Below are 118,602 nucleotides of genomic sequence, written 5' to 3'. Positions count from 1 at the left end.
CACCTGGAGATTGGGGGCGGGGGTGAGTAAACTTTTGTTTCCAGTCTTTGTATTACAAGTTTTTGTTTATATAAAAAAGAACGCAAGAAGATATTGTTTTTTCTCCAATCAATAATGTAGTTTTATCATTTCCACAATTCTCTTATTTTTAATATATCCAGTCCTCAGTTGTCAATATATTTTTTATTTTTTTTCCAGTTCAGTGCCCTTAGTATTCTTGCAGCAGTTATTATATATAGGAATAATGTCCCTAGTTTTTTTTCCTGAATTTCTGTCCATTAGTCCAAGTAAAAATATATCTGGTTTCATTTGAACATTAAACTTCAAAATCTTTTGTACATATGCATGAAACTGAGCCTTACAGCAAGTCCACCACATGTGATTAAATATCCCTGGCATTGTTTATATTCCCAACACTTATTGGACAATTTTTTAAATACATTTTACAGTCTGTTCAGCATCAAGTACCACCTGTACATCAATTTATAAATTTTTAGAATTAGAACACAATGTGAATGTAATCCCCTTATTCCACATTCTTTCTCAATGATCTATTTGAATATTTGCTATTTAACTGTATATTCTTTTACTTGTTCATCTTCTTTTCCATATTTCAATCAAATCCTGTACATTTTTGTAATGCATGATCATTATTTGAATAATAATAATATTTGATAATAATAATTTGATAATAATAATAATATTTGAATTGAAATTCAGTTTCAACTACATTTTTAGCATTGTTGAAACCATACATATTCACTTTGATTTTTTAATGAATTTTATTCAGCTTTAGAAAAGAGGAAAAGAGAAAAGGAACTACAATACTGTGATGAGTCCTTCTCCTCTGAGGAGAAAAAGATGACATCCTCTGGGTCAGTGGTCCCCAACCTTTTTATTACCAGGGACCGGTCAACGCTTGACAATTTTACTGAGGCCCGGGGGGAGGGGGGAGTCTTTTGCCGAAGGACGTTGCCGCCTGAGCCCCTGCTCCACTTGCTTTCCCGCCGGTGCCCCTGACCTCCCGCCACCCACTGGGGGCCGCTGCCAGCAGCAGCTGCGCAGTGCCACGCCGAGGGGGAGCCCCAGCCATGGCAGCTGCTGGAGGGGACCAAAGGTGAGCTGGCGGCAGAGTGGCAGGGCAGCCTCCAAGGAGGAGCCGCAGACCGGTACCGACTGATCCACAGACTGGTACTGGTCCCCAGACTGGGGGTTGGGGACCACTGCTCTGGATGATTTCCACCATTCCATCGGGGAGGCAGGACTTATTCAAATTTCTCCTTCCTGTTAGCTTCTGGTGGGAGTCACTCAAGCTCAGTTCAGGAACTCCAACAGCTTGTATAACTTAACTATTAAACTGTTAACCATTCACACAGCTAACAACAAGAAGAAAATAGTCAGAATTAGGGAAAAACAAACAACTGGAAAACGATGGCAGCTATCGCAGACCCTACTGTAAATTGCATTCTTTTCTTCTTTTTGCAATTATCTTTCTTCTCTGTACTACTTTGCTCTGAAATGATGAGGGCGGGATGAGGATGTCCCTCACCTCTTGCTTTAGATGGAAGTTTGATGATACCTTTAGTTGAAATGAAGGATCTGGCCACAGTGCTGTATTAAAATAAATTTGAGTGAAGGATCCAGCTGGAGCACCACTCTGTCCTTGTGTATCATGCAGCAATTTTAATGCACTGACATTGCTGCTAATTCTGATACTCTTTGGGCCAATGTAATGGCTACCAAAACCAAAGTTTTTAGCCTTAAAAACTTTGGTGACACCTTGGGTAGTGGTCCAAAGGGATGTTTGGTGAGGCTCTGCAAAACCACATTTAGGTTCCACGTAGGAAAGCAATGTACTGCCAGGTCACCTGTCATCGCCACACCCTTCAGGAATCTGATGATGTGTGAATGCTTTGATAAGCCCTTTCCATTTACTAATGGTAGAATTGATGTTAATGCCACCACCTGTCTCCTTAAAGTTGCCCCTCTCAGTTTCTGCTTCACCCTGTCCTGGACCTTCTTGACTTTTGGCCTCAAGTAGTCTTTCTTTCTCCTACACCAACGGACAAAGACTTACCAGGTATCATTGTAAGTCTTATTGTTGGATTGTTGTCTGGACGCTAATATATTATTGATAACCTCTTCACTGTAACCTAATTCCATTAAACCTTCCCGTTCAACCTCCATGCGTTTAAATCTAGCCGATCCAGTTCTGGGTGCCATACCGGGCAATGGCACACTGGAAGTCTGAGTGGTTGTTGTGTTGCCAGTTGTTTCAGTGTTGAAAACCATGGTCTTCTTGGCCAGAAAAGAGCTATCACTATTATTTCTGCTCCCACCAGAATTATTCTTTTCTTGGCCAATCTGCTGTTAGGGCATCAGTTGCTTCAGCCTCTGAATGATAATACCTGGCCATGAATTTCTGTGTCTGTCTGTTTGTGTATGAAGCGAACAGATCTATCTATGGCATTCCTAACTGGTTTGTGATCCACTTAAACACTTCTGTCTTTAATTGCCACTCTGATTCTGAGATGGTTGTTCTGCTCAGCCAATCTGCTGTCATGTTTTCTTTTCCTTTTATGTGTTCTGCTCTTATAGTACTGAGATTCTTCTCTGCCCACTTCAGGACCCTCCAGGCTTCCTTGTTCAGGTTCACCAACTTCAACCCCCCTTGATTGTTTATATAGGCTTTGACAGCCATGTTGTCTGTCCATATTAACATATCCCTCTGTTGAAGGAGCTTCACAAACTGCATCAGAGCCAAGAAGACGGCTTTCATCACAAATATATTTATTGGCAATTTGCGTTCCATCTGGAACATGCCCCTTGTCTGGAGTGTCTCTCTATTGTTGCTCCCCAGCCAGTCAGGCTGGCATCTGTAAATACCTGTACCACTTCTCACATCTCAAATGTCTTTCCCAGGTTCAGATTCGTCCTCTTTGTCCACCACTGTAAACTCAATTTTATCATTGCTGGAACTTTTACTTTTCTAACCTCCTTGTTCATAATTGCTCCCTGAAAAGGTCTGGGCCCTATCTACTTTGACAGCATGGAGTGTAACCTGTGCCACAGCACTGAGTCCAGAGCTGAAATCATGAGACCCATTAGGGCTACCAGTTCTAGTAGTAAGGACATATTACTGTTGCAGTTGCTTTCATGATCTTTTCCAGCTTTTTCTTTGTCATGAACAATTTTGCTTTCTGCATATCTTTTAAAACGCCTAAATGTTCCAAAGCCAAACTCCTGAAATATTTTGTTAGATTTGTCTTTCTAAGACCTGTCTACAGAGGGCACTCTTATTAACAAATCATCCAAAAAGGCGTACAGGCGTACTCCCATTTCTCTTAGTACGCTACTGGAACCACTACCAGCTTTGTGAAAGTTCTTGGGGTAGTTGAGAGTCCGAACAGAAGAGCTCTGTTGAAAATGCTCCTCTTGCACATAGACCCTAAGATATGCTCTGTCTCTGCCCAATATTGCCATGTGGAGATATGCTTCCTTTAAATCTTGAAGGTCTCCTTTTTGAATTGTCTCTGTTATGGAACTTAAGGTTCCATCCTAAACCTTCTTGTCTTTGTGAATTTGTTCAAATACTTCATATATAACACGGCTTCCCAATCTCTGTTTGATTTTGATACTAGGAATAGTATAGAATACACCCCTTATTTTCTTTCTTTTTGCCTGTGGCATTCTTTATTGGAGCTGGGAAAAGGAGGAAGTGACACCTCAGGAGCTGACTCAGGAGCTGACTGATAACTCCGCCCTCTACTGGGTGGGCCTTTGTGCTAGTGGTCCCCAACCTTTTTATCACATTCCATCTGGGCTGAAAAAACGTTTATTTTGGTCTGGCAATTCAATTTCCTCTACAGTTTCTTCATCTGACAAACATTCAACATCACTTTTTCATGATCCTTCCACATCTGAGTGTGTACTGTCTCTGGAAGGGCTATAATAGATTCCTTTTTGAGCTGCTGTAGTTATCCTGGATCTCTCCTTATGCACTCCTGACTCACTGTCTTGGCTACAGCCTGGGATGGGGATCTACTGTGTCCTCCCTACTTCTTTATGGGGCCTAGGGCTCCTTTTTTCTTTCACCTTGGCTCATCGGAGGCTTTCTCTCTCCTCCTGCATTTTATTACTGACTGGGAAGCCTCCAAAGTCAGGGAAGGGACAGTCCCAAAGGACAAGCCCACCAACTTTGCAGCCTCCCCCAGTACCAGTTCTTTAACCTGCCTCACATAGAATGGAAATTCCTAATCATTATAGAGTTGTACATGAAGGTCATGGGACTAAATCCCAAGGCAAAAAGGTGTCCTTGAACTAGTCACTCTTCACCAAACCATAAAACTAGTATAGTGTGGTGGTTAGAGCCTTGAACTAGGATGTAGGAGGGGGTAGCCAACCTCCAGATGGGGCATGGAGAGTTCCTGGAATTACAGCTCATCTTCAGAATATAAAGATCAGCTCCCCAGGCAAAAAGGGCTACTGTGGACAGGGTTGTGGTAGAGAAGAAACATTTAAGGCCTCCCACACAGGTTGTTGTTGAATTGAAAGACTTGAGGCCTACTGCATAGGGTTGTTGTGCAGATGAAACAGGAGACAAAAGTACCTCCGCAACAGCATCCAGTTTCGTCTGCAGAATAACGCTGTGCAGTAGGCCTCAAATCTGCAGACAGTTGCAAAGAAGAACTACACATGGCTTGGCTGTGTCTAACCCCTGGCCAGAGCAATATTTTAAGTGAGAAGGGACTTTTCTGTGGCCTCCCTGTCAGCTCTGGCAGAAGGGGAAAGTCCCCCCCCACCTCAGGCTCCCCTCTCTCCTCTCAGTCAGGGGCTGTTAAAGGCTCCTTCCCAGCAGGCCTGAAGGGAGGGGAAGGGAGAGCACCCACCAGTCTCCTGCCAGTTCTGTCAGGGTTCTGAGGCAAAGTTACAGTTGGACAGTTAGGACAGCCTTGGGGCGAAAAGGGCTGGCACAGGCTGTCCAAGCCTCTGTTCTCATCCCCCTTGGCTGCCCTACTGACCCTCCTCTCCCTGTGGTGCTCAGGGGCAGATTGGCAGCGATGTCTCCAGATTGCCCCTGGCTGGGCTGGGTGGGCAGGCCCTGTTAGAACTTGGGCCCTATCAGAACTTTGGCTTCGCGCCTCCAGACTGGCTGGAACTCTGGTCTGTCCTGGCGAGGGCCCAATCGGAAGGCGCTTTGGATCAGCCCTGCCCACTCTCCGCCCACTTAGGCCTTTTATAAAGATACTAGAAATAAAGCCCACTGTGTGAAAAATACAGCAGGCGCTAGCCATTCCCAGGGGCCCTGGCAGCATTGGCAGGCCGGCTGGTAAGGGCCCCCCCCGGAACGTAAGCCCCCGCCCCTGCTAGAGGCGTTCCAAGGCGGGCGGGAGCACTCCCGGCAGCTTGGGAAGGCCTTTTTTAACCCTCCCAGGTAACAGGCCGTCCCCGGCGGGCGGGAGTGCGAGTGCTGGCTCTGAGAGCCAGCGAGCGTGCTTTGGGCCACCGGGGAAGGGCTCCCCCCCAGGCCCCCCCACCCACCTGGCCGAGACGGCCTGCTCCGGGCCCCGGGAAGAGCCTTGACACGTTGCTCTTCCCGGGGCTGGGAGAAGGCCGAGGCCCCCCCCAGGCCGAGACTCACGGCCTTCTCCAGTCCCCGGGAAGACGTTGTTCCTGGGGCCGGGAAAAGGCCCCCGCTCCTCGGCCCCCGCCCCCAGCGGAAAGGCACCCAGGGCGGGAAAGGAACAGTCCCTGCTCCTTTCCCTAGGGCGAAGAGAAGCTGGGCGGAGGACTCACCGTGTTAGAAGGGCTCCTTCTTCTGCGCAGCGACTCCCCAGCTGGCCCAGGCAAGGCTGGGCCAAGCAGCCAATGGGGAGCCGCACTTCGTGCGTCTCACCATTGGCTGCTTGGCCCTTGATGGGCATTTGGAGGGCCCAATCAGGAGCCGCTTCACGGCTCCTGATTGGGTTCTCCGAGTTTTTATCCCAGACAGGGCCTGCCCTTTCTCCTCCCCTTTATCCCTTACCCTTTTATTTCTACCGCTGTGCAGGAGCGGTTCACAGATTCACATTCAATAATCTAAATATTGTTTTCAGTATACTTCAATCACTGGTTCCTAAAGCGTAGTTTTTAATTTGCTGTCACAGATTCAAGGCTAAATACAATCAATGTTGTATTTAGTATAATTTGGCCACTGGCTCCTAATTCAGCCACTGGCTCCTAAAGGTGCCTGGGATCCTGGTCAACATTGTAGTGTGAGAGCTCTGTCTTGCAGTTCCCGTGGAACTGAAGAAGCTCTTGCAGGGCACTCAGCTTTCCCAGGAACTCATTCCACCAGGTAGGGGCCAGGACCCAAAAGGCCCCAAACCTGGTCAAGGGCCAGGGACCACCAGCCAATTTGTACCCACAGAGTGCAGAGCCCTGTGGGGGACATAGGGGGTTAAACAGTCCTTCATATACATTGGGCCCAGACCGCAGATGGCCTTGAAGGTTAATTCCAAAACCTTGGACTTGATCAAGTAGACAACTGGCAACCAATGCAGCTGCCTCAGCACTGGCTGAATGTGGGCTCTCCAAGATGTTCCTGTAAGAATTTGCACCAGCTGAAGTTTCCAGGTGAAGGACAAGGGACGAACCGCATAGAGCAAATTACCAAAGTCAAGCTTGGAGTTAACCATCATGTGGATCACTGTGGCAAGGTGTTCTTGGGACAGATAGGGAGCTAGAAGCCCTGCTTTGCGAAGGTGGAAAAATGAAAATTCGTGACCTAGGCCTCCATCAACAAGCAGGTCTCCCGGATCACTCGCAGATTCCTAGTGGAGTACAAGGTCTTTAATTACACACCATCCAGGGTGGGTAAATGTGCTTCCAGACCTGTCCCATCCTACCCAAACCACAAGACCTGCATCTTTTTTGGGGGGGGGGGCGGGAGTTTCAGCTGGTTTCACTTGAGCTAAACTGTCAGTGTTTCCAAACAACTGGCAAAACGTTTGGCAAAACGTTTTTTGGGGGGTTCAAACAACTAGCAAAACGTTTTTTGGGGGGTTCAGGGTGGTCACTCGTTCCCGGCCCCAAGGAAGCCCGCCTGGCCTCGACTAGGGCCAGGGCCTTTTCGGTCCTGGCCCCAACCTGGTGGAATGAGCTCCCGGAAGAGCTGAGGGCCCTGCGGGAATTACCAGCATTCCGCAGGGCCTGTAAGACGGAGCTCTTCCGCCAGGCTTATAACTGAGGCCGGGCGGAAAGAAGATCAGCCCCCCCCTCACAAACTGGCGGTAGAGAGCGTCACCCCCCGCCGTAGATGAGGATGCGGAGAGCAAATGAGTAGATTACGCCATCGCTGTTACAATTACTGTAAATTATTGGTTTTTATTGTCATTTTATGGTTTTAGGGGACGGGGTTATGTAAGCCGCCTCGAGCCTTCGGGGGGAGGCGGGGTATAAATATAAATATAATAATAATAATAATAATAATAAAAATAAAAATAATAATAATAATGAAGAGAAACAGCTGGGTATATTGATGACAATCCAGCCCAAAATTCTGGACAAGTTGGGCCAGAGGGTGCATAAAGATGTTAAATAATGTGGGGAGAACATCACAAGGGTAAGAATGCGACTGCTCTTCTCCCATAGCAACCCTCTGTGTCCAATCCTGGAGAAGGAAATCATCCAGCAAAGAGCTGTCCCCAGAATTCCAGTCACGCCAAGGCAGTGGTCCAACAGCTCACAAGCGATGTCAAATGCTGCCAATGGGTCTAAGTGCACAAGGAGGGCCAACCCGTCTCTATCCAACTGTGTTATAATTATACTAGTAATTATATAACACAGGGTGTATGAAACAAAGAACAACCAATAGCCCTGAGAAAAGATGCTTGAGAAAAGCCAGCCTTGTAGAAATTGTGGGATTATTTCCTATTAGATCTATAGGTAGTAAGAATACTAATTGTTACTGTTTTGTTTAGTTGTTAAACTGAATCATACCAGCACGTATTCTGGCCCAGGCTGACTGAAGATACAAAATTCACCTGGAAGGTCAGGATGTGCCATAGTGGGCAATTGGAGATAGCACATACACTGCATGTCTCATGGAATCCAGTATCACTAATACGAAGAAGTCCATTAGTTTCTAGGGAGACTAATCATTGTTCCTTTATATATTGTTACCAACTGGAAGTAAAGGATGTGCCCATCCAAGGGCAATTCCTGTACAAATAGTTTGGAAGTGATATTGGCCGGTGTTGTACTCCCTTGCTGTCCCAGTTAGTAGCCCTTCCATTATAGGTAGGGCTCACATCTTATTTTTGCTGCCATGCTGTTGCTGTATTTTTTGTATTAGTTGGGTTTTAATTGGGATTTTACTGGGGTTTTGCTGTACTGGATTGCTGTGTAACCCACCATGAGCTGGCTTGCTGATACAGCGTGGTGGGTAACAAATTGAATAAATAAATACATATTTTAATGCCCACCCCTGACACCAGGGTAATAGATCTATTGACCTATCAGAGCAGAATCCAAACAATGGATCTGGTATCTTACCAACCTAATACTGTCCTAAATATTTAGTATCTTTGTGTATACCAGTCAATGATGGATACTGTAAAAAATATGGGAATGTAAAGTATTAGAACTTTTTCGCTGGCCCTGGGAGAGTGGAGATCACTGTTTCAGCCATCCTTGCTGTGCTATTTTGAACTCCCTGTTTTGTACAAAATAAGCTTTTCTCTTTGTTTCACCCAGAAGTATTCTTGCCTGTCTTATTTTGGATTAGTAGTTGGAACTTTTGCTATTTTGGGTTTTATGTATTTGCCCCTTTCATAGTAATTTTCAAAACACTATCCATAAAATACAATTATACTTCTATATCGTGGTACATTTATATTCAGCATTTTAGGCCGATTGTAAGGGATTGTATCTGAGCTTGGCTCCTGAGCTTGGCAAACTCAGGGAAATGCTGATCTTTGGGATCAGAAGGCAAATTTCCTCCTGACCAGGGATTGGTTTTTTTTGGGGGGGGTTGGAGGGGGGCATCAGCTGAACATAGAATTCAGGTCACTGTGGGTGGGCAGGTAATTGTAAATTTCCTGCATTTTACAGGGGGTTGGACTACATGACCCTGGAGGTCCCTTCCAGCTCTATGATTGTTTCTATGATTCTGATTTTATTTTCAGATTCCACAATTAATTTGCTTTACATCTACATTACTGATTTAATTTTTACAAATATTTATTATTATATATTTTTGGCCGCATCTACGTACTCACTGTAGTTTTAAATCATTGTTGGTCTTAAGGGTGCCACTGGACTCAAACTTTGTTCTGCTGCTTCAAACCAACATGACTCCCATCCTGAATGCATAGTGATGGAAAAGGAGAGGATGGTCAGAGACTGTGACACAACCTCCACATGCAGGGGCTCATACGGTCACTTGCTTGGGGTTCATGCAATATTTGTTAGTTTTTCAAGAACATCTGGCTAGCTAGTGTAGAAAAGATAAAGCTGAATCAGATGGTGGCTATGTCATCATTTGCCTGGGGCACAAAAAAATCTGTTGAAAGGACACCCCCCCAAGGCAGGCTGAATCGATCCCCTCTGGGTGACATTCCCTTCTTTAGTGAGGCAGTCTCAATTAAAAAGTAGAAAGGTTGGCTATCCCACTCTCCCTGTAAGGTAGGTTGCCAGAGCCTCTGAACTATTCCCAAACCAGAGGCAGTTTTGGGGTCTATCAGGGAATTAAACAAAGCATCTTAGCCCTATCCAGAGCAGAGAACCCTTAGTAAAACACAAGGGTAGAGTGACAAAGAAGAAACAGATATTTTAAAAAATTGATTTTATTAAATGTGCACAAAAACAAGTTTAATGCTAGCAATGAATGAATGAAAATAAGATTACTCAATATAGCTATCTAAGCACTTATACTCACAAGCGAAGAGCACAAGAAGAGTTTCAAATGATCATAGCCACAGAATCCAAATGGAACAGAGTTTCAGCAAAACAAGAGGCAAAACAAAAGGTTAATACATGATACAAAATAGAGTTCTTTATTAGATACTAAATAATACCATGTGGGGCTTACTAATTAAAACAAACAAAATATATAGGTCAGTCAATATTAGGGCCAATGATAAGCTTACTGTTAGAGAAAATTTTAGGTTATGCAGTTTGAAATAAACAACAGAGGCCTAAGCTTTATAGCTCAGAATAAACAACATACAGCCAGGAGGAGCAGAAGCAGCCCAGCCAGGAGTCCCACATCAAAGAATTTACTCTGACCTTCCAGATGGGACCCCTGAGAGAACAGACGTACCACCAATGGTTAAAAAAGAAACCAAAAAGGAGAGGGGGTTGGGGAAGCAGAAATAAAAAATGTGATAGATAAAAATAACAAATGGGGAGTAAAAAGCCAGGGGAGACACAAGAAATCCAGTTGCCACTATTACAGGCTCCCTAAACGGGCCCCAACAATGTGGGTTATGTTGAGGTCCCCTTAACCAGTGCAGAAATTAGAGAGGCTTGAAGAACATTTCCAAAAGTTCAGGAGGACCCGGAGGGGGCTACTGACAAACTCAACAACCTCTTGGGACAACCTCTTCCTTTTTCATGCCCGTGGAGCTGCAGCATATTTGCAGGCAGCTCCTAGGGAATGAAGCAACCAGAGAAGCCATTGTAGGGGCTCGGCAACAATGGATAAAGGAGGGCAGCGACCGTATTGCAGATCAAGCAAACACACACATCCCTCTCACCCCACTAGCCAACTGGAACATACAAACCCCTGCAGGAAGGGAGCAATGCAGCTAGTACCAGAGGGAGGTTATTAAAGGAATTTGACTAAGTGTCCCTCAACAAGTAAACATGTAAAAAGCCTTTGGGCCATCTCAAGGGAAAGATGAATCCCTCACTGATTTTTTGGAGCGTCTTAAGACAATATATCACCCTGGATCCCAAAATGGAAGAGGCAAAATCTCTTTGAAATTAATTGGTTGCTTGCAACTGGAAAATTGGGATCTTGTCATTCCACCTATAACTTTCTAATTGTTCCAATAAGTAATATATAGATGTTAGAGGTGCTGCTAATGAACAATGTTTGGTCTAGTTATTTTGACTGTGCCTATGTTGATAAATATGAGTAATTATTATGCTCTTTAATAAATTTGGGCTTAGACATTTAAATTGTTCCTGGAGCTCTGAAATTTGAGATGTCCAGTATATGTTATGAGAAAATCTAATTCTTTTTGACCTATAAGTAACAGTCAAAACTATTAGGTTCACTATGATGTTCTCCGCATACAACTTAAATAGGCAAGGAGACAATATGCAGCCTTGCCGAACTCCTTTCTCAATTTTGAACCAATCAGTGATTCCATGCCCGGTTCTCACTGTTGCTTCTCGACTTGCATATAGGTTTCTCAAGAGACAAATAAGATGCTCTGGTATTCCCATCTCTTTAAGAACTTGCCACAATTTGCTGTGCTCCACACAATCAAAGGCTTTAGCATAGTCAATGAAGTAGAAGTAGCTGTTCTTCTGGAACTCCCTATATTTCTCCATGATCCAGCATATGTTGGCAATTTGATCTCTAGTTCCTCTGCCTCTTCAAAATCCTGCCTGTACTTCTGGAAGTTCTCGGTCAACATATTGCTGGAGTCTAGCTTGTAGGATTTTGAGCATAACTTTGCTAGCATGAGAAATGTGCAATGGTGCAGTAGTTTGAACATTCTTTGGCATTGCCCTTCTTTGGGATTGGAATGTAAACTGACCTTTTCCAATCCTGTGGCCATTGTTGAGTTTTACAAATTTGCTGGCATATTGAGTGTAGCACTTTACTTCATTGTCTTTTAAGATTTTGAATAGTTCAATTGGAATGCTGTCACCACGCTTTATTGTTGCTCAGACTTCCTAAGGCCCATTTGACTTCACATTCCAGTCTGGCTCCAGGTCAGTAACTACCCCATCATGGTTATTAGGGATGTTAAGCTCACTCTTGTATAGTTCTTCTGTATAATTTTGCCACCTTTTTAAAATCTCTTCTGCTTCTGTTAGGTCCCTACCATTTTGGTCCTTTATCATTATCTTTGCATGAAATGTTCTCTTCATATCTCCAGTTTTCTTGAAAAGATCTCTGGTCCTCCCCATTCTATTGCTTTCTTCTATTTGTTTACACTGTTCATTTAAGAAGGCATTCTTATCTCTTCTAGCTTTTCTCTGGAATTCTGCATTCAATTGGGTGCATCTTTCTCCCTTGCCTTTAACTTCCGTCCACATGTCTTCAGGCACTCTGTACATCAGATTTAATTCCTTAAATCTATTTGTCACCTCTACTGTATATTCGTCGGGGATATGATTTAGTTCATACCTGAGTGGCCTAGTGCTTTTCCCTACTTTCTTCAATTTAAGCCTAAATTTTGCAACAAGAAGCTGATGATCTGAACCACAATCAGCTCCTGGTCTTGTTTTTATTGACTGGATAGAACTTTGGCTGCAGAGCATACAGTCAATCTGATTTCTGTGATGTCCATGTGTAGAGTTGTCTCTTGGGTTGTTGGAAAAGAGTGTTTGCTATGACCATTGTATTCTCTTGACAAAATTCTACCAGCCTGTGCTCCCTGCTTCATTTTTTACTCCAAGACCAAACTTGCCTGTTATCCTGGTTATCTTTTGGCTTCCTACTTTAGCGTTCCAATCCCCCATGATGATAAGCACATCATTTTTTGGTATTGCTTCTAGAAGGTGTTGTAGGGCTTCATAGAACTGGTCAACTTCATCCTCTTCAGCAGCAGTGGTTGGGGCATAGACCTGGATTATTGTGATGTTGAATGGTTTGCCTTGGATTCGAACTGAGATCATTCTGTCATTTTGGGGAGTGTATCCCAAGACTGCTTTTCCTACTCTCTTACAGATTATGAACGCTACTCCATTTCTTTTGCAAGATTCTTGTCCACAGTAGTATACCTGATGGTGATCTGAATTAAATTCACCCATTCCTGTCCATTTTAGTTCACTGATTCCTAAAATGTCAATTATTATTATTATTATTATTATTATTATTATTATTATTATTATTATTATTATTATTATTATTATTTCGATTTATTTCCCGCCACTCCCAAATGGCTCGCGGCGGGTTACAATGTCTTAAAAAACCCATTAAAACTCCCATTAAAAGACTTTAAAATGTCACAACATGGCAGCACAATAATAAGAACCCCTTCCTACCCCATTCCTAAAAAAAGGGGGGGTGGAGGAGAAGGAGGTTAACGAGAAGCCCGGGGGAGAGCAGTCGATGTACCCCAGCAGCCCCAGCCTCAACCATAGACCTGGCGGAAGAGCTCCGTCTTACAGGCCCTGCGGAACATTAAAGGGTCCCGCAGGGCCCGCAGCTCACCCGGGAGCTCATTCCACCAGGTGGGGGCCAGGACAGAAAAGGCCCTGGCCCTGGTCGAGGCTAGGCGTGCTTCCCTAGGGCCGGGAACGACCAGAAGATTCTCACTCGCAGAGCGCAGAGCCCTGCGGGGGGCATAGGGCACTAGGTGGTCCCTCAGGTATGTGGGTCCCAGCCCGCGTAAAGCCTTAAAGGTTAGAACCAGAACCTTGAACCGGATCCGGACAGCAATTGGTAACCAGTGCAGCTGCCTCAGCACAGGCTGGATGTGGGCCCTCCAAGGTGTGCCGGTGAGGACCCTAGCAGCTGCATTTTGTACCAGCTGGAGTTTCCGGATCAGAGACAGGGATAGGCCCGCGTAGAGCGAGTTACAGAAATCTAATCTGGAGGTGACCGTTGCATGGATCACAGTGGCCAGGTGTTCGGGGGACAGGTAGGGCGCTAGTAGCCGAGCTTGGCGAAGATGGAAAAATGCCTGGCCGGCTACTTTCCTGACCTGCGCCTCCATAGTCAGGGAGGCATCAATGGTCACACCCAAGTTTCTGGCCTGGGACGCAATGGTAAGATGCGCCCCTGCCAGGGTGGGTAAATGCGCTTCCTGTTCCCACCCCCTATTTCCCAGCCATAGGACCTCCGTCTTGGAGGGGATGAGTTTCAGGCGACTCTGCTCAAACCATTCTGTCACTGCTTCCAAACATCTGGCGAATGGTTCCGGGGGGGGAGTCTGGGTGGCCGTCCATGAGGAGATAGAGCTGGGTGTCATCAGCATACTGATGGCAGCCCAACCCAAAACTCCGTACCAGCTGGGCCAGAGGGCGCATGAAGATGTTAAATATTGTGGGGGAGAGAAGGGAGTCCATAAGGGCGCGAGAGCTCATCCCCCACTGCAACCCTCTGGGTCCGGTTCTGGAGGAAGGAGTGTATCCAGCGCAAGGCTGTACCCCGTATCCCCGTACCGGCGAGGCGGTGGCCCAATATCTCATGGTCCACGGTGTCGAAAGCAGCCGACAGATCCAGAAGGACCAGCACGGCTGACCCGCCTCTATCCAGCTGGCGACGGAGATCATCCAGCAAAGCGACCAACACCGTCTCCACCCCGTGGCCAGGGCGGAAGCCAGACTGATATGGATCGAGTGCCGAAGTTTCATCCAAGAAAGCTAGGAGCTGGTCCGCCGCAGCCCTTTCCACCACCTTGCCCAGGAACGCTAGGTGCGACACCGGGCGGTAGTTGGCAGGGTCCTGCGGGTCCAGCGTTGATTTTTTCAGGAGAGGGCGAACCACTGCCTCCTTCAGCCGCTCGGGGAATTCCCCGGAACTCAGGGAAAGGTTGATAATATCCCTGAGTTGGCCTCCTATCCCCTCTCCGCTCCCCCTGAGAAGCCAAGAGGGACAGGGATCAAGGGGGCAGGTGGTCGCCCTGACCGACCCCAGCAACTTGTCCACTTCGGAAGAGGAGAGCCATCTGAAGCCATCAAACCTCGCTGCCAAAGACGGCCAACAGGTCTCCAGTTCGTTTACTGTATTAATTGTGACAGGAAGGTCATGGCGAAGCGACAAGACTTTATCCGCAAAAAAGCTCGCTAATGCCTCGCAGCCAAGTGCCAATTGACTAATATTTTGGCGCCCCTGAAGGGCGGTAAGGGATCTAACTACCCTAAATAATTGGGCCGGGCGAGAGCTTACGGACGCAATTTCCGTGGCGAAGAACTCTCGCTTCGCCACTTTCACCGCCATCTCATACGCCCTCATAAGCGTGCGATAAGATGTTCTTGCAGCTTCATCGCGAGTCTTCCGCCACACTCGCTCTAGTCGTCTCACCTCCCTCTTCTTTTCCCGGTCCACCCCCGTGTACCAGGGGGCCCGTTTGAGTCGAGGGCAGAGAGGACGCTTAGAGGCAATCTCATCTATAGCGGCTGTCAGACGGGACTGCCAGTCCTCTACTAACGCTGCCAGTGAGTTGCCAGGAGGCATCGGGTCCCGGAAACCAATTGGATCCATGAGTCCGGAAACCAATTGGATCCATGAGTCTCCGCGGGCGGGCAAAACTGGGGAGGGGGTGGCATCCCAAGCCGGGCCCACAGGGCATAGTGGTCTGACCATTGCACGGCCAAAGCTGGCTCCAGAACCACCTCTATCCCGGCACCGAAAATCAAGTCAAGCGTGTGGCCGGCGTGATGAGTGGGACCGGCAACAAATTATGAGAGCCCTAGTGTCGCCATGGATGACACCAGGTCCCCACCAAGTCCTGAAGTGGGCGAGTCCGCGTGGACATTGAAGTCACCCAGGATTAAGAGCCTAGGGAACTGCAACGCCCAGGCGGCCGCCGCCTCCAGCAGGCGGGGCAGGGCATCTGGTGGCGCGTTGGGCGGACAGTATACCAGCCAGATGGCCGCGCTCTCGACCAAGCCCCACTCAATACCGACACACTCCACTCCACTGATTTCCGGCACCGGGAGAGCCCTGCAGGCGAGAGTCTCCTGGGCCAGAATTGCCACCCCCCCCTCCCCTCTTATGGGTCCGAGATTGGTGTAGGACCGAGAATCCTGGGGGGGCCAGTTCTTTCAAGACCACCGACTCCCCCTCCCTCACCCAGGTCTCGGTCACGCAAGCAAGGTCCGCCCCGACTCTGCAAAGAAGTGCTGCAGAGTGGAGGTCTTGTTCTTAATCGACCTTGCATTGCACAGGACCAAGATCGGACCCTCCCTAGCCTCCACCCTCACAGCCCTGGGGATGGGACGGATGTTAGAAGGGGATCGAGCACACCCAGGGCGCCGGCCGTGTCTCCACCGCCAGGTCCTATGCGGGACACCAGTGCTCCCACCCCTTCTCTTGTCCAACCTCCTCCCCCAGCCATAGCGCCCCTGGCCCATGATCGTTTGGATCCCGACCCCAGCATCTGCTATCTCTCCCAGGCGACCCTCCCTCTCCATGTGCCCCCCTCGAGAGAGGACGTCAATTCTAACTCCTATGCTAAGTCCCGCCTCCTCCCCAGCTGCACTAACCCTCCCTAACCCTCCCGACCCCACTAACTGTGTCACCGCCCTCCCCCCCTCCCCACCGTAATCTAACAGCTGGAGAGGTGGGCAGCACTGTAGGGGTGAGATCCCGCCTATCTCAGGGGTTCTCTCTGCCCCCCAGCTCGTCCCCACCTAATTCAGCTGAACCTAGCTCCCAATTATCATTCCTCTCTCAATGATGGTCACTAACACCTTCCTATCACCTCAGGAGAGGGCCTAGGCCACAGCAGCAAGAAAAGAGCAAAAAAAAGAATTTGAGATGAAATTCGGCCTTCTGCCACCAGATGGTGCAAGGGAGGCGAGCACTAAAACTCAGAATCCCTGCTCTGGCCACTATCTCAGTCGCCAGTGGGTGGCGCCCAAGAGACACGATTCTCCACTCCTCCAGTTTCGGCTGAGTTCTTAAAGCAGCAGCACCCCAGTCCTCCTCGTCCTCTAGGTTACCATCCAACCGGGGAAGGAACCGCCCGGGACTCCAGCAGTCGAACCGCGCGCAGAGGGGCCGGCCCAAGTGGCCTCTCACTGTCCGCGGGATGAACCTCTGCCGCAACCACCGGACTCCAGCCCCAAGCGTTTGCCGCAGCCGTAATTTTTCAGCCCCACCAGCAAGCTTCAGCCTGGGGCCCGGATAGGGGAATGATTCTGTTGCTGTGCCGCTAACTTCAACCTGGTAGGTGATCGATCTTCTGCCCCTCCTCACCCTAAGCCAGGCGGGGGGGGACCCGCTGGGGAGCGCCGGGTCTGAAGCACGCTGAAAAATGCCGAGACACAGAGGAGGAGCAGGCAATCCAAAGGGGGGGGGGCATAGGAACTCCCGCAGGGACCCTCGGCATTGGGGCCCCTGCCGCGGCCTTCACAAATGCGCCCCTCGGCTCACGTTGGTCTCCTTCCCCCTGCAGTGATGACTCTCGCCGGGGAGGCATCCAACGCAAGTCCGGTGTTGGAACTGGCGCGTGCGGCCACCACAGCCCTTCTCCTTCAGGTCCCTTTTTCTTCCGTTCTGCTGCCGATAAGCATCAGGCTGCTCTCCCAAGAGAGGGGGGAAGGAAAAAACTAACCCCCAGCCCCCCAAAACAGCAAGGGGGAGAATGCTCCATAATCCAGGAGCGCTCATAGTCCAATGACCAGGCGGAGCTCTAAGCCCCGGCGTCTGGTCGAGCCGCCATGTTTTACAGGGTTTTTTTGGTTTTTTTAAATATTCAGTCTTGTCATCTCTGGTTTGACCACGTCCAGCTTGCCTTGATTCATGGATCTGACGTTCCAGGTTCCTATGGAATAAAAATCTTTACAGCAGGGGTAGTCAACCTGTGGTCCGCGGCCGCAAAGACCTCGGTGATGGGCCGCCACGCCTGCCTCTCCCTCCCCCCGCAGAATGAAGCTCACCAGGCCGCGAGAGAAGCGGCCGCCAAAGCGGCCGCTTGACTCGCGGCCTGGCTAGTTTTCTGCTGTGAGAGCTGGGGGGGAAGACGCAGGTGCGGCCGCTGCCGGGCACAAACGCGCATGCGTGGAGCTCCCGCACATGTGCGTTAGCACCCCCTGGTGGTGAAAACACCTGCGCACCCGGACCGCCGTCTCCTCACCACCCCCAGAGGCGGTCCTCAACCTTAAAAAGGTTGGGGACCGCTAGTTTACAGCATCGGACTGTCTTTTCACCACCAGTTACTTCCACAACTGAGCGTCCTTTCGACTTTGGCCCAGTCACTTCATTCATTGTGGTGCTACTCGTACTAGCCGTCTGCTCATCCCCAGTAGCATATTGGACACCTTCCGACCTGAGGGGCTCATCTTCCGGCGTCATATCGTTTTGCCTTTTGAACTTGTCCATTGGGTTTTCATGGCAAAGATAATGGAGTGGCTTGCCATTTCCTTCTCCAGTGGATCACCTTTTGTCAGAGCTCTCTGCTATGACCTGTCCGTCTTGAGTGGCCCTGCACGGCATAGCTCATAGCTTCACTGAGCTACGCAAGCCCCCTTGCCACGGCAAGGCAGAGATCCTTGAATAATTGGGAAGATCCATTCCTACTGCTAACCACTGAGACAGCTGTTTGTACCACTGAACATGGATGGGACCAATCATGCACACGTTAAACGAACTCCACCACCAAAAACCACAGACTGGAAAGTGAAATAGAACCCTGGAGAACCCTTAAAACTAACTGTATACAAAAACAACTGACTTCACACCCATGAGTGACATTTATGTCGAGCCACAGTGGATAACTGCTCAAGAAAATGATGACCCCTCCTGGCCAGAAGGAGGCAGACCTTTGGTAACGGACTTTGTGAATGTCTTGTCTGGTGCCCATTAGGGGATTATAACTGGGAGGGAAATTGTTGTCTTTTTTATAGAGAACAGTTAGAGAACATCTTTCAGAAAGAAAACCCACCAGATCCAGGAGTTTGGGGAAAGGTTGAATTTACAGATAGAGATCCAAATAAGCATCAGAATCTCAAGGTTTTATTTCATTAAGAGGACCAATGGGGAGGATAGGCGGGGTTTGTTGTTGTTAGGCCAAAGTCGTGTCCGACCCATCGCAACCCCATGGACAATGATCCTCCAGGCCTTCCTGTCCTCAACCATTCCCCGGAGTCCATTTAAGTTTGCACCTACTGCTTCAGTGACTCCATCCAGCCACCTCATTCTCTGTCGTCCCCTTCTTCTTTTGCCCTCAATTGCTCCCAGCATTAGGCTTTTCTCCAGGGAGTCCTTCCTTCTCATGAGGTGGCCAAAGTATTTGAGTTTCATCTTCAGGATCTGGCCTTCTAAAGAGCAGTCAGGACTGATCTCCTCTAGGACTGACTGGTTTGTTTGCCTTGCAGTCCAAGGGACTCACAAGAGTCTTCTCCAGCACCAGAGTTCAAAAGCCTCAATTCTTTGACGCTCGGCCTTCTTTATGGTCCAACTTTCGCAGCCATACATTGCAACTGGGAATACCATAGCCTTGACTAAACGCACTTTTGTTGGCAGGGTGATGTCTCTGCTTTTTAGGATGCTGTCTAGATTTGCCATAGCTTTCCTCCCCAGGAGCAAGCATCTTTTAATTTCTTTGCTACAGTCCCCATCTGCAGTGATCATGGAGCCCAGGAAAATAAAATCTGTCACTATCTCCATTTCTTCCCCATCTATTTGCCAGGACTTGAGAGGGCCGGATGCCATAATCTTTGTTTTCTTGATGTTGAGTTTCAAGCCAAATTTTGCACTCTCCTCCTTCACCCGCATCCACAGGCTCTTTAGTTCCTCTTCACTTTCTGCCATTAAGGCGGTGTAGGGCTGTCTTAATATTGAGCTGTGCTGCAACACATCTTTGGGTGTGATCCTGGAAGTATCTTCCCATGATTTGCAAACCATGAAATAAATCTGCTTATTGTCTTCATAATCTGCTTTGTCAGCGGCATTCATTCGCAGGGCCGAGTCTGTCCGTGACATGACCATTAGGGTGGCCAATCAGGGGCTTAGCCAAGAAAGATGACTTAATGATGACCCATCCTGGCAACAGGATCAGTTTCTCAAAACATTAACTGCAACAGCTGGAAAACGGAATATTTATCTCCAAAACTCTAACCAGGCCCAGCCACGAGCTGCAAACAAGCAAGTGGAAAAGGCTTTAAGGTCAGTGTAATCTACAGCTCATTAAGCATGTTAGCCATAGTTCTACTACAGTCATCCCACCAAATAAATTTTGACTTGGGAGTCATCTTACCAAAAAAGTTAAAGGTATCCCCTGTGCAAGCACTGGGTCATGTCTGACCCTTGGGGTGACACCCTCTAGTGTTTTCATGGCAGACTCAATACAGGGTGGTTTGCCATTCCCTTCCCCAGTCATGACCGTTTACCCCCCAGCAGCAAGCTGGGTACTCATTTTACCGACCTCGGAAGGATGGAAGGCTGAGTCAACCTTGAGACGGCTGCTGGGATCGAACTCCCAACCTCATGGGCTTTTGGCAGGGGTAGTCAACCTGTGGTCCGCGGCCCACTAGTGGGCCACAAAGACATCGGTGATGGGCCGCCACGCCTGCCTCTCATGCCTGCATGTCGCTGCCTTACCACTCTGCACCACAAGAGGCTCTTACCAAAAAAGTTGGAAACCATCAAACTAGGCAAGGATAGCCAAAAGCCACATAATACCTTTTATGAGGATCAACACAAACGACTCCAAACATGGTTCAAGCTGTCTCCGGAATTCTTCATCGGTGAACCTCAAAAGCTCTAGAAAATTTGAGTCAAGTGGCACCTTTAAGACCAACAAAGTTTTATTTAATAAAATGGGCGCTAGGAGTCGGTGTTCTCTCGCCCCCGGGAGCGGCCTCAGCGCAGCTCCTTAAAGAGGTTCCGAAGATGATGGACAAGGGCTGTGCAAGTTCCCTGGAAAGTTCTTTGAGTACTCTCAGGTGCATTTCATCCGGACCAGGGGATTTGAACTCATCCAGTGCAGCTAAATGCCTCTCGACAACCTCTCTATCCATGTTAACCTGCCACCCAGACACTATCTTTTGGCTACGGCCATCTCTAGATGTGCCTAAACACTTTGACCTGTGGGAAAAAACAGATGTAAAATAGGCACTAAGCCTTTCTGCTTTCTCTGCATCTTTCGTTAGAGTTTGTCCATCCGCACCTAACAGTGCCTATTGCCTCCTTTACTTTCGTTTGCTCCTCACATAACTGAAAAATCTTTTCTTGTTACAATGGGCTTCCCTGGCCAATCTTAGCTCACTCTCAGCTTTGGCCTTTCTGATGATTGATCTACAGTACCTAGTAACCTGTAGGTACTCTTCTTTAGAGCTCTGTCCTTCCCTCCATTTCATGAACATTTTCCTTTTCTTTCTTAGTTCCTCTTGAAGTTCTCTGTTCATCCAAATAGGCTTCTTAGAGCTCCTGCAGTGTTTTTGTCTTTCTGGGATAGTCATTGATTGAGCATGCAATAGCTCTTGTTTGAGTAGCGCCCACCCTTCACATGCTCCCTTCCCTTCCAGCATTCTCATCCATGGTATGACACTCATCATGTCTCTGAGTTTATTAAAGTTTGCCCTACGAAAATCCAACATCCGCATCTGGCTACAAGCTTCCTTGGCTCCCCATCTCAAAAGGAATTCTATGAGGACATGGTCACTTCCCCCTAGGGTCCCCACCTCCTTCACCTCATCCACCAACTCTTGCCTGTTGGTCAGTATTAAGTCCAGTATGGCTGAACCTCTTGTGGGTTCATCTACCATTTGATAAATGAAATTGTCAGCCAGGCAGGTCAGATCATATTTATTAATGATCTAGATGAGGGGGTGGAGGGACTACTCATCAAGTTTGCAGATGACACCAAATTGGGAGGACTGGCAAATACTCCGGAAGATAGAGACAGAGTTCAACGAGATCTGAACACAATGGAAAAATGGGCAAATGAGAACAAGATGCAATTTAATAAAGATATAAGTGTAAAGTTCTGCATCTGGGTCAGAAAAATGAAAAGCATGCCTACTGGATGGGGGATACACTTCTAGGTAACACTGTGTGTGAACGAGACCTTGGGGTACTTGTGGACTGTAAACTAAACACAAGCAGGCAGTGTGATGCAGCGGTAACAAAGGCAAATGCCATTTTGGGCTGTATCAACAGGGGCATCACATCAAAATCACAAGATGTCATAGTCCCATTGTATACCCCATGCGCACTGCCCCAGGTCAGACCACACCTGGAGTACTGTGTGCAGTTCTGGAGGCCTCACTTCAAGAAGGATGTAGATAAAATTGAAAGGGTACAGAGGAGAGCGACGAAGATGATCTGGGGCCAAGGGACCAAGCCCTGTGAAGATAGGTTGAGGGACTTGGGAATGTTCAGCCTGGAGAAAAGGAGGTTGAGAGGGGACATGATAGCCCTCTTTAAGTATTTGAAAGGTTGTCACTTGGAGGAGGGCAGGATGCTGTTTCTGCTGGCTGCAGAGGAGAGGACATGCAGTAATGGGTTTAAACTTCAAGTACAACGATATAGGCTAGAATATCTATCTATATCGTTGTACTTGAAGTTTAAACCCATTACTGCGTGTCCTCTCCTCTGCAGCCAGCAGAAACAGCATCCTGCTCTCCTCCAAGTGACAACCTTTCAAATACTTAAAGAGGGCAATCATGTCCCCTCTCAACCTCCTTTTCTCCAGGCTGAACATTCCCAAGTCCCTCAACCTATCTTCATAGGGCTTGGTCCCTAGGCCCCAGATCATCAGGATCTAGATATCAGGAAAAAGTTTTTCACAGTCAGAGTAGTTCAGCAGTGGAATAGGCTGCCTAAGGAGGTGGTGAGCTCCCCCTCACTGGAAGTCTTCAAGCAAAGGTTGGATACACACTTTTCTTGGATGCTTTAGGATGCTTAGGACTGATACTGCGTTGAGCAGGGGGTTGGACTAGATGGCCTGTATGGCCCCTTCCAACTCTATGACTCTATGATTCTATGTTAAAGAGTACCGGGCTGAGCACCGAGCCCTGAGGTTCCCCGCTACTCACCTCTTTTTGGTGAGTAACGGGGTACCCTTTTTGGTTTACCACCCTTTTTGGGTTTTATTCCTCGGCTAGGAGCTGAAATGCCCTTCTGGAACGGGCCGCTTATCAACCGCCCAATGTCTGACCTTCTGCCCCGTCCCCCTCCGCGGGATCTCAGCAGCCCTCCTGACACCTTAAAGGTAAAGGTAAAGGTATCCCCTGTGCAAGCACCGAGTCATGTCTGACCCTTGGGGTGACGCCCTCTAGCGTTTTCATGGCAGACTCAATACGGGGTGGTTTGCCAGTGCCTTCCCCAGTCATGACCGTTTACCCCCCAGCAGCAAGCTGGGTACTCATTTTACCGACCTCGGAAGGATGGAAGGCTGAGTCAACCTTGAGCCGGCTGCTGGGATCGAACTCCCAACCTCATGAGCAAAGCTTTCAGGCGGCTGCCTTACCACTCTGCGCCACAAGAGGCTCTTACTGACACCTTACTCGCGTTCAAATGCCACGCCTGCCCAGCCGTCTGCACGCCATCAGAATCCACGTGTCAAAGCAGCCAGCTCCCCGCCTCTTTCCCGCGGGATACCGCTAGTGCTCCTCGCAGCGTGCCGTTGGTTCTTCCAGGGCGACGTTTTCCGTGCCTCCGGGCTCCGCGGCTGCCTCCCCAACCGCGCCTGCCGTGCGCCCCGCGGGAAGGCAGCAGTAGCGCAGCGCTCCCACTTGTCGCCTCCCTCCCTCCCTCCGGGGACTGGGCGGCCCAGGCCGGGGCGGGGGGAGGAGGGGGCGGGGGCCCGAGGAGAGCGCGAGCCTGTGCCGGACGTGGGACCCGCCCCGCAGCGGCTCCCGCTGGCCAAATAGGGAAGCGAAGAGGGGCCGGGAGCCGCCGTCGCCGCCGCGCTTTCTGCCGGTTCTTTGCGCCCTCGGAGGGCCCGCGCCGGATCTGGGGGAGAGGGGAGGCGATGGCCGCGGCCCCGGCCCCGCTGGAGGGCTTGTGACTTCGTCCGCCTCGATCCCCTGCCTTCCGGTCCCGTCCGCTCCTTTCTCACCATGATGAATCCCAGCGAAGGCGCGGCGCCCGTGGAGAAGTTTAAGTTGGTGGTGGTCGGGGGCGGCGGCGTGGGCAAGAGCGCCCTCACCATTCAGTTCATCCAGGTGGAACCCGGCGGCGATGGGGTCTCCCGTGACAGGGCGGTGGGGGGGGGGGTGCGGGTCGAAACGAAACTTGTCGCCACGATCTTTTGAAAACTGGGAGTTCACTTCCGCCCTGTTTTCTGGGGACATTCCCAAGGCAGTGCGCAAAACAAGCGCAGCCTTTCTGGAGCAGCCCCCAACCCCAAGAAAAGCGCGAGGTGGCATTGCATTGGGATCAAGGCTCTTCCCCCTCCCCAACAAGTGAAGGGTCCGGCCTCTGCCAAACCCTGAATCGGTTCTCCAGAGATGGGGCCGAGCCCTTCTGTATCCCAGAGAGATCCCAAGCGTAGAAGAGGGATCCGAGTGTGATGGTGGGTGAGCAACAGGCGAAGTCCATTGCCTCCCTAGGGAGGGCATCTGGCCCTCTGCTGCTGGAGAGAGCAGGCGAGGCCAGACAGACCTTTGGGCTGAATCAGCCAGACCTGTTCTTCTTAGGAGGGGAAAGAGCAGCAGGGGTCTAGGACAAAGTGTCGTGTTTCTTTCCTTAGTGCCCTCTCTCCTCCTCTCCTCTTTCCAGTCATACTTTGTCTCGGACTATGACCCCACCATTGAGGATTCATACACAAAAATCTGCAACGTGGATGGCACCCCAACCCGGCTAGACAGTGAGTATTGGGATGGGGGGGGGGGAGAACGTTGTGCCTCTTTTTACCAGAGATGTGTTCAGTTGTTGCGAAAGTGGCATGCACACGCGCTGGGGCAGGTAAGAGCTTGGCAAACGGGATTGTCGTGAGTGATGATCAGGTCCTCCAGGAATGTGCGAGAAAGTGCTGGTACAAAGCCCAAGTGAGGAATCGGTTGGCTAATGGCATGAGTTCTGGTCTAGTCAGTCTTTCGGTTGATTAAATCTGCACATGTTTGCCTGTAAGGGAAAAAAAATCTAAAGAAAAGGGCATCATCCCTTTGATTTTGGAAGAAGGCATTGTCAGAGAAGAGGCTTTCCCTGTCCATGGCTTGCAGCGGACAGAAGGCCTCTAATAGGGCACTTATCAGGGCAATTTTTATTTGTGCTTGTGTTCAAAATAATTTCTAATTCATTGGTGGATCCTTCGTAACTGATCAAATGGCACTAACAGTGCCATCCTGAACCAAATTACACCCAAATCCTCTGAAGTCAGTGCATTTCCAAGAGTGTAGGCTAGCATCACAAATGTCATACCTCTAATGCTCTGCTCGCTTTCCACTCCTATGGCCCTCCTTTGGGAGATGAAGTCTGTGTCGCTTGTGGAACAAGTGGGACGTTTGTGTACCAGGCACCAGCTTAGAGGGAGCAGAAACAAGAAGAAGGTGATTGCATGTGTGGTTGGACCAAGGCAGGAGATCTCAGGGGGAGCATCTATAGGAACTGGATAATCCAAAAACAAAATATAAAGTTGAAGAAAGGCAGCTAGTGGGAACTTGGGTGTAAGAGAGCCAGCTTAAAAGTAGTGGTTAAGAGTGGCTGCTTTTGATTTGGAGAACTGTTTAATTCCCCACTCCTCCTCCACATGCAGACAGCTGGGTGACCGTGAGCCAATCACAACAGTCCCCTCAGAGCTCTCTCACAGGGGAGAGGAAGGGTCGGTGAATGTAAACCGCTTTGAGACTCCTTCAGGAGTAAAAAGCAGGGTACAAAAACAAGCTTTACTTCTGCGTGGTAAAAGGAAGTACTGTAAGCGGATAAGGATTTGATGGTCACTGCCAAGATGCTGGTTTATTAATTTAATTGTATTAATATTATATTTGTAGTCTGTCTTTCTCACTGGGACTTGAAGTAGATTATGCAGTGTAAGCATTAATATGACATGTAAAATGTTGCCAATATTTCATATTAGAATTCTATCTACAGCAGCAGTACCAAGTATACACAATTGTATAGGCCACATTCCCTGATCCTTTATCCAGGTATCTTTCTGAACCATTTTGGTATGGTGAAGTTCTGTTATTTGTGTTAGCAAAGTTTGACATACATATAGTAGTATTTGTAGAATACTTTTTGAGTGCTTAATGTACTCTATGCTTGGAGCCTGTTTTGAGAAAGGCAGACAATAATTGTTGAAAATAATATAAATGTTCACAAATTAGGAATGCTTTCCTTACAACTAACCTGTAAGGTAGTTTGATATTACTGCAGATAAGGAGCAGATTTTGAGGTTATGCCTAAGGCAGTGTTCTCAATTTGTTAAAAGTGAGACCCATTTCTAAACTTACTGCGCTTTTTTTGGACCCAATTGCATAAAAACATAAGAAGGGCCCTGCTGGATCTGACCAGTGTTCACTCTAGCCTAGCATCCTGCTTGAATAAAGGCATAATTTCTTTTGCCCTTCATAAATCTGTTGCCTATCAACTTCACAGGGTGTCTCCAAGGTCTAGAACTTGGAAGAGGAAGAAAAAGCTTCCTATTCACTTTTTCCAATCTGTGAATAATTTTACAAATTTTTATACTGGACCAGTTGATATTTCATTTTTCATACTTCTAAATATACAGCACCATGGAACAGGCCATTTTGTACATAGTATAGAAGGCAATCCCCCAGGGCAGCTGATTCTCTGCAGTCTGAGGCAGGATATTGGACTAGACCAGGAGTCCCCAACATGGTGCCTGCAGATGGTATGGCACCCGCTGCCACCTTTCCTGGTGTCCACCGAGTGATATACCCAATCTTCTGGTTGGCCATTGGCGATTTGATTGGGTATATAGATTTTTAAAATGTTTTTAAAATGTGCAGATTTTTGAACATGCTGCCACCAGATTTCCCTCATCTTCGTCATGTGCATGAAGGTAAGCTGCAGCAGCATTTTGTGGCTGGCTCTGTCTCCTGTGGCAGCTGTTTTGTGACCACTGTCATATCTGCCCTCCCATCTCTGCCAGGAGGGTTGAGTTAGAGGTGTGTTGAGCAGCTCCCCCCACCCCACACCCCCGCACGGAATTCCTGACATTAGTCCAAACCTTCTATCCTTAGTCAAGTCTTATTCTATGGCCCGGAGAGGCTTCCTCTCCTCCGCTGTGAGAACTCTCCTTGGTCTGTCTGGTGTCAGCTGGGAATTTACTGCCAGGATCATCCAGCAGGCAGACCAGTTGGCTCCGGTTATTCGCACCTTTTTAGATCAATAGTTCTTTCCTATGCAACTACCCCCCTATATATACCCCTAAAGGGGCTCCCAGTGTTTGTCTCTGTCAATATTCCCTGCACTTGCCAAAGCTCTGTCTTGATTTGCCTTGTGGACTCTTTTCAATAAACCCTGATTGCTTTGCACCATGTGTTTGGATCAGCTTTGTAAGGGGAGTCTCTGTTGGTTGAGTGAACCAGCTCACGGTTTGTGGCAGTTTGACAGAGACCACTTTCCTCCTGCTTGCCCTCCAACGACCGCCTGCTCACTGACCATGGAAGCTGCAGCTGGAGAGGGCACAGGGCCCAACCAACCACCGAAGGCTGAGGGCATCGGAGGGATGGCGGAACCCATGCTCCCTACTGAAACCCTCCCAGTGCCTAGGGAAGAGGGTACAGTAGCAGACTCCCAGGCCTCAGAGAACTCCAACGAGGAGCCCGACAAGCGCCCAGGATGCCCGGACGTCTCCGAGAAGACCATCGGAGGAGTGCCACTGGGGACTGCACCCCTATCCCACCTTCTAGCAACCGGAGGTGGAGAGGGGCTAGGGACTGCCATTGGATCTGCTCAGACATCCCAATCCATTAGATCCAAAGCCGGTTCCCCGAATGGCACACGGAGGGTGCACTGCTGGACCTCTTAACAGGAGAGGACTATGGAGGCACAGGACTACGGGACTTTGATGCCCCCTGGAATGAGCCAGCGGGGCGTGGAGAATTGACCTCCCCCCACGTGGCCCTGGGGAAGAGATCCAGACTCGGGGGGGGGGGGGAGAGATTTCATGCAAAGATCAAGGAGATAAAGCTTGCAGGTTCACACCAAGGAGTTGAGGCATTTGATCACCAACCAAGATGTCCAAACCACAGAAATCCAACATTTGCACTCCCTGGTGGGATCCTTGCATAGACTCTGTCTGTCCCAGCAATCCTTCTGATGGGGCAGGGGCCCATGGCGGAAGCACGGCAGTTGGTCCCTCAGACACTCAGTTTGGGGCTGCCCTGGCTGCTGTAGGAGCCCGAAAAGAAGTGGTGCAGGTAGACACATCCAGAGACACACTTCCACCTCCGGGGATCTTATCAAGCCTCCCTGCACGAGAACCCAGAGCACTCCAGTGCCCTCTGAACACCCAGAAGCGGTGGTGCGGAGAAAGCTGCCAGTGGGAGCTGACAGAGCACAGAAGGGGGGGTCTCAAGTTGCCCAGCCTGTCCCCACAATATGCCCTGAGCTCTTGGACCATCCATCTTGGACCTCAAGGAGGAGGTGGAGAGGGGTTGAGTGGCCATGTGCAGAGGCTAGACCTCACAGAGAGTTGGCCGGCCTCCCAGTATGGAGGACTCTCATGGACCACAGAATCTCTCTCCCCTCATTTCACCTGGACTCTACCCAGTTACTTTCTGCAGCCCCCCCAAGTATATCCAAGCACTGTCAGGCTGGGGGCAGAGACCCACTCTGTTCAGGGGACAGAGGATACAATCCAACGTTCTAGTGATGATGGGACGTCCCCTGTGGCTTCACCAGTCAGCTCGGACCAGAGCCTCCCCTGCACTCCGCCAGCCCCCGTCGTGGCTGCCAGTGATGCCGACACGATGGCTGGAGAGTCGTCAGAATTCCACAGTGACCGGACCGCAGCTGCGGTGTCGGTGCCAACATCCCTGCCCACCCCACCGCGCGATAAGCCAAGGGAGCCACCGCGACAGACCCTGCCCAAGCCCCTGCCCAAGCGAACTGTGGAGAAAGTGGCGTACAGTGCAGATTGACAGCTTCATGCTGGACTGGTGAGAGACCTGATCTGAATCAGATGGCATCTGCACCCTATGGAATAACTTGGGGGAGAAGGCGGCATAATGGTGGGTAGACCTCCATGAGCTGCAGGCCCCTGAACTCACCAGGCTACCCTGAGGGCCTGATTCACCGACCCGTCTCAGGAAAAACAGGCCTGCCTAGAATTACAGAATTTGTGCCAGAAAGGCAGGCCACTGGCTGAATACATCAGTGATCTTTGTCCCCTCTGATCCCTCAATGATGATGCTAAGATGCAGGCCTTCAAGAGGGACCTGGACCTTGTATTTATGGACGGGATCCCTCCTGAGGAGGACTTAGACCCATTGTTCCTGGTGGCCACCTCCATTGAGGCAGATCAACTGGACTATAAATATTGGAAGCAGCTACTGCGACCTGCAGTCCCCTCAAAGGGGGGGGGGCGCCATGTGGCAGGAACTCCGGTGAGGGTGCAGGAGACAACAAGGACTTTGCCTGGAGTGTGGCGGAGCAGGGTACTTGGCGGTGGAGTATCCCAAGAAGAAATCGGCCAGAAAGCCCCAGCCCCAGGACGGACTCCTGTGGCGGGTGTCCCCACACTGAAGTCCCTAACTCATAAAAAGATACCAGCAGCAAAACAGCATGTCTTTTTTACACCGGTCTGTGCAGAAGACAGTCCCGGGGAGTCGTCAGAGAGAGCGGGGAGAGGAATATTCCCTCCCCACCGGAAAACATCCCCGACCCACGATGAGGTACCCTTTGGTGGATTGTTCTGAAAGGCACTCTGGCGCCTCCCTGCAGAATCCCCCCCCCATCTTACTGCTGACCCAGCTGCTTAACAAAGCTACCGGGGTGCAGCTAGATGTACAAGTGTGTGTGGATACGGGCTGCAGTGGATACGGGCTGCACTTTGATCAAGCCTTAGTTGGTGAAAAGACTGGGGTTGGAGATCATGTATCTGGACAAATGCATCCTGATGAGGCAAGTGGATGGGGCACCCACAAACCAAACATTGATTGGGACAAGAAAATGCTGTCCTTCGTGCACAAAGGTTGTGCCCCTCAGTTTTCGTTCTCCAAACCAGGGGTGGAGGTTAAGACCATGATGGGTGGTGGCTGTAGGAGAGGGGAATCACCCAGCCCTGTTGAATCCTTGGTTGCAGGCAATGGAACTACGTACAGATGAACTGGCTGAGTTTCCCATGCCCTACCAGGACCTGGCCAAAGCCTTCTCAGAGGAGGAGTGTAACCACCTCTCCCCCCGGGGTCACAAAATGTGCCATAGAGTTGGTTCCAGTGGCGACTCTCCCCAAAGCCAAACTATAACGTGAGTCCTTCTGAGCTTAACGAAATGCGAAAATTTCTGGACAAAAACCTGGCCCGTGCCTTCGTTTGTCCCACCACCAAGGTGGTGCTGGTGCTGTTTGCCAAAAAGAAGGATGGCACTCTGAGAATATGCACCAATTACCGAGCCATCATTGTGGTTTCCCAGACCAATGCCTACCCTGTGCCCTTCATCAAAGACTTGCTAGGGAAGCTGGAGGGGTGATGTTGGAAACAGCTCTCTGGACGATGTCTTCTGACTTGTAAGGCTGTAAACAGGAACTCTCTTCACCATAGAGTTAGTGAGAAAGACAGGGACACTGACCGCTCACCTTTGATCTCACTGTCCTTTCTCTAGAGGGTAATTTCCTGTTTGCCCAGTCTCTTCCTCCTCTTCTTCTCCATCTCTCAAGCCTGCAACATAATGGAAGGGAGATGCCTCAAGCATCTCTCTCTATCCAATTATTTAGATTAGAATAGGAACCTTATCTTTACCTTTATGTAGTACTAGCAGTAATAGCCCGCTGTAAAAAAAATACAGCGGGCCCTAGGGGCCTGGGGGAAGGTTTGGCTTTCCCCCCTCCCCCCCGATGTAGAAAAACGCTCCCCAAGCCCCGGGGAAGGCGATCCGCGGCTCCCTGAGCCACGGATCATCTTCCCCGGGGCCTGGGGAGCGTTTTTCTTCGGCTCGCGTTGTAGAAAAACGCTCCTCAAGCCCCGGGGAAGGCGCTGGGTGGCTCAGCGAGCCGGCCAGCAGGCTCCCCGGGGTCTGGGGAGCTGTTGTTGGGGCTGGGGCCAGCGAGCCTACCTTCGCTTTCAGCGGCCAGCAGAGTAATGGCCACCATGGAGTGAAGGAAAGCTCTGGTGGGGGTGGGGCGGGTTGAGGCGCTTTGCGCCTCGCAATTGATTGTTGTTCGTCCAAGCAGCCAATGATTGGCAGTTCGGGGCTGGACTGACAAGCGGAGGGGCCTGCGCCTCCCAATTGGGTACTCCGCTTGTGAGTCCAGGGGAAGAGGCCTATCGGCACCCTTCCTCATCCTGGACAGGGCCTGCCCTCGGGGCCCTTACTGTTTTATTTCTTCTGCTCCAGGAGGCACCGCCGCCACAGGCGCAGCTGCTGGGCCCTCCTGTCCCCACGGGCAGGTGGCGGCCTGCACCGTCAAGGGGAAGCGAGGTAATAGCGGCGGTCAAGCAAACTGGGAGGGGGCGGAGTCTGGTGGCTCGCAATTGGTCCCTTGCCACCGGACTGACAATCGGAGGGCCCAATCGGCAGGCACTTCGCCTATCAGCACCCTTCCTCATCCCGGACAGGGCCCGCCCTTGGGGCCCTTACTGCTTTATTTAATACGCTCACCTAGGAGTGGTTAAAGATTATGTTCTTTATTAAATAGTTCCAATACTTTATGTAATATTATGTCCTTTATTAAATAGTTCCTATATCATTTAAGTAACACGTTGGTGAACGTGTGTTTCTTTGTTGTTTTCTGACCACATGCACTCTTGCCTCACACTGCATTACTTTCCATACTAAGGCAGTATGCTAACGTTCTGGGTATTAATACTTTACTAATGCTTAATATCCTTCAGGGGAGAGCTTAACCAAACTCAAATTGCACAGTGCCTATTGTTGGCCTACTATTGGGACAATTGGAATACAGCATTTAACACCCCTCTGGGACAGTTTGAGTATCTCATGATGCCGTTTAGATTAAGCGGCTCACCGGGAATATTCAGGAACGTTATTAATGAAGTGTTGCATAACTTGTTGTACCGGGTGTGTGTGTGTGGCTTTTCTTGTTGACATATTGATTTACAAAGTAAATGAAGAGGATCACATCCCCCTGGTCCGCAAGGTCCTAAAGAGATTCCGAGACCACAAACTGTATGCTAAACTGTCTAAATGTGAGTTCCGTCTGACAAGTATTGACTACTTGGGGTACAGTGTTTCGGCAAACGGGATCCATATGGACCCAGCCAAGGTAAAGGACGTATTGAACTGCCCCGCCCCCCATACATGGCAGCAGTTACAGTCCTTCCTCGGATTCACAAACTTCTACAGAAATTTCTTACCCATGTACTCCCAAGTAGCCCTCACTCCGACTGACCTCCTAAAGACCAAGGGTAGAAGGGATGCATCAAAGAAAACCAGCATGGACTGAGTGTTGCACACAGGCTTTCAATCAACTAAAGAGGTTATTCACCACTGAGCCAGTGCTCACCCACCCTGATATGAACCTTCCCTTTATCGTGCAAGTAGATGCATCAAACTCAGCGGTGGGCGGTGTTATGCTCCAAATAGGGCAGGGGGAGAAACTGCGCCCATCTGTGTATCCCGCAAATTTACCCCAGCTGAAAAGAACTGGGTGATCTGGGAAAAAGAGGCGGCCACCATAAAAACTGCCCTCATGGTGTGGCGGTATTCCTTGGAGGACTCAAAGGAACCCTTCCAGGTGTGGAGGTACTCAGGAAACCCTGCAAATTAAAGGCCAAGCAGATCCAGTGGGCAGAATTCTCATCCTGATTCAATTTCACCCTCAGCCACATTCCGGGTTGCTCAAACTTCTTGATGGATGCCCTGTGTGAAAAGGAGGTGAAAGTAGATATGGTTTTTAACTCTCGACAATTGGGCCTACTCGTGCAGACTGGAAGCAATCCCCCCGGCAGCTGATCTGTGGGACAAACCCCCCAATGACTTTCTCCAAGCACTGGTTTCTGACCCACAACTGAGTTCTTTGAAGGGATCTTTGGAGGAAAACAATGTGCTGTGGCACATGAGCGGAAGGGTGTATGTTCCAGCCTCTCTGGGGAGAAATACTGGAGGTCTGCCATGATAGCAAGATTGCTGGGCATTTTGGGTTCAACAAAACCTACCTGCTAGTGCGGCAATTGTTTTGGTGGCAGGGATGTGGAGGATTACGTTAAAGGGTGCTCTGTTAGCACCACAAAAAAGTGGCTGGTGGGTAAGTCTCTGGGTCTCATGCTGATGGAAAGGTATGATCTAGTAGGCATCACAGAAACTTGGTGGAATGATTCTCATGACTGGAATGTAATGGTGGATGGATATGAACTGTTCAGAAAAAACAAAATAGATCAAAGAGGTGGAGGAGTGGCACCGTATGTGAGGAAAGGGCTTACCTGTCAGGAAATTCTAGTGAAGGAGAGTATATTTACAGTGGAAAGCATCTGGGTGAAAATAAGCAAGGGGAAAACAAACAGTGTGGTGGTTGGTGTCTGCTACCGACCACCTGACCAACAAGAGGATGTGGATGCTGCACTTTGTGAGCAACTTGAGAAAATACCCAAGCGGCAAGACCTTGTCATCATGGGTGACTTCAATTTCCCAGATGTGTGTTGGGAAACAAACTCTGCGAAGCGTCCTCAAGTCATGCAACTTTCGGACCTGCCTGGCTGACAATTTCATTTATCAAATGGTAGATGAACCCACAAGAGGTTCAGCCATACTGGACTTAATATTGACCAACAGGCAAGAGTTGGTGGATGAGGTGAAGGAGGTGGGGACCCTAGGGGGAAGTGACCATGTCCTCATAGAATTCCTTTTGAGATGGGGAGCCAAGGAAGCTTGTAGCCAGACGCGGATGTTGGATTTTCGTAGGGCAAACTTTAATAAACAGAGACATGATGAGTGTCATACCAATGGATGAGAATGCTGGAAGGGAAGGGAGCATGTGAAGGGTGGGCGCTACTCAAACAAGAGCTATTGCATGCTCAATCAATGACTATCCCAGAAAGACGAAAACACTGCAGGAGCTCTAAGAAGCCTATTTGGATGAACAGAGAACTTCAAGAGGAACTAAGAAAGAAAAATGTTCATGAAATGGAGGGAAGGACAGAGCTCTAAAGAAGAGTACCTACAGGTTACTAGGCACTGTAGATCAATCATCAAAAAGGCCAATGCTGAGAGTGAGCTAAGATTGGCCAGGGAAGTCCACTGTAACAGGAAAAGATTTTTCAGTTATGCGAGGAGCAAACATAAAGTAAAGGAGGCAATAGGCCCACTGTTGGGTGCGGATGGACAAACTCTAATGGAGGATGCAGAGAAAGCAGAAAGGCTCAGCACCTATTTTACATCTGTTTTTCCCCACAGGTCAAAGGGTTTAGGCACATCTAGAGATGGCAGTAGCCAAAGGATAGTGTCTGGGTGGCAGGTTAACATGGATAGAGAAGTTGTCGAGAGGCATTTAGCTGCACTGGATGAGTTCAAATCCCCTGGGCCGGATGAAATGCACCCGAGAGTGCTCAAAGAACTTTCCAGAGAACTTGCAGAACCCTTGTCCATCATCTTCGGGACCTCTTTAAGGACTGGAGATGTCCCGGAGGACTGGAAGAGAGCAAACGTTATTCCAATCTTCAAAAAAGGGAGGAAGGATGACCTGGGAAACTACAGACCAGTGAGTCTGACCTCTGTTGTGGGTAAGATAATGGAGCAGATATTAAAGGGAGCGATCTGCAAACATCTGGAGGACAATTTGGTGATCCAAGGAAGTCAGCATGGATTTGTCTCCAACAGGTCCTGTCAGACCAACCTGGTTTCCTTTTTTGACCAAGTGACAGGTTTGCTGGATTGTGGAAGTTCGGTTAATGCCGTTTACTTGGATTTTAGTAAAGCTTTTGATAAGGTTCCCCATGATGTTCTGATGGAAAAATTGAAGGACTGCAATCTGGATTTTCAGATAGTTATGTGGGTAGGGAATTGGTTAGAGAACCGCACTCAAAGAGTTGCTGTCAATGGTGTTTCATCAGATTGGAGGTGAGTAGCGGGGTACCTCGGGGCTCAGTCCGATACTTTTTTACATATTTATAAATGATCTGGATGAAGGGGTGGAGGGACTACTCATCAAGTTTGCAGATGACACCAAATTGGGAGGACTGGCAAATACTCCGGAAGATAGAGACAGAGTTCGAGATCTGAACACAATGGAAAAATGGGCAAATGAGAAGATGCAATTTAATAAGAATAAGTGTAAAGTTCTGCATCTGGGTCAGAAAAATGAAAAGCATGCCTACTGGATGGGGGATACGCTTCTAGGTAACACTGTGTGTGAACGAGACCTTGGGGTACTTGTGGATTGTAAACTAAACATGAGCAGGCAGTGTGATGCAGCAGTAAAAAGGCAAATGCCATTTTAGGCAGTATCAACATCGGCATCACATCAAAATCACAAGATGTCATAGTCCCATTGTATACGGCACTGGTCAGACCACACCTGGAGTACTGTGTGCAGTTCTGGAGGCCTCACTTCAAGAAGGATGTAGATAAAATTGAAAGGGTACACAGGAGAGCGACGAAGATGATCTGGGGCCAAGGGACCAAGCCCTATGAATATAGGTTGAGGGACATTGGAATGTTCAGCCTGGAGAAAAGGAGGTTGAGAGGGGACATGATAGCCCTCTTTAAGTATTTGAAAGGTTGTCACTTGGAGGAGGGCAGGATGCTGTTTCTGCTGGCTGCAGAGGAAAGGACACGCAGTAATGGGTTTAAACTACAAGTAAAACGATATAGGCTAGATATCAGGAAAAATTTTTCACAGTCAGAGTAGTTCAGCAGTGGAATAGGCTGCCTAAGGAGGTGGTGAGCTTCCCTTCACTGGCAGTCTTCAAGCAAAGGTTGGATACAGACTTTTCTTGGATGCTTTAGGATGCTTTGGGCTGATCCTGCGTTGAGCAGGGGGTTGGACTAGATGGCCTGTATGGCCCCTTCCAACTCTATGATTCTATGATTCTAAGCCTCTAGAGACCCTCAGCCGCCCCTGGGAAGTGATTTCCATGGATTTTATCACAGACATCCTGCCCAGAAATGGCAAAATGGTGATATGGAGGGTGGGTGGGCCTTAATTCCAAACAAGCGCATTTTGTTCCTTGTGCTTTGCTACCCAGTGCCCAAAAGCTGGCAGAATTTTTTGTGCAACATGTGCTGCGACTCCTTACCCGCAAAGATCGTGAGTGATAGGGGGAGACAGTTCATTGCTATTTTTTTTGGGGGGGGGGGTGCTACTGCAGCTGGCAGGGGTCACCCGTGCCCTTAGCTCAGCCTATCACCCAGCCAAAAATGGCCAGACTGAACAGGTGAACCAGGTTCTGGAGCAGTACCTGTGCTGTTTTCTAAATAACCACCAGGACGATTGGGTCTTGTTATTGCCCCTGGCGGAGTACACTTATAACAATGCTCCCCATCTGAGTACAGGAATGTCCTCTTTTGAGGTAATAAATGGGTACGCTCCATGTCCCTTCCCCACTCTGGAGCCCCCACCCTCAGATTCGAACAGCCTCCCCCCAGGAGTAGTGGACTGGGCTTCCCGGATTGGGACACATGGTGGAAGGTATCAGAAGCACTCTGGAATACAAAGGCAGAATACAAACGGTGGGCTGACAAGAAGCGGGCACCCGGCCAGCTGTATAAGGTGGGAGATACGTTTATTTCCACTAAGCATCTGAATAACAGACGACCCAATAAGAAGCTGAACTGCTGTTTCATAGGGCCTTTCAGAATCATGGAGGTGATCAACAAGGTGGCAGTGCAGGTGGAACTCCCCCCCACCCACTTACAAAAAGGTTCATCCAGTTTTCTATGTGAGTCTGTTGAAGCCGGTGTCCCTGCTGGATAAGTGGCATCATGGTGGGGATTGAAGCACACCATGAGCTAGACTACCGTCTGCAGAAAAAACACTATTTGGTGGCCTGGAAAGTTTCCCCTGACTCCGCAAATGAATGGATAGATGCGGAGGATGTCAATGCTCTGGTACTAGTAAAGAAATTTCACTTACTGTATTCTGACAAACCCCGCCCCGACTAAGAGGGGAGAAAATGGCATGCCCTAGGGGTAGCTGAATGTCATATCCACCCTCCTGTCTCTGCCAAAAAGGATGAATTAGAGGTATGTTGAGCAACTCCCCCCCCCTCGCAGAATTCTTGACATTACTCCAAACCTTCCCTCCTTAGTCAAGCCTTATTTTATCACCCGGAGAGGCTTCCTCTCCCCCACTGTAAGATCTCTCCCTTATCTATCAGCGTCCTTGTTCTGTCTGGTGTTGGTTGGGAATTTACTGCCAGGCTCATCCGGCAGGGCAGACCAGTTGGCTCTGATTATTTGCACCTTTTTAGATCAATAGTTCTTTCCTATGTGAACCCCTCTTACCGCCTAAACTACTCCCCTATATATACCCCTACAGGGGCTTCCTGTGGTTATCTCTCTCAATATTCCCTGCACCTGCTAAAGCTCTGTCTTGATTTGCCTTGTGGGCTTTTAAATAAAGCCTGATTGCTTTGCACCACATGTGTTTGGATCAGCATTGTAAGAGGGGGTCTCTGTTGTTTGAGCGGACCAGCTCATGGTTCGTGACAGCCACACTCACCCCACTGTGTCAGAATCCCAAAAGTGCCTGCAGCCCAGAAAAGGTTAGAATTCCCAGTCTAATTCAGCAGGGCATGTTTTACAATCTGAAACTCAAATCTGCTTTCAAGCCTTCCACAACTTACCGTTCTTCCTCTTCTTTCCTGCCCTCTGAAGCTCTCTGCAAATGAGACACACCCACTTTTTGGGTGCTGACCCACAGTTTGAGAACCACAAGTCTAAGACAAATTCAGGGGAATTTGAGGCGGAGGTGAAATTTCAACCAGGGATTTGCCAGTTTGCACTGTTAGCCGCTGCACTAAATCACTTCTCCTATATCAATCGTGTTGAATTCAGACATATTTTCTTTCCTGTCCACTTTCTGTTTCTCTCGCCAGTTTTAGATACTGCAGGACAGGAGGAATTTGGGGCCATGCGGGAACAATATATGCGCACAGGGGAAGGTTTTCTTCTCATCTATGCCATCAATGATCGCAGCAGGTAAGAGGCAAGCTGTGACATTCACCCCTGAGAATCCCATCTCAACAAGTCAGAAGAGGAACCTTAAGCAGAAGATGCAAAGGCCTAGAAATAACTTTGTTGTTGTTATTGTTAGGCTGTTCAAAAACATTTGGAGAAAACTTGAAAATGTCTCAGTAATTGTTTAATTCACAGTTCTGTTATGTTATTTGAGAATTAGCTAGGATAGGAAGTTTTGATTATAGCTTAGCATGTGCCACAACATCATGCCAGGCTTGAGAACAGCCACATTTGTTGTTGTGATTTGAATGGAATGTTTTTAATGTTGATTTTGTCAGGATGCTCAGCTGGACTCTTGACAGATTAAGCAAGTTATTGTACAATAAATACGAAGACTAGATTGTGTTTTGCAAGCAAATAGTTCTGATTTTATAGATGGCTGATGCAGCTCATGTACAACTGTTTGCAACAGTGAAGTAGTTCTTATTTTACAGATAGAGAAAACTGAGGCTGACAGTGATTTTTGTCCCCTTAGGCCACCGCATTTACAATTGGACATTGTACAACCCTAAGATAGACCCATTCTCCATTGTTGTTTGGTCCTGAACCAAGTCCATAATAGTGTCGTCTCAGGGTGCATCTGGGTCTCTTTATTTATTATATTTTTATAGCACCCTTCCATACAGCTCAGGGTGGTTTACATATAACATCATAGAACATACATGGAACAACCTAACAACCTAACATCAACAATAATCCAACAGTGGTCCTTCATCTGTCTCCTTTCTGTCTCAACCTAGTTTTAATGAGATCAGCAAGTTCCACACACAGATACTTCGGGTGAAAGACCGTGATGAGTTTCCCATGATCCTTGTGGGAAATAAAGCTGACTTAGATCCCTATCGGCAGGTAAGGGAATTGTGGGGCAGGATGGAGATTACACAACATGCTGCTAATGGGAATTGGATTAGGATAGAGTTAACTTGCATAGCTTCTCTGTACTGATCTACTTCACCCAAATCCTCTCCTAATGACCAAGCAATTAGCAAGAGCTGCCAGTCACAGGTTTGAATCCCCTCTTTACCATAGAAGGTTAAGGTGACCAGATTTTAATATTGGTAAAGCGGGACACCATTGACCAGGGGTGTTCTTGATTAAAAATTTGGTCTACATGGAGCAACAAAAAGTTTCATAGAACACATAGAACGCAAAAATAGTATTGTTATATATATTTTTAATTTCAACTTAAGTACAATTTGCCAGGTGCCCCTAGATGTCCCTCCAAAAGTGGGACAATCTGGTCACCTTATAGAAGGTTGCTGAGTGAGTCACAGTTGGCTACAGTTTCCAGTATACCTGGCTAAAAAAATAACCTGACCCTTTTAATAACTTCCATCAGTTTCCCCAGGAAACTTTTAATTATTTTTCTCCTGCTAACTTTAAAAATGGCATCATAAAAGGCATTTGCAGAGGGTAATCAGACTGCAGGACAGGATTAAATTCCCTTGCATCCTACATACCAGTGTGAGTACCTTTCCAGTTAGCTCAGAAAATGCATATTTGCTGAAATAATTACTTGCTGGGCCGTTTAACCCCTTAATTGAGGCAGCACTGCTAACACAAAGGCGGGGCTCTAGACCAGTGGTCCCCAACCCCTGGTCTGGGGACCGGGACCAGTCCGTGGATCAGTCAGTACCAGGCTGCGGCTCCTCCTCTACCTCCTCCCCGGCTGCTGCCTCAGGGGCTGCTCTGCCGCCAGCTCACCTTTGATGCTCTCCAGTGACCGCCATGTCTGGGGCTCCCCCTCAGCGTGGCACTGCACAGCTGAGGCTAGCAGCACCAGCGGCGCGAAAGCAAGCGGAGCAGGGCAGTGGCAGTGGCGACGTCCCTCAGCAAAAGACTACCCCCCCCCCCCCGGGCGTCAGTAAAATTGTCAAGCATTGACCAGTCCCTGGTGATAAAAAGGTTGGGGACCACTGCTCTAGACAACGATTTTCATTTTCTTTCCACCTTTGTCTCTTTCTATTCTTCTCCACCATAATCTCCAAAGCAATATGCCCCAGCTGTTTCTCACTGCTGACTTCTTGCATATTTGTCCGTGCCTACTGTGATTATATTGCAATCTTCTCACTGCCATTATTTTTGATGTAAATGTTCTCGTTTGTGGCCTGAATGTGTCAAAAATACATGAAATTTAAATGCTCCCAATAATAGACAAATATGCTGACAGGTGCCCAAAGAGGAGGCTGTGAGCTTTGCCCAGGAGAATCGAATCCCCTACATGGAAGCTTCAGCCAAAATCCGCCTCAATGTGGATGAGTCTTTCTATGAACTGGTTCGAGCCATCAGGTGAGGAGGCCATAGAGGAATTGGTCTTGTCCTCTTTCTCTTTCTCTTTCTCTCTCTCTCTCTCTCTCACACACACACACACACACACATACGCTCTCTCACAAAATTTGGAGGAAATGACTTCATTTGGCAACCCATTTCTATATATAGAGAAATGACCAACTAGGTATTATTTTCCCAGTACAAACTGGGGAATAAATAACCCCTAATGTTTCAGACTTACCAGCCACAATCAGATGTTTGATACATCTACTGATTTCCCTGCCTGCTTTAGACTATCAAATCCAGAGTAGGTGTATTTTGCAGACCACCAGACAGGGCCTTCAAAGTGCAGGTCAGAAGTATGAAACTGCTAGGTATGAGTGAGAATATTGGTCCTTATTGCTTGCTCTTGTCTTTGTTGACCATCATCAGGCAGAGAAGTACCTGTTTCCAGAGTTTATTTCAGTCAAGATTCTGGGGATCAAGCCAAGGGTACCACAGAGCCACAGCTTACTTTTTAAAACCAATATCATGATAACAGGACACATCTACAAGTTGCCTGAGACTTGAGCACTCTTTTCTATTTGCTCCCCCCCCCCAAATAGATTCCTAGGTCACATTCTGAGGCTTTAGTCCACAGTTGGTGGTCTGCCCAGAGGAAAGAATTGTCTTCTGCAATTATGTCACTTCCATGCCATCAAGCCAGGCACATGCAGGGGCAGTCCAGATAACTATACTCTTGGCCGGTAAGCCAAGCCCAAATCACATATCGAGTAGCAGAATCAAAGTCCAGTTCAATAGCTGTGGCAAAATCCGAGGGAGAGCTGAAGGGGAAATCACGAAGCAAGCTGAGGTCAGGAACCAGAGAACCCAGTCTGAAGCCAAACAATGTCCAAATACCTAAGTTGTACTTCAAGCAGCCGTAGAAGAGGTCATAAAGCCAGAAAGCAGGCAGAGCTTCACTGAAGCAAATGCAAGTTAGGAACCGAAGGCAAGATGACGGATGGGTTTGGGCACAGGTTGCACCCATGCTGAGGGCCATCTCTGCCTTGCTTAAGTGCAGCCTGGGCTAAGGAGTTAAGTAGCTGCACCTGGGAGCAAAATTGTCGTCCATTGAGGCAGCCCCAGCTGGTTTGACAGTGTGCTCTGAGCTGGGTGCTCCGGCAACAAGCTGTCAAGTCGCCTCTTCTGCATTGTCTCCTGCGCTCTAGCGAGCTGTCTGGGCTGGGAAGGGGTGTTGCTGAGGCGATGCTGACACAGAGGGCATGGTATCTACCTGGCTGGGACCTGGCTATGCATCCCTGCCAGGGCTTTGCTTGTCCGGCAGCGTCTCACCGCTTTGCCCTAGCTCCTCCTCATTCTCGTGCTCCGAGAGGAGCGGCAGCAGAGCTTCTGGTGCAGGTTCAGATGCAGTCTCCGGCAATGGGTACATGACAACCACAATTGGCCACCCCTGCCCTACAGTGTGTTAACTGGTGATAGGCTGCATCTGAATATGGAGGTTCATGGCAAAGAAATGCAGTTCAGTCTTGCATCCATCATTTTGTCTAGTCATTTATGGGGCGGGGGCAGGGGAGGGGCTGTTTCCCTTTTGGCAAGTTAACTTACCTTTTTTTTACATTGAGTGGATGACAGAATAAACAACCCATTGCATTTTATCTCTTCCTCTGTTCCTTCCCCCACCTCCCAGGAAGTTTCATGAACTTGAGTCTCCTCCCACTCCAGCTATCAGCCCAAAGAAGAAAGAACCCCGGAGCTGTCCTTGTTCTATTCTGTAGCCTGGCTGCCATCCCACTGCAAGCCACACATTCTGGAGAGAAAGAACTGCTCCTCGGGTGACCTTGCCCAAACCAGCTTGCCCACCCTCCACTGCGACAAGGGCTGTCCATGTGTGTTTTGCAGTTGTTCCTAAAATACTTTATGTCTCTAGTATTGCAGAAAACTCTGGATGTTGGATAGTGGCAAGAGGCAGACGAATCATCATTGGCCCCCCACCCCCGGACCCTTTATCCTATCAAGGAATGCTTAAAAGCAGATGCAGGAAGTGGGAACACAAACCAGCAAATTCTACCTCGTCACCTTCAGTTGCTAGATGCTGCCATATTCCTCTGGAAAAGGTGTCCTGTTCCTTGCTGGGGGATAGAAAGCAGGATTGTTTTCATAAGTGCAGAAGGTTGGGTGTAGATTTGACAGAAAGAGACAACTGTAGGGCAATTGGTTAGACTGTGTTCAAACTGCTAGAACCTGTGATCTTCACACACAGGCCATGAAAAATGTAGAGCACTGGTCCCCAACCCCTGGTCCAGGGACTGGTACCAGTCCGTAGATCAGTCGGGACCGGCCTGTGGCTTCTCCTCGTCCTCCTCCCTGGCTGCTGCCTCTGGGGCTGCCCTGCCACTCTGCCGCTGGCTCACCTTTGGTGCTCTCCAGCAGCTGCCATGGTTGGGGCTCCACCTCGGCATGGCACTGTGCAGCTGCTGCTGGCAGCACCCCCCAGTGGGCGGTGGGTAGTCAAGGGTGCCGGCAGGAAAGTAAGTGGAGCAGGGGCTCAGGCGGTGACGGCGTCCCTCGGCAAAAGACTACCCCCCCCCAGGCCTCAGTAAAATTGTCAAGCGTTGACCGGTCCCCAGTGATAAGAAGGTTGGGGACCACTGATATAGAGGACAGAATTAACTGCAATCAAACACAATATGTATGCTCAGCTGTTCTCTGCCATGCAGGAAGGAGGAATGGTAGATGGGTATAAAAAACTCATTCCCTGTCCTACAGCTGGTGTTGTACTCTTTTTCTAGAAAAGAGAAACAGCTGGAATTACATGCACCCATTTTTGTGGAGAAGGTGGAGCTAGCATCACTGTTCCACCCCCCCTTCTTTACAGACTAATCCAGTATAGGTTCATAACAGCAGATAAGTGTACCGAAAAATTAACCCCCTCCTTTTTGGGCCAAGGACAGAACAAGAAAAGAAATAGCTAGAATCAAAGGATCACCTTCTCTCAACCCTATATCAGGGACAAATTAAGCTAAAAACATCCCTTCCTTCCAGTGGCTGAGAAACAGCCCAGACCTGATGCAGTTTACTTGTAAAAATACTGTTTTTAATGATTAGAAACAAAATTGCATTGCAAGGTACAGTAGATTAAAGTTGCTTTGCCCTTCCCAAGGACAGAAAGATTTGCCTGTGTGTCATTAAGTACACTTGCAGCTTTTCAATTCATCCCTTCTTGCTTCCATTCTGCAATGTACTTTACTATCACAGTCCATTCATAATCTGCCAGTTTTCTTAGACACCCTTCAGTGGCAGCTGAATCGTATCTCTTACCCTTTGACTTCTGCCAATGGCTCTCAAAGATACAATTATGATTGATTGCCAGTGTGTGGGGGGGTCTTACAAGTATGTTCATCAAGTGAACCTTGTCAGGGGGCTTGACCATTGTTTCCCAAACCTTCCTCAATGCTCAGCGGGTCCACCACTGTAGAGAAAGTCTGTTTTGGCTTCCCTACCCACCTGAGAACATGCGAATTCTGCATTCACCTCTTGCCCCGTGAAGCAAGAGAATGCATTCAGTTCTGGTCAGATGCAAAGTGTGTTTTTGCAGCAGTTGCAACAAGAGGTGTGCATTAATAAAACTTAATCCCCACTGCATCCCAGTCAGGTTGGGAAACCTTGCGGAGCATTCCAATTTGAAAATCCTGAAGAGTGGTCACTTGTCCAAAAAAGCAAGTCTTGCAGCACTTAAAAAACTTAACTGGTTTAACTTCCATGGACTACAGCCTACTTCATCAGTGGCATAAAGTATTATATATATATACACACACACACACACACATATACACACACTTGCGTGCACACACAGAAGTACAGGTGGCCATGAAATACAAAAGTAGCCTTAGGTCTCTGAATTTGTCACTTAGCCAAAAACTATTTTAGCAAAATAAAGAATACTCCCAGAGAAGTTATTTGCTATGTTGTAATTGGGATTGTAACATGAAATTGGGGAGAGGGGGTCCTTACTGTATTTGGCAGCATTACGGGCATAGCTGGGAGATCAGCTCCAGGTGTTTTCCTATCTGGGAGAGGATGTGTGTGTGTTATGTGCCATCATGGTGACCCTATGAATTCATGACCTCCAAAATATCCTGTAATTAACAGCCCTTCTTGCAAAGTGAGGGCCATGGCTTCCTTGATTGAGTCATGTAGTGACTTCTTCTTTAGGTGCAGTTCTCATAATTGTCTTTTCCAGTGACTCTCATCTTTTCACAAAGTGACCAAAGTATAATAGCCTCAGTTTAGTCATTTTAGCTTCTAGGAAAATTTCAGGCTTCGAAGCATCTAAAGCCCACTTATTTGTCTTTTTGGTGGTTCAAGGGACCCATAAACGTCCATTTGAAACCACTTTCTTCCTGTCAGCTCTATTCATAGTTCCCCCCCCTTTTAAATGACAGTTTATATTTTATTTTATTAAAATAAAGATGACAAAGGAAAAGAAAAAGTAATTTCTGGTTTTAAAAACATTTTAAGAATTTACTCCAGTATATTTGAAATTCTTCCATTGGTCTTTGATTTACCATGTTTGTTAACAGCAAGCTCTCTAAGTTTCTCATACCATGACCCATTATGCATGTGACAGCTGGCGGCAACAGGGCTTTGGGGAAAGGCCCCAATTATGCTGGATGTTGCCACCATCCCAGGCGCTGCCGAGCCCAGGCCCTCGGAAATTAAGGAAACGTGGACTCTTCCTGGATCTGCCAAGTGTGTTCCTGGGTCTGCCGAGGGGGCAGGCGAGGGCTAGGTTGGGCTACCCTGTGCATAATCAGAGGAGCCAGGCCTTTGGGTCCATGAGTCTATATGAGGCTCTTGCTGGTGTTTCCATCCACAGGCACTGATAAATCTTGCCATTTGTTATGTGGAAAAAGAATTCTGCTTTTTCTCTAGGGAGATCTGCTGGGAAAACTAACACATTCCTTGACTCAAGTGGGAATTTACATTTAAATACAATTTGTAATTTGTCATGAACTTTTATCCAGATTCCCCCCCCAAAAAAATTTACAATTGAAATTGAATATATGAAAAAAGGAACCAACAGACTCATGACACTTCCAACGTTTACCATCAGTTTTGTTAGACATTTTACTTATGGCTTTAGGTGTTAGATACCATCTAAAAGACATTTTATACCAACTTTCTCACAAAGTCTGACAGTTAATTTTAACGTTTTACTCTATAGATGTTTCCAGTCCTCCATCATAATTGATTCACCAACATTCTACATCCATTTCATCATGCACTTTTTAACCTGCTCTGTCTCAGTTTCAAATGTAAGAAGAAGCTTATACATTCTACCCAGCAGGTGTGGTTTGTCTTGCATGATCAGTTTTTCAAATTCAATTCTCTTAATCTTCCTTGAAGATTTCTCATCTCTCCTTTAGCCCTTGATGCTAGTTGCATATATGTAAACCAATCCATTATTTTTCGTTCTTGTTAAAGTATTTGCCAACTTTTTGTTTTCCCTTCACCATCAACCAATACTTGTAGCTGTATATAGTTTGGATTTTTTGTGTGTGACTATTTTCAGTGGTGACATATTAGGACTTATTCTTTATTCTTTTTCCAGATCTTCAACAAACTGTTTCTCCAGATCTGTTCTGTTTTTGTGGCCACGTTAAACTATGTAAATGTACAGAATTTTTTTGTTCAAATTTTATAATCATGCCTGGGTTTCTAAGTAAAAACTGTAGCATGATAATATAATTCAATTTAATATTAAGGGCACTCATTCCTCCTCTCTTATCATCTTGCAGTGTTTTAGAAGCAATTCATGGCCTTTCATTGTTCCATATAAATTTGTTAATTTGACTTTGCCACTTTTCTAAAGTCTTATCAACTATTGGAATTGTTTGGGAAAAAATTCAACTGTAGAAGAACATTAATCTTAACAGTGGCCATCTTTGCCAACCATGAAAAATTCAGCTTTGACCAGTAATTTGAGTAATTTAAACTAAATCCAAAGAGGGAGCGAGATGTAAATTCAGAACATGAGAAGATTGCAAATATACAGGGAACGGCACGTAAGCAGGGAATTACTAACTTAAAAGGGGCACCCAAAGGATGGGTTATGATGGCTCTACACTAATGCACAGAGTATGGGAAACAAGCAGGAGGAACTAGTAGCCCTAATAGAGGAAGGGAGCTATGACCTAATAGGAATCTCAGAAACTTGGTGGAATAATACAATTGGAATACTAGAATTGAAGGGTGCAATCTATTCAAAAGGGACAGACAAGTAAAGAAAGGGAGAGGTATAGCAATATATGCTAAGAATCTTTATGTTTGTGAAGAAATACAGGTACCGGAGCATGAAAGTTCAGTTGAGTATATTTGGGTAAATATAAAAGGAGTAGGAAGTAAGAGTGGTATCATTGTGGGGGTCTGCTATAGACCAGCAAGCCAGTCAGAGGACTTGGATGAGATACTCCTAGGCCAAATTACATAATTCTCAAAGAGGGGGGAAAGAGTGGTCATGGGTGACTTCAATTACCCGGATATCTGTTGGAAGACCAACTCTGCTAAAAATACGAACTCCATTAACTTCTTCCTGACAGCTTCATTTCCCAGAAAGTAGAGAGGGAAACCAGGGAGTCTGCTATTTTAGACTTGATTCTCATCAATAGGGAAGAACTGGTAGATCTGGTGTGCATGTGATTTTGGTATTTACAATTGTTGGAAAGAAAAAACCTTTATGTAGTCAGACGTATGCACTGGACCTCAGGAAAGCAGATTTTAACAGACAAAGGTATGTTGGGGAGAGACCTGTGGTCAGAAAGACTTAAAAGAGATGGGAGTTTCTTAAAAATGAAATACTGAAGGCTCAATCACAAACATTTCCCTTGAGAAGAAAACATGGAAGGAGCCTAAGGAAGCCAAGGTGGCTCCATAAGCAGTTGTCAAATGATTTAAGGAATTTAAAAAAAAGTCATTTAGGAAATTGAAGGCCTTATCCAGGTTGTCATCTGTAGCTGGCAAAATTTTGGAACAAATCAAACAGTCATTCTTGAGCTGCTGGAACAGAGAGCTGTGATTTCTAAGACTCAGCATGGGTTTCGTAAGAACAAGTCATGGCAGACCAAACTTATCTCTTTTTTCGATAAAGTGACTACCTTGCTGGATCAGGGGGATGCCGTGAACATAGTTTCTCTGGATTTCAATAAACCTTTTGATAAGATTCCATATGATATTGTTGTTGACAAGTTGGTAAAATGAGGTATGGATCCTTATTTAGTCAGGTGGATTGATAACTGGTGATCAAGATGATTGGAAAATGCTTTGAGACACCTGAGGCCTGCTGGGTCACTGCGGCCCATTCCCAGTTCTCTCAGACCTCTCACAGCCCCACATAACTCACAGGTTGACTATTGTGGGGAGATGGACAGAAAAGGTGTTTGTAAACCACTTTGAGACTCCTTTGGGTAGTAAACAACAGGGCACAAAAATCCGTTCTTCTTCTAAAGAGCCACCATGAAAGAAGCATGTTCCTGGAAGATACTTCGGCGCGCAATCCATACCAGTCTGGCTTCTGTCCTGGCCATGGGGTTGAGATGGTGTTGGTCTCCTTGTTGGATGACAACAAGGTCACCAGCTTGACCAAGGCGGCTCTGCTGTGCTAGTTCTATATCTGTTGGCCGTGTTTGACGTGGTCGATCACGAGCTGCTAGCGAGCCGACTCGCCGGCACGGGGATAAGGGGTACGGCGTGATACGCTCCTTCCTCCAAAACCGGATTCAGAGGGTAGCTGTGGGAGAGGAGCTGATGACACCCAGCTCTTTCTCCTCATGGATGGCCACCCGGACTCCCCTCCAGATCCATTTGCCAGATGTTTGGAAGCCGTAGCTGGATGGCTCGAGCAGAGTCGCCTGAAACTCAACCCGTCCAAGACGGAGGTCCTGTGGTTGGGCCGTAAGGGAGCAGATCAGGAAGCACACTTACCCGCTCTGGCCGGGACGCAACTTAATATCGCATCTCAGGTCAGGAACTTGGGGGTGACCATTGATGCCTCACTAACACTCGAGGCACAGGTCAAGCAAGTAGCTGGCCAGGCATTTTTCCACCTTCGCCAGGCCCGGCTACTAGCCCCCTATCTGTCCTCTGAACACCTAGCCACAGTGATCCATGCGACGGTCACCTCCAGATTAGATTTCTGTAACTCACTCTACACTGGCCTGCCTCTGGGCTTGATCCAGAAACTGCAACTAGTCCAAAATGCGGCTGCTAGGGTCCTCACAGCTACACCGTGGAGGACCCATATCCAGCCAGTTCTGAGGCAGCTGCATTGGTTACCAGTTATATTCCGGATCAGGTTCAAGGTTTTGGTTTTGACCTTTAAGGCCATCCGTGGTCTGGGCCCAGCATATATGAGGGACCGCCTTTCGCCCTATATCCCCCGCAGGGCTTTATGCTCGGCAGGGGCCAATTTATTGGTTATCTCTGGCCCCAAGGAAGCCCACCTGGCCTCTACCAGGGCCAGGGTCTTTTCGGTCCTGGCCCCGACCTGGTGGAATGAGGTCCAGGAAGAGCTGAGGGCCCTGCGGGAATTACCAGCATCCCACAGGGCCTGTAAAACGGAGCTCTTCCGCCAGGCCTAAGGTGAGGCCAGGCAGTAAGGAGGATCAGGCCCCCCCCTCATGAAATCTGGCGGTAGTGAGTGCTTAGCTCCCTCCACCTCCCTGTAGCTGAGGCGGTGTACACTCGATGATTAGTATTGCCATCTATTGTTGTTATTGTTGTTATTGTTGATTAATTGGTTATTATTCACTGTAATTTTATGTTATTGTTTTCCAGGTTTCTTTAGCTTGTCTGATCTGATGTTGTTCCACCAATTGACATAAAGAATTTTGAATCCTTTTCAATTCTTGTGCTTTTTTCCATCTGATCAAAGTATTTTTTCGAATCAAGATCCCTCTCATATATACCTTACTGGTGTCCCAGATAGTTGAAAGTTATTATGGGTTTGATTTGAAAAAAATCTTGAACATTTGCTTCACATTTCTCTAATCCTTGTTTGTCCTCAAGAAGTCATCCTCCATCTTCTTAATCCAATTAACGAGGCAGGGATCAAATTAACTGAATTCTGTATAGAGCACAATTTTCTGATATTAATTGGTCAAAGCAAGTTTCCCACATCTGCAGATTTCACATTCACGTCCCCTCGAGGACAGAGTGTGATTGATTATGGCTTATGCACTTTTAACTGCTTCCAAAATATTTCTTCTTTCTCTATAGAGTCACATACTGAGAGTGACCACCTTCCACTGAATCTAAACTGGGATCATACTGGGATAGATGTTTACAGTCCCAGTGTATCTCTACCAGCAGCTCCCACTGAATCTTGTTTGAAACGGATTAGATGGTCCGCTAAGATGGAGAAAGAGATTACAACTCTTTTGGAATCTGAAAAAATGATAGAACTTTGGAAGACTTTAATTAACTCAAGCTCACCTATGACTGCTGTAGAGCTGCATTCTCAGATAGTTGACCTTTGCGGCCTTAAAGCACAACCAGTCTGTAACAAAGGCAGCAATTCCTCCTGGTTTGACCAAGAATGTCATATCTCAAAAAAACAACAACTGAGAGAACTATTTAGACAGGCCCAATCATCAGAGGATCAGACTATTATCCACAATTACTTTGAACAAAAAAACCAGTATAATTATCTTATCCGAGAGAAAAAACGGCTTTATTCTCACAATAATTGGGCCCGCCTATTTGATATTGTTAAATCCAAAAATTCCAAAGCATTCTGGTCAGCTGTAAGAGGACCCTTGAGTGGGAAGACTGGTAATTTATAACTTATTATTGCCCCCCAAGTTTGGGTTGATCATTTTTCTGCTCTATTTAATGTCCCAGCAGCTCCAGTAAATCTGCTGAATGACTCCATCCCAACTAATGTCCCTAGATGGTCCCCAGTTTTGCCTGACGAAGTAGAGGAACTAATTCTGAGCCTTAAGATAGGGCATCCTGGCCTAGGGCTTTGCCTATCAGCTGAACTTCTAAAAAACAACCCTAAATGGTGGGCTCCACCCTTGGCCAACTTATTTACCTTAATTGACTTACATGGGATTGTCCGAAGTTCTTGGTTGAATTCAATAATTGTTCCCATGTTTAAAAATGCTGACCATAACGACCCTAATAATTTTAGACCTATTAGTTTATTATCAATTATAGGTAAGATTTATGCAAAACATCTTGAATGGCGCCTAACTGATTGGGCTCGCTCTCAAAGAATTATAGGTCCGGAACAGATTGGTTTCTTGCAGGGTAACTCTACTATAGATCGTTTAACTCTCTCATGCCTGGCCGAGAAATATACGTCCCAAAATGGTAAGAGGCTATACACAGCTTTTATAGACCTTAAAAGTGCCTTTGATAAGATAGATAGGGATATGCTCTGGAATAAATTGCGATTAATGGGTATGGAACCGAGACTTGTGTTTCTCATCCAAAAACTTTATGTGTCCACCTCCTGTCAAGTCCGGTATTCTTCAAAGGGAGACTTAACCTCTAAGATCTCAACGACCATTGGAGTTAAGCAAGGCTGTATTCCGGCCCCCTTGTTGTTTAATTTATTCATTAATGATTTAGCGCAAAAACTGGAACCTATTAATGGTCATCCCCCCAAACTTAGTTCCCAGCATATTCCTTTGTTGTTGTATGCCGATGATACTACAATACTCTCATATACAAGGGTTGGCTTACAACGATACTTATCCACCTTTTACCAATATTGCCAAGATAATAAGTTAGTAATTAACTATGATAAAACAAAAGTTTTGGTTTTCTCTAAGAGCTGGCATGCAATGACTTGGTCTATTGGAGGCACTTCAATGGAACAAGTCAAAACATTTAAGTATCTAGGTCTTACCTTCCAATATAACCAGAAATGGCGCTCCCACTGCCAACGAGCTATCAATCTGGCCAAATCCTCATCTTCCTTGATAAAACAGTTCTTTTTCTCTGTGAAAGGTAACCAATTTATTCCTGCAGCAATCAAAATTTTTAATGCCAAAGTAATGCCCCAGCTCCTGTTTGGATGCCCCTTATGGGTTCCTGCCTCTAATAAATCTATTGAGGGTGTTCAATCTGCTTTCTATAGGCAAATTGCAGGGGTTCCCAATTGTGTCTCCTACCATGCCATTTGCACAGAATTTGGCCAAATTAGGGTAGAGACAAGGGCCTGGATAGCTACTTTTAAATTTTGGGTCAGACTATTTTTTAGAATAGAAACTGGCAGCCTTTTAACTTGTCTAAAAAGTGACCCTCTTAAATTTTGATGGTTCCAGGCTATTGAACAAAAATTAGTCTCCATTGGCATAGATCTGAACTCCCTACTACCTATGGAAGAAAAATGTATCTTCCGGATTATTAAACAGAGAATATTAGACCATGAGAAGCAGGCACTCATACCTACCCAGCCTCGAGTCTGCTCACCAGCATTCTTTGGCATCACTATGCAGAGAAATATTATGCCTACATATTTGCATCTTCTTGATGTCCCACCCTTGAGAAGAACTTTTCTCCTGGCACGAATGAATGCTTTCCCCTCAAAGGTCTTAGAGGGAAGATTCCACCATATCCCATACCATGCGAGACTCTGTCCGTGTGGTTCTGGCTGCCCTGACTCTGTCTCACACTTTGTTAGATTGCCCCTTATATGAGCAGTGTCGGGATGACAGCTTTGTTGCTTTGCTGGGAAACAAGCCTTCTGTAAGTAAATCTATGACCTTGCAATTTCTGCTCTCTGACAAAGACCCAGAGATAACCATTTTAATTGCCAGAGTTTTAACTAAGATGCTTTTATAATATGCTGCCTAACTTGTATTTTATCTCTTATAGTTTATTTAATCATTTTAAGATCTGTTTGGTCATGTAACCCCATTTTATTATTTTGTTGAAATTTTAAACCCTATTTTTATATGTCATACATATTTTATGCCAATAAAAGGTTACTGACTGACTGACTGACAATCCAATTATTTGATAATTTAAATCAAATTCCAATGGATTATGATCTGCAAATGTGTTGGGCAAAATTTCTATGTTGGCCATCATCAAAAGTAATGAATTGGAGAGCCAACATTGTTCAATCCTATAATAGGAACCATGTTTAATTTTATAAGCTGTTTTTATTTTCCACACCATCCCCTTCTATCACTTGCTCAGATCACTCTCTCCCAAGCAGCTAAGTGAATTATCTCTGCCCCCGTCTTCTATGCTGTGGCCAGCTTCTCCCCAATCCCAATAAAATGAATAAAGCAGGGCATCAGGCGTTTCATTTTTGCAAAGAAAAGTGTTTTTTTGTCATTTTGTTGTGTACACAGTATACAATGTGAGTTTTACATATTGAGAGAAAAAACGTCTCAGACACTAATAATAAACAATAAAAATATATAGGAACATCCAATAATACAGAACACAAATCCCATATCTCAGAACAATACCCTTGAGGCGCGAACAAGATACACAGAAATACACATTGTAAAAAAGGGGGCCTTCCAAGATCCAAATGGGGGGGGGGGGAGAGAAAAGTCTTTTTTTCCCCTGTCACAGGAAGCAGGCATGTATGTGCGCATGTGGTTTTTATTAACTTGAAGCTGGGCCCTCCAATACTGGATGTGTGTGGCTTTGGCCACTGCCAAGGAGCAATGCTTCTGTAAGGTTTCATATAGAATTGATGGCGCAGACCAGTTGCCCCATAAGATGTAATGGCTCGTGTCCCTCAAAAATTAACCCTGTACTATGAAACACACTCCCTTCCCCCAATCCCCTCATTTTTCCTAACCCCCTTGCGTTCAAGCTTACCTCACCTTGATATACAGTTTCAACCTACAGTCCTTCACCTCTATAAGGCCCAATAGCAATCAGTAGCCAGGTTTGTAGGGAAAGTAGTTAAAAACTAATTTGCAAGCTCTAAAATATTCAGAAGGGAAACCAGTCAACCCTCCCTCCCCCTTAAAACACTCAATTGTGAGTGGGGCTTGGTGTACACCAAATTCAGTACACACACACACACACACACGCCCTTCCACGCACACTCACATACACACTTGCCAACCTGTATTCACCCACAATAAATAATCAGGGAGGAAAAATGGGATCTAGAGAAATACAGGGAGTTGTGTGTATGCATATATAAAAAAGACCCTCCCCTAAATGAAGGGGAGGGGGGTGAGGGCCACCAAACCCATTACTGGGGCTATTCAGAGCCAATCAAAGTAATCCTGACATAGCATTTAAGAAAAAGAGACCACTCTTTCTAAGGTAAGATTCCCACCCCCCACTGCAAGTACCTGTTCATGACCCCCCCAAATGAAAAACAGAGAGTGGGAGGACATGTCATGTGTATTTTGGCTTGGCATTTCTCTAGGAAATGGGGACTGATGGGGTTGGGGAACTGAGAGAAGAATGGAGAGGATGGAACCAAACTAGTGTGTGCTTGGGTAGAAAGCCAGAGCCAGAGAGAGGGAGAGAAAGAGAGAGAGAGAAAGAGAAAGAGAGAGAATGAAAACAAAATGGGAAAGTAATGAAATTGAATTAGCATTGGAAAATCCTGCCAGGAATTTTATGGTGAAGAGAAAAGGGCAGGAACAGAAATGAGGTAGACGTTGGCTGGGAAATGGGACTCTGATGTGTGCAGAGCAGAAATATTTATGTCCAGTATGGGATTGAGCTGGGAAATCCAGAAGTTCCTGACAGAGTGGCTCCTCAGTTCATTCATTGCCAACTCTATGATTTTATGATCCCAGGAAGAATGAACTGGGATGGAAATGGGCTTCTAAGTGTGGCACATGTGCAGCTCGTGTGAATTGAATGACACAGGGCAGGGGCTGAAGAGGGGAAATTCCAGGCCTGGATCTATTCCTCTAATCTAAAGAGATTTAGTCTTAGCATTTCAATTCAGGGTTAGAAAGAGAAGGGGACTCCTGGTTTAGGAGGGCTAAGGGGTAGGAGGCAACACGGAATCTCCTTTCCCCCTTGACAACAACAATAAAAAAAATAATGACCTCCTAATGAAAACTTTCAGTCCAAACCAAAGAACGTCACAGCTACGGGAAAGAGAGAGAGAGAGAGAGAGAGGGGAAAGAGAGAAAAAGTCCTGCGCATCGTTAAGTTCAAGTTAGTCAAATACAATATGATACATAGACTTTTTATTCTATACAGTATATACAGCCGAGGGGAAGGGGGCAGGAGTAGAATCCTGCCTTGTTAAAGACCATAATGAGAAGAGGGGTGGCACCCCTCAGATCAGATGAAACGGGTCATTTGGGAAAATAAATCTAGGCAGCTTTGGAAGGGGGAAGTCATGGTACAGACATATTTTCTGTAAGTATCCACCCCTAATGTACTGGTCAGAAGGGATATTGGGCAAGATGGGGAGATTCTCCCTGTGTCACTAAGAGCTAGGATCCCAAGGGGGCGGGGAGGGCGGAGACAAACCACAGTGGTTAATAGCAGGATCCCCCAGCAGTAACTGCCTTCTCCCACACACAGAGTTAAAAAGTTAACCCTGGAGAGAAGGGCTCTCTGGAAAACGTCATGGGTGGGAAAAGGTGTGGGAAGAACTTGGCAATAAATATTTTTTTTGTCAGAAGCAAGAATAAAAAATGAACGTTGGTGTGCGGGTGAAAGCATCTCCCCCTTTTCCATCGCACAACAGTTTGGCAGAGTTGAGATTTGACTTGTTTGGGGTCCGGGAATGAAGAAGGGTTATATTACCTGATCAGACTGCGGATAGTAGAGACAGCCAAAGCCATATAACCAGTAAGGGGTGTGTGTGTCATTGCACAGTATCCCCCATGTTCATCTCAACCTCTGGGAGAATTCAAAGGGCCCCAAAGGAAGAGATGCAGGATAGAACGCAGGGGAACCCAGATACTCCCCTGGCCCTTTATTTCCTTCACCCGTGGAACCCAGGAGATCTCAGACCCAGCCTCCCAGCTCTAAGAATCACACGCCTTCCTATGGGTTCTCCTTCTACTCTCACCCCATTGCGAGCAGAGGCAGGGCAAGGCTGCTCAAATTAGACATTTATACATTTATATATAAATAATATTTCTCTGTACAGCCAGGGCAACAGGGAAAAGGGGGAGTGGGGCATCCAACCATCGAAATATTTGATGAGAACCTTCCCTCCACGTGTCCTTCTCTGCCATTGCAAACCACACCCCACCACCGAAACAGAAGATCCAGACCAGGTCCCTGCTTGTTTCTTTAAAAAGGAAAACAAAAGCAAAAAGGGCAGGGATGGTGGCAGCGGTACTGAGCAGAATCTGAACTCGTTGCCTGCAATGGTACCCCTCGATCTTCCTCTCCCCACTTCCTGCTCTGGCTCTGCAGAGGGGTGAGCTTTAGGCGGCCCCTCTTGGGGCGTGGCTCTGGGCGGCTGCAAGCACATCACACACATTTGCTCTGTGCCTGAGTCAGCAACTCGCTGAAGGAGTCAAACAGTTTCTCGAGCCATGGCTGGTTACGCATGCACTGTTGCACCACCTCCTCTTGGCCCAGGTCCTCGTCTTCACCCTCAATCGCTGTAGTCTGGAAGAAACCAAAACAGTAAGAATCAGTTAGTTTAATCTCCAGTTTGCTTGATCTCTGCAATTTGATTTCAACCTCCTCCATACACAGGATACTCCACAGTATCTGGCACCAGGATTTCCCCTAGAGTCCAACTTTCACTAAGCACTTAAAAAAATTTAGACAGCCCAGGCAGCCTGATCCTGTCAGATCTCGGAAGCAGCCCTGACTACCACTTGGAAGGAATCTCCGGGTTATAATATACACATTTCTATGCTAATCTTGGAACTTCAAAGAAAGAAGGAAAAATTCTGTATTGTATGCTTGGAGAAGTGTGGTATCTGGAAATCATATAGAGTTTGTACTTCTCTAGGATTATAAAAGGTATTTTTATTTTGTCAGTCCTTCTTCCTTTGTATGTAAAAGCTCTTTGAAATTTTGTCAAACCTTCTTACTAGAAGATTGGCTTGTCATATATTCATTATATATTATTATTATATATTATATTTTTATAATTTTGAAATGCTTTTTTGATCTCCATCTGTAATTTTCACAATATTGTCTTCTGGACAAAAGAGTTTTAAGTACATTACACAGATGCCAAACAATAAACAAATAAAATAAATACATCTAATGTTCCATGGGGTGATGTGAGCCACCATGTTGGTCTGAAGTAGCACAACAAAATTTGAGTCCAATAGCACGTTTAAGACCACCAAAAATGTATTCAAGGCGTGACCTTTCAAGTGCAATAAATCTTTGTTGGTCTTCAAGGTCCTATTGGACTCAATTTTTTTGCCCTCTGTAACAAGTGATGCACAGAAATCAGTTTTCCAGGGTGCTAAATGGCTATAGGTTTCCCTTTGCTATCAGGCAAGGCTGGTTCATAAACCTTGGATTCAACCACAGATTTGTCCACTCCAATCATGGGCAAATCCACTACAAACCTGCCTCAAAGGACAAAAAGACAGAAAAAGCCACACAAAAGGATATCCCTGCAAAGAGCAGAAGGTTGGATTCATGGGCCTCGCTTACCTCATCCTTACAACGCAGGAAAGTGTGGTACTTGTAGTGGTGAAGGGAATGGTACAGAGTGTAGAAAAAGGACTTCTCCACTTCCACGCTGAATTCCTGCCAGCAACCAGAGGAAACAAATGGGAGGGAGGATTATACAAGAGGTCACAGGCAATTTCTGTCCCCTGATGCTTACAACCCCTCTCATTTCATATTCCTGAAATATCCTAGAATCTCACTATTCCCCACCCTAAATGACCACCAACAAAAATAATGATTTATTTGAAATCAAGATATGCTAAAACTTCATCCACCCTTGTCCAATGCAACGCCTTCTTGGCTTCCCTTCCCCCATTTTACTTCTGTTCTCCACCAGCACCCCTGCTGCCCTCTCAATTTATAATACTTCTGTGGGCATTTCTTCATCACATTCTGTGGAACTTTCATTCATTCACTGTGAAAACATCTTGTGTTCTTCAGTGTCCTATCTAAAATACTTATTTAGCTTTTGAACAGCTCATGTTTTTAAAAAGTATCATTTCTAACTTCTGACCATTTTTTTAACATCTTCTACCTGTTGCCTCTCTAATATAGCAGGACTCTACTAGCTCATTTTGCTGCATGTGCAGGATTTCTTGAGTGCTCAGCAAGGTCTTCTCCTACAAGATCTCTTTGTTCCTTCCTCTCTGCTCCTGAAACAATTTTCATGTCAAGCCAACCCCTTGCTGAGATACCCACAAAACCTATTTATTCCTGAACCTCTTTTCCTTGACTTTAGCAATTTCTTTACCAAGCTCTGCCTCTTCCCCTGCTCTTTTGCATCTTAAGATTTTGTTTTTCTTCTGAACAAGGATCTTGCAGATACTGAGTAACTTCTAAGTAGTCATAAGACACAGTAACGACAAAGAAATCGAACAATTTTCATTGGCCAAAATCAAGCACCTGGATGCTGAAAAGAGAGTAATGTTCAAATTCATGATCCTTTATTTCAAGACAGGAGCTGTGAAAAATCAAAATAGACTGAAGAGAATCTGATTGTCCTGACCATTAAGTAATTCAAATTTCTTGAAACAGAGAATTATTGATATTTTTACTGAATGCTAAATTCCTTAAAAAGAGCCTCTTGTGGCGCAGAGTGGTAAGGCAGCAGACATGCAGTCTGAAAGCTCTGCCCATGAGGCTGGGAGTGCGATCCCAGCAGTCGGCTCAAGGTCGACTCAGCCTTCCATCCTTCCGAGGTCGGTAAAATGAGTACCCAGCTTGCTGGGGGGTAAACGGTAATGACTGGGGAAGGCACTGGCAAACCACCCCGTATTGAGTCTGCCATGAAAACGCTAGAGGGCGTCACCCCAAGGGTCAGACATGACCCGGTGCTTGCACAGGGGATACCTTTTTTAATTCCTTAAAGCCGTGTTTTTTTGTTATTCAGCAACTTGCATTTGCAAAATAAAATGTTTCAACAGATTTGCGATCCTGAAGCAAACAAAAATCTTAAGTATTTAAACAATTCTTAGAATCATAGAATAAAACTGTTGAAAGGGACCTCATGAGTCATCTAGTCCAATTCCCTGCACTACATAGGACACTCACAACCCTATCCCTCATCCACTGTAACCTGCCACCCCCTTGAACTTTCACAGAATCAGCCTCTCCGGGAGATGGCTATCGAGCCTCTATTTAAAAATTTCCAAAGATGGAGAACCCACCACCTCCCGAGGAAGCCTGTTCCACTGATGTTTAGATGGAATTTCTTTTGAATTAATTTAATCCCACTGGTTCTGGTCCGTCCCTGCAGGGCAAGAGAGAGCAACTTTGCTCCATTCTCTACATGACAGCCTTTTAAATACTTGAAGATGGTTATCAGATCCCTTCTTGGTCGTCTCCTCTCCAGGCTAAACAGACCAAGCTCCCCTAGCCTTTCTTCATATGTCTTGGTCTCCAGACCCCTCACCATGTTTGCTGCCATCACCTCCCATGATCTGGACATGATACTGTTTGATACAACCCAAAATCCCATTTGCTTTTTTGACTCATGTTCAGTGTATGGTCTATTAATTATTATTATTATTATTATTATTATTATTATTATTATTATTAAATTTATACCGTCACTCCCTTGTGGCTCGTGGCAGGGTACAGAATCTTAAAACTCCATTAAAACCCCATTAAACCCCCATTAAAAGACATAAAAATACCCCCAACATGGCAGAAAAATAATAAAAGATCCCAACTCCCACCCACACTACTAGTGGAGTAGAGAAGGAGGTCCCGATGATATTCACTTCAAAATACCGGGGGGGGGGGGGTAGATCTGTCTTGCCAACCCGAGCCTTAACTATATACCTGGCGGAAGAGCTCCGTTTTACAGGCCCTGCGGAATGTTGAAAGACCCCGCAGCTCTCCCGGGAGCTCATTCCACCAGTTCGGGGCCAGGACCGAAAAGGCCCTGGCCCTGGTCGAGGCCCGGCGCGCTTCCCTGGGGTCGGGAAAGAACAGTAAATTTTCACCCACAGAACGTAAGGCCCTGCGGGAGGCATAGGGCTACTGGCGGTCCCTCAGGTATGTGGGTCCCAACCCGCATAAGGCCTTAAAGGTTAAAATCAAAACCTTGAACCGGATCCGGACAGCGATTGGCAACCAATGCAGCTGCCTCAGCACAGGCTGAATGTGGGCCCTCCAAGATGTGCCAGTGAGGACCCTAGCAGCTGCGTTTTGCACTAGCTGAAGTCTCCGGATCAAGGACAAGGGTAGGCCCACATAGGGCGAGTTACAGAAATCTATTCTCAAGGTGACCATCATATGGATCACTGTGGCCAAGTCTTCGGGGGACAGGTAGTAGTAGTCTAGCCTGGCAAAGGTGGGAAAACGCGTGGCCGGCTACTCTCTTGACCTGCATTTCCATAGTCAATGGTCACACCCAGATTCCTGGCCTGGGACGTGATGGTAAGTTGCGCCCCTGCCAGGGTGCTTTCCTGACCCCGTCCCCTATCTCCTAGCCAGAGGACCTCCGTCTTGGCGGGGTTGAGGCAACTCTGCTTGAACCATTTTGTCACTGCTTCCAAACATCTGGCAAATGGTTCCAGGGGAGAGTCCGGATGGCCGTCCATGAGGAGATAGAGGTGGGTGTCATCAGCATACTGATGACAACCCAGACCAAAGCTCCACACCAGCTGGGCCAGAGGGTGCATGAAGATGTTGAACAATGTGGGGGAGAGGACCGCACCCTGAGGGACACCACAAGGGAGTCTGTAGGAGTGCGAGAACTCATCCCCCATTGCAACCCTCTGGGTTCGGTTCTGGAGAAAGGAGCGTATCCAGCACAAGGCTGTGCCCCATACTGGCAAAGCGGTGGACCAACAATTTGTGATCTACGATGTCAAAAGCAGCTGACAGGTCTAGAAGAACTAGCACTGCCGACCCGCCTCTATCCAGCTGACGATGGAGATCATCCAACAGGGCAACTAACACTGTCTTTACTGTGTGGCCAGGACAGAAGCCAGACTGATATGGATCGAGCATCAAAGTTTCCTCCAAGAATGCCAGGAGCTGGCCTGCCACAGCCCTTTCAACTACCTTGCCTAGGAACGCCAAATACGACACTGGGCGGTAGCTGGCAGGGTCCCGCTTCGTTTTTTTTCAGGAAAGGTCAAACCACTCCCCCCTTCAGCTGCTCAGGGAACTCCCTGAAGTCCAGGGAGAAGTTGATGATGTCCCTGAGTTGGCCTCCTATCCTCTGGCTGCCTCCCTTGAGGAGCCGAGATGGACAGGGATCAAGGGGGCAAGTGGTCACCCTGATTGACCCTACCAACTTGTCCACTTTGGATAAGGAGAGCCGCCTGAAGGCATCAAACGTCATCTCCAAAGGCGGCCAACAGGCCTCCAGTTCATTTACTGTATTTCTGTGGCGGGATTACTTTGACTTTTGGACATGTGTCTGAGGAGGAGACATCTAAATCCAGGGCTTTTGCCATACGGAGTTGTTGTTCAGCATGAAAACGATAAACTTCAGATCCCCTGACAGAGTCGTCCAGGGAAGGATCAGATGTTGTGCTGGATGAGGGAAGGGGTGAGCAGGTTCACCCTCTTCCATTTCTACTTCCATGGCATGGGGTCGGGGCTCGCTTGAAACCAAAAGCTACTTGCGGCTCCTCTCCAAATGGACGATCCCACTGGCCAATATAGATCAGAGATGGGTCATATGAGGCTCCAGACACCGAATGCCAAACAGACGGTTGACGTTCTAACCTAGGCTTCCTGACTGGGGACTAAGGGGGGAGGGACTGGAGATGGAGTTTGTTGAGTCAACCAAACCGTAGATATAGGTAGAACCGAAGGACTCAAGGATTTGTCAGGTGAGCTGTAGTCTGAATGGCTGGTGGTCTCGATTTTTTGACTTCTTAGACCTCTTTGAGTGAGGTTCAGAAGGGTGAGATCTGGGGTCTTGATCTGTAAGGACCTCCACAGTAGAGGGGGCCAGGGAAAGAGGCCAGTCTCTTTTCATGATGGGTCGAAACTGCTGTGGTCAAACGAACCGAAGCCGCTCTAGGGGTACAAGTGGGAACAGATGGTGTGTGCTCTGAAGCCGGTTTTGGAGAGCCTTTGGAGTGAATTTCTGACAGATCTGGCACACGCTGATGTTATGTGCCTCATTGAGAAAGAGGAGGCAATGGTCAGGTTCATCAGTGTGGGGGATCTTAACCCCACAGCGGAAGCACTATTAAAAGATAGCCTTTGAAGCTATAGGAAAAAGTAAGGAGCTATTGAAGAGGCAACTGTTTTTCATGGCAGTGAAAAAGATACTGAGGTTATGGGGCACTCTGATCATCTGTGCATCTTGGTGGGAAACTGCACGCATGTAACACCCTCATAGGAGCTTAGCTGCAGAAAACTTTCTATGGCTGGCCTGAGCTTGCTGTGTCCCAATGTGTGGCAGCACACAAGACGGATAATGAATGACTTGTTCTTGAGAATGACCAATCGATACTCACCGAGTAGGGTCCTTCTCCTCATAGGTCAGGAGGACAGCTTGGTGGGTGTTTCTCTTTCTCTGAGGTAGGCAGGTCAAATTAAACTTCCTGTCTTCCCATGGGAAACTCCCCCATATTGCCAGTCGGGACCATCTGAGAGATTTTCTTTGTACAATAACCAACTCTAGGGTTTTACTCCCATTATTAAAAGCAAAAAAGTGGAAGAAACAATACAAGAAGACAGGGAAAACCTTCAATTCTATAATATGTTGTCTCGCTATGAGAAAAGGTAATAATCATCAACTCTACCCCTTTACCGTAAATACAGGGAATGTAAGAAAACTGTAACTAGCATACTCCTGAAATGCCCAATTAAAAACCAGATGCGATAGATGATAAACCTCTGAGGAGGGACAAGCTGTCCTGATCTACAAGGAGAAGGACCCTTCTCGATGAGTATCCAATTGTCATTCTCCCTCTAGGTCAGGAGGACAGCTTAGTGGGACCCAATAACCCGGGTAGGATTAGGTATCATCATCACAAGGACCTTTTGGCTGAAGGCCAACTCAGCCACCTCAAATTCGTCTATTTTGTAATGTCTCTGTCTCATGAAGGTGGAAGCAGTGGCCTTGCAAACTTCCTCTAACATGGCCCTATTAGCGAAAGCACTAGAGGTGGCAGCACTCCTAAGGAAATGAGATGCAATCCCCTCGGGAATCATCTCCCCCATGGCCCTGTAAGCTTCCACTATATCAGAACAGAGACTCTGCTGATGGCAGTCTTAGACATAGGCTTGCCCACATTCGTGTCAGAAACATAAATGAACAAACTATCTGACTTCCTGATGTCCTTAGTTCTAGGAATGTAAATCTTTAAAACTCTTCAGACATCCAACATGTGCCAACTGCGTTCCTACTCAGACTTAGGTTTTGGATAGAAAGCAGGTAAACTGGTATCTTGGGATAAATAAAACTGAGAATCTACCTTGTGTCTGAATATGGGATTGGTTCTAAGAACTACTCTGGATGTCTGGAACACGCAGAGATTCTTATCCAAAGACAGTGCCCCCAGTTCCAAAACCCTTCTTGCAGAAATAATGGCAATGAGGAGTAAGGTCTTCAAACTAAGCTTGGACAGAGGTATGGACCTTATAGGTTCAAAAGGAAACTAATCAGGACCCTTAACACAATACCTAATTTCCACATGGGAAAATGATGTTTAGCAGGTGCTTCCGATAAAGCTGCACCTCAGAGAAATCTAATAATATGCGGATGTTTAGATAATGAGTGATCCCCATCTAACCCCAAGACTGTGGAAAGGGCCACCACCTGTCTGCGTAATGTCCCGGATCGTAACCCAGGCCTACTACCATCCTGAAGAAAGTCTAGAATGCTCTTGATCTTAGGAGCACAGGGATTAAGAGACTTCCTCGACACTACCTCACAAATGCCTTCCAAAAGCAATTGTAAAGTCTTATAGTGGAGGGTCTTCTAGACGCCAAAATAGTCTGTCACCGCTGGGCTATAACCCTTGATAGTCAGAGCCATCCTTTCAGTAGCCAGACGGTCAAGTTCCATCATCCTGGTTTGGATGCTGTAATGGGCCTTGTACTAACAGATCTGCGGTCACTGGTAGAGTGAGATGTGGTCTGTCTGTCATCTGGAATATTGAGGTGAACCATGGTCATCTCAGCCACCAGGGTGCCACATGTAGCAGTTTGATCCTTCTCAGAAACCGTGGTAGAACCAGAAGTGGAGGGAAGGCATAGAGTAGCCCACTTGGCCAGTCTGACGTGAGGGCATCTGACATCTCCGCCTTCGGATGATAAAACCTTGTGCAGAATCTGGGAAGCTGATGATTAGATGTGAGGAGAATAGATCCAGAATTGGCTGACCGAAGTGTTGCACAATTATCTGGAAGACTCGTCCGTTGATGGCCTATTCTGCTTCCTGTGTGTTCTGTCGGCTGAGCCAATCTGCCTGTGTGTTCAGCACACCCTGAACATGTTCTGCCCTGTGAGATGCGAGGTGCATCTCCACCCAGGCCATGATCAGTTTTGCTTTTTTCTGGAGCTTTCCGGATCTGGAACCACCCTGATGGTTTATGTACGCCTTTGCTGTGACATTGTCGGTTTGACTAGATTGCTCCTGATGGCCCACCAATGTAGACTGGTCTTGACTGACAGACTCAAAAAAAGAGGAGTGTCCTGTTTTTGTGAAATATGCTGTTGAAATGGCCGTAGAGCCTGCTGTAGTGGACAAGCCCTGGCCCTCCCCCACTGTACAGCCTCCGAGTTAGAGATCAACAGACCCATTAAACTAGCTAGTTGAAGTAATGACGTATGCTTTTCCTTGATGGTCTAAGTGACCAACTGAATTGTTTTCTGTATTTTTTTCTGGGGAAGAAACAGAGACCTCTGAATTGTATCCATGACTATACCCAGATGCTCCAACCGCTGACTGGGGACTAAAGAACTCTTTTCCCTATTGACCAGGACCCCGAACTGTTCTGAAATCTATATAGCCCTCTGGGTAAATGCTGTGGATAGTTGGAGGGAAAGGGCCTGGATCAGGAAGTCCAAAAACGGGTGAATGTGAATGCCTTCCTGTCTCAGAAGAACCACCACATTGACCAAAATTGTGGTTAAAACCCTTGGCACAGAGGACAGGCCAAAGGGCAGTGCCCTGTACTGGTAAAGGGCAGTGCTCTGTACCCTTTACACAAAGACATAAGAAGCATCTGTGCCCTGGGTGAATAGGCATGTGCAGATATGCCCCCTGTAGGTCCAGAGATGTAAGGTATTCGCCTTCCTGAAGTGCTTCGATTATGGACCTTAACATCTCCATACAAAATGTTTTTTATCAGATGAACCTGTTTACATATTTTAGATTCAGGATTGACCTCCGATCCCCATTCTTCTTGGCAACCATGAAAAGGAGCGAGTAAACCCCTTTTCCCTGTTTGTGTAATGGAACTGGTTCTATAGCCCTTACCATTACAAGATGCTGTACTGCATTTACCATGTACAGTCTTTTCTCCAGACACCGGGGAAGGGAAAAATCGATGTGGTGGTAGATCTACAAACTCTATTTTGTAACCCCAAGAAGTCACCCTCCTGAGCCCAGGTGTCTTATTCTTGGATCTAGCCACTCTGCTTGAAACTCTAGTAGATGGCCCCCTACAGGAATGGTCCATAATAGGAGTCCTGCCTGGGAGGGTTTGTTCTCCCCTTCGGAACGCTCAGTACACCCTTGTTTAAACCTGTTGTACCTATATCCGGAACTGCCCCTGCGATAACCCAGTCTGGGCTGACTCCAGGACCCCTGTTTTCCTTCTAGTCTAAACCTGGAGCATGAAATTTGGTTCCAGAAGAAAGAAGGAAAGGGCTTGCCATCTCTGTGAAAGCGCCCCAGAAATGCCTTTTCTTATCTCAGATTTCAACCAGAATTCGATCTAAAGCATCTCCAAAAAGCTTATTCCTTTGGAATAGGTAAGCAGTAACATTAGCCTTAGAATGTGGGTCCACCTGCCCACATCAAACATCTAGCAACAATTGTGGAGGCCATGGCCCTAGCAGCAAACACCACAATATCCAAGGATGTATCAGCACAGTTTCAGGAATAAGAGTCAGTAATTTTTTGTACCAGACCATTGAGCTACCACAGAGGCCGTAGTAACAGTCCTCATAGCCATAGCTATGACCTCGTGCGCCATACGTAATGCTGTGTAAGATTTTCGATCCATAGTGTCTTTCAAGTAGCCTTCACCATACTCAGACACCAGGCCTGAGGTCTGCAGAGCTGCGACTGGTCCATTGATGGCAGGAACCTGTAGGAATGACTCAGCATTATCAGGCACGGCATGCATTTTCTTAATAAATGAAGGAAAATGTTTTGTCATCAAAGGTTTCTCCCAATCTGCTCTAATTTTGCACTCAAATTATTCTGGCATGGGAAAATTCTTTAATGAAGTTTCAATCTTAGGGGAAAATTCCACACTCCCCTTGGGGCCAGATTGCTTAAAGTCCAAAATCGAAATTGATTTATTCTAAAGAAACTGGAAATCTTCTGTGTTAAAGAACCTTTTAGTTAGTTGAGGGACCTGGATTGGCTCCACTACCTCCTCATCTGAAATTCCCCTTCTTCCCTTTCTCTAATGTCCATCTCTTCCTCAGAAGAGTCTGAATGATTATGGGAGTCATGAGGCCTCTTGCGCACATCCTTGGTAGGCCAAGAAGCTCTGAAATGGCCAGTCTGGGAAGAGGATCTGCATCCTTGCTGTCTCTCAGAGGTCCTAGTCTCAGGGGAAGAGGAACAAGAAGCAGATGCTCAGCCTGCACAGAGTTCTGTAAGAACTGAAAAAATTTGGCAGGCAAATTAAATTGTCCTGCTGCGGCTGCTACAGTACTGGGCTCAGAAGTATCCAGCACAGGAGTTCCTGAACTCAGAGGCTACTCTGTAGGCCACTCTGTAGTTTGGATGATGCAGGTTCCCTCTCCTGTAGCTGCTGAGTGAGACTTCTTGGGGGGGGGGGGCGACGCGGCTCCTTAGAGGTCTTAGAAGGCTTGGAGCGCTGTCCCTGCTCCGTGAGCACTGGCTGCACTGAAGCCCTGTGTGCAGCCACCTCGATCTCGTCCCTGGGCTCAGCCTGTTCCTTGGGGACAGTCTCTGCATTCCGTTCTTCATTTGAAGAAAACTGGGCATCCCGCCTGTTCCACGCCATCTTGTGGACATACCACGAAATGGTGGCCACGGCTGCAAGCATGTGCTCCTACACACTTCCCTTTCCAAAACCTTGACTCGAAGCGCAGTCGACAAGGGAGGAAAACACAGAGTTATGAAATTAAGGGGATGGTGGAACAGGTAAGTGGGAAAGGAAATAATTAAGTCTTCTAAATAGATTAAGAGTAAGAGATGCCTAGTCGAGCTGCTCCCTCTCTCGAGGCAGGAAGAAGACTGGCAAAGATGGGGCCATTTCCCACCGGAAAACAGGAAGTTTAATTAGACCTGCCTCCCTCAGAGCGAGATGGGAAACATCCACCAAGCTGTCCTCCTGACCTAGAAGGAGAAAGTCATGCTGACTCTTAATAATTACAGCCATCCACTCTAGCTGCCCAAAACTTTGATGATTTGTTCTAAAGTTTTGCCAGCCATAGGTATCAAGCTGACGGGTTGCTAGTTACCTGGATATTCCCTTTTTCTCCTTCTTGAAGATGGGGACAGCTTTTGCCCACCTCCAATCTTCTGGCAATTCACCTGTTCTCCAAAAATTGACAGGAATTACATCTGCAAGTTCTTTTAGGACCCTTGGATGCAATTCATCTGGCCCATTTAAAGAAACTAAGTGTCTTATAGACTACGCCTACAGAGATCGTAGGCCACAACTCCCATCCCTCATCACATGAAATGATTTTGCCACATTAAGCATGATTCCCCACACAAGAGAATACTGAGAAGAATTGAGCAGTTCAGTCCTCTCTTCATCACCTGTTACAATGCCACTTTCTTGTCCCTATTCTTTTTCTTACTTTGAATAGAACCCTTTTTTGTTGTTTTTAGCATTTCTTGCTAGCCTAAGATCATACAGAGCTTTATCTTTTCTAACCCTCTCCCTACATGAATTGGTTATTTGTTTATATTTCTTCTTGGTTATAAGGTCTCCCCTTCCACTTCGTAAATGGATCTTTTTTATTATTCAATTCTTTAGAAAGCTGTTTATGGAGCCACCCTCATTTCTTTAGGTTCCTCCCAGTTTTCCTTCTCAAGAGAATTATCTGTGATTGTGCTTTCAGTAGAAGAAGAAGAAGAAGAAGAAGAAGAAGAAGAAGAAGAAGAAGAAGAAGAAGAAGAAGAAGAAGAAGAAGAAGAAGAAGAAGAAGAAGAAGAAGAAGAAGAAGAAGAAGAAGAAGAAGAAGAAGAAGAAGAAGAAGAAGAAGAAGAAGAAGAAGAAGAAGAAGAAGAAGAAGAAGAAGAAGAAGAAGAAGAAAAGAAGAAGAAGAAGAAGAAGAAGAAGAAGAAGAAGAAGAAGAAGAAGAAGAAGAAGAAGAAGAAGAAGAAGAAGAAGAAGAAGAAGAAGAAGAAGAAGAAGAAGAAGAAGAAGAAGAAGAAGAAGAAGAAGAAGAAGAAGAAGAAGAAGAAGAAGAAGAAGAAGAAGAAGAAGAAGAAGAAGAAGAAGAAGAAGAAGAAGAAGAAGAAGAAGAAGAAGAGTTGGTTCTTATATGCCGCTTTTCCCTACCCGAAGGAGGCTCAAAGCTGCTTACAATTGCCTTCCCTCTCCCCACAACAGACACCCTGTGAGGTGGGTGAGGCTGAGAGAGCCCTGATATCACTGCCTGGCCAGAACAGGTTTATCAGTGCCGTGGCGAGCCCAAGGTCACCAGCTGGTTGCATGTGGGGGGAGCGCAGAATCGAACCCAAACATGCCAGATTAGAAGTCCGCACTCCTAACCACTACACCAAACTGGCTTTCAAGTTTTTCTGATCATGGGATTCTACCCAATATAACTTTAAGTTTGTTAAAATTTGCTCTCATGAAGTTCAGCCTGTATATATGACTATGTACAGTTTTTATCTTCCCCAAGGTCATAAAATCCAAAATCATATAGTCACTACCACCAAGAGCACCCATAACTTACTTTGTTAACCAGTTCTTCTCTATTGGTGAGAGTCAAGTCTAAAAAAGCAGACCCCCTGGAAAATGTTTCACATTTCCATTTACTCTGGCACTATTCTCAAACAAAGGTGTTTACAACATAGCCATTTGCTCCGACATCCTGGGTAGCCAAGGACACCAGCCTAGCTCAGGTGAATCCACCACACCTTAACAAGGACCATAGAGCCACCTTACAAAATGGGGAGTGCTTCAGAACTGGTGGTGTGAGGCCAGATTTATAAAAGTTCTTTTTTAAAAAACAGGAACAAAGCAAATAAGTCGCTGCAAAGCCAAGAATTGTCTCTAAAGTCACAAGGTTCGTGATCCAAGGTAGCTTCTTTATGCCTTCTCTGCCCATGACAAGACAGCTTCCATCTACATGTTTCTCAGGAGTGGAAGATTGTTAATGCCCACACAAAAGCAGTGGTCCCCAACCTTCTTATCACCGGGGACCGGTCAATGCTTGACAATTTTACTGAGGCCCGGGGGGTAGCCACCGCCGCCCCCAGAGCCCCTGCTCCACTTGCTTTCCTGCCGCCCCCCTAGACTTCCTGCTGCCTGCTGGGGGGCGCTGTCAGCAGCAGCTGCACAGTACAACGCCGAGGGGGTGCCCCAGCCATGGCGGCTGCCGGAGAGCACCAAAGGTGAGCCAGCGGCAGAGTGGCAGGGCAGCCCCCGAGGCAGCAGCCGGGGAGGAGGATCACCAATAGCTGCTCATTGCTTGAATCCTATGATCACTGCTATGTTTATGCACAAATGAGTCTCCTCTTGGCCAGAATTGTGCAATGTTATTTCAATCACACAAAATAGTTTGGACTACAAAGGCTATGGCCCCAATAGTCCTGAGAGTTCCAGGGTTGAGGCCAACTGACTCAAAACATCTACAGGTGCCCCCCCCCCCCAGACTGAGAGGTCAAACCTACCTAGAGATTGTCAATGTTACTGTTTGTTGAAATGTTGTTCTAGTTGTTAGGTTATATCATGATTGTTATCCGTTATGTTGATATTGTTCTATGTAAATATTCTGCAATATTTTATGTAAACTGTCCAGAGCCTTAGGGAACGGCAGTATAAAAGTCTAAATAAATAAAGGTAAAGGTATCCCCTGTGCAAGCACCGGGTCATGTCTGACCCTTGGGGTGACGCCCTCTAGCGTTTTCATGGCAGACTCAATACGGGGTGGTTTGCCAGTGCCTTCCCCAGTCATTACCGTTTACCCCCCAGCAAGCTGGGTACTCATTTTACCGACCTCGGAAGGATGGAAGGATGGAAGGCTGAGCCAACCTTGAGCCGGCTGCTGGGATTGAACTCCCAGCCTCATGGGCAAAGCTTTCAGACCACTGCCTTACCACTCTGCACCACAAGAGGCTCTTTATATAATATAGAAGATATATTACATTTGAATTTTATTTAGGGAGCTCAAACATATAAAAAATATTTAAAACAATCTAGTGGACATGCCAGGGATCTTCATATGAGTATAGTGAGGAGCCGTTATTATTGAACCATTTGGGTAATTTTAGATCTGGTAATTTTTGCACTAATCCTGGAATATTTTTGTCATCCAAAGAATGTTGGCTTATATATGTTATATAAAGGAACAGCTTTCACAACTTTTTTAGGTTCTAAAAGCTGCCACATTGGCCATTTCACTGAATAACGCACTATGGGGAAAAATACTTACGACCTACCATATAGATTGGCTTCTAATACCCACCTGCGATTTGGATACATTCTTCTTGAGCTTATTGAGTGTCTTGCGATTGTAAGGTTCACCACCTGGGCGCAACTTGACTGTGGCGTCGCATGTTTCAGTGTGGAGCTGAGGGAATGTATGGAGTGCCTCCTGGACAGAAGACAAAAAAGCAACCATGAGATGGGAGATTCCACATAAACAGATCCACTCTATGACACTCACACTCCTGTACATCTTGGACCCCACTGGGCTATAGTAAGGACCAGCAATTCAAATAAATAAGAGGAATAAAGGTTTTGAGCATGGTGGGGCACCATCAAAGAACAGTGCAAGGTACAGCCACACTGCACACTGAGAAAAGCTCAGAGATGGTGAGGCATAACTAGGTGGTATCCAGTTTGGGATTGCGGGGGAATGACTTTGCTAATCAGAACAACACTGCCAGACCTACTGAGTGGGGGACACGAGTAGGGAGGCTACTGAGCTTCAACTAAACTACCTGAGAATCTAATATAGATTCCCTCCTCCCTGAGACAGTTTGCACACTTGAAACCTTGCTGCAGTTTTATTTTAATGATGATTCCCTCAATTAAAAAAAAATATTTTGTTGAGAGCTGCATGGGATGCTTTTGAAGCAAGCTCCCACTACAAACTGACAGTATTAAAAGGAAACCAAGTAAATCTTGCTACCCACATGTTTGAGGTGATGTTTGGGGGTAAAGGAAGAAGACAAGGCCCATAGTACAACCATTTGCCTTGAAGGCCAGAGAAAATGGATATCCCATTCTCTAAAATCAAACAGAATCTTTTTGCATTGTTTATTGTATTTATCATACTGCTTACATTTCACTGTTTTCAAATTTCGTAATCCTGTTTTCATTGCTCTGTCCCCATGCATTGTTTTTTATTGCATTGCCTTATTCTGTAATCTGCCTTTCATCTCATTGAGAGAGGAGTATAAATTAAGAAAATGCATTCATAACAAATAAATCAATTCCAAAAGGAACTCATCTTAAAGGGGCAGAAACTGTAATGGTGAGAACAAGGAGGAGGCCCATGGGTCAGAATATGGGTCAGACACTGTCAGGGGTCCCAGCTTAACCTCAGATGTCACATACTTTCAACCTTCAAACTTTAGCATGCGTTCTCCCTTTGTCTCCACCCACACTCTATCCCTCTCCTTGCTTGGGCTGTCATGAAGGTGAACCAGGAGGAAATTCCGGATGTATTGGTTATCAGCTTCAAGGCCATATGTGGTCTGGGCCAAGTATACCTGAGGGATCGCCTCTCTGCCTACACCCCTCAAAGAGCCTTGCACTCTACCTCCTCCAACCTCCTGGTGGTCCCTGGCCCCAAGGAAGCCCGCTTGACCTCAACCAGGGCCAGAGCCTTTTCCATTCTGGCCCCCACCTGGTGGAACAAGCTCCCAGAGGAGATCGGGGCCCTGACAGAACTAAAGCAGTTCCACAGGGCTTGCAAAAGGGAGCTCTTCCACCAGGCATTTGGTTGAGGTCGACCTGTCCATCGCTTCTAATTGGCTCCCAAGCCCCCCCCCCCTCCTACCATGACTGTTAACAAATCTACCCAACCCCTGGGTCTCAGTATGAGTTGAGCTAAGGTTCTTGCAGTTTCACTTTCCTTTAATGTTATTGTTATTATGTAAATGTTATTGTTGTTGTTACCACCTTACTGTTACTTGAATGATGTTACCTGTACTATTTTGTTGTTTCATATAAACCGCCTTGAGCCCTCGGGGAGGGCGGTATATAAATACAATATAAATATAAATAAAATATCTACTCCCAGGTTCTGTGACCAAACAAACTATATGACTTAACCAAACATCAGAGAACAATACCATTTCTGGGAGGATTAATGCTCTTTCCCCTCCTGATCTGTACCCGTACCTGTAGCGAGGGGTTAAGAGACACTCTCTTCAGCACCTTTTTCTTGTGATCATTCAATATCCCGTCAATCTTCCTCATGGGTGGGAGATAAAGTTCGTCTGTGAAAGAGCATCCAAAAATGGATTTAAGGGGCAAAAATAGATTGTTGGGATGGAGGTGGGGACAGGACTTGAGACAAAGACTCTGGAGAACTCGCATTCTGCAATAAAGCAATCAATTTTCTTCCTCAGGATACTAGAATCCCCAGACAGGAACTGGTTTTCTTAAAAAGACCTGCTTGTAATAGTCAGAAAAATAATCTGCTTGTGTTTAAAGCCAACATTAACCAACCTAACTGCAAATTAATGGTTCATAGTACTCAACAACAAGCCTTCTATCCCTATTAAGGAAATGCCAGACTGTTCTATCCACAAGAGGTCAAAACTAGGATTACACTGCACATCAAGGATCTTGTAGCTTGAAAATGCTCTTTCTCCTTTTAAAAGAAGAGCCATTTCTCAGTTCTTATGACACTGAAAGGAAGACGGACCATATAGAGATCCTGAAATTCCTTAGTAGTCTGCCATCCAAATACTGACCAGGGCCGACTTATCCTGGACCATTCAGGTCAAAGCAACAGGGATTAGGTCCTATTTAACTTTTCTAGCAGCCAGGTCTGTGGGTAACATCTCATGATTTCAGGTAATCAAAACCCAAGGTGATCAACAGAACTGCCCCAAAAGCATCTCTTCAATTGCCTTCCCTTTCCTCTCCCCACAACAGATACCCTGTGAGGGAGGTAAGCTGAGAGAGCCCTGATATTGCTGCTCGGTCTGAACAGCTTTATTAGTGCCGTGGCGAGCCCAGGGTCACTCAGCTGGCTGCATGTGGGGGAGTGGGAAGTCAAACCCAGCTCACCAGATTAGAAGTAATCGCTCCTAACCACTACACTAAGCTGGTGCTCCCTGTTGCAGGAGTATTTAGAATCATAGAATCATAGAGTTGGAAGGGGCCATACAGTCCATCTAGTCCAACCCCCTGCTCAACGCAGGATCAGCCCTAAGCATCCATGTTAAGTATCTGTCCAGCCACTGTTTGAAGAGTGCCTGTAAAAAAAGAAGGGGGCTCAAAACAAATACCTGCACATTACATAAAGAGGGGTGTGACATGGGAACTGAACCAGCAGTGAATGAAGAGAGAGAAATTAGCTGGTCCGTGCAGGATGGCAAATTCCACACCTGGGTTTGTTAGGAATGGGACTGAAAGCCAAACACCCTCTATCAAAACGTCCTTCCGCAAGCAACTATATTACATAGCACCCTTTGGAATACTGCATAGTTCTGATCCCACCCCACCCCACCCCACGAACACTATCAGATCTCAGCTGCCCTAAAAGGGTGTTTAAAAATTTTTTTTTTAAGAAATAAAGATAGATAAGGAGAGAAATACAAGGCAGGCTTGCAATATTATGCATGGAAAAGGCAGAGAGTTTTCCCACCCTTCACCACAATGCCAGAGCCAACTAAATTGACTGCCAGCATAGATTCCGAAGGTTCTAATTCAACCTCTTGATTTTTAAAATGTATGGAATTCAGTATCACAAGTCAGAGTGACCGTTAACAGTATAGATGACTTAAAAATAAATCAAGCAGATACATGGATACTTGTGATTCATGTGCAAAACAGTAATTTTTAAGAGGGTATTTTTAAACAGACATTAGGAACTTTAGTAGAATGAATCAGCTCCAAGAGGGCATTCGTACAGTGGAACAGGATTGTAATCCACGGCAACAATTACTGCAGGTATTATCTGCCTTTCCTGCATCATCTTACACTTTGCAAGTCACTTTCTGTATAGACTACTGTATAGAGCTCCAACTAGTGTTACTAAAGTTTGGAGCCACCTTCAGCTTTTTTTGACACACATGGAAATGCACTCCTGAGGTAGAGTTAGGCAAAAGCTGAGAGTGGCAACCTCAGATAATACATATTTAAGAGGTGGGCTCCAAACCTGATACTTTAGAAACACTAGTGGGAGCTACACTGAACAGATTTTCCTTTGCCGCCCAGCGAGCCTTTTAGATTTTGGTCTTATGCAATGGAGCATCTCCCACAATATATTGACCGCTGAGGAAGACCCCTGTGGGGCGACACGCCTTCGGTCTGTTCTGTCACGTGCAGTTAGATACGTGTTCTTTGTTTTTAATTGATTATTAGTGCATTTTGTTATCTGTAATGATTTTTTATATATTATTTTGCAGCTCAACTTTTGGGTTCCTGACTTCTGTTCAGGTTGGGTTTCGGTTCCCTTTTAGGTTTTGTATCCACTATTGGAAACAGGATGCTATACCTAGCCATTCTTATCTCTCAAGGCCACCCCCCAAAAAGCCTTTGAATCTTTGTTACCAGGAGCAACAGTGACAAAACAAAAATGGAGACAGGAAGAAAAGATGAAAATAAATGAATAATGAATTTGAATACAGGATTTGCAAGGAACACCCTTAGACAAGCAAAAAGCCTCCAAACTATAAGATATTCTCTGCTCCCCACCCCCCTTCCAAATCAGCAATACAGAAGAATATGCACCATTTGTATCCTCGAGAGCTTGGATCATATCCGGATCAAGGGCAGTGCTGACCAGCATCTCCACATAGCTGCGGTACATCTCCTTCATGGCTCGCGTATTTAGAATACGTCCTGTTGGCACACGCTCTAGGTGGGGAAAGGGATAATGAGAGGGCAGGAAAATGACACCACAACTGCACAGGCCTCTCTGACATCCCTGACTGACTAAACTGGAAGCATTTCTCATCTGGCAAAGCAATGCAGTTCCGAGAATGAGCTGTTGATCTTAGAGACTGCTGGTTCAAATCTCAGCCAGAAACTTAGTATGCATCCCGGTTCTCCCACTTGCAAACCAGGGGTAATATCTCCAGTGGATTCTACACTGTTAGGATTACTATGATAATATAGGGAATTGCTTTGAACACTGATGCAGTGTGATCCAAATGCAAAGTACTACTGACATTTCCCCATTTTAGCACTTAAAATATAAGCTCCTTCCCTTGTTAGTACCACCTTCCCCGATTGATTACTGGGCCTCAAAATGGCTGTGTGATAACAGTGAAATCCACTTTACCTTGGCTGCCTATATCCTGCTCCAGCATGGACCATTTCTTCCACATGGGCTGAATCCAGACTAAATTTCCAAGAACTATTTACTTCATTTATATCTCTCTGTTTCCCTTATGGGGACCCAAAGCAGCTTACAGCTTCTGCTGTCTTCCACTTTATCCTCACAACTTTGTGAGGTACGTTAGGCTGAGTGTGAGACTGGCCCAAGGTCATCCAGCAAAGCCTGCATGCATGGCAGAGTGGGGATTTGAAGCTGAGTCTCCCAGATCCTAGACTTCTAATGATTACAGCACACTGGTACTCTGCTTTTCCCACTGGCTTTCTTGTCTCTGGCCTCCAATCACAGCCCACTGACCCGCATGAAATGCTGCACCTGGTAGACAGGGTACCCTAAGGAATGAGATAGGAGTCTGCAACAGGAAGGGGTATATGTGTGGAAAGAGCCCATTTAGTCTGGATCCAACCCCATAATGCTCCTGTTCATTTTTAGGATGCCTAGTCAAATGCTGAGCTGCCTCATGAACCATCACCATGCATTCCCTTGGAGCTGGAGGCCGTACCCTGCTCCACTCACCTTCCTCACTCTGCTGGTCAGGACTGGAATCCGAGTCAGAGGAGGATGCCGCCTCCTTAAGCCATTTTTTCCTCTTCTTGGGAGGTGGTTCCGCCTTCACCTTGGCTGGCTTGGGTTTGGGTTTAGAAGTCCCGCTGGCTGGAGCAGCTTTGGGGGGAACAGGCACAGGGGGGTCAGTTTTCTCCACTTTGAGAGGCTTCTCTGCCTTGGCCACTTTTTCCACCTTGGGGGGCTTTTCAGGCTTTTCAGACTTGGGGGGCTTTTCCAGCTTAGGCCCTTTCTCAGACTTGGAGGGCTTCTCAGTTTTGTCCGTTTTTTCAGCCTTGAGTGGCTTCTCGGCCTTGATGGGCTTCTCAGGTTTCTCAACCCTCTCTGGGACTTCTGGCTTCTCAAGCTTCTCCACTTTGGGTGTCACGGGAGCTTTGGGGCCAGATGCCTTGGGTTGGCTCTGTCTCCTGCAACAGGGAAGACATCACTGTTAGACAACAATGTCCTAACGGGCTGTTCTCCTTTTTAGAGATGGAAAGATCTGGTATGAAATAAGGCAGGGCTGAGATTAAAGGCAAGTCTGCTAAGTTGGGGGGAGTGTTTTGCTGCTAAATAGCCTGATGGTAGGCTTGCCATATTCCAGTTCCCCAAATCTGGGTAGCATGATTTGCATATTATGCAGTTTGGTGATTATGCAAGTCATACCCATTTAATTGTGAAGCCCTCTCTCCTGCTTGCTTTTGAATCCAGCTCCTGGCAACCACCATCAGAAGTAGGGAGGAAAGGATCCAAGAAGCATCTTTCTACTCAACCTTCCCACAGAAAAGATTTTCAGGCAACAACTTGGCTGGCAATGAAGCATGTATGTTATTTGGAAGGCTGCTAGCACAGTGAAGGGGGATACTGGCTAAAAAGGAAAACTCAAAGAAGTTCAATGATTACAGAAGAGATTTCCATTCAGACAGGAAGATGGTAGGATGCCTGTTTTGACACTTGTACTTTACATTTGTAACTGATATCTTCTCTTGATAATTGTTAATACCCACTGGCAAATGTTATATTTAACTTTGCTCAGTACCATAATCTAATATTATTCTCTGGTATTCAGGTGGGTAGCCCTGTTGGTCTGAAGCAACAAAACAAAGTATGAGTCTGGTGGCACCTTTAAGACCAACATTTTTATGATGGTTATAACTATCTGTGTGCTTCCACTTGAAAGCTTATGCCCAGAATTAAATTTTGTTGGCCTTAAAGGTGACACTGAACTTAAAACTTTGTCCTGTTCTCCAGGATTGTTCATGTAAGAGCTTGGATCCTATGAACAAGTTCCACACATGCCTGAACGTGCTTTCCCTTCCCCTGGATTGTGTTCAAATAGAAATACCAGTGCTGGCATGTTCCACAGCAGAGGAGTGAGCATAGGACTTACTCATGTGGACACAGACTACATTTTTCTTTTGGTCTTTTAAAGGATCTCCGTGTTCTGCTTGGCATCTGAGCAACAGCTACTACTTTCCTATTTTAACATGATAGCTTCCATTTCTACTTCTTCTTCCCAGCATGCCAGGGGTGCAGTCTGATAGCAGCTAGCCACAAACATGGAAGAATCATAGAATACAATTGGAAGGGACCTCCTGGGTCACCTAGTCCAACCCCCTGCACTATGAAGGACACTCACAACCATCGCTCATCCACTCTAAACTGCCACCCCCTTGAATCTTCACAGAATCTGCCTCTGTCAGATGACTATCCAGCCTCTGTTTAAAAATCTCCAAAGATGGAGAACCCACTACCTCCGGAGGAAGCCTTTTCCACTGAAAAACCGTACTGTCAGGAACCTTTTATGGATGTTTAGACGGAATTTCTTTAGCATTAATTTCAACCCATAGGTTCTGGTCCTTCCCTCTGTGGCAAGAGAGAACAACTCTGCTCCATCCTTTATATGGTACCCTTTTAAATACATGATGGTTATCAGATCCCCATTCAGCCGTCTCCTCTCCAGGCTAAACAGGCCACGCTCCCCCAAGCTTTCCTCATATGGCTTGGTCTCCAAACCCCGCACCATATTTGTTGCCCTCCTATGGACACACTCCAGTTTGTCTACATCCCTCTTCAATTGTGGTGTCCAAGCACAGTACTCCAAGTGAGGCTGAACCAGAGCAAAGTGGTACCATAACCTTCCGTGATCTGGACACAATACTCCATTTGATACAACCCAAAATCCCATTTGCCTTTTTAGCCGAGTCACACTGCTGACTCATGTTTAGTGTATGGTCTACTTAGACTCCTAGATCCTTTTCGCACATACAACTGCCAAGGCAAGTCTCCCCCATCCTATATTGTTATAAATGGGGTTTCCCACCTATATGCAGAGCTTTACATTTGTCCCTATTGAATTTCATTTTATTTAGTTTAGTCCACTTCTCAACCCTATCAATATCATCCTGTATTCTGATTCCGTCTTCTGTTGTGCTTGCTACCCCTCCCAGTTTAATTTCATCTGCCAATTTAGTAAGTACCCCTTTAATCCCTCATCCAAATCAATTATAAATATGTTGAACAGGTCCTAGGACAGATCCTTGGGGAACTCCACTTGTCACTCTATTCTAAGAGGATGCTGAATCATTAACAAGTATCCTTTTGAGTATGATGTGTCAACCAGTTATCGATCCACTTGACAGAATTAGGATCCATAGCACATTTTACCAACTTGTCAACAAGAATATCATGTGGAACCTTATCAGAAGCTTTACTGAAATCCAGTAAGGTAGTCACTTTTTCAAAAAAAGAGATATGGTTGGTCTGACATGACTTGTTCTTGTGAAGCCCATGCTGAGTCTTAGAAATCACAGCTCTCTGTTCCAGCTGCTCAAGGATCGATTGTTTGACGATTTGTTCCAAACTTTTGCCAGCTACAGATGTCAAGCTGACGGGTTGGTAGTTACCCAGATCCTCCTTTTTCCCTTTCTTGAAGATGGGGACAACATTCTCCCACCTCCAATCATCTGCCACCTTACCTGTTCTCCAAGAAGTGTCAGAAATAATGGTCAGTGGCTCAGGGATTACATCTGGCCCATATATTATGCTTGCATGCTTGCTTGAAACGGATACTATGTTGTGCGCCCTGTTATCTCAGAGAGCTGTGAATTATTTGTCTTTTGAACCTCTTGGCCGGGTCTGCCTTTTGTAACCATAACATCTTATCTTGTCTCCGGAGAAGACCAAGGACGTGCGAATTGTAACACTGTGTTTTATGGCATCTGTTGACTCCTTCCCCCCTCCCTTGGGAACTTTCAAGTTTTCGGCAGGAGAACCGCCTTGATAAGGGAAGGCAAATCTGTCCTCAGGCAGATTTGACTTTTCCAGTTTAGGTGTATGAAGTAACTTCTCAATAAAAAGCTTTCTTTATTAAAGAAGCTTGTTGTGAGTTCTTGCAACGCTTGACACCTTCTAGTAACCAGGAGCCTGACCCTCCAGTCTCGATTGCCCTACTGCTTGGGTAGGCTATCCTGAGCCCAGCTCTAATCTAGCTAAAGAATATTTTTAAAAAAGCCAGAAAACAGAGAAACAGACCGGGAAGACGCAAACCTTTACTGTTCAGGTGGCAGAAGAATTAGGAGGATGAATTTGAGCCTTAACAATTAAGCGGAAGATTGTCGCCCAGAACTCATGGTGTCTTCAGGCAAGCCTGGTCACCTGGCTCCAGAAGAATGGTCTCCCACCGAGGAGTTAAACCATCAGCAGTGAATCGCGAATCTGAAGGAGTGGCCCAGGACTCCAGAGCTCCGTTCCTCCGAACAGCACATGGAACACCAAGGCGGCGAGATGGCAGCTCTGCAGCTGTTGGTTTCCAGGATGCTGGCCGCTAAGAAGAAGCGGGCCAGCAGGAGAAAGGAGACCGCTCTGAGAGAGCTCATGGACAAGATGGCGCTCCAGCCTCCAGCCAAGAAGAAAAAGCACGGAGAGCTGCACAAATCAAAGTGCAAAGTGCTCTGGAGCTCCGGAGCATGTGCTTCATGGAACTGCATCCGCTCATATGACCCGTGAGCCCAATCATGGCGCAAGACGCTCCGGAGCACGCGCTTCACGCAGCCACAGACACCACTCCAGCCCGGGAGGCCGACCCAATGGAGTGCCACCGGAGTCATCTGGGGACACCAAGTCCTATTGGTGAGCGACAAGCCCCACACGCGTGGCCTGATTCATGGGCTACAACCACAATTCCCACTAGGGACAGCCCAGAGCCCTGGGCAGAAGGCCCGTCCAGGCCCCCCACCCCCATCGCAGGGCTCAGAGCTCCCGATCACCCGGGTCACTCAACTCAGATGCGTCAGTGAGGGAGAGGAGCGCGCCCTGGCGCTGGAGGAGTGCAGCAGACACCATTCCTCATGGGTGTGTGTGTGTGTGTGTGTGTGGAAGCTGCTGCCCAGCGCCACATCATCAGGTCTTTGAAGGGGATTCTAACAAGGAGGAATAGATGTTTCTTGACTTCCTTCAATGGAGGCGTTTCCAGGCCAGAAGGGCTAGGAACCAGAATGGTCCTGCACGCTCACAAGGGAGCACCATTCACAGTGGCCACACAGCCAGCACGCAACTATGTGCCAAGATCAATGGGAGGTGCAGTCCTCAGATGAGGAGGAGATAAGACCTTAAATAATGTTTTAATGGGAATTTTAGTGGGGTTGAGATTGATGTGACCCACCTCAAACCTATTGGGAGAGGCGGGAAATAAATCCAATAATGATAGGTCGGGGCGGCGACCTATCCCCAGACAGTGATCATCCAGTGGCCTCAGACAGCGAGCCAATAGCCCTTCAATTGCCAGTGAGGCTCACTCTTCAGCTTCCCTCCTTGAAGACTCATCAGACAGAGAAGAGGGAGAGTTATCAGGAGAGGAAGCTGCTGATGCGACAGACACTTCTACTAGATTGTTTCAGGCAGAGCACCTGCAGCGCATCCTCCCTAAGGCGCATCCTCCCTCCTCAAATCTACGGATCGCTACCCATTTGTGATGGTCCATGTGGGAACGAATGACATGTCCCTGAATACCATCACTCCTATTAAAAAAGACTATCAAGATCTGGGGAGGAAGCTCAAGCAAATGGGGGCACAAGTGGTATTCTCTTCAATCTTGCCTGTCAAGGGAAGAGGAATGCGTCGGGAGAGGAAGATAATGGAGGTGAATCACTGGCTGCGTAGTTGGTGCCGGCAGGAGAGATTTGGTTTCTGGGACCATGGGATAGGCTTTCTTGAGGAAGGCCTACTAGCACCTGATGGACTGTACTTATCGAAACTGGGGAAGAATGTGTTTGGCAGGAACCTGGGGAGATTCATCAGGAGAGCTTTAAACTAAAGCCACAAGGGGAAGGAGACGATCAACATAGGGAGTGTAAGGAAGGAGAACAATCGGGGGCAGCCCAACCAGCAAGGCCAGCTCATAGGGAACCAAAAGTAAAAGGATTCAGATGTCTTTATACTAACGCCCGAAGCATGGGCAATAAAAAGAGCTGGAACTTCTCATGCTGATGGAAAGGTATGATCTAGTAGGCATCACAGAAACTTGGTGGAATGATTCTCATGACTGGAATGTAATGGTGGATGGATATGAACTGTTCAGAAAAAACAGAATAGATCGAAGAGGTGGAGGAGTGGCACTGTATGTGAGGAAAGGGCTTACCTGTCAGGAAATTCTAGTGGAGGAGAGCATATCTACAGTGGAAAGCATCTGGGTGAAAATAAGCGAGGGGAAAACAAACAGTGTGATGGTTGGTGTCTGCTACCGACCGCCTGACCAACGATAGGATGTGGATGCTGCACTTTGTCAACAGATTGAGAAAATATCCACGCGGCAGGACCTTGTCATCATGGATGACTTCAATTTCCCAGATGTGTGCTGGGAAACAAACTCTGCGAAGCGTCCTCAGTCATGCAACTTTCTGACCTGCCTGGCTGACAATTTCATTTATCAAATGGTAGATGAACCACAAGAGGTTCAGCCATACTGGACTTAATACTGACCAACAGGCAAGAGTTGGTGGATGAGGTGAAGGAGGTGGGGACCCTAGGGGGAAGTGACCATGTCCTCATAGAATTCCTTTTGAGATGGGGAGCCAAGGAAGCTTGTAGCCAGACGCGGATGTTGGATTTTCGTAGGGCAAACTTTAATAAACTCAGAGACATGATGAGTGTCATACCATGGACGAGAATGCTGGAAGGGAAGGGAGCATGTGCAGGGTGGGCGCTACTCAAACAAGAGCTATTGCATGCTCAATCAATGACTATCCCAGAAAGACGAAAACACTGCAGGAGCTCTAAGAAGCCTATTTGGATGAACAGAGAACTTCAAGAGGAACTAAGAAAGAAAGTTGGGTGCGGATGGACAAACTCTAACGGAAGAGGCAGAGAAAGCAGAAACTGCACTCAAAGAGTTGTTGTCAATGGTGTTTCATCAGACTGGAGAGAGGTGAGTAGCGGGGTACCTCAGGGCTCAGGGCTCGGCCCGGTACTTTTTAACATATTTATTAATGATCTAGATGAGGGGGTGGAGGGACTACTCATCAAGTTTGCAGATGACACCAAATTGGGAGGACTGGCAAATACTCCGGAAGAGAGAGACAGAGTTCAACGAGATCTGAACACAATGGAAAAATGGGCAAATGAGAACAAGATGCAATTTAATAAATGTAAAGTTCTGCATCTGGGTCAGAAAAAATGAAAAGCATGCCTACTGGATGGGGGATACGCTTCTAGGTAACACTGTGTGTGAACGAGACCTTGGGGTACTTGTGGACTGTAAACTAAACATGAGCAGGCAGTGTGATGCAGCGGTAAAAAAGGCAAATGCCATTTTGGGCTGTATCAACAGGGGCATCACATCAAAATCACAAGATGTCACAGTCCCATTTTATACGGCACTGGTCAGACCACACCTGGAGTACTGTGTGCAGTTCTGTAGGCCTCACTTCAAGCCCTATGAAGATAGGTTGAGGGACTTGGGAATGTTCAGCCTGGAGAAAAGGAGGTTGAGAGGGGACATGATAGCCTTCTTTAAGTATTTGAAAGGTTGTCACTTGGAGGAGGGCAGGATGATGTTTCTGTTGGCTGCAGAGGAGAGGACACACAGTAATGGGTTTAAACTTTACGTACAACGATATAGGCTAGATATCAGTAAAAAAATTTTCACAGTCAGAGTAGTTCAGCAGTGGAATAGGCTGCCTAAGGAGGTGGTGGGCTCCCCCTCACTGGCAGTCTTCAAGCAAAGGTTGGATACACACTTTTCTTGGATGCTTTAGGATGCTTTGGGCTGATCCTGCGTTGAGCAGGGGGTTGGACTAGATGGCCTGTATGGCCCCTTCCAACTCTATGATTATATGATTCTATGATTTCCATGCTCAAATATGAGATGGAATACCAACAAAAACCAAGGCCTCTGCTAGAGGTTTCAAAAGACCAACACCTTTACAAACTGTGTACCCTTTTCTAGATAATTTTGAGGACATTTTAAAGGCAGAGTGGGCCGTTCCAGGGCTTGGTAATCCACTTGCATCTGTGGCCAAATGACTCTACACCCTCACCGATGAGGTGATGGAGGATCTGAAAGTGCCATTTGTTGGTGCACCTGTGCCTTACATTCTGGCATCATATTACCAAAGAGTTTTCACTCCAGACCTCTACAATTATTACTGCTACCATTTCAATGCCACATAGCCAGACAATGGCACAAGGACCCTGAGAGGGCCAGATCACGTCAAGAAAGAACTTCGTTGGTGTACGTCACCAAAACTCTCCAAAAGGGAACCCTGTTCTCCCATATGAAACAGATCATAGTTACAATACATGCCAGCCAAAGAGGTTGGGACTATCACTCTAGGGGAGATGGTCTCAGCATCAACTGGATGGAGCTCCAGGCAGTCCATCGAGCTCTCCAGCACTTTCAACCACTATTACAGAGCACACACATGCTGATACGCACGGACAATATGACCACAAAGGCACATATCAACAGACAAGGGGGGACTCAGTCGCACTCCCTGTATCTCAAGTCATGCCTACTCCTGAGGTGGGCAGAGCGGCATCTGGCCAGCCTCAGAGCCAAGCACCTGCAGGGCCTTGCCAACCAACAAGCAGGTTGGCTGAGCTGCCAAGACCTGGATCCCGGGGAATGGAGTCTGAACTGCAAAGTTTTTCAACAAGTAGCAGCAAGATTTGGCCAACCCGTTATGGACCTCATGGCAACTCCACTCAACATCTAGACGAAGCATTTCATAACTCACTTCTACCACAGGGCGGCACAAGGGGAGGACGCCCTCACCTGCCCTTGGCCAGGGGATCTACTGTACGCCTACCTGCCACTCCCCATCGTGGGCAAGCTTGCTATGCAGAATACGAGCAGAGAAAGTGAGCGTGATTGTACTGGCTCCACACTATCCCTAACACCTGTGGTTCTAAGAACGGATACAGATGTCATAGACAGCACCTTGGCCACTCCCAGTTCGCAAAGACTTTCTATTGCAGGGTCCAGTTCTACACCTGGACCCCAAATGACTACAACTGACGGCTTGGAAGTTGAGAGGAGATCTTTGCAACAATTAGGTCTTTCACCCGAGTATCAACATCATGGTCCAGGCCCAGAGCCCAGCAACTAGATGACTATACAACCATACCTGGAAAGTTTTTTTTCAAATGGGCAACCAGTCGATGGATGGTCCCTACCAAGCCCTCCATCATGGATATGATCACATTCTTGTATGAGGGCAGGAAGCAAGGCCTCCGTGTGGCCATGCTGAGACGCCAAGTGGCAGCACTGACGTGATACTAGGTAGGGACCGTGCCCACTCGTTTTCCACCAACACCTAGGTTCATCGCTTCCTCAAAGGGGTGCTAGACCCACCGGTCCAACATCGATTCCCTAGGTGGAGTCTCCCAGTTGTCCTCTCTGCATTGACCAGACCACCATTTGAGCCTCTCAAGCAAGCAGAACTCCGGTTCCTCACGTGGAAGGTAGTTTTCCTGGTGGCCATCACTTCGGCCAGACGGGTATTGGAGTTGGCTGCTCTATCATCTAGGAAGGAGCTTTGCTGCTTCAGAAAAGACACAGTGATATTTCGTACCGACCCTAGTTTTATCCCTAAGGTCTCGTCACAATTCCACCTGGAACAACCAGTGGCCCGTCCTGCATATTACAACAAGCCTTCCACCCAGGCTGAAAAGAAATGTCACAAACTGAACGTATGCAGAGCCTTGTGCATGTATTTAAAGAGGATGGTGGAGAACCCTGGGGTTATGCAGGAGCTCCCCAGGGGTTACATGGCCTTTCTCAGAACTTTGGTTGGCTGTTGACATCACTAGAGCCAACTTCCCCTGTTGTTCTATAGGCCTAATCTCTTTTTTCCACAATGAAAATGGTAAATTATTGTCTGGCTCCTGCATCTTAATTGCACTTCTGGGGTTCTTCACAGCATGAAAAATGTTTCAGGGGTTCCTCCATAATTTAAAGATTGAAAAAAGCTGCCCTACAGGATATAGACAAAGAGATCTTAATATCACAGTCCGAAACATGTTAGTTTCTCCCCTGGACACAGCGTTTTGTTTATTTGTAACAACCAACCAAATGACCCGAGAAACTCAAAAGCTCACACAATGCTATTGCACTATTTTCACTAGCTTTTCTTAAAATGTTTTTCTTATGTGGCTTTTAGATTTAGCTAGGGATCAACACAGAATCCCACATGTGCACAAATATCTTGATGTGAGCCATCATTACTTATAATGCCCCTGAGACTTTGATGGTCCATTCCAAATATTGGGTGTATGTCTGGAGCTATAACTGTTGTTCCTTATGTTGTATGATGGTCCTAGTAACTGCTACCAAAAACTAGGGGAAGAAAAGAGGAAGCCATCTCTCTATCCATTTGTTCACAATTCTTGGACAACATCAGTGTCACTGATTGGCTATAACAAGAGGTGGGTCATTAGCTCATTTATCACTAGATGATTAAGCAGAATACTGCCCGCATATTTTGCCACATATCTCTGTGTCTGTGAGGGCTAGACTTTTTAAAAGATAAAATCTGAGAATCTGGGACATCAAGTGGGCTAAAGAAACATGCTCATAACCTGGACACAACACAGACGGGCTTCATTGCAAGCTTGCTAAATGAGAAGTTGAAGGGATAAGATTAAATGCAGTTTGTTTTGAAGAACAAGACAAGCTTAGATGAATGGCCCTCTGAGTCACAGTATAAGTTGAGGTCAGAGCTTAAAGTTTATGGGGAAAACCGAAGGAGGGAAAAGGCCAAAACAGTTTCTTACTCAACCAACACCCTTGAAAGGTGTGTGAGATGGGGAAAAGGAATCTGTGAAATGGCTAGGCAGGTAGCCCCTCCAATTTATGTTTCTGAGATTCCTTCTCAAGATACCCAGAAGTGTCGCCAACTGTACCATTCTCACAGAATTAGGTCAGCAGCATTTGGCTTTAAAAGCTTGGCTATTAACTTTCAAGTAACGGTTGAAAATTCACATTCTCAGCCAATTCAGGAAACCTATTATGTGACCTACTAAGTGATTCCTATGTATCTACTTGGTACAATAGAACTCTATCCAACCTTAAAAGTATTGGTTTAGACATTGTGGGGCCTTTGGGACAGAACAAAATATATATACTCAAGGCAATTGCACAGAGATTAGAGGACTTGGAAATTCAAATGCTGAACTCTACCCCATAAACATTTGCTCCCCCATGTTTTGGGATATCTAGCCAATATATAAAGCTCTACCAGTTTATTAATATTTGCTGAACTCACATCTATCTAGAAGGGCTTTTTACTGGCAAGAATAAATTCTTAGGTGAGGGGGAGGCCATCCAGAGAATCCCCCCCCCCAATCTAGCACCCATTGTATTTCTGAATGCAACGGGTTTGGCCCCTAGTATGCTAAGAGGTAACAGTTGCTGTTTGTCAATACAGAAGTTTTGTATAGTATAATTTATCCTTTATTTATTTATTTATTAGATTTATATACCGCCCTCCCCGAAGGCTCAGGGCGGTTTACATTAAACTAATCAACAATACATGAAACAGTCTTCGTTAAAAACATTTGGTATTTAGCTACGTTTTCTCTGATTTGGTTGTCTTGAATTTTGAGCTAGGCAAGCAGAAAGCCTCTGTCTCTGGGGTTGGGGAGAGGGAGATAGTCAAAATACCAAATCATGTATGATACAAAACAACAGTAGTTAGAAGGAAAAGGGACCGGGTAGTGGCAAAAGGAAGGTGGAAGATATTAAAAGAGATTTCCTTTAGGGAAGTTGCATAACCAACAAGTAGTTTTGTGTTAGAGCTTAGAGAATTTGAACTGGTTTCTTAACGAACTGGGACGAATCCAAGTGGGTTGGTCTGAAGGAGCACAACAAAATTTGAGTCCAGTAGCACCTTTAAGACCAACAAAGATTTGTTCAAGGCATGAGCTTTCGAGTATATGCACTCTTCCTCAGACAATGGAACAAGGATAATAAGAATAAAGGTATTAGGAAAAAGTAAATTAGTAGCAAATTAGTAAACTGTGTCATAACATCCAAATTATGCAATATGATAATTATTTGCTAAAAAAGGTAATCAGTCCTTTGTGTTCAGTTGTAGTTGACAAACACATTGGAGAAATAAAAATGTCAAGGTTAGTAATAAATGGCAGTTGTGAAAAGAAATAATTAAAAAAGGCTAGTTGCTTGCCTCATCCGTCTCCATCCAAGCACAGAAGCATCCCCACAAGTGACAAGCCATGCTGAGTTGTTATTTTGTCTTGAGATCAGAGTTACATTCTAAATAACTAACATACATATTACTTATATCACATTACCATCACATTGTCCAAATGAAATAAAAAGGGGATTGTAAGGAATGTGGATATAAGAGTTGAACAAGGTTAGCATACACAGTGAGATAACAAACCAGAGTCCTTGTTGAGACCTGGGTATTCCATTGTTTTGAGTGTTGTAATAAACTTGCATTTCTGCAGTCTCCCTTTCTAGTCTGTTCCTGAAGTTCCTTTGCAATAAAACAGCTACTTTGAGATCCCTTATTAAATGTTCTGGAAGGTTGAAGTGTTCCCCTTTCAGTCTTATGTCCACATTCCATTGTCTGAGGAAGAATGCATGCACTAAAAAGCTCATGCCTTGAATAATTCTTTGTTGGTCTTAAAGGTGCCTTTGGACTCAAATTTTGTTGGGATGAATCCGGCCAACTTTTCCACTTACCCTGTTTTCTCCTTTGTGCAACCCCTGACCCACATGGTTTTTTTGGCCATGTATGTCCCATGATCCCCAGCAGAGCCTTTACTGGTGGTCAAGAAGAATCCCTCCTTCACCAGAAGAACAGGTGCCTGAATCCAGCCCTTTAAGTCCTACCCTGCCTTCTCTCCCATTACCTGACAGCCTGCAGGGGTCGGTGCCAGGGCTTCTTGGAGCAGACACGGACGTAATCCTTCTTGTTGATGTTCTCCAAGAACTTGACGTAGAGCCTCTGGTACCGATTCTTGGCATCACCAAAATAGCCCAAATACTGAGAGGCAAAAGATAAGTAGGAAGGAACTGAACATCAAAAGCATGGAAGAGGAGAAACCTCTTCTTCCAAGAGGACAAGCAGCTAAAAAAATCCCAGTTGTTTCTATAAAGATATTTATTGGACCAAAACAAAAAATTACAAAGAGCAAAGTGTGTTCCAAAGCAGCTAAAGGGAGGGTGAAGCACATATTACCTCACATACCCCTCCCACAAGAAGCCAGACCCTTTCTATCAGACTTGATCTCACAATATAACCATGGCAAAAAGGTAGGGAAGAAAAGGCTAGTCTCCAAGCAGCAGGAAGAAAAACAGTAGGTAAAAAATGGAGTTTGAATCCAATCACACTACAAGTCCTTGATGCCTCCAACATCCAAGGCCTGAGCTTTTCTGCCTGTGATGGCAAAGAATGCCCATTTCCCTGATTAGCAAAAGCATAGTGTACAGGTATCCAGTAAATTGGAATAGGTTGGATAGCGGGAACACTTACATTGCTGGTTGCACAAAACTGACGCTGTCCATCCTTGATTTCAGGGGTGAACTTCTGAAGCAAAGCTTTCTGTACTCGCCAGATGGGGGGTGGCTCCCGCCCAGTCTGAAGAGCGAGCTGCAGGAAGACAAAGAGAGTGGCACTGGTCACAGTGATGCCGACACATCCCTGCTATTTACGAGTCCACTTGTGACATTTCAAGAAGTTTGCAGTAAAACAAGATTACATACAGGAATGAAAAACACAGCAATCCCAAATTCAACACTTCTGAGCCAGAAGAGTGTAACTCTGTTCAGAATTGAACTGAAAAAGACCCAAAATGTACCCTATTCCCCCATTATCTGTTCGTCCTCGTAAAATTATTAGGATGGACTTCCCCCAGTTACCTACAGATCAGAGTCCACAGAAACAAAGAGCTGGCTACTCAATGACAATTTATACTTACAAAAATTCATTCACAATCAGCCTAGCAGGATCAAGCACCACCCTGACATTGCTAGACTGATTGTAAATGCGTTTTCATCAGTTCTCGCAGGTAAACCAGGTCTTTCCTTCTGTACTGTTTTGCAAATGGTATCTTTTTGCTCTTCTGGTTTCCCAAGTAAGGCAGAAGCAGAAAGGTGTTTTTTAAAGGCACCTTGCTGGTCTCTAGTTCAGTGACAACTGCATGATACATTTCCATAAGGGAATGTGCCTTAATAAGAACACCCTAATGCAATCTCTGCAATGAAGTGGTTAGAGTACTGGCCTACTACCAGGAAATCCTAGCATCAAATTCACACTCTGGTCCAAGTGCTCCTAGTGAGTTTCAAGGCAGTCACACATCCTCAGCCCAACTTACCACCCTCGGTGGGAGGAGGTGAATCCTATCAGCTCTGAGTTCCTCAGAGGAAGGGGACAATAAGCCCAGTTAAGTCAGAGACAGTTTCACATTACAGTACATCAATCAACACCACCACCATCTTTACTGGCATATCAACAGCACATCAGTCACTTCACAGCCTGATATAATGAAGATTTTAAAAAATAACCGTGGAAGTGTAAAGCATATGGAGGGGCATCAATGGACTCCTTGGATTCTGTAACAGACTGTCATTTTGGTATGTGTGTATTCTTTTCATTATGTTAATGTGTCCTGCTTTTCAATGTTATACCTCTTTCCTTTGGGCTCTTATTTGGTGCATACTGTTGCACATACACTTTCTAAACTTTTCTGCAAAACAGAACTGTTAATTTGCTTTCAAGCTCAGACTGTTGTTTATGAAACTCTAACACTCGTTTTTTCCCCAAAACTCATTTTTCCCTCTAAGGCAGTGGTCCCCAACCTTTTTATCACAGGGGACCAGTCAATGCTTGACAATTTTACTGAGGCCCGGGGGGGGGGTAGTCTTTTGCCGAGGGATGTCGCCGCTGCCACCTGAGCCTCTGCTCCACTTGCTTCCCTGCTGGCGCCGCTGACTTCCCACTGCCTGCTGGGGGGTGCTGCCAGCAGCAGCTGTGCAGTGTCACGGCAAGGAGGAGCCCCAGCCATGGCGGCTGCTGGAGAGCACCAAAGGTGAGCCGGCAGCAGAGTTGCAGGACAGCCTCCAAGGCAGCAGCCGGGGAGGAGGATGAGGAGGAGCCGCGGCCTGGTACTGACTTATCTACGGACCGGTACCGGTCCCCAGACTGGAGGTTGGGGATCACTGCTCTAAGGTGTAATAATTTGAGGTTTGGTAAAATAAACATTTCAATATTGATAGAGAAAGCAAGGAATTATCTGGGAATATCTGAGATTGCAGCATCATTAAAGGTGGGCAAATATGAAAACAATGATCCCTTATTTAGGTGATTACTCACCTAAATGTGAGAACGCGAAATTAGTTTAAGTAAAAAATAACAACACAGATCTGCACAACACAAAATCTTACCCAAGATTCAAATGCTAAAATGTGCAACACACCCTTGGACAATGCTTTTCAAAACGTTATGCTTAGAATACATCCCTGCTTAGCTACAGCTTTCAAAGGATGCATCCATGCAAGCCCATAGGTCTCCATACGCACCTTGAGTGCCTGAACATCCTCGACTCGTATGACAAACTCATCACGCTCTCGGAAAATTCCCTCCCCACCACTTTCCACCTCCTCTTCGTCTGTCTCCCCACAAATGGCAGCTGTCTCCTGCTTCTTGGCAAGGTGAAGGGGCCGTGTGTCTTCTGGATCCTCAGGCTCTGGGGATGCCTGAGCCGGGGGCTCTTCGGGGACTGGGGGGGCCTCCTTGGGTGAGGGAGCTGGGGAGCTGGGTGGCGGGGGCAGCTCTGGTTGTGTCTCCGCCTCCACTGATGGAGCTGGGCTGGGGGGCTTCTCCTCCACTGGTGGCACATCTGGGATGGGAAAGAAGTTGGAGAAAAGGAGAGCATCAATGGGTTAGCTGACAGAGGTGTGGATCTGGAAAATGAGGGGAGGAGTAATGGGGGGGGGGGTGACGAGTTGAGCAGACAAAACATACAAACAGCCCTACTGAGTCACACCAATGGTTCATGTAATCCAGCAACTGGTTTCCAAGTGGCCAATCAGGATGGCCCCAAGTAGGGCATGTTTGCCAAAGTCTCCCCTATTCTTGCCCGATAACAACTAGTATTTGGATGTACAGTGACTCTGAACACAAAGGTCCAATTTAGTCATCCTGGCTAATATCTAGAACCAGATCTATCTTCCATGCATTTGTCTAATTGCTCTTTTAAAGCTGTCTAAGCTAAAAATCACTGATGTTTCCTCTGGAATCAAGTTCTAGAGACCAGTCTGATATTATAATATAATTATAACAACTTTATTTTTATGCCTGCCCTTCCCAGCTGGCTCAGGGTAGGCAACAAGACATATACAATTAATTTTTACATTGATAAACAGTTTGTGTTTAAAATTATTGTTAAACTGCTTTCTTAAAAACCTTATAGAGGGAACCCATTTCAGTTAGGGGAGTTGGTGTTTTTGTGAATGGCGTATTGCTGTTGTGCGAGCAGGAAGGCCAGTGTTTTTGCAGTGTTAATTTCCTGGCCGCAACCATAAGCCCGGTGGAACGGCTCTGTCTTGCATGCTGCCCATCGTTGTTAAGGGTTCTGGAAGGCCCTGATCTCATCAGGGAGAGGGTTCTACCAGGTTGGAGCCAGGCAAAGCCAGTTTTACTCCTTTTGGACCCAGGAACCTGAGCAATTACTGATCTCTTGGTCTTAGTGCTCTTTGGGGGATACAGCTGAAGAGGTGGTCCCATAAGCACTGTAGCCCCAGACTATTAAGGGCTTTAAAGATTAGCACCAAAATCTAATGCTTCTGAATTCTCTCCAGCCAGATGCTGTTGCCAATTGGTTAATAAGTTCCCTAAACCTATTGGTAACATTAATAGTTATTTTTGCCAGTTCTGGGCCTTACCCCAAAGGTGTGCTTACACACTCACTCACAGACTGCTCCACAGTACTAATGCAATCAAAGAAGCATGGAGATTCCAAGGCTCCAGAGGGACCATGTGATTATTTTTCATTTGGGAATTGTCAAATTCCCTGATTTCCAGGGAAAGATGAAACCTCTGAAGAGACAAATGAAGGAATGAAATGAGGAGACATATGAAGGAAGAACCTGTTGGATTTCGGAGCAAAAGAAATCCACGAGAAAGGGGGCTTTATGAAAGCTCCAAAAATGAACTTTCTAATTTTTATTGGGCAATAATTAGTAAAGACATTGCATGCACTTCTTATTTTAAGTAGGCCCCCTAGCAAAGGAAAGGAGGGGGCAGCCTCAAAAAGCCCCCTGGAAATTCAGTTCAGCTCACTGGAGCAAACACATTAAGTGGCCTTTAAATCCCTAACTGGGTAGAACAGCAGATCCTCAGGCCTGTCTGTGGTTGGGATAACTGGGTCTTTGGAGAAAAAGGTTACCACTCACCTCCACTAATTGGACCCAAACTGTGGCATAGGGGCTAACCTATGCTGATGCTTCAAGGAAAATGCTAGTAGGAAAGAGGTCTGCTCCTAACACAGAAACAGACGGACAGAAAGAACGAGCGAGCGAACTTTGGGAAAGTGTTTGATCATTAAGAATGTTTTATGCATAGATGTTAAGAGAAAACAGAAGAAAGTTTATACCAGGCAGAATACTCTCAGGAAACTACGAAATAAGTACCTGTGTTAAATCCAAAACAAAACCCATGAAATACTGCCTGGATTGTGTTTGCAGTCAAAAAGTGAGATGTTTAATAAATTGTATAGGAAAGAAAACATCAGAGCTTTGGCATGGATCAAGGTTCCTGGCACTCACCACTGGGTTCTCCCTCCTTGCGGTCTGTGGGGTCATAGAGTGCTGAGATAGCTGAGGAAATACTCTTTTGGAGGTCCTGGTTTTTGCTGACCGAGTCCTCCTCATCAGAGGAGAAGGAGGGCAGAGTCTCCAGGTTACGTTTCAGCTCTTCATCTAACCGCTTGCAGGGACTGGTACAACTCATGACCAGCCCAGCTGGATCCCCTTCAGGTCCATCCAAGCCCCCTGGCAGCATTGGAGGTGCCATGCTGAAAGGAGGTGGAGGCTGGGAAGACGATGACGAAGATGTAGTGGATGGGGGACGTGGAGTCTTAGAGGGGCTGCCTGAAGATGAGGCCACTGCAGCCCCCACCCCAGGGGCCCCCACCGTGGCTGCCGAGGAAGATGAAGGCAATGTCTGACGCTTGCCAGACTTGAGGAAGTCCAAGAAGGATGCCATGAATCCCGACTTCATCTCAGGCTGCTTCTCTTCCACTTCCTTGATCTTCTGCTTGATCTTCTCCCGAGTCTGGCTGTTGTCCAAACTGCTCTCTTGAGCAGGCTGATGAGACGGAGCGGGTACCTCCAACCGAGATCCCTCCAAACCTTTGGGAATGGGCAACTTGACCTAAAGGAAAGAAAAAGGAGGAATGGGAGGGAGGATCTGAGAGGAGCTTCCTGACACTACTCCCCAAAATTCACCTTCCAATTCTTACCTTCAGGAACCTCCTTTTTTGAGCTTCACCATATGCCACCCCTCCAGAATCAGTTTTCAACCAAAAACCCTATAAGATCAGACAAGCGGGCCATCTAGAATCATAGAATCACAGAGTTGGAAGGGACCTCATGGGTCATCTAGTCCAGCCCCCTGCACTATGCAGGACACTCACTGAGAAACCTCTCTGTCAGTTCATCTGTCTCACACAGTGGCTGGTAAAAATAGGAGGCACAGAAGCAGAGGCCTTCCTCTGGTGTTGCTTCCTGGGACTAGTATTCAGAGTTTTACTGCCTCTGAATTTGGAGGTTCCCTTTAGTCACGTTAACCAGTAGCTATTGCCCCCATTAATCTGTCTAATCTTCTTTTAAAGCTCTCTCTGTGCCTGTGGCTTTCACATCGCCTTAAACATGACACTTAAGCAAAGTGAGCATATTTCCACTTTATTTTGCTTCCCAGAAAGTTCAGGTTTTCAGCAAATCAGATGCTTGTACTCTCCTCTAGCCCAAGGAACTGGATGGGAGATGGAAAAGGAACCAAGTGAAAAGTGTGGCTGACCTAGCGTTCATCTTCTAGAATCAGGGAGAACAACAAAAGAGCTCCATATAGCATGGAAAACAATCCATAGCTAATTGAAGACTTGCACAGATCTATAAAAAAGGAATAGAGGACAGTCTCTGAGGTCCTGGAAGATTGCTGAGGCTTGCTCCTTGTGTGGTTGGTCAAGTATACACTCCACCCACCCATCACTGGCTTCTAGGGACCAATGAAGCAGAGCATAATCGACTAGGCAAAAAATCCTGCTCCATCCTAAGTCAGGGGGAAGGCCAGGGTCACAGACAGACAGAAGAAAGCACAGAACCACCACTGTGATTTATTCTCAGACTAGCCAAAAAGCCCATTACATGCAGGAATGCAATGGGCATGAGTGGCTGCTGGCAGGGAGGGTGGGCATGGTGGGAAGTCCGTGCTATTGACTGGAGGCACAGGCTTGGAGGCGGCGGGCACACAGGTTGGCTGGGCTCAGGGCATGTCCACGGTGGCCAGCAGGCTCTGGCGGCAGGGGTGGCCCAGCGCCTTGCTGCTGGGCAGTCTGCTGGCGAGCAGCTGAAGCGGCGGCGGTCTGTCGGAGGCTTGCTGGACAGCGTGGACACGGCACTGAGCCCGTCGCCTGGCCAACTGCTGCCGCCGCTGCCTCTGAGGGTGCGCCAGCCATCCAGCCACACAGTGGTAGTGAGCAGCAGCCAGGCTGCACCATGGTGGCCGGGTCCATCGTGGAGGAAAGGCGTGAGCTGTGCAAGCGTCCTTCTCGCGTTCAGGAGCTGTCTGGAGGTGAGACTGGGCGAGTGGCTAATTTGTGGCATGTGCAGGCAGGTGCTGTAGGGGCCATCCCTAGCTGCGCGCATCTGGATTGGCCTGCTGGAGCAGCCCCTTGTGGAGGTGGACGCTGTAGGGGCCGGCCCAATCCAGACGCGCCCAGCTTTGCTGGGCAGCTCAGGATTGGCCCGCTGGAGTGGCGGAAGTCCAGGCCGGACCCCGGGTTCTTGTCCCGGAAAGCACCGCCCAGATGGCCCTTTCCAAAATATTAGGAGGACTGTGATAAGGATGGCTGGCTCGAAATACGGTATCTGGCCTTCTCTACCAGTCCATACCCAGAAGTTACTTTGGTCCCTCTTGCCTGGCTCTTAACTTTTTAAGATCTCTCCTGGGCATATGGGGCCTCTGACCTAGCTCTGTTCTCATTCTCACAAAACCTATCCAAAGTAAAGCTTTTGTGCTTATGTAGGAAAGGTAGCACAGACACACAGACCCAGATCTATTAATACTCATGATCTCTTCTCTACATTTACTGCTCTCAAACCATCATCTTTGATTTCTTTATTTCACACTCACTCCCCAGAGGTCATGTCAAACTCCTGTTGTCCACAAACCCTGCCTCACAGGCTTGTTCATCACCTGCACCTAAGGAACCCAAACTCTGCCAAAAAAACAACATGAACACCATATTTTAAAAGCTTAAAAGATTGCAAGTCTTAAAAGCTACTTTTAATTGTGCATTTCTCAAACATGTTTAGCTCTTTAAAGAAAAACCTGTCTAGTCAGAGAATCATTGGTCAAAATGTTGTACTTGGTTTGGAACACTTACTTTCTGCATTGAAGCAGAGAAAATTTTGCAAAAACACAAATTTTATTCTTCAAACAAAATATGCTCTTCATGCAAGCCTGCAGGCTTCTTTAACATACCTCCAAATTTGCATGCTGTCTTTTCTTCTCTTTTGTTTTTAAAGAACATTTCATTGGCTCTTTTCAGGAGTGTAAATAATATAGTGGCAGAATTAGACAAGTCTTGGAGACTAGGTCCATCAACAGATATCAGCTATGGTGGCTAGATGGAATCTCCTTGTTCAGATACAGTATACCTCTGAAAACCAGGTGGTCAAGGGGAAATGTACAAGTGCCTCAGTGTGTCCATATTTGCCACCTTAAGGGTGCTGATTGGGTGGAAAGAGAGCATTAAAATGTTCTGAACAAAATAATAAATCATAGAGGAAGGCTTGTGTCCTGATTGTAGCTCTTACATGGTTGGCCTTTATGGGCCAATGGATGTTGAACTAGATGAACCATAGATATGATACTCTTTTATCCACTGGAAACCCTGTTTGTGAATGCTGTACCTATTCAAATGCTTTGTAACTATTTTCAGCCATATATCTATGACAATTTTCCTTGCAAAAATCGCTCAGCCAAAGAAGAATCCAGTCCCAGTTTTACCAGAATTTCCCCAATGGCAAGAAGCATGTTGGGTTCAAATGAATGGAAAGGGACAGACTTCAGACAGTGCCTGGTGACCTGGGCAACTGACAGATGCCAAGGCACATGGCATCGCGTTGCTCTCACACCTGACTCTCTTTCAAAGTCTTAGCTGCAGCTCAAAGCAGTGTTGGGAATAAAGACATGAAAATCCCAGAAAAAATGGGCAGTATATTCCCACAAACACTTACAAAAGGGGAAGGGCTAGAAAAAAACCTCCTATGAAATATTGTCCATAGACTACAATTCTCATAAGAGACCCTGCCAGCACGGTGGTGGCAGGGGCTCATGAGAATTGTAGTCCATGGACATCTGGAGAACCACAGTTTGGCCACCCCTGATATAAAGGTAAAGGTATCCCCTGTGCAAGCACCGAGTCATGTCTGACCCTTGGGGTGACGCCCTCTAGCGTTTTCATGGCAGACTCAATACGGGGTGGTTTGCCAGTGCCTTCCCCAGTCATTACCGTTTACCCCCGAGCAAGCTGGGTACTCATTTTACCGACCTCGGAAGGATGGAAGGCTGAGTCAACCTTGAGCCGGCTGCTGGGATCGAACTCCCAGCCTCATGGGCAGACAGCTTCAGACAGCATATCGCTGCCTTACCACTCTGCACCACAAGAGGCTCTTACCCCTGATATAAGGCAATCTAAAGCATTAAAGAATGATGGTTTCATTTTATACTGTAGACATTTGCAGCATATTTACAGCATATTTCAATTACATTTTTTGCTTAAATATAAATAATATTGGTGACCTGGATAGCCCAGGCTAGCCTGAGCTTGTCAAATCTCAGAAGCTAAGCAGGGTCAGCCCTGGTTCGCATTCAGATGGGAGACAACCAAGGAATATGTAAGGCAACAACAAACTACCACTAAATGTCTCTTGCCTTTGGGTTCACTATAAGTTGGCTGCACAAAAACCCCAAAAAATTAAGGGTTAGAGCCTTCCTAAATTTCCATAGGCTTTCGGAAATTTTCAGATTTCTGTAAGTCATAGAGGCACAAAACTCCCTCTACAATACTGCACTAGTTACTCATGGAAATTTTACATCTCCAACTGGGAATATCAAACTTAGTGCAAATGTATATGGGGGTACAGACACTGTTGTGTTAATGACTATATGGACAAGCTGGTCCATGTGGAAAATAGACTCAAATATTCCTTCAGTCATATGGATCACTGATCAAGGATTAGCCATTTGGGACAGTAATCACAACTGTAAGGGTGCATGACCTAACCTGGAAGGTCTAGGCTACGATGGTCTCATCAGAACTTGTAAGCTAAGCAGGATTGCACAGCAGTCTTCTGCACAGCAGCCCTATTTTTACTTGGTGGTCACCATCCAAGTACTCATTAATTCACATCGTACACCAGTCTCCACTTCCTCAGAACTCAACACCTCAGAAGTCTCTCACCCGCTGTACAGTCAGCCTAGAAAGCCAGAAGTCATACTTTCCAATAATGTTTCCCTTACCCATTCACTGTGATACCATTACCCCTTAAAAATCCCGAGGCTTCAACAAAACCACCACCTCTCAATCCCAGCTTACCTTGAGAGGTTTGAGTGACTCCAAGCCTGCTCCAGGATCAACCCCCTCCTCCCCAGCTTTCTTCCCCCTCCCTCTCCCCCTGCCACGGGGTTTCTTGGTTCCATCGTGAGCCACACCATGGGGCGGTTCAATCAGGGGGCGGATGCGAGGCCTTCCACGGGGGCGGGGTGGGCCTTCTCTCTTGGGCTTGGTAGGTTTGCGTCCCCGACGTTTGGGCCCTTCCATGAGACCACTGTTAGGTGGGCAAAAGTCTATGTCACCCATGGGGCTGAGGGTGGTCCGGTTGGTGCGGCAGCTGGAAATGAGGTCAGGAAGGAGGTCAGGCAGGCGCCGACTATTGAGGCGGATGTCAGCTGGGACGTCCTCCTTATCCTCATCATCCTCAAACTCATACTCCTGGGCATAGTTCTTTTTGGGCGGCTGGAAAGGCGGCTCCCGCTTTTTCAGCAAGTGAAAGGATGAGGTCTTGAGCAGCTTTTTGGGCTTGGACGAGCAAAAAATTGGTGATGTCAGACCCGACTTGGATTCAGAGACGGGCGGCGTCCCATGCTGTCCAGACTGAATGAGCCCTAGCTGTTCTGTGTTGACTGTTGAGGGCAACTCATGCTTCACTGACACAGAATCCAACCCCAAGTGCTGCCCATCCCCGCCTTCTGATTGGCAGTAGCTCTGGTACCCCTGACCTCCTGGCATCATATCATAACCTCCCCCTTTCATCCCCTCTCCCCTCTCCATGCCCTGTGTGCCATCATCTGGCTTTGGGAACTCATCCCCAGCACAAGGAGGTGGACCAAACATGTCCTCCATGCCTGGGAAGAAGCTACGATCTTCATCCTGTAACAAAGAATCTGGGAAGCAAATGGAGGTAAGGGGTACAAAGCGTTGCTTGGCCCCTTGTGGACTAGGGCTTTCAAACTGGTCCTTGCCCTCCAGTTGACCTTGGGGGACTTGCTGAGAGGAGTCCGGGTCCAAGCTGGCGTCGGGAAGTAGATGCTGTTGTGTTTGGACTGCCCCACCTTGGCCTAGATGGGACTCCAAGCTCAGTTCTGGTTCCAAGAAGTCCTGGATCTCTTGTGACTGGGAGAGGTTGCCTTGGGGCATCACTTCCATGCCCTCAGATTGCATTCTTTCTTGCTGCAGTTGGCTCTGGAGCTGTGGCGATTGCTGTGGTTCAAGAAGTTGTGCTTCCATGCTCTGGGAACGCACATGAGCTTGGTGCAGATGCGCTTCCAAAGCCTGCATCTGAAGTTGCGGTGAGGGCGCTTCAGCCTGATGCATGCGCTGGGGCTCCATCAAGTGGACGTCCAGTGGGGTGCGAACCTTGCTGCGGGGGTGCAGCTGGCTCTGGGTATGAGTCAGCACTGACTGGAGCAACTGAGATTGCTGCTGCTGTTGCTGCTGTTGTGAAAGGGCAAGGGGGGGCAAGTCAGGAGGGGAGTCCAACATCAGCGTGGCCCCTTGCTGACCGGGCATTAACCCGTGAGGCTCCATGGGATGCGGCTGGGGGGCATGCTCAGGAGTCTTCTGCAAATATGAGTGGGCTTGGGATATCTCTTTGCTCCCTGTATCCATGTGACCACCCTGAAGATGCTGCTCCACTGACTTCTTTATATCTTGTCCATAGGAGTCCATAGAGCCAGCTTGATGGCTGTAATGCACGACAGAGGTGGCCAAGGACTCAGGTGTAGAACGTGTGTGTGGATACTCCTTGGGCCTCTCTCCTTTCTTCTTGTCCTTCAGGCTCTGCAAGGACATCTCAAGACCTTGGTTATCCAAGTTAGAGTTGGTCCGGATGACACTCTGTAGGTGGTAGCGCTCTTCGGTCTTGCTCAGCTCATATCCCATCCCTTTGCCAGCCCTCTCTTCGCACTCCACCATGCCCTCGGTGGGCACCCTTGGTGGGCTCTGCGACTGCAGCAGGTGCTGAATCAAGAACTCCTCGTCTTCTGTCCGCTCTGAGGACAGCAAGTCTGAGTCGGCCTTTCCTTTCCCATAAGATGCCGCTCTCTCTAGCCCTCCTTGGGAACTCTGGTAGCTCTGTGTGTGAGCTGTCTGCATGAAGGAAGGAGACAACACAGAAGTGAGATACTTCTGAGACTGTCCAGGTGATGCTACGCTCTGGGGTCGGTTAGTTGTGGGCGACTGGAGAGGCCGAATGATCTGGGAAGGGCTCGAGTCTGGAAGGTTCTGGCTGTGTGAATAACCAATTGACTGGCTGTGCCCAGGCATAGCGGGCGAATGGCCAGTGCTATAACTGAGAGACGGGCTGGCTGTGGGCATCCCCTGCGAATGAGCCGGCACATAACTCGGTGTCTGGCTCACAGAGACATGGGGCTCAGCCTGGACACTGTATCCAACGGACGAGAGGCCTTGCAGCTGCTCGGGGGAGTAAGTCTGACTCTGACACGTCTGCAGGCCTTGCCCTCCTTGTGTGGCCTGGCCCTGTTGGGCCTGGCCTGCTGTCGAGTAACTCTGAGCTTTGCTGACACTCGTCAGGTCCTGGGCCTGGCTGCTGCTGAAGCCTTGCGAGGCCTGGCTGACCGAGGATAGGTTCTGCGGCTGGCTGACTGAGTAGCTCTGTGTTTGGCTCATGGAAAGCAGGCTCTGGGGCTGTCCGGGCGAATAGGCCTGTGACTGGCTCGCAATGACAGAGCTGGGCTTGGGTGTGGATGAACTGTAGTTGCTTTGGCACTTGGGAGTGGCTGTGGACCGCGGTGGCTGACGGGAGGCCGAGTAGCTCTTGGACTTGGAAGAGGAGGCTGTGCTAGAATACCCCGGGGACTGGATGATGGGGCGGTAACTCTGAGAGGGCTCTTGCCGTGTGGCCTGGGGGGTCTTCTGTTGCTGGGAACTTTCACTGCTGGCAGGGGACTGTTCTCCCAGGGGGCTGCAAGAAAGACTGGATCGATGAGGCATTTGCTGGTAGCTGCCCCCGCAGCTCAGGTAATGCTGGAGGGAATGAGCGGCCGGCAGTTGGGGCTGGGCACTCGAGGGCCTCTGGTAATGTTTGATCACACTATCCTGCCGGGGGATGGCCCGCTCGATGGAGGAGGCAGGAGAGCTGGAGAAGACAGAGGTATTGTAGAGTTGGGATGTTTGGTCGGATGGCCCCAGTGAGGACGACAGGAGGTTGAACTGGGAGGGGAGGTGGCGGGAGGCTGACTCTTGGGCGCTGCGGTAAGCAGAGCTCTGGGAGGGCAAGCCTGTGCCCAGCACCGCGCTGCCTAGTCGGTCAAAGCTGAGGGACGAGGGGACGCTTGGCTGAGAGGACTTGATGTGGAGCAGGGGGTCGTGGGGGGACAAGAGGCCATTGGAGGTTGGGCTGAAGGTAGCGTCCTGCAGGGTGAGTGAGGAGGTGACTGGGAAGCTGCGGCCGCTGAAGGAGGCTGGGTGCTGGTATGCAGAGAGTGCTGATGAGGAGGGGAAGGTGCCAGATCCTGGGAGGGCTCCCGAGATGAAGAGCTCTGCTGGGGCTGGAGTGTGCATGGCTGCAAGGAACAAAGAGAAAGCATCAAAGCCACAAAAAACAGCACAAAGAGACCCCAAATTTCACATTCAGAGGCCACTAATAAAGATCTACAAGCTTTGCTCATAAGAGTATACAAAACCCACTCCAAAGATTGTAGCAACTGGTACATAAAAGCCTGGCAGGCTATGCTTCAGCCATCCCTATCCCAGCGTAAAGATGCTAGCATGGGATCCCATTGTTCATTATATGTTATCACCTCTTTTCTTAGATTGCTCTTTCAAGTTGCCAGGAATGTGGCAAATGATATCATAATTCTTGAACTAGGACAACAACGACTTGAAACAAGAGCCTGGCTGTTAACTTATAAATATTGGCTTCTTATCAACTTCAAGGCTCAGCCAAGTAGCTTACTGGCCGTTCTTTTAAGTGATTCCCATAACTCTAAATGGTTCTGTAAACTATCTCACAAACTTATTTCACTCATTAATGGGCCTTGATGAGAATAACATCTACAAATACACAGAGAAGAGATTTGATGATATTGAATATCAAACTTTGTCCTCTGGTTGTTCTTGACCCAACCAGCTTGGTGTCGTGGTTAGGAGTGCCGACTTCTAATCTGGCAAGCTGGGTGTGATTCTCCGATCCCCCACATGCAACCAGCTGGGCGACCTTGGGCTCAACACTGACAAAGCTGTTCTAACTGAGCAGTAATTTCTGGGCTCTCTCAGCCTCACCTAACTCACAAGGTGTCTGTTGTGGGTAAAGGAAAGGCAAATATAAGCCATTTTGAGACTCGTTCAGGTAGAGAAAAGCAGCATATAAGAACCAACTATTCTATTTCTCCTCAAGTATGGAACATCTCCCCAGTTGACAAACTTATTCCATCTTATTTTGTCACAAAAGAATCTTACTTAGAAATAAAAGTTTTTATGCTTGCTCAGCTAAATTTTTCCCCTTCAAAGATTCTTCTAGGCAGGTTTAACCATACTCCCATGGATAAGAGGGTGTGTTTTCATGGCTGGGAAGTCCCCAATTCACTGTCTCACATCCTTTTGACTTGCCATAAATTTTCTGTAAACCGCACTGTGATCAATGATATACTTTCTTCTTTTCGACCTAATCTGGACAAATCAGCAATCGTTAAGAGATTGCTAGACGGATCTGTACCCACAACAACCTCCCGCACTGCAGTGTTTTTAGGTACTGTTTTTAAAGTTAACTTTATGTTCATAATGAAGTTGAGGAACTCACTCTTACTATAACTATCCTAATGTATTTGTTTTTATTTCATCTTAATGCCAATAAAGGCTTCTGTAATCTTGTAATCTAATCTCATTATATCATGTCAACACCAAAGCTCACCCCTCATACACCCAAACTAAGTTCTCCACATCTTTCCTGCTGCTACAGAGCAGTTACCTGTTTGCCAGGATGGAGTACGAAACTGGGAGAGGAGGGAAGAAGCAGAAGGGCCCGGCTGTGGCGCCCGTGACTCCAACGCTGAGATGAGGTTCATGACAGAGGCGTCCGGAGTGGCACTGCTGGCATGATGGAGCCCTGTCTCGAACAGACCGGAGAGACCTGGGCGCGAAAAACAGGAGATGCCAAAAGCCAGTTAAGGGGAAAGAAGACAGAAGGACTCATCAAAAGGGATGGGAAAAGGACCAACATGGGGAATAGAGAAGGGGAGCCCTAGAAGTTCCTCAGGGCCTATAAAACGGCACTCTTCCTCCAGCTCACAGTTGAGGCCATGGCTGTCAGGAATCTATATGGACTTCTCCCTTATTTTAGACCACCCCAGTATAGAAAGTGAATAAATAAATAGGGAGGTCAGAATGGGGAGGGGGAGGAACCTTGATGAGGGACTAGGCAGCCAGAGGCACACAAGATGCTGCCTCATAGTGAGTCAGAGCCCTGGTCTATCCTAATCAGTATTATCTGCTCTCCCTGATAATGGCTATGTAGAGTCTTAGGCAGAAGTCTTTCACATCACCCCAAACCTAATTATTTTAACTGGAGATGCCAGGGACTCAAACTGCAACTTTTTCCACACAAACAGATGCTGTGCCACTGAGCCACAACTCCACCCCCACACAAACGAGTCAAATATGGAGGAAGGAGGAATCAGCCAAGCTGAGGAATCAGCCAAGGGACATGCACATATGCACACTTACACAGAGTTGGGGAGTGGAATGATAAGTTAGTGGCTGGACAGATGGCTGGCAAAGGAGAGAGACAGAAAGTCAAAGAAAGCCGGAAATGAAGGACAGATGAGAAATTGGAGGCAAGGAAAGACCCACTGGGGTTTGGAGAAATGAGAGAAAAGTAAATGAAGCAAGATGGCACTCACATTTGCAGAGGAAGGCAAAGGTGGTGTGTAAAGTAAACGATGTGTGGTGTGTAAAGTAAACAATGAAATCATAGATGCATAGAGAATTAAGGGCGGAGCACAGTACCTGCCGGATGGTGGTTTGTAGCGTAGCCCTGGAGAGGATGGGGGGTGGCGTATGCTTGGCGATGCAAAATATCCGTGTCTGGGTGTGAGCTCCGGGATCCGCCGTACACCAAGCTAAGTAAGACAGACAACCAACCATCAGCTTGAGAGATTCACTAGGGTATGCCAGTCAAGATCATAGTGTGCATTTTAAGCATCCTGGCTGTGTGCACAAAAAGCTGAGTTAAAGAATCTAGACAGAGTTTACCAGTGCTTTTTGTGCTGGGGGTGGCAATTATTTTGGATTAATTAACCTTTACATGAAAGTGAGTTGTGGATATTAGATATTTGCCCAGGGATAGAGAAATCCTACTTAGCCACACGCCTTGGTCAGCTTTGGGCAATCATCAGCTCTTCTTCTGTAAAATGGGGATATCAACACCCTCTTTTACCCGGTGTAAGATAATTACTGCAAGAGAATACACACTACACACTAAAAACAATAGAGAAGAGAAACAGAGCAACAAAGACAAGTCCCCTCTCCCCTCATTCAACACACTCAGCAAGCAGAGTAAGGCCCCTCTGGACATACTTTTCCTATTCTACCCACATCCTCTTCCGTCAGTAACCCGCCTATGCCTGAGAAAAGATTGGAATGTGGAACCAGTGGTGCATGATGGGAAATGTAGTCCCCATGTCCTGCTTTCCCACAGCCTTTGCGCCTGACCTGCATCCCCTTCTCCCCCCTCCCACACAGGAAAACGCAGCTGTCTATCCCGGCGGCCAAAACACAGCTCTTGCAAAAGACCGCCCCTCAGTCCTGACCTGCTTCCTCAGCCGTGGGCGCTGCTGAAATCCCTCTATGCTTATTTGCAGCACTCTCCGGACAGCCTTTTCTCCCAAGCACTGCTGACCTATTCTCCTCTTCTACTCCCACCAAATAAGGAGGCAATCATTTATAGGCAAATATCCCCAATTCTGCTCCCGAAATGACAGCTCCAGTCCCTAAATCAGTTATCCAGCCTATTGTCAGAAGAGAAACCCCAAGAATCCTAGCTGCAAGATGTGAAAACCTCCCTGTGCAGCCGGTCCTGGGGGACCTGGCTTCCAACCACCACCAGAGCCAGCTTTTTAAAAGGGAAACCACGTCCTGATTTTGAATACCTGCCCACAACATTCTCTTTCCTGTCCTAAATATATATTAAGCCAGTCCTTCTATGACTCTTCTCTCTCACACACACATACACACAAAAGGGAATTCTGGCTGCAGTACTCCTAATCCAACGCATAAAGCCAACCTTGTGGCTAGTCATTCCCCTGTTTTCACAAAAAAAACCCAATTCCAACAAGGAAAAGAACCTGATGTCTGACACTCTAGGGCATCCGATTGGTAAAGACGAATAGCTCTATTCCTCCCCTGAGCTGCATTATCGTGCCCCACCCCTGTGCCCAGCTTTCTTTAGGGAACACCCCAGATTCCTTGCTCCCACACACTGGGCTTCTTCCAGACTCCCTTTGGTAACCAAGCAAGGTACATAATTATGCAATGTCGCCACTCCCATCCTTTGAGCACCACACCAACCCGACACCGTTATTTATTCTCTGGATGTGTGTGTTGAGGCATGTGCCACAATTATGCCCGTGCCATGCAGGAAATGCAAGCACAGCCCAGGGACAGGAGAGGCCACACAGAGAAGAATCCAAATGTGCCTGACTTGTAAGCGGCTCACACTAGAAGCAAGGGTTCTTGCCTTGAGGGAAGTTGCCACCTGAAGATGACTTGCACAAGCTACCGAGATATCAGAAGCCTGGTTCATCTGAAAGGAGGGGGTGGGGAGGGACAGCACAGAACAGAACAGATGCAGACAACCCTCCATGCAAGAGTGTTACAGGATGGCCTGTGGAGAAGCAAGCACATCAAGGCCATTCTTTGAAAGGTTACAGGAAAAAGGAAAGATTCAAATGAGTAGTGTGTTGGTCTGAAGTAGCACAATAAAATCAGAGTCCAGTAGCACCTTTAAGACCAACAAAGATTTATTCAAGGCATGAGCTTTTGAGTGCAAGCACTCTTCCTCAGACTATGAACTGACCACCCGAACTCACACCTTGAATAAATCTTTGTTGGTCTTAAAGGTGCTACTGGACTCTAATTTTATTAAGAAACAGGAAATAAGAGACTCTTTCATTCACGCTCCTTGCTATAATATACAGTGCCAACAGCTGAGTGGAAACCATCCTAATGCAGAAAGACAAGGCCAAACACATTCCCCCAGTCTCCCCCATGCCTTGGATGCTCTATCAGTAGCATGGAGAAACACTTCTGACTGGTATTTCCCAATGCACTCACAACAGAACTATGAATGAACGTTGTGGCTATGGACCCCCTAAATATAGGATTCAGCTGACCATCTTTGTACAAGGTCCTCAACTGAACCTCAAAATGACCCACATCATCCATATCAAAATACATGCAGAGGCAGATATTTCACATGCTATTTTCATTGTCCAGTACTTTCAATGTACAAAAGCCTTTGTTATTGTCATCCTTGCAATGATTCTTTATAGGAGGTCACTACTATTGCTGGTGGAAACTGCCATCAAGTCACAGCTGACTTCTGGCAATGCTGTAGGCAAGAGACCTTCAGAGCTGTTTTGCCATGGCCTGTCGCCTCATCAAGATCCCAGGATCATGATGAGGTCTCCCATTCAAATACTGGCCAGCGATGACCCTGCCTAACTCCCAAGATCTAATGCAGTGGTTCTCAACCTTCCTAATGCCGCGACCCTTTAATACAGTTCCTTTAATACAGTTCCTGTTGTGGTGACCCCCAACCATAAAATTATGCAAGTGTTCTTTCACAGAAATTAAACCGAAACTGACCAATGGTGTGAAGATCCATTGCTCATGATTGTATATAAATAGTTTTTTTCCCCAGGGTTTCTCACTTCAGCTCTACCTCTTGTGCCAACATGCTGATCTTGTGCTTATCCACTGCTCCAGACAGACAAACGTTCTATCTCAATCTACCCTGCAGGGCTGTTGTATGGATGGCGCCCCCCCCCCAGCCAAGCAGCTTGCCCTGCCACAACCCCTGTGAAAGGGTCATTCGTCCCCCAAAGGAGTCCTGACCCCCAGTTTGAGAATGAGAATCCAATGAGATCAGGCAAGCCTGGGATCTCCAAATCAGGGTCAATCACTACTATTTCAGCTGTATAAATGGGCAGTTGAGACCATCAGCCCACAATTACTTCAAAGCCATGCGATAAATCCATTCCAGTTCCAAGGAAGGTATATAAAGAGAAACCCTGATGGATCAGACCAGTGAATCAGCTGCCCCGGGCACAGAGGTCAAGGCCTTCCTCCTGATGTTACTACCTAGCACTTGATTTCTGTGGTTTACTGTCTGTGGATATGGGGGTTTCTACATAGCTAGTGGCCACTGAGGGCCCTCCCCTCCAGGTATCCGTCTAACCCCCTTTTAAAGACATCTTTGCTTGTAGTTATTTCTCCCTCAACTGGCAGTAATTGGGCATGAATCCTGTGCACCAAATCTCTCCCTCCTCCCCAGGTGGTATCTAAGCTGCCTACAGACCCTACACTTACAGCTGCCTGGAACCAAGATGACAGCCACGGTATGAGTGTGTGTACTAACAACCAAAACAGCATGCAAGAAGTGCACAGAATCCTCAGAGGGCCAAAGGGCACATGAGCACTAGTTGATAGACTACTTGACTTGAGAACTGCAACAGAACTGTAGAACAAATCACTGACTCTAAACACCAATGATCCCCCCCACACACACACACCAGTAAATTAAGAGTAACCTATCTCCTTGGGTGGCATAGGCAAGACAGATTAACTTAATAAGAATGTATACCATTTTCAAATACTCAAAGCGGTTTTACAACCATTTTTATCAAATACATAAAAATGGAACTTGGAAAAAAATTTGGAAAAAAACAGTTAAGGTTATCAAAATTAGCCAAGCACCTCTCATTCACCAAATGACACAAAAGCTTTTGCCTCCACAAAAAGCTGAAAGAGACGTGGCTCCTGAGGAAGATGATTCCAAAGTAGAAGAGTGCCCCCCTCCCCAAAGCCCCGTTTCTCACTGTCACCATTCTTACCTGCTGGGTCTGTGGTATTTACCCACACAGACTTAGGCATATTGTGAGTGGGTAGGCTGGAAGGGATGTGTCAGTGTTTGTCTCTTGTGGCCCTTTCTTGCATACCCAGGGAAATAATTGCTGCTGCAGGATGGGATGGTAGGTGAATTTCCTCCAGTTGGACTAGATGACCCTAGAGGGACCTTCCAACTCTATAATTCTATGATCCTGCTGTCCCTAAGACACCTCTTACAGCCATTGCAAAAACTTTTTGGGTGGGGAGATTTATAAATCTGAAAATGTCTATATGCAGAAACCCATCATGGAGGGAAAAAAGATATAGGGTGGGCCAAGCTCCCAGGAAGAAAAGCATAATCAAGCTGTAATAGACAGAGATGGCTCTAAGCATCACTACACACAGACAGCGTTCTTCCAGTTTGAGAAGCTGTCACTGAGCTTTAGCTTCTCTATATTCTCACGGAGACAGGAGACTCAAGGAGACAATACAGGCTACAATTTAAAAGGGAAGTACAGAGTCAGGAAAGTTAGTTGAGAAGTACCCTTGCGACTTGTTCTCAAAATACAAACACACGCACAAACTGCCTTTTACTGAATCAGAACTATAGTCCATAATGATCTTTACTGTCTACTCAGATGGCCAATTGCTCTCCAAGGTCTCAGGCGGAGGTCTTCCTTATCATCTTCTACCTGATATTTTTAACTGGCTCTCCCAGGGACTGAACTCAGGACTTTCTGTACATGGCACTGTACTCAAGGAGCTTGACTATTGAAGGTTTGCAAGAAATCACAAGGGGAAACGCTGCATGTGAACAGAGTCTAAGGCCTAGTTCACACATACAGGAGGGTGAGGCAGTAGCTTAAGAGTGGAATGCTTCAGACTGCAGATGAAAGATCCCATTTTAAAAAGCTCCCCTAAGATAGATAGTGCTGTCCCCATAAGAATGGAGCTATGAGAAAAGTGGGGATGAGAGGTCTGTGAGAACTAGAATGTCCCACAGTTACCCAGCAGGCCTCAGTTGTCCCTAAGCAGTTTAAAATCACCTTTTCTCCCCATAACAGGTACCCTATGAGAGAGGTATGGTAAGCTGGAATGGCCCACAGTCACCCAGCAGGCCTCGGTTTTCTTTAAGCGGTTTAAATTCTCCCTTTCCCCATCACATACACCCTATGACCCATTATGCACGGGGGTTTTAGCGCACATTCGGGGTGGAATGGCAGCGACTAAAATCACCGATAACGCACGGTGCCGGCTGCAACCGGCCGCAGCTTCGGTGCATGCCACCGAAAAAGCCACGTTCGCAAAACGCGGAAGAAAGCGCAGCTTCCGGGTGACCGGGGCGCAAGCAGAAGTGGCGCTGGGATCGCCGCATGCATAATCGGTTACTCTGGGTTTTGCCGCCGTTGTGCCCCGCCCCGTGCATAACCGATGTGCTTCGCGTCTTCCCCCTCCGCGTTTTCCATGTGACCCGAAATCGCCATTTCAGCAGCCGTGCATAATGGGCCATTGAGAGGGGTCTGAGAGAACTGGAATGGCCCACAGTAACCCAGGGGTTTGATTGGCTGGCTTGGCAGAGAGTTATCATGTGACTGTGTTTGGATGCTGTGGCAAAGTTTACTAATGTAACAGGATTAACTTTTGCTTATATATTCCTACTGTTATGATGGTCAGTTCTTAGTCTGACGAAGAGTGCTTGCCCTCGAAAGCTCACACCTTGAATAAATCTTTGTTGGTCTTTAAGGTGCTACTGGACTCTGATTTTATTGTGCTACTTCAGACCAACATGGCTACTCATTTTAATTTATTCAGATTAGGACACTTTTCATCATTTGTATGCTTTCCCTTCTTCCAATTTTTATTTTTGTTTTAAATTTGGTGTGCTGGGGTCAAGAGAGATGGATGAACATAATAAATTAGACAAGAGATTTTAAAGAAAGACTGGAAGAAGTATGCCAGCGACAGATTCCAGGAACTGCACTAACAGAATGTATCTGAGAGTCCCACCCAAAAATATGAAGCCCGTGAGGGTTAGAAACATGCTATCCTTGAAATATAACAACAACAACAACAAAAACTCTGAATACATTCAGATTTCTGTGCAAGCTACTGGAACACACACTAGAGCATTCTTCTGTGGAAAGAAAACGGTGCTGTTTTCTACACATCCTGGATGTAAAAGTGTGCATTAATGAATGAACTGAATTGTCACTAATTGTTTACAAGTAATTCCTGCACTTAAGCCACACAATATGAAAAACCAGTCACTTACAGTAGTAAACATAATGTGCAAAAAATGCACTCATCACTTGAGTATATGAGCAAATAGCACAGTTATATCTGCTTGTCCAAGATGCACAATATAGACACTCACACAGCCTCATACATGAACCTACATACAGAACAGCATGCTTTGCAGCGCAACCAATGCAAAGTGTGTCCAACATGCCTGCAGCTCAAGGTGTGTATTCCATGCAAAACAATGCACAGAATAACAACAAGATAGTATAGTAGAATGAAATAAAATGAAAGTCCTATGGCACCTTGAAGACTACCATTTCTTCCAGCATGAGCTTTTGTGAGTCAGAGGTGACTTCTTCAGAATGAGCCTCACAGAGGACAAGCACAAAAAGATACATGTAAGCGCAGCAAATTTAAGAGTCACAGCAACAACTCAAAAGTGTGTAAATCATCACAGGTATTCTAAATACAGCCCAAAGATTTCCAGCAAGTGCAGAGTTATGCACCCGCTAAAGGCTGTGTGGCACAACTGTTTTCTCTGTTCTCTGTAATTTGCAATGCTGTGAAACCACAGAGTTTAATACTGGGGTGCAAGGCACTGTGTACGAAGCAGGTTGTAGCACTGGTGAACACGCAGAGACTTCTGAAGTCCCATGGTGAGGCTCAGCTGGAAATCCAGGGTCTGAAGGAGCTTCAGCAGCCTGCATAGATCCTTGTAATTTCCCCAAATTACTTGAAGTTATGCAAAATAGATACAGATTAAGTGTGTATGCACACAAAACCTTATAAACAGAAGTAAAGTTTGTTGGTATTAAGGGTACCACTGGATTCATACTTCGTTATGAAGTTTTGCAAATTATACAAAAATCTGTAAATCTATCATTTTCTGGGCTGCAGAGTTCAGTATTACATGACCCAAAATTTGGATTAGCTCTACTGATTATACACATTCCTGGTTCTTCTCATGCAATTTCAGGGACAACTTTACAATGCATACCATGTGCACCTGCAACAGAAAATGCTCACTTGCAGTTAGGTAGCACATGCTATATCAAGTATATGCACTATCAAAATGCACAATATACAATAGAAGGAAGCCTCGGTATATGAAGCAGCTACCAGAAGAGGAATGCCAAAGCCTCCAAACAACATCACCACCCTATGGCACAAAAGCAGCAGGTTATGCGATTTTTGCCTTCATAGGGCTATAGACAGAGACTGGGGAGCAGAGGATAGAGATAATCAGACAGGCACAACGCAGACAAAACTGGTTCTTCTTTCAATGGCTGATGTGTCTGAAATGGTTAACACATAAGCAGGTGATGGCGTAAAGTGCCTTCAAGCTCCATTGGGTTGTCAAAGCAAGAGACAAACAGGGGCGGTTTGCCATAAACTGCCTCTGCACAGCAACCCCAGATTTTCTTGGATGTCTCTCATCCAAATACTAAACAGAACCAACCCCTCTTAGCTTCCCAGATCTAACAAGAGTGGGCTGTCCTGAGCCATACAGGTCAGGGCACATATAGGTGGGCTCCTACAGACTTTCTTGACCATCAACTTGTGCAGACTTATTTCCAAAGTAAGGTCAACTCTATATGCTGACCAGCAGATGGTATAACCTGCATCATATCTCAGAGGTAAAGAGAGAAGTGCCCATCTGGAAATTATCCCCCCCCCAACTGGAAGGCCTGATCGCTAACCTTAGATGCTCTGAGCCTGCATGGCAACTAAGGCACTGTGACAGAAATACACTCTGCATTTGTTCAGATCCATGGCTCACTGCTGCTCCCCCAAAACTGGAAACAGTGTTTAGACATCACACAGCACCACATACCATGCCCAGGTTTAAAAAAAAAAAATCAAAGGGCAAATTTCCAGTTCTCTTCAGACTCTCTTTCCTTTTGAAAGCGGCAGATAAAAAGAAGGGCAGAATCAGGAAAAGGCTACACAACAGATTGACACTGATTTAATTCACCAGGCCTGGAGTTTCCAGATTTTGAAACACTGATGCTGAGTTTTCCAGAGGTCACAAACATAACTGTTTGGGGCTCCACAAATGTAACTAGGTAGATCATTACTTAGCAGTCCTTGTCCCAAGGGCAGAAAAACAGAATAAGAGGATGCTTTAGGGATACAAGCCTAGGAAAGGGTAAACATTGGAGGATTACGCCTTTGAGGAAAATATAAAAAATCAACAAGAGACATAAAAAAATCAACAGGAGAGGTAGCGAATGTATATTTCTGTTTTGTTTTATATATCTACAAGTATAAAAAACATGCACTAATCTAGATAGCCCAGGCTAGCCTCATGTCATTAGATCTTGGCAGGGTCAGTATTTGGATGGGAGGCTGCCAAGGAACCCCAGGGTCACTATGCAGAGGCAGGCAATGGCTGACCAACTCTGAAGTCTCCTGCCTTGAAAGTCCCATAAGTCATGACTTGACAACATAAAATAAAAATATAGCCAACCAGAAAGGTCAGGCTATAAAGTTATTTTCTATGGTTTTGCGCTGCCTCCTGGCTCACTCAAGATATATATTTGTGAAGTATGTCTATCCCTGTGATAGCAGCTGTGGAGTACGTTGGAACTGGCCCACCTGGAATATGATTTCCAGTTTCACTTGAATCCCCTTCCCCCTCAGTTCCTCCTCCCAGAAAACACTGCAGAAAACCTTCCAAGAATTTTCTGCTCTATTAGACCCAACTTATCAGTCCCTCATCACTGCTGCAAACCCTACTATGCATGCTCTAGAAAAACACTGGCAATAGGCAAACCATTTACCCATGCCAGTATTCTACACTAGCCATCCTGTGCACGTGCTGGTCCTACATATGCAGCACTATCATGTCAGCTGCACCAGCACTTCAGCTGCACAACCTATGACACCAGTGGCTGTTAGTATGTTAAGAGCCACTGCACACAGATAGGCCAATGTATGTGGTAAGTATCCTGAAATGGAATACTTAGGTGGGTAAGCATTTTCACTGATGGCCAGTGTCACCTTTAAATCAAACTTACAATTAATGCCCTTTCTCAAAAGCTGGCTGTAGCATCTTTTGCAAGATTCCCTTGCTCACCGCTACAAAGAATCTTCAAGGGAAGTAGGTGCAATTCTTTTAAAAATATATATGTGCAGTTACATCTAGAAATTGGAATATAACACTTAATAGCTACATATGAAGTGCAGGACAAGGAGAAGAAATTTGGCACAAGGCACCATCTCTTTGCCCCCTCACTTATATAAAACAAGACTGGAGAAGGAAACAAACAATCTGACCACAAATGCCAAAATGTGAGATTTCTAGATGTTGAGGGAAGGAAGTAGAGTCTTGTAAATGAGAGCAAGCGGTCCTCTACTCTCCTGGAGGGGGTGGGGCTGAGGGGAGCTGGGATTGGAGATCCAAAATCCCTGGCCTCCTGTAAGAATGAAGCAGGACGTAGTTACTTTAAATGGATCCATAGTTCCTGAGTTTTCCAGATGGGAAGCAAGGCAGGCCTGGTATGTTTGTAAGGGCTTCCGAGTTCCTCAAGAGGGAAGCAGGGGCATTACAAGGAACACAACTGGGGTGGGATGGACAGTAGGAGAGAAACAGCCAATGTTCTCCTGGCAGATAAACAAGGCCTCTGGGCCTGAGGAGAAGATAGCCAATAATGTTGCCAGACAAATAGCAAGCCAGCCTTCGGCCACAAGAACAACCAAACCTGTCCCACCTTTCTTGATGGATCCTAACTGTAGTTGAGGGAGCCCTCAAAAGTTCTCTTCCTACACATTAACCGAAAGCAGCAGCCTCAGGGACTGTCAGTCTAAATCTAATTTTGGAAATGTAAGCAGAGGCTGTAAGTTCATGGGATGTCAACTCCCCCTTGACACACAAGTGAGAAACAACAACTTTTCAGGTATAAATTGCCAAACACCAAGTGGTTTTTCATCCCTGTTTGTAAATACAACATCAATGGAATCAGAGGGCTTGCAATCCACATTACACCTTGATTTTCTCAGAGAAAATTATGGGAATAATGGGGTTCTCAAGTCCCTATAATTCCCTGGTATTTAGAAAGAACCCAGACTTTTGCAAAACAACAACAACCCACCCATCTCTTCATCACTGCACCCCTACAGAAAAGGGTCATCCTAAATTATATAATGTCAAGATCACATATGAAGGAACAAGACCTTCAACCAGCATCCCAAGCTCCTGTACTGGGGAATGCATAATTACCAAATGGGCAGCCCACTTCTTCCACATCTTGTGCGAGAGGAGGAGGACAGCCACTGCCCTGCCAGGATCGCCTCTTACAGTGGTTATAGGTCTCCAAGGTCCTGTAAACACTGAAATGCTAAAAGGTGTCTCCAATTGCACAGCCTCCTGAGTTACCTATATCAATCCTGCTTCTTCCTCCCCCCTGAACTCCCCAAGGAGTGCTGATTTATTTTTGTATACAATGAAGTGGTTCCCTACTCCTAAGCACACAGCCAAGGCCTCCTACTTCAGCCTATACGACAGAACTTAAGGGATCCACTGCTTGCCTCAATAGGTCTGCTCCCCCCATCCCCCAAAGAGCAGGAAAGATGAGAAATCCCAAAGCTTCCACAATCCCTCACCTGCAGGGGGAAAACAAAAACAAGGGCTTTTTTCCACGCATAGGTGCAGGTGTGGGGATGACTCTGTACCCCTGCTACTGGAACAGCCCACACAAGGCCTCAGCTACCTCTCTTCTCGCACAGGTTGCTCTGTGGGGATGCCTGCGCACCCCGGATCGAATAAAGGGGCAGCCACTTCTCCTTCCACCCCATGCCTTTTGTACACACATTTCCTTTCCCTCCTTCTGCCGCTCCTCCCCGCCAGGCCGCTGTGCCCAGGGGATCCGTGTGCCCCGTCTGCTCCCCTCCACCCCCTTGCACGGCCTAGAGGCTTAAGCACAGGCCTCCTCCAACAGCACAAGGCGCCGTCAGACGCCGTCCCCCCTTCCCCGGCTGCATCCCCCCAAACGCCCCGCCTCGGGAAGTGGGCGAAAAGGGTGTCCCCGGCATTCTTCTCTGCAAGGGGGCCGCCCCGACCGATGGACCCCCCTTTCCCCCGGGCCCGGAGGCGGCGGCGGCGGCCTTGCAACGGAGCCGAGCCCAAGCTGCAAGCCAGGCTCCCCCTGCGCCCCACCATCGGCCCTGCGACTGCTTCCCGGTCCGGGGAGGGAGCGCCTTCATTCCTCCTGCCCCCCGCCGCCCCCGCCCCCCGGCGGCCTGACCTGGCCTTGGCCGAACGCTCGTAGCTCCATCCCGGGCCGGCGCCCAGCGGATCCCCGAAGCCGGCGCTGGGGTAGTTCCTATCCATGGGGAGGGGGCGCCGGGGAGCGGGCCGGCCTGGGTCCGTCGGCTGGGTCTGGGTGCCCCCCTACGCCTTCCCCCCGCGGCGTCGGTCGAGGGGGGGGATCGGGGAGGAGATCGGGGGTCCCTCCTCCTCCTCCTTCCCCCCCTCGGCCGCCGCTCGGCCTCGACTCAAGCCGCGGGCTGGCGGTAGCGCTGGGGCGGCTGGAGGAGGAGGTGGCGGCGGGAGCAGCGGCGGCAGGAGCAGCAGCAGCAGCAGCGACGAGCCTCTGGGAGGCGGCTCATGGTGCAGCCATGTTCGCTGGGCGTCTGTCTGCGCTCCGCTCCGCTTCCTCCCACAATCCCGTGCTGGGGAGAGGAGGAGGAGGAGGAGGAGGAGGGAGAGGGATGGTGGTGGACGGAGGAACGGGCAGGGGCGCAGAGAGAGAGGCAGATTCTCCTCTCCTGCACACGCAGGCAGGCAGGCATACACACGGGGAGGGGAGGGGGGAGAAGAGATACAGGAAATGGAGCCAGGCCAGGGCAAGCGAGGAGGAGGAGGAGGAGGAGGAAGGCCGGGGGGGGGGAGTGGAGGGAAGGCGGCGAGAAAACGAGGGATGGACGGAGGAGAAGCCGAAAAGGGACAAAGGGGGAAAGGATGGAGACGGTTCCTCTTCCTCTCCTCCAAGTCCGGCCAGGAAGACGGAGTGCGGGGCGGGCTGAGGAGTATGGGGGGATTGTGCAGAAGAAGCGGGAAAGGAGGGATGTGAGGAGAAGCAAAATATGAAAGGGCAGGAGGGGAAGGAGTTTCGGCTGGGAAGATTTTTTGGCTTTTGACTCCTGTTTCGTTTGGCTGCCGCAGACTAACGGGAAGGGGTCAGAGAGGAAAAAAAGAGCTGGGGGAACGGGGGGGGGGGGCGGCGGCGGAGTCAGGCGGGTAGTGTATGCATTTCCCCCCAGAAAAGTTCCTTTTCCCGTCGGGGCATTCATTCCGCTCCTATCAATGAGTCCATGCAGAGAATGAGTCGTGCCGGGGTTGAAGTACTTCGCGCGTTACTCAGTGGTTTCCTCGTAACGTTTGAAGGGCATTCGCAGGAGCGAGTACGACGCGGGGTTACAGCGCGCCCTTTGAGGGCACCTGTGTTTTCAGACATATGAATGCCCTTTAAATGTTGGGGTGGGGGAGAGATGCAGCTTTGAAAAAGCGGGCGTTTGTTTTGATGTAACTGTGGCCCTCGGAGTTGCCTCACACCTGATGCTCCCCCCCCCTTCTTACGTGGGAGTACAGTGGTGTTGGGAAAAGGTGCGTGTGTTGAAAAATGAGGTGTTTGTTTTGCCATGTGCACGTGGCGGGAGTTCCTGCCTTACTGGAAGGCACAGTGAATTACTAAAGATGATACAGTCTATTTACCTGTTTTGTAGGTTGTAACCAGACCTAATTACGTGCGTGTGTTGGGGGGGGGGGACGTGCACATGTGCTTCACACTTCACAGACTGTACTACATATTAAATTTGAACAATGTATATATGTAGAAAACTGAAATGCAATAGCTCCTTGCCAGGATCACCTGAAATGGTGCAGTCCATTGACGGGACTGTTGCTTCCCTATAGAAAAACAGCTACATTTGCCACAAAATGTAACAACATGGGCTTATGATGCCAGCATAGTGGAAGTAAAAGCATTCTGGAACAGTATAGTAATACCAATAAAGTAATACCAATAAAGTAATACCAATAAAGTTATAACTGGCATTTTATTCCTGCTTCTCACTTTTTTTCATTCATTTCTTCCTCTTTACCATATGCTACATCATTCACTTTCCTTTTTGGTTCCATAATTAAGGGTGTGTGGGGAAAGTGTCACACAGCATCAAGGGGTCAGGCCACAGACAGTGGAAATATTGAATCACGTGTCATGAATTCACAAATTGGAAGAATCCACTTTGTATGAAAACATTCTGCTATATTTCTAATATCAGTGACATACTTTGAAAGAATATATTCTTTCTGCTTGCTTCAGTTCTGTGAATGCAGGAAACATGGCCTGTGTAAGTGTCCTCTGCTCTTGGTGCATCCCTTCCAGATCACCCATGGTTTATATCTCTGCTGAATTAGCAGAGCAGCCACAAAAGCTGACAATGAAACCTTGTTACAGAGAAAAAGCAAGTTCCATGAATGCACAGTAACTTCTCTCTGAGGGTGAATTGATTTTGAAGGCCCTGAGGTTAACAGGCCAGAGGCAACTTACTGTTTCAGCCTCAGATAGACTACAGATCATTTAAAAGGTTTCAGCCCGAGATAAATAAAAGGAGGTCTCAGGCTAGAGATAAAACAGGCCAAGAGCCATTTGATTCCAAGCTTAAGGTGAAAGTGCCCAGCTTGGCTTAAGATAGGAAAAGGTCCCAAGCCCTGCTTTCTACTTGGGAGCTGAAGCCTATGAATGCCTTAATTATCATAAAATAAGAATTGTAATTTACTGGTTGCAAAATTGAAACATCCTAATAATCTTGCTATGAGCCTCTTGTGGCACAGAGTGGTAAGGCAGCAGACATGCAGTCTGAAAGCTCTGCCCATGAGGCTGGGAGTTCAATCCCAGCAGCCGGCTCAAGGTTGACTCAGTCTTCCATCCTTCCGAGGTCCGTCAAATGAGTACCCAGCTTGCTGGGGGGTAAACGGTAATGACTGGGGAAGGCACTGGCAAACCACCCCGTATTGAGTCTGCCATGAAAACGCTAGAGGGCATCACCCCAAGGGTCACCCCCTGGTGCTTGCACAGGGGATACCTTTA

At 47.0% G+C, this 118,602-nt stretch overlaps 2 protein-coding genes across 2 annotated transcripts; one reads left to right on the top strand and one right to left on the bottom strand.

Moving 5' to 3' along the window:
* Positions 1-23,643: 23,643 nt before the first annotated feature.
* On the top strand, positions 23,644-44,330 carry RRAS (RAS related). Its single transcript, XM_077313000.1, has 6 exons — positions 23,644-24,006; positions 24,563-24,650; positions 37,963-38,065; positions 38,845-38,953; positions 40,275-40,393; positions 42,066-44,330. Exons 1-6 carry the CDS (start codon positions 23,902-23,904, stop codon positions 42,151-42,153), a joined length of 612 nt encoding a protein of 203 aa, XP_077169115.1. The 5' UTR covers positions 23,644-23,901; the 3' UTR covers positions 42,154-44,330.
* Positions 44,331-52,695: 8,365 nt separating this feature from the next.
* Positions 52,696-116,288, bottom strand: PRR12 (proline rich 12). The gene is made up of 14 exons (XM_077315895.1): positions 115,756-116,288; positions 104,168-104,280; positions 103,131-103,292; positions 98,240-101,727; positions 93,183-93,789; positions 90,936-91,255; positions 88,891-89,007; positions 88,268-88,401; positions 75,863-76,317; positions 74,740-74,865; positions 72,175-72,272; positions 70,289-70,417; positions 56,975-57,070; positions 52,696-55,960 (listed from the first exon to the last, which is right to left on the bottom strand). The coding sequence occupies exons 1-14, from the start codon at positions 115,839-115,841 to the stop codon at positions 55,820-55,822; spliced, it is 6,072 nt and encodes a 2,023-aa protein (XP_077172010.1). The 5' UTR covers positions 115,842-116,288; the 3' UTR covers positions 52,696-55,819.
* Between the last annotated feature and the right edge of the window lie 2,314 nt (positions 116,289-118,602).

Source organism: Paroedura picta, chromosome 16 (genome assembly GCF_049243985.1).
Source record: "Paroedura picta isolate Pp20150507F chromosome 16, Ppicta_v3.0, whole genome shotgun sequence".
NCBI lineage: Eukaryota > Metazoa > Chordata > Lepidosauria > Squamata > Gekkonidae > Paroedura > Paroedura picta.
The sequence above is the reverse complement of the archived record's forward strand: the minus strand, read 5'-3'. Positions and strand labels throughout refer to the sequence as shown.

Excerpts from the sequence above, each read along its gene's own strand:
- RRAS (XM_077313000.1), top strand. The coding sequence starts at position 23,902 with ATGATGAATCCCAGCGAAGGCGCGGCGCCCGTGGAGAAGTTTAAGTTG. Across the intron at positions 24,007-24,562 it reads TCACCATTCAGTTCATCCAG|TCATACTTTGTCTCGGACTA; the intron begins GTGGAACCCGGC and ends TCCTCTTTCCAG. Across the intron at positions 24,651-37,962 it reads CACCCCAACCCGGCTAGACA|TTTTAGATACTGCAGGACAG; the intron begins GTGAGTATTGGG and ends TTCTCTCGCCAG.
- PRR12 (XM_077315895.1), bottom strand. The coding sequence starts at position 115,841 with ATGGATAGGAACTACCCCAGCGCCGGCTTCGGGGATCCGCTGGGCGCC. Across the intron at positions 101,728-103,130 it reads TACTCCATCCTGGCAAACAG|CCATGCACACTCCAGCCCCA; the intron begins GTAACTGCTCTG and ends TGTTCCTTGCAG. Across the intron at positions 88,402-88,890 it reads AGTTTTGTGCAACCAGCAAT|TATTTGGGCTATTTTGGTGA; the intron begins GTAAGTGTTCCC and ends TTTGCCTCTCAG.